General features: G+C 38.0%; 18 protein-coding genes, 1 long non-coding RNA gene and 2 other non-coding genes across 23 annotated transcripts; 11 read left to right on the forward strand and 10 right to left on the reverse strand.

Moving 5' to 3' along the window:
* Positions 1-6,689: 6,689 nt before the first annotated feature.
* On the forward strand, positions 6,690-51,072 carry LOC116305586 (uncharacterized). Of its 2 annotated transcripts, none has more exons than XM_031715525.2 (7): positions 6,690-6,844; positions 7,178-7,876; positions 14,116-14,323; positions 32,186-32,286; positions 33,116-33,197; positions 41,450-41,595; positions 45,712-51,072. In XM_031715525.2, the coding sequence occupies exons 1-7, from the start codon at positions 6,737-6,739 to the stop codon at positions 45,988-45,990; spliced, it is 1,623 nt and encodes a 540-aa protein (XP_031571385.1). In that variant the 5' UTR covers positions 6,690-6,736; the 3' UTR covers positions 45,991-51,072. The 2 variants fall into 2 exon arrangements, with proteins under 2 accessions (XP_031571385.1, XP_031571386.1); XM_031715526.2 differs by having other exon boundaries at positions 14,149-14,323.
* On the reverse strand, positions 10,016-11,935 carry LOC116305589 (uncharacterized). The gene is made up of 3 exons (XR_004198180.2): positions 11,710-11,935; positions 10,214-10,293; positions 10,016-10,131 (listed from the first exon to the last, which is right to left on the reverse strand). It is a non-coding gene; the product is annotated as an uncharacterized LOC116305589 (long non-coding RNA).
* Positions 26,525-27,226, forward strand: LOC148912708 (uncharacterized). The gene has a single exon (XM_089026460.1). The coding sequence runs from the start codon at positions 26,591-26,593 to the stop codon at positions 27,062-27,064; it is 474 nt and encodes a 157-aa protein (XP_088882586.1). The 5' UTR covers positions 26,525-26,590; the 3' UTR covers positions 27,065-27,226.
* Positions 48,387-49,091, reverse strand: LOC148912709 (uncharacterized). Its single transcript, XM_089026820.1, has one exon. The coding sequence runs from the start codon at positions 49,089-49,091 to the stop codon at positions 48,387-48,389; it is 705 nt and encodes a 234-aa protein (XP_088882946.1).
* Positions 51,073-73,446: 22,374 nt separating the features above from the next.
* On the forward strand, positions 73,447-80,414 carry LOC116305592 (uncharacterized). The gene is made up of 2 exons (XM_031715531.2): positions 73,447-73,798; positions 78,273-80,414. Exons 1-2 carry the CDS (start codon positions 73,591-73,593, stop codon positions 79,052-79,054), a joined length of 990 nt encoding a protein of 329 aa, XP_031571391.1. The 5' UTR covers positions 73,447-73,590; the 3' UTR covers positions 79,055-80,414.
* A 3,767-nt stretch (positions 80,415-84,181) lies between these two features.
* On the reverse strand, positions 84,182-84,254 carry Trnar-ccu (transfer RNA arginine (anticodon CCU)). Its single transcript has one exon. It is a non-coding gene; the product is annotated as a tRNA-Arg (tRNA).
* A 2,385-nt stretch (positions 84,255-86,639) lies between these two features.
* LOC116305591 (uncharacterized) lies at positions 86,640-88,547 on the forward strand. The gene has a single exon (XM_031715530.2). It carries the CDS (start codon positions 86,640-86,642, stop codon positions 88,545-88,547), a length of 1,908 nt encoding a protein of 635 aa, XP_031571390.2.
* Positions 88,548-91,204: 2,657 nt separating this feature from the next.
* On the reverse strand, positions 91,205-91,906 carry LOC116305582 (NPC intracellular cholesterol transporter 2-like). Its single transcript, XM_031715521.2, has one exon. It carries the CDS (start codon positions 91,806-91,808, stop codon positions 91,320-91,322), a length of 489 nt encoding a protein of 162 aa, XP_031571381.1. The 5' UTR covers positions 91,809-91,906; the 3' UTR covers positions 91,205-91,319.
* A 2,652-nt stretch (positions 91,907-94,558) lies between these two features.
* LOC148912710 (uncharacterized) lies at positions 94,559-96,667 on the forward strand. Its single transcript, XM_089026453.1, has one exon. The coding sequence runs from the start codon at positions 94,628-94,630 to the stop codon at positions 96,623-96,625; it is 1,998 nt and encodes a 665-aa protein (XP_088882579.1). The 5' UTR covers positions 94,559-94,627; the 3' UTR covers positions 96,626-96,667.
* Positions 96,668-98,024: 1,357 nt separating this feature from the next.
* Positions 98,025-99,435, forward strand: LOC116305593 (uncharacterized). Of its 2 annotated transcripts, XM_031715533.2 has the most exons (3): positions 98,025-98,127; positions 98,425-98,714; positions 98,823-99,435. In XM_031715533.2, exons 1-3 carry the CDS (start codon positions 98,036-98,038, stop codon positions 99,335-99,337), a joined length of 897 nt encoding a protein of 298 aa, XP_031571393.1. In that variant the 5' UTR covers positions 98,025-98,035; the 3' UTR covers positions 99,338-99,435. The 2 variants fall into 2 exon arrangements, with proteins under 2 accessions (XP_031571393.1, XP_031571392.2); XM_031715532.2 differs by having other exon boundaries at positions 98,425-99,435.
* A 1,213-nt stretch (positions 99,436-100,648) lies between these two features.
* On the reverse strand, positions 100,649-100,721 carry Trnar-ccu (transfer RNA arginine (anticodon CCU)). The gene has a single exon. It is a non-coding gene; the product is annotated as a tRNA-Arg (tRNA).
* A 7,643-nt stretch (positions 100,722-108,364) lies between these two features.
* Positions 108,365-109,984, forward strand: LOC148912712 (protein amalgam-like). The gene has a single exon (XM_089026461.1). It carries the CDS (start codon positions 108,830-108,832, stop codon positions 109,184-109,186), a length of 357 nt encoding a protein of 118 aa, XP_088882587.1. The 5' UTR covers positions 108,365-108,829; the 3' UTR covers positions 109,187-109,984.
* Positions 109,985-110,022: 38 nt separating this feature from the next.
* On the reverse strand, positions 110,023-110,834 carry LOC116289619 (NPC intracellular cholesterol transporter 2-like). Its single transcript, XM_031696567.2, has one exon. The coding sequence runs from the start codon at positions 110,721-110,723 to the stop codon at positions 110,235-110,237; it is 489 nt and encodes a 162-aa protein (XP_031552427.1). The 5' UTR covers positions 110,724-110,834; the 3' UTR covers positions 110,023-110,234.
* A 2,173-nt stretch (positions 110,835-113,007) lies between these two features.
* LOC116289616 (uncharacterized) lies at positions 113,008-116,302 on the reverse strand. The gene has a single exon (XM_089026451.1). It carries the CDS (start codon positions 116,246-116,248, stop codon positions 114,221-114,223), a length of 2,028 nt encoding a protein of 675 aa, XP_088882577.1. The 5' UTR covers positions 116,249-116,302; the 3' UTR covers positions 113,008-114,220.
* Positions 116,303-118,553: 2,251 nt separating this feature from the next.
* Positions 118,554-120,807, forward strand: LOC116289617 (uncharacterized). Its single transcript, XM_031696566.2, has one exon. The coding sequence runs from the start codon at positions 118,638-118,640 to the stop codon at positions 120,633-120,635; it is 1,998 nt and encodes a 665-aa protein (XP_031552426.2). The 5' UTR covers positions 118,554-118,637; the 3' UTR covers positions 120,636-120,807.
* Positions 120,808-127,282: 6,475 nt separating this feature from the next.
* LOC148912713 (uncharacterized) lies at positions 127,283-139,251 on the forward strand. Its single transcript, XM_089026696.1, has 4 exons — positions 127,283-127,354; positions 127,895-127,957; positions 128,412-128,550; positions 136,812-139,251. The coding sequence occupies exons 1-4, from the start codon at positions 127,331-127,333 to the stop codon at positions 138,821-138,823; spliced, it is 2,238 nt and encodes a 745-aa protein (XP_088882822.1). The 5' UTR covers positions 127,283-127,330; the 3' UTR covers positions 138,824-139,251.
* LOC148912714 (uncharacterized) lies at positions 129,791-132,132 on the reverse strand. Its single transcript, XM_089026544.1, has one exon. The coding sequence runs from the start codon at positions 131,435-131,437 to the stop codon at positions 129,977-129,979; it is 1,461 nt and encodes a 486-aa protein (XP_088882670.1). The 5' UTR covers positions 131,438-132,132; the 3' UTR covers positions 129,791-129,976.
* On the reverse strand, positions 132,609-134,511 carry LOC148912715 (uncharacterized). Its single transcript, XM_089026545.1, has one exon. It carries the CDS (start codon positions 134,435-134,437, stop codon positions 132,977-132,979), a length of 1,461 nt encoding a protein of 486 aa, XP_088882671.1. The 5' UTR covers positions 134,438-134,511; the 3' UTR covers positions 132,609-132,976.
* LOC148912716 (uncharacterized) lies at positions 134,557-136,468 on the forward strand. Its single transcript, XM_089026546.1, has one exon. The coding sequence runs from the start codon at positions 134,785-134,787 to the stop codon at positions 136,243-136,245; it is 1,461 nt and encodes a 486-aa protein (XP_088882672.1). The 5' UTR covers positions 134,557-134,784; the 3' UTR covers positions 136,246-136,468.
* A 369-nt stretch (positions 139,252-139,620) lies between the features above and the next one.
* Positions 139,621-141,470, reverse strand: LOC148912717 (uncharacterized). Its single transcript, XM_089026697.1, has 2 exons — positions 141,249-141,470; positions 139,621-141,003 (listed from the first exon to the last, which is right to left on the reverse strand). The coding sequence occupies exon 2, from the start codon at positions 140,707-140,709 to the stop codon at positions 139,795-139,797; it is 915 nt and encodes a 304-aa protein (XP_088882823.1). The 5' UTR covers positions 140,710-141,003; positions 141,249-141,470; the 3' UTR covers positions 139,621-139,794.
* A 192-nt stretch (positions 141,471-141,662) lies between these two features.
* On the forward strand, positions 141,663-142,763 carry LOC116305700 (uncharacterized). Its single transcript, XM_031715667.2, has 2 exons — positions 141,663-142,114; positions 142,193-142,763. The coding sequence occupies exons 1-2, from the start codon at positions 141,809-141,811 to the stop codon at positions 142,670-142,672; spliced, it is 786 nt and encodes a 261-aa protein (XP_031571527.1). The 5' UTR covers positions 141,663-141,808; the 3' UTR covers positions 142,673-142,763.
* The last annotated feature ends 113 nt before the right edge of the window (positions 142,764-142,876 follow it).

Here is a 142,876-nt window from a genome sequence, read left to right on the forward strand (position 1 = left end):
TCAGACCCACGTACTCTACTATGGGTTTTCCTAACATTTCGTCTTTCATCTTCCCAATTACCTTCTTATTCTTCGCAGAGTAAAGGAAGTGCTCCTTCGGGTAACCGCTGGTGTCGTACTCGTCTATGTCGGGGAGGCAGTCTTTGTAAACGTCTTCCGTTTGCACTTCTAGAATTAGGGAGTCGGTGTCTGTGTACAGGAGGCGACAGCGGTCTCCGTACTTTGGCTTAAGCTTATCGTAGTAGAACTCGTACATAAGCAGCTTCGATAGATCCAGCACCGTAAAGCCTGTGTAAACGGGCTTGTTTAGTAAAAGGTTGCCCCTTTTCATGTGAATCACGTAGAAGTTCAGCATTTCTACGTATCTAACGAAGCCTGGCTGTGACACGTATGTTTCTGCTTCCTCTTTGGTGCTGACTATTTTTACGCTTACGCGCTTGCGGATGTTCTCCATTGTCTTTCCGAACACGCTGTTGTTCATCAGTTTGAAGAGGTTTTTCTCGAAGTCATTTTTCGCTGCGGTACGCTTTTGCGTGTTAAAGTCAATGTAGGGGCGCATCCAGGGTTCCTGCGTGAATTTTAGGACTCTGTGGATCTTCTCTACGCGCATTCCGTGTCGCACGTAGAACTGCAGGTTGCGGTAATGTACCACATACTTCTTCTTATCCATCAGGTTCATAGTTAGTTTCCTGTACGGTTTGTAACCAGGGCACATTTGCTTTTGCAGCGGACTTAGCTGCTTAAATGGTATCTCTATCGCTTCTGGTGCTAAGGGGAACTCATTGTGTTCGTCGTGCAGGCGCTCTGGGTACTCCAGATCCACTTCTAAAACGTAACCCTTGTCTTCCTCCTTTCCTACCTGCATGTAGAAGTCTATCGGCTTCACTGGATCCCATTCGAAGTCTCTCACAGGTAGGTACTGTGACATTGCCCAACCATAAAGGTTATTCGCATCCAGGTAGTAAATGTATGTGGTTGGTTTCTCTGGGTCGTGCTCTACTAAGGGGTTGTTTGCGCGGGCGTAACGTCGGCTGGGCCCGCATACGCCGCCACGAATACCGTCTTCCATAAACCGATACATGTCGTATTCCGTTAGGAGATCCAACTGCGCATTTGTCTTCTTTAACAAAGTACTCCAGCTGAGCCCAGGAGCCGTGTAGAAGTTCGCTGGATCCAACCCGTAGTATTCCATTGCCATCTTTCGAAAGCTTTGAAAAACATCTGCGAGCAGCACTACGTCTGAACGTAGGTAGATGTCGTGGTAGTCCCCCATGTTCTCACAGGAGTACTTTTCCCACACGTCTAACGCATGCTGGTACTCCTCATCCTTTATACCGGACTCGTTTAGGGTGCTGTAGAAGCGATCTTTGGGTGGTAGGGACTCTTTGAATCGATCCCAGGAATCCATGTATTCGTATGGGTAGACTCCTTTCCTTTCCGCGCCATATTGACTGGAAATGGGAAAGTTGGTGTTATACTTTACGAGGTTTGCTAAGGAGTCCGCCATAAACTGCTGTGAATCTAAGAACTTTAGCTTACCCACAGTTACGGACATGTAGCGCTCTTTGTTGTTGGGTATGCATTTGACGTCGGAGCCGTCTGTTCCTTGTAGTAGCAAATGGGAGTCGTAACCGCGGAGGTTGTGAAAGAACACCGGAATCTCCATGTCTGGATTTACTTTGAAGTTTATATTGCATTTCCAATGAGCCGCTCCTCTGTATTTACCCGTGATGTGGCAGTGATCCCTAACCTTATCCACATAGAAATCCTCAACAAATGCTTTGTGGCAGTGAATGCAGTGCGTGGAGGGCTTTCCCGGCTTCTCACCTTTCTTAGCATACTTCCCGCATTTAAAATGAGCTTCTCCTAGATACTTTCCATCTTCATCCCACGCTTTCTTGGCTCGTCTTCCAAACTGAAGAAGCGTATGTTGACAAATGTGGCATTTTTTTGCCTTGTTAAAAGCCTCCTGGTTCTCTTTGGTAAATTCCATCTTCTTTGGACGTCTTAATTGTTCTCTAATCTCCCCCTCCTCTTCTCGCAATGCTTCTAGAAACTCATTAGCTGCGTTCTTACCTCGGTAAATCACAGGAGGGTTTGCTTTACCGTCTGATCTGACTACTATGTAACCAAAGGAGCAGATCTCGTGTAATCCTACCTTATTCGTGGCACCACTTTTCTGCTCTTCCTTAGTTATCAACGCTTCAAAGTCTGCATATATCACGTAAGGCACTTGCATCTGCTTTTGATGGTTTGCATATGAAAGCTCTTTGTTGGTGGGCATCTGGATCCGTTGCGCCACTTCTTCGACTCCGCGGCAGATCTCATCGTGTTTCTTTAGGGCATTTAAGGATGTAAATGACAGCAAGCAGCAGTCACAGAAGTACGTTTTGCCTTTGTGCTTAGTATGTCTGTAGAATAGTCTGCTAATGTGTTTAACCCATGAGTAGTGTCCGCCGTGGTAGAATAAATGTACGCGCTCTCCTTTACTTTTTGACAGAACTAACGGTACTATCGTCTGCTCTCTGACTCCGTAAACGTTAATTGCTAGATCGTTTATTTCCTCAAATATGGGGATGTCTATCAACTGCATGGGAAATTCCACACCATCCCACTCTAAATCATCTGTGGGATACTTACTTATCCTACAGGGATCCTTCTCTGCTGGATACAGTGCAGACCTGATTGCCCACATAAAGCATCGATTGTCTTCATTCTTCACGTTTACAATAGCCTTCTTCCTTTCTACCCACGTTGGTAGCGGTACGTAACTCCCCCCTCGTATGGGTACGTACCTGGCTATACTTATCTCTATTCCTTCAACCTCCTCTACTGTCCAACCCGATCCTTCTTTCGTGTAGTTAGACAGCGACTCCATTATTGCTTCTAAGGCTTCACTGAGTGACCTATCCAGATTCGTGGATTCTAATATCACTAACGACTTTGATCGCAACATTGCTGTCGTCATTACCTCGTCTTTTGACAAACTTACTTCTACCATTATGCTCGCTTTCAGGGCTCCTAATTCTTCTATACCTTTTCGGAGAGTCCTTTTAACCTTCCTTTCTGACTGACGCCAAAACTGTCTAACGTCAATCTCACCGTTACCGGGTATTGACACCGTGCTGAAGTTGCTTTGGGATTCCATCTATATAATAGGAAATATTTTATACCTAATACCAAGCACTTTTTAGGTCGTCGTAGTCGTACTCACAGTCCTGACAATGCCAAAACAATTTAACCTTAGTCTCAAACTTCTTACCACATCCACAATCATAACTGCTCATACACTTCGTCTTCATTTTCAAATGCTTTTTCAAATCCGCTTCTTTCTTAAAAGTTCTCTTACATTCTTCGCACTCCATATATAGACTAACATATTTAAGTGCGCTGTTGCCCTCAACCACACTTGGAGTGGGGGGTCGTCCGTAGGTGGATTTTTGACACGGGTCTTGCCCCGTGTTGAGATTGCGCTGTTGCCCTCACGGGTAATCCTGGCGTAAACTAACATATTTCGAGTGCGCTGTTACCCCCACGGGTAATCCTGGGGGTCTCATAGGGAATGAGGGCTACGCAAACACGGGTTAGTGACTTTAAACGGAAAATCCTCGTGTGGTCACTGCGCTAGAACCCCCATTCCCTATACTACTTCGCTATCAAAATTAGCTAAAGCTATATGGAAATTTTGTCGACGAAAAATAAAACAAGGATAATAGGCGTTCTAGCATCATAGGCGAATAGCCATGACTATTATGTCTACAAAAAACTAATTGATAAGGTTTCATCTTTTTAACAAGTACCATAAACTAAATCTAAATTTTGATTAAGGATGAACACATATCTTCCTTTAAAAACGAAATTGAGTTTTTTTTATAGAATTTTTTTTCTTCTCAAAACGGAAGGTGACCAATGTGTTTCATGCAAAGATTTTCATGGGAACTAGACAAAAATAGAATCGAAATGATAGATAATGTCTAGCAATACATGAATGTCAGCTGGTACGAACTTAACCAGATGGAAAATACCAAAAACACACGAGGTTTTGGCCCATGCTATTATGAAACCACAAGACCACTAAAATTTACATGCGACAATGTAATACCACAATTAATTTGATATAATTCGTTTGAACATGGTAAATCGTTTGAATATTGACTAAGCAATATATATAACCAATATAATATACACTTTATTATGTTTTCCAAATTCCATCGTAAATCTCGCTATGTATAGGCAATTTACGATTAGCTGCTACTGCTACTACTACTACTATTACTACTACTACTGCTGCTGCTGCTGCTGCTGCTGCTGCTGCTGCTGCTACTACTACTAGTACTACTGCTGCTGCTGCTACTGCTGCTGCTGCTACTACTACTACTACTAATAATAATAACGGTTTAATGATGACATATCTACAGAGTACCTTTACATTAATCATGAAATCACAAACAAAAAACAAAAACGAAATCACAAAAATCATATATATCGGATTAACAATATCTAAATTTTATCTTAAATTTTAAATCTTTCAATTTAATGTTATTACTGTTTACATAGATATAAATTCGCTTTTCTTAATGTTCATTTTCAATTTTCTTTTGAGCTCTTTCTTTCAAGATTTTATATATTTTGTTTGAAAATACTTTAAGCCTTTTTTCGTTCTTTAGTTGACAAGGTAATGAATTAAAAAGTTTAGCTGATGAGTCTTGAAAGGTTCCTGCTATTAATGGAACAGTAAGTTGGACTGATGAGCTAGACCTCAATGTTCTGATATATATACATATATATATATATATATATATATACATATATATATATATACATATATATATATATATATATATATATACACTCGATTGCAGAAACGTTGTAGTATACATTTATACAAATATCTAATTTATTCAGTATATTTAATGTTATGCAAAACAGAAAACTCGCTTTATTTATTTCAATCAATGAACGTCAAAATATTTTGTTCTTGTCTTTTAGATCGTACAGATTATAAATCAGTTGGTTTTAAGCATCGAAAATGGTTATTTTGCATTATGCATCTCATTAGATATTTGTATAAAAGTATAAATGTATACTACAACGTTTCTGCAATCGAGTGTGTGTGTATATATATATATATAAGACCTAGTCCAACAAGGATATGTTAGTGAGTGTGTTCTTCCTGAAGTTAAAGAAACAATAAAGAACTTGGAAGTACCTCTTATCAACTGCAGTGTCAAATACTTTAAAAGCAGCAAAGGGTAAACAGATGACATTGTCTGCCTTTCTTTCAAAAGGTGCAACAAATACACAACCAGCAGAAACTGGTGAAAGGTCTGATAGTGAATCAAGTAATGATTCAAAGAGTGATTCAGACAGTGATTCAGAGAGTGATAAGCATTGACACTAGTACCGTTTGTTAAAAAATGTTTTGTTCTGCCCCAATGAAGGGAAGGGGTTTCAGTAGTTAGTTAAAAATGGCATAAATAGTATGTCAAAACACTCCACTTATGTGGTTACTTTAATGAGAAATTCCATGTACAAATTGAACAGTTCCACAAAAACCTTTTGAATGTAAAGAGTGTTGATTTTTTCTGCAATGTAGGTACTACTCTAGATATAATAAGACAGGGTATAACTGTAGATCGATAAAAATACTACAGAATTAATTCCATTCATTCTATAACAAACTAGTAGCATGAAGTCGAAAGATATAATGAAATTAAATCTGAAAAGATTTGTTCATATTCAATATATACATGTATTCTTCTTATATAGTGAGATATGATACTTAGCATGAACAATAGTATACAAATCATAAAAGTTCATTAAAACAGGTCATTGTCAAAAATACCATACAATATGGTGGTTAAATTATATTACCCATGATGAGAAGGTGTAACAAACAATTTATTTTTATTGCAAATTTTAAAATAACTTGAATTCATATATATACCCAAAATAACTTTTCTCAAGACCCCCCTATCTATCATTTTCAAATTTCAAGACCCCCCTCGTTTTTGCTTAAAAAAATTCAGGGCCCCCATTTCCTCCTCTACACCCCCCCTCCCCCTACCCCCCTCCAACTTAAATAATGACCGGTCCCTTATCTTAAATTGTATCATAGACATTAAGTATTGCACAAATTCAAGTTCAAAAAGTAATTTCCACAAAACGTAGCAGTTAAGCAATCGTATTTAAGCATGTTTTACGTTCTGCATCTCATTTGATATCTTGCATCACATTAGGTATCTGTATAAATATATACCTCAACCTTTCTGCAATCAAGTATATATATATATATAGGTCTTTTCAAAGATTATGAATTAAATAAAGTGAAGACATTAGACAAAAAATAAGAACATGGACGCATTGACTTAGTAAGTACTGGCTAAGTAAGTTCGTTATGGAGGTTTGTAAAGAGAAAGGAGACAAAAAGTTGTTATTGAAGGGGGGAAATTGAAAACTGTACTTTCAATTTAGCTCCACCAACAGAATAATTATTTGAACGTGTTTAGCTACAATAATTTTGCAATTTGATATAGCTAATTAGTGAGAAGGCTGTCAATTATGATTTAAATTTTATTCGTGTCTTGATCAGTGTTTTGATCAGTGTCTTGATCTATTTTTGATCCAGTATCAAGGCGCGTGCACGTAAATACAATGCAAAGTCGCCAATGTTCATTGACTTCATAAATTATTAATGAGTTTGAGAAGAATATAAACAGCAGAGTGTGTTAACAGTATGGCGGTTATACGAAGCGCTTTTGATGTTCCCATTCCTGATACTCCTCAGTCATTTCCACACTTTATCTTAGCGACGTTCGAACGGCATGGGGACAAAATAGCTATGGTAAGTATTTATAATTTCCCTATATTTGTCTAAAGACATTAAGTCCTTGAATGTCTTTTATGTTAGAATACTTCAGAGTTAGAACGTCCGTCATTTTGAATTTCTTGTACAATTAGCCTTTTCCTTTATTAAAATGCAATAAAGCTGTGGCATTTCCCACGTATTCAGTAAGTTGGTTTTAGTAGTTGATAGTACCTTTCCTATAGAGCCTTAGTTAAAGTATGACATGAGATAAGACAAAATCAAAATATAAATTAATCGTCTAGGTATTTGTCGTTGAAACGTGACCCCTACATTCCCTTAATGTATAATAAAATTCTGTACTATCACCAGGTTGATAACTCCTCTGGCCAATTCTATACTTATAAAGAGTTGAAGCGTTTGATTATGAAATGTGGTTCTGCTCTTCTTCAAGAAGGGTTTGAAGAAAATGAAGTGGCTGCAATAATTTTACCAAATGTCGTTGAATTTCCAATCGTACTTTATGGAATAACGGCAATTGGCGGAATCGTTACTACAGTGAATCCTGAATATACTGTAAATGAAATGATTCACCAATTACAAGATTCTGGTGCTTCGTACATAGTAACACTTCCATGTTTAGTCAAAAAGGCGATAGAAGCATCTACAAAAATAACTGTAAAGAATATTTTTGTCCTTGGAGAGGCAGAAGGATGTATATCACTTTCTAATATGTTACTGGAGAATGACGGTTCATATTTCCCCTTAAACTTTGTCCCAAAAAGCTGGAAAGAAGATGTTGTCTTCTTGCCTTACTCAAGTGGTACTACAGGTTTTCCAAAAGGCGTTATGCTAACACATTACAACCTTGTTGCTCACGCTCTTATTGCGACACATGAAAGTTTTTATGTTGTGCCAGAGGATGGTTTGGTCATGCTTGGTTTAATGCCAATGTTTCATATCTATGGTTTAAGCGCCCTTCTTGGTTTAGGGCTGTACCTTGGAGGAAAAATCATATGTATGGTGAAATATAGACCTGCAGCATTTTTAGAATGCATCCAAGAACATAAGGTAAGAACATACTGGGCCTGTCCTTGTACAAATATTTAGAAACGGCCAATACGATATTTTTGAAAATTTAGACATTATAGGGAAAATACTTCCCGTTTATCAAACTGCGTGAAGTTTTCAAATAGGGCATTGTACGGCTAAGGGAAGCAGTTTGCAAAAAATTCTAAATTTCGAAAACGTACATCTTTATATCATGTTGAAATCACAACAAGATAATAAGGATTCAACAGTAGCTTTAGGTTGTGATTTCTGTCACGCACTCTAGAGGGGCGACAACTATTTGCCATTAGATAAGGAACCAAAGCATACCAATTGTTCCTCTTTTCCCCCCTGCTAAACGCATGCCGCCGACATAGAGTTGATCCAAGCATGCCGTCGGGAAACTGAACTATATTCTGATCGAGCTATTATTATCATTTTTTAATCTACAATGCAAAAAAGGTCGCGTTTTACCGCGAAACGACTTAGGGATAACGTAGTCCTAACGTTACATAATCCCTTCATAATCCAGCATTTTACCGCTTTCATAACTCGAGTTATCCCTGCATCTTACCGTTGGGACAATCATAAGTAAACGTACCATTTTACCGAATTATCCTCCAACGCGATAATCAAGGAATACTGCGAGTTTTACCCAGTTATCCTACTGGAATAAGTAAGGATAACGTATTTTGTGCCTAGATTTTCTCGTTGGGATAGTCAATAGATTATGCACATTTTATCGTGTTTTCTAGTGGGGTTCATGCATGCATAATGCATGGGTATTATTGCTATTAATTTTTCTTTGGGGAACAGCTTGTAAATTACTTTAAATAATATTTTACGCTGCGATAATCGAATGCCCTTTTTAACTCGTGGATACGCGAAGCGTAGAAACGAGTTATTGTGAGGGGTCTGAATATGCAAATGTGTCACTCACTCGCTCACTCACTCACTAAGATGTTAGCAGCTCGATAATTAAGCGTTTATCTGTCAAGCTTTGGAGGAATTCATTCTCATTAGAGAAAGGTCAAAGTCACGGCGGCCGATCAGCAAAAAAATCGTATAAACTCGATCGAGCGACGTTTTATTAGAACTGCTGTTTACTTTAATAAAGTGGCTTCTTAACAGATTAAATCAATGTGTAGATCGTAGAAAAATTATGAACAATTCCAATGGAGTCTTGAAGAGCATTCAGCCAGTTTTGTTATCCAAATAAGCCATTCTGAATATTAAAAAAGTAGATTGATCGCCGAAGCAATGTTCTTTTAATCTGCGAAGGTACCAATCTACACAATAGATTTTTATTTGTCGCTCGAGACAACTAACGAGAATTTCCTCCAATAAATAATCCGTAATTTACAGACTTGAATGAAGACAAATTAAATAGTATTTCTAAACCAATTTCTATAAAATATTCGCTTAATTCACAGTGTAAATAAAGTGTTTAATTTAAAAATTTCGGGCAACAAATCGACTGTAAGCGCCGTGACCCTTGAAGGTCAAGATAAGTAGTAACGCATAACGTAACGCTTTTTGTTAGCCAAAAAGATTTAAGCGAATGATTCCTGAAATAAAGCACTCGGCCCGACTTTTAAATTAAAAACAAAAACCAGAATTCGTTTTTCAGAAGACTTAGCAATAAAAAGTCTGTCGAAGTCGTCTTTCGTTGGCTTCAGACAATCATCAGAATCACAGAATCTAAACTCAACAAAATAACAAAGAACTAAACAAAGTAGGTGTTAAAAGGAAAATAAAAGGACGACTTAAATAATAAATAATAAATAAATAAATGGGATTTAGCAGTGGCATTCCTACAGAGTAGCTATTCATCCACTGTAATTCCAATTGGAATTTAGGAGTTGATTTTTGCGGAGGGAGGAAAGCCGGACAACCCGGAAAACCCTCGAAGCACAGGAGAGGACCAACAAACAACTCTCTCACATACGACACCGAGCTCAGCGGGACTCGAACCCGGGTAGCATTGGTGAGAGGCGAGCACTCTCACCGCTACGCCACCCTTGCTTCCCTTATTTATCATCTTACCTCTAAATCGAGCATTTAAAATATGAAATTGAGCGAAATACCTTGAAACATTCGAATGTCAACAAGTATAAAAACACAGGAAAGGAAACAGAACTGTCTTTATTTATCCAAAAGAGATGCTGTGTGACAAGGCTTTTTTCATTTTCTTTCTTGTCTGAATGTTGATAGATTTGCCCTTTTTATATCCTTGAATTCCGTTGATAAAAAATTATTAGAAAATCATTAAAAATCTGAAAAGGTAACAAAGTACATCTTTATTAGGATAACAACACATTTTATTCATGAGAAACTTTTGAGTTCAAGTCTACCTACCCTTAGCATTCTCTGCATCTTCTTGTTGCTTCTTCTCTTTGTTTATTTTCTTTGCCGTCTTATATGTAGATGCGATGGCTCTGTAAAAAATAATATCATATAATAAAACATCATTAATATAATAGATTAAATTACTGACAGAAATCAGTAGGTGGACACAAAATACATATATAAAATCATATACATATTTTTAGAAAAGAGTATTTAATTGTGTGGTATCGCGATTCACTAAATAGTCTCTTATATTTTTGAGACGACAATATTTTGTAAGTATTGTCGTTTCAAAATTAAGGTTTCTGATTGGCTAACGCGCGCGATTTTGACAGCAATTGTTTTGTTATGCAACAAAAAAACGCCGACTATACAGCAACAAGGCAAATTTATTGAAAATTGTTTTCAGTGTTTACAAATTGTTTTTTTAAATATAAATGTTTGAAAATACACTTCAAAGTGTTTTTATTTCTTCTCTCAGACAAAAGGAATATTTTTCCTAAAAAATTGAAGTCACATTTTGTAAAAATGAATCTTTATGTGGCAGATATTAAGTGTAGAATTTGACAGCAAATTTGACAGCATGCGTTTCTCGTCAGCTTTCTCCTCTCTTGAGTTGCTGTAAGTCTGGATGACTGTAGTAGTGCTTGTGCAAGTTTTCTATTTCATCATCCTCCAATATAACAAAAAGAGAAATCCTTTTTTCACCGCTATTTTTCTCGCCAAGGAAGGTTTTTTTTTTTGGTTGCTGGACACTTTTATATTCGCCGGTACTCGTTAACTGTCTTTCTGCCGATGCAGAATCATATTTGTCCAACAAAATATCGAATTTTAGGCAAATCCTCCCAGCTTATTTCATCATCAAAGTAATTATTGGTCCATTTATGTCAAAACTGTTTCAGTGTTCAAACATTTTCGCTGATGAATAAACCTTTCAGGCGACGAAAAGCAAAGCTTGAGCGGGTACGCGTCAAATTTTTACGCTTGTTGCTTGCGCTATAGCGCGCTCTTAAGGAGAATTCCGCTTTTAATCAACTAAAATCGGTCAGTTATTTCCTTTTTTTTGTGAGTGTTTAATTCTTTAGAATCGCGATACAAAACTAATTACGATTTTGAGACGACAATATTGACGGCGTTGTAAGAAAGTGTATTTGAATATGTTTTCTCTCAACTAGCCGTCAATGTTTCGTGGTATTGTCGTCTCAAAATCGTAATTAGTTTTGTATCGCGCGCGATTCTTATTATTAGAGTTATAATATTCTATTCTTATTCTATTAGTTTATAGTATCGTTGTATTTTGGAAAGCATATTTTGTAGTTTTTTTAAAGACATTTGACCTTATCGTTTACAATAAACATTTGCTTGTTACTTGGGGCTGTAAAACATCGAAGCAAGAATAAACTTCAGTTTATTAAACTCATATTCCTCACATTAAGACTAACTCTTCATTTGAACAACATGTTATTAGGTTTATTGTACTGAATAAGTTAGCAAATACAACGTACCAAACGATCTTTGCGCCTTTACGAGCTTCAACTGCAAATCCTGTAGTTCGATGAAGAATAACTAGCCATACGAAGCGAGTATTTGGCTCTTTTGCGGCCCTCTTCTTCCAAAACAAAATTATTTTAGTCAAAATGTTTCCAAGATCTTCCCCGCATCAGTAACCAACCATAAAAAGCCATTTTAGCACAACAGAAGGGAATAAACCAAGCAAATCTTTGTCGTTGATTTTACTTCGACGGTTTAGTGAAAATGACCGCCAAGCTATTCAAATCTTGTCACGTGTTGAAATGCAGTGTTTTCATTGGTAGTTATTGCTATTGCTCACAGGAAGCCCAAAACTTTTTACTCTTCGAAGATTTAATTTAGGTATGATAGAAATTTCAAATAACGATCTCCGACTTTTTTAAAAAAAGTTTTATATATCTACCGTAGATACCTACGTGTAAATCACACGATAAAAAAAAAATATATATTTTTTAATCTGTAAAAACATCCAAACTTTATTCTATTGTATTTAGCAAAATTTATTCTCTAAATGGAATTATAATTAGACCTAAATACAAGCCATGACGAGATAATTCTAGGAACACCTATTATTATCTCATCGGAATAACAAGGGTAAAATGTAGGTAAACGGCTGATTAATAATCCTGTAGCAGGAGAAAGTAGGTAAAACGCTGGTAAGACACAACAAATGGGGGTTATTATTGGGGGTGAATTCGCCCCGCGTTTTAGCGTACGGGATAATTTGTATATTATGTGGATTATCGCACTGGTACACTGTAAAAATAGATTGGTTGAACCTACCCTAAAAAATGGTTGAAAAGTGGATCTGTGGTAATCAATTGCCAATGGTTTTGAATAATTGGTTATAATAACCAATTTATGGGGTAAAATACACCACTTATATCTGGTTATAATAACCAATTTATGATGGTAAAATACACCATTAAGAGAAGATGTCAGCAAAATTCAAACAAAATCGAAATTTGCTGGCAACAGTCAAAAAGTGGATTTGCTTATATTCAAGTATAAGGTAGACTTATAGCCAAAACAAATCGTACGATACTTCGTTTTTTGAAATATGGCTTTTTTTTTTCGAGAAAAATTGGAAAAGCCAAATTGCCCAATAAATGACCCTGTGTGATGAGAGCCAAAATATCACCCAACTTCGAGGGCCCTTTTGCCTTTGCAAAAATGTGTATGGGCTTCATTTTTAAAAATACTTTTTTTTAGCATTGTCTTGGCTTCAAATCTATGAAATTTTATTATCTTCCAAAAAATTTACGTTGACGGAAAATTTTTTATTACCAAATGACTTTGGCACGTCATGAAATATAAAGAACTTTCAAAAAATAAAACGTCGATATTTAGAAATTGAAAAGTTGAAACAATGTTCTATTCGTGAGTAAAGTGAAAGTAAAAATCGCAATTTCTCTACTAAAAACAGAGAAAAAAGTGAAAATTCCATGCTTTTAGTTGCATGCGCAGAAAAATGCGCAGTGCAAAGCAAGGGAAATACCTTAACGTTATTTACCTTAGTTTGAGCTTTGATCTTTTAAGAAACTGGTACTATAGAACATCTTCTGTAGTTAGCTTTTCATTTAACCTATTTAGAAACGCTATATTGAAAACACACTTATTTCCTAAACTCTTGCTGTTACCGGCGTTTGCATTGCTACGCGGCCACCCCAGACAAAAATCGCGACGTGCACTTTGCAATAGACTGCCGTCAATCAAACACGTTGACGCCATTTACACGCGTGTGTGACTCAAAAGGCGCCAACTATTATGAGCCACACTCACCGGGCCTATCCGGGCCGATCCAAACGCGTGTAAAATGGCGTCAACTTGTTTGATTGACGGCAGTCTATTGCAAAGTGCAAGTCGCGATTTTTGTCTGGGGTGGCCGCGTAGCAATGCAAACGCCGGTAACTCGTCCGAGACTTGAAAAGAAAGAGACCGAGATTGTTTGCTATTGCGGTTTTGATTCCTGGTTAGTCAAGGACTAACCAATTATCATTAGTAGTTTCAAGCAATTTCAAATGGTTATAATCATTAATATTGGTCGTTTTAACCATTTAATTTTTGTAATTGACCAGTGCAAATGTGAAAAACTAACCAATTATAATTGGTAGTTACAACCAATTGTTAATGGTTATAATCATTAACATTGGTCGCTTCATCCAACCGTTTTCCTTTTTGCAAAATTAGTGGATATTGCGACCTTTTTTGCCGTGCTATCACTTTTGCCCCAAAATGTAATACCAACATCATCACAGTACTTGTAGTATTTCTGCTTTGATAATAACGAATAATTTAGAACCGATCTTAAAACAAGATCATAACTTGGTAAACATTGTCCGGTTTTAATCTTGGGTTTTTTTTTATTAATAATAATTCAGATGAAGCAGTATGAATTATTTTGCTGTCCACAGCTTAATGCTCTCAACATCGTGCCGCCTATTGCAATCTTTCTTGCAAAGGATCCTTTGGTTGGAAATTTTGATTTGTCCCATTTAAAGAGTATTATGTGTGGTGGCGCTCCGCTTGGAGAGGATGTAATCTACCAACTAAAATCAAAGCTTCCACACGTTCAGAACATCAGACAAGGTATTACTACTAGCATTAGTAAAATGGTAAATTAAAACTGAGATTAAAACGTGTTGAACCCATAAGTCTAAATTTAGATTTCCCGATCCAAGCTATAATGATAATAAATAATAATAATAAACAGGGAGACCCGCGAAGCACAGGAAAGGACCAACAAGCAGCTCTACTCACATACGAAACCGAGACCAACGGGACTCGAATCCTGGCCGCATTGGTGAGAGGCGACCGCCCTCACCGGTACGCCACTCATGCTTCCCCGTCTAAATCATGATAAATCATAATTTCTGCAATCCATTTCTGCTTAGGATTTCTTTGTTATTTTAAGGCAATAACGTTTAAGAACAGTAGCCAGGGTTTCCCTAGCTTTTTTCGTAGTAGAAAATTTCCACTGAAAGCCTTATCAATGCATTTGTAACTTTCAAGATTAATCACTGTAACTCTTTCTTATCTGATCGTCATATACAAGTTCTAAAAAAGCATTAATCAGCATTATATATATATGCTTTTTTTTTTTTTTTTTTTTTTTTTATAATTTAGTTTTATTTTACATTATATCTCATGAAAAAAAATGCTTTACATTCAAGGAAATGACTAGAGGCTAAAGGAACCGTAAGAATTCAAAGTTAGTTCCTAGGCAATGTAAGTTATAATTTTATTCAGTAGCATCAGACAGTAACACACACATACAAAAAAAAATAGCCACACACATTAAAAAAAAAACAATAGCAGCAGAAAAGCGAAGGTGACAAATGTGAACGGCAAAAGAATGTTTGAAAATCGTTGAGAGTTTGTGATTGTGCCAATCATAAAAGGTAAGTTTTAAGACTTGTAGTTTGTAAATATTTTCAACTGTTAAGATATCAAGAAGATTTAATAATGGTAATGGACTATCTGTATTTTTTTCATATAATGTCGAGAAAAAGGTAATTCTAGCAATATGGTTTTGTTTAGTTTGGAGTATTTTGATATTTGTTTTACATGTACTGCCCCATGCTGTAATGCTATAATAGAGGTATGGGTATATAAGACTGTTATAAATTTGTCGAAGTTGAATTGGTGACAGATAGTGTCGAAGTTTAAAGAAGATATTAGTATTTCTTGAAATTTTTGAGCAGATAAAAGCAATGTGGTTTTTCCAGTTTAACTTATCATCAGTCATGACACCTAGGAATTTGATAGTGAATTTGAAGTATCACCCGAAATACAACATTCATAGGTGTTGTTAATTAGTCTTTTGGGCTGATTTGATTATAGTGATTTTTTATAGTTCATTGGAGTTTGTTGGCGTCGCACCAGTTTTTGACTTTTTCTAGTTCTTGGTTGATAATTGATTCAAGCTCTTGTTGGCCTTTAGAAGATGCAAACAAATTGGTATCGTCAGCAAAAAAGTCTAAAGGAAAGTTTGTCGGAGGAGAAAACAATGTCATTAATGTAAAGAAGGAAGAGTAAAGGTCCCAGCGTACTTCCTGTGGTATTCCACAAATGACTGTTTTCATCGAGGAATTAGTATTGGCCATAGAGACATATTGTTGTCTATGAGAAAGATAGCTTGTGAACCATTTAATGGGTTGCCACGGATGCCATATTTTTCCAGTTTTTTAATTTTTCAAGTTTATTATTACATGGCAAGGTAATTTCATATATAAAAATATATTAAATATGTATTTATATATTAAAAAATATGATATAGTCAAGTAAATCCGCGCGATCTGATTGGTTGAAAAGCATGAACCATTTGCCCATGGGTTGCACGCTCACGTCAGCTTTTTTTGATTCGGCGAAAAAAAAACTTTTTGTATCTTTTTGCTGACAATTTATCTAGAAAAGATAACTGAAAATGATTGAAAAAACTAGCGAAAATACTCATCAATCTCCGACATTTAGTATAGAGTTGTCATTTGATCAGCCTAGTAATAAAACGTCAAGATTTGCATCACTTTCAAACAGTGAGCTGGACAAGATTGTGTCAGGGTGTCACTCCAAAAAGACAAAGCAAACCACAAATCGGTCGGTGTCTACATTCATAGGTTTTTAGCAATGATTAAACAAATACAAAAATATTGTTATCGTGTAACAAAGTATTTTCAAAGTAATTAACTGTAAATATCTTGCTCACCATCTACTTCGCCGCTTCACAACTGCAGTGAAGTCCTTTCTGAAGCTCTACATGGGAGGGAAAGCCGACAAAGCATACTACCCAGAGAAAATTAATCCAGTTCAGTCAGTTAGTTTTGATCCGTGTTCAAGAAGCTTTCCATTGCTAAGTCATTGTGCGATAACAAACTTGGACATCGTCAACAACAACAAAGACAGCCACTGTGTTTTTCACTGATTTTCTCGGGCATTACTGTACTAACATATGTCAACATTAGAAATGTACTTGGCTTACAGTTGAAAATCACTTTCTCCGTAGTTTTGGACATTTTTGATTCGCTTGTAAGCTAAATTTTTGCCATTATTTTAGTCATAACAGTCTTCAGTTTAAAGCTGCCATTTTCAAAGCGACTGTTTTTCTGTTTATAGCGTCTTTGTGCTTTTCATTCACGCAAGGTGCGTAAGGAGAATTTAGGGCATGATCAGCAAATACAGTCTATAATTTGTATTTATTTCTTGTTTGTCGATTTGACTATATTATAAAAGCAATGGATCATAAGTAGCTGTGCATCCATCGAGTTATAGATGCACTTGGGAGGTTGCTTAAGCACTCAAAAAAGCTAGCGTTACACTCCGCTTCGCGTCGTGCAACTCTTACGCTTTTCTTCGTGCTTAGCAGCCTCCCGCGTGCATCCATAACTCGATGGATGCACGCTACTTATGATCCATTCCTTAATTTCTGGATGAAACTCGTCGGGAAACCTTAATTAATTATTAAAGATAACCAAGAGAATATTATTATTCTCTTGAGATAACTGAAAGTCACTGGCGTTTAATGTAAAATTTATCATAGCAAGCGGCAACTCCTTCGATCAAGGCTCTACACGGCACTTGTTGAGCGATTTTGTACGACTAGAAAAACTAGAAAAACTAAAACTAAAACTAGGTCAAACTACGAACTAAAGGATGGTGAATAGCGGCTAATTCAGTAAATGAAATTAAGATAGTTTTACAAGAAGATGAATTTTAAGTTTAAATTTGCTATATCTGTAAGCTAATACAACGTCAAGTTTGAAATTATCTGAATCGATTTGGTGAAGAAGCCAGTTGTTTATTTCGTTAACGCCGTCGGTTTTAACCAGTTTTCTAGCGCTCATCTGCTCTTGAAGTATTTCCATATTTCAGAAATATTTCATCCCCACTTGAATTTGAATGTATTTGTGGAGTGGGCAGTATATTTTTCAAATGAGTCGAAAGTGTGTCTTCGTGACTTCAGTCATTGTGCATATGGCGGCCTGCTTCAAACAGTCAAAACGTTGAAAAATGACGAAAAGCTATCCATGTTCAGCGAGCCGTAATTTTTCAAAGCTTCTCATCCATTTCTGGAGAGATTTTGAGTTTTTTTCCCAATAAAAGGCAGGAAAACAAACGGAAGACTGTAGTATTTTTCATCTTGGTTGTGCATATCTTGAAGTAATGTATGAGTCAATTCCGAAGGCTCCCATCCCCCCCCCCCCTCCCTTTTTCCGGGCATACCCCGGGCATTTGACCATAGTCAAGTTCCGTAGAGTGGGGAATTTGACGCTGAATATATGCGCGAACGGGCGGACATTTGACTTTTGACTCAACATAGCGGCCCTTATCTAATTTGCATAAATTAGCGTATTGCAAAATTTTACGCTTGTGGATCGTGCTTAGGCTGCGTTCATAATTTATACCGTGGGGGGGGGGGGGGGGGGGAGTGGGAGGCAGAGGAAATTTCAAAAATATTCCAAAATTTCAAGAAACCCCCCCCCCCCCACTTAATGTCAAAAAACAATTATGCCCCTCCCCCCCTCCTTTAGCAGGTAATTGTAAAATTGTACCCCCACCCCCACCCCCCATATACCTAAATACAAACACTTCTTTGTCCTGATACCTATACAAAATCTTATGCAAGCCATATTGCAATGACTGGTAACGAGAGCTTGCTATAGACTGTCTTCCTGATTGCGATACATACTGAACTGGAAGAGGAATATCGGTTTCCATTTCCTCCTCACCGACGATTATTTTTTTTGAAAATTTTTTACAAACTTTTTGAAAGGAACCAGTGAGCAGCACTTAGGATGCTAGGTTATAAAACTTTTTATTCTATATCTCCTATGCGTTTCGTCTAACTCTGTAGACTTCTTCAGGACGTTTTACAATAAAACTTTATAGTCCTGTATTTAAAGACTAACTATCCTTATCTACGTGTAGGAAACACCTATACAGGACTCTAACAAGGGAGGAACATAGTTTACGGATGTTGAATAATTTTTGAATAATTTCGGGGGCGAAGTTATAGCTATAACGTGTTTCCTTTACATGATAATGATTATGACGATAGTGATAAAATTGATGATGATGATGATGATGATCAAGATTACAATGTTATTTAAATAGTGGTGTACAATTATCCTGTTCATTAAATTTTTTGTTGAGTTTTATACGTAAACAATAAATATGTTTACGCTAATTTCCAAAGTCGGCAAAGATTTGAAGTCTTGATTCTTATAAAATTAAAGCTATAAATGATAAAACAATCTAATTAAAAAGGTACTTAGCATGAAACTTGTTGGATGTATGCAGGCTCAGGTTTGTACTTTTTAGGTAAAATTCAGATTCATCGGACTGGAGGGGCGGGCATTTGACCACTCAGTGGGGCCTGAACGTTGGGGAATTTGATCATTTTGTTGGCCCGCATGGTGGAGAATTTGACCAATTTTTTTTCAAAAAGTCAAATGCCCGGGGGGTTGCCCGGGGGGATGGGAACCTTTGGAATTGACTCATACATAAAGAAAGTTTGAAGTACGACAGTTTTCTTCTCAACTTATGTTAAGTTCTTAAGTTCTCTTTTTGATGCCTTTTTTGCTTTGCATTTACATGTTTTGCAAAAGAAAGCCTCACTTTTGTTAACTAGTATTTCAGAAAACTTTAAATTTTAGCTAAATTCTTTCAAAGTAAACTAAAACTTCGCCTTTTGAGCGACTCAAACACTACATGACTTTTGGCACGTACAGGAAACCCTTCCAATGCAGTTCTCGTTTGACATGCGCTGTCAACTTTACTTTTTGTTGCTTCGCCTCTTTTTAATGTCAATGCCTTGCCATATAATAAATATCTTATTAACCTCGTTTGCTCGGTGTCCCAATTTAATTTTTCAAGAGTGTGGCTAGATCTTGTATCATAATTAGGGACCAGTCAATATTTATAGGAAGGGGAAGGGGGGCTGGTGAGACAGTGAGTATGCCAAGGGGTAGATATTTACGACCTTCTTTTGGAATGTCCCTCCTACTCAGACAAACGAAAAGAATTACAACAAAAAATCAACACAATTACAAACAAAGAATTTGAACTCTTAAGTGAAGACGATAAATTCCATTTTCTTATCAATCTGAATAAAAAATCCAAAAAACTATCAAACTAGCAAAATACATATACGAATGCCGAGAAGATAGAAGGGCAATGTTGCCACAGACAAAATATCTAGAAAGCGTCACAGTTGTTGCGTTTCTTGGGGTTTTTTAGTAGTCTTTGGACTTTTAACTGCTTTCTTGGGCTGTTTTGAGGAAGTTCATTATCTAAAGATTCCATTTCCAGTTCTTATCGGGATTCGTGGTCTAATTTACTGGTATATTGAAGCGAACACAACCTAGTAAAGCAAATTATATTAGGTGATTGAAGGGGTTTCGACCAGATCAAATATTATCTCATTGGCTGTGGATAAAACTTGTCAAAACTTTAGTAAATACAAGTAAAAGTACAGCAGCATAGATTGAATTTCTAGAGCCGTTGTAGGGAACCGCAGCTGATAATAGAGAGTTTAAGATTCTCGTTTACGGCAAACGTGAAACGTCAGTTGGCCATTAAAAAAATATTTAAAAGTAATGAAAAGGAATCGCAAAAACCTCCAAGTAGTAGATAAACAAAAAAATACTTGTCTTTGTCGAGAAGGTTTGCAAAAGGTAAAGTGAAATGTAGGAGAACGATGAAAACGTGGTCACGTTTGCCGTTTGCGGGAAGGAAAAACGGGAATCTTAATCTGCCTAATGACTGGTATTATTTTCCACTTTTCCATTGCCATTCCCCAATGCCATTGCTCGAACTGAGTCGTCTACCCCTTTCGCTGGCAAATTCCTGAGGAGATTTATTTACGCCTCCACCTTGCAATGGAAATCTCTCTATAGCTCCAAAGGTTTTCATTTTACCCTCCCCTAAACCATACATATTTGTAATTACTAGTAAATTTGCAATCTTTTGATACTAAAGTGAAATTAGTACACTACAAAGATGAAGCCAAAAATGTATCGCTTTTGTTTACAGTTTTGGTTTATCTGTATCTACAGAGTAATAGAAAATTTTTTTGGCTTCAAAACACTTTTTATTTTATGTGTATGCTTTTTTTTGTTCAAGAGTTACGTGCATTTGTATTTGGAAGGGTATAAATATGGACGACTGTCAATCAGTAGAATAATTGCATAACTAGTGTTTGACTGACAATAAACAGGTTAGTTTGACATCATTCCCTGTAAAACAACTTCCTTACATTGCAAATACTAAAAAAATATGAAAAAGAGCATTGCTTTTTGTTGTTATGATATTTGGTGGTTGAAAATTGACTCTGTCACATAGAAATATTGCATAAGTTTTGCTCCAAAGAGCGAGTTCACATTGTTTATATAGGTAATACATCCTAACCTTAACCCCAAGACTCTGCTTCGCTGATGAAGCAGCAGGTTATCCCCAATACTCTACAAGAAAATGACACTTCTTCCAGCAGTTTCGTTTGGAATGCACCCATAGGGGGCTTCGGTTACCATCGGTACCATCGGTACCATCGGTATTACATTTGGTAAAGGGGCCCCGTGCCAAGTCCGCTACGTTTTTTAAATTACTTAAACTTCAAGTACTACGTAATTCATTTATAAACGTTACGTAACAACTAACTTTGTTAATTATATGCGCATTTCTTGCATATTTCTTGCGGTAAAATACTTTTACCATCCGTATCAGATTGTCTATTTTGGACAACCCTCCCTTTTCGCGTAATTGAACAGCAAAAGGTGTATTTAGAATAGAAAGGCGAGCGGCCACGAAGTACTAAAAGCTCCTAGTCGAGGCTGAACTTGATGGATACATTTACTGTATTTCATCAATTCTAAACTTCACCAGCTCAAGCAAATCCGTGAAAGTTCCATTAATACAATGAAATGAAAAATAATTAAAATGATAAAATTTGTTTTAGACGGAATTCTAAAACAGCGAAAGAGTTTGTATTCCGAAGTTCCAAAGGTAAATTGTTCCATTCATTCTCTCAAATTTACCTTTGGATGTTAGTGGCCTTGACTAGTTTACCTTGTTCAACGTTGCCTTTTTGTGTTACGGGACAACAATCAATGGAACCTATTAACTCCAAAAATATTTTATTTTATATTATCATTAACGAATCTCACGCATATCTTAAATACGAGTTACAAGCCCGCGTTGGTCTTGAAGGCAAGTCATAACGTATAGTCACATGCCTCTCACGAGTGGCACGTACAAGCTAAATTCGACGACCTTGATCTTATGCAACCTTTCGGTCAGGCCTAGATCTGTTCCTTGACGAATATGACTCTTTGCCCCCTGATGTTTATTAAGTTAATCGGATGCTTAAACTGTGCCCTAAAACCGTTTAAACCGTTGTAACAGCTGACCTTTCTATGACCAAACGCTTCCTTGTAAATTGTATTCTAATCGTCCAAAACCTGATTTTTGAATCATGCGGTCGCAACTCAGACATTCTTAGTTTTCCTATTTTAATCAAGAGGCAACGCTTCCAGAAATGTATTAGTTAATATCGGATAATTTTGACAGCTTGTCATTTAATTTGATTATTGTACGAATCCATATAAAAACGATGCATTGAGATAATTCAGTTAGTTAGTGGTTGATTTACAGTTGTAGAAGTTGCTTTTTGCCTTCCAATAAAAGTTTCTACCAGCAAATTACATCGTAATATTTGCACACTCGCCACAGGGAACCCGACTATATTTTGATTGCTTCTTTTAGAAAAGTAATTTTGCACTTTATGGGTGTCCTGTGGTTTGCGAGAGCTTCCCTGTGGTTTACGTTACATAAGCTGTGATCAGATCCGCGCTGTACATTGATAGGTTATTAAATTCAAAAATAAATAAGCGTTGGTAACGCACTCTCGAGTAAACAGTCAAAAGTAAAGAAGGGCTGAAACAAAGCACGGTATATGGTATGATCCTCACCTCCAGTTGCTCGGACCAGCTACTTTAGTGAAATAAGAAGGAAGTATGGATGATTTTTCATGTTTACATTGCGGCATAATGTAAATGAAAATACCAAAGATCTAAAATCCTATAGCCAAGGGAATTCAAATTTTGTGTTTTATTGAGTAACGGCTTTTTTAAATTTCAAAATTATTTTAAACTAAAATTATGGCAATTTTATCAGTTCTGATATAAACATGTTTAATGATTTCAGGCTTTTGAAAAACGTTTCAACCTGTAAATGTATAGTGCCAGTATCTCAAATTTTGAATATGCACAAGGCAACTTCAGATAAAGAAAATGTTTTAAACGAGAATGAAGTAGGCAGGATAACCAAACACGTTTCCCTACGATTACTCTTTATAAAGTGAGACTCAAAGGAAATGTCCAGAAGTTATATGGAAATTTAAATCTCTCTGTCAACAACCTGTCATTTTTTTGTTTCAAAGTTGACATTCACCAGATACATCCTGTTTCATAAGCTAACTTATGAACAACTTACGAGCAACTGGAGGTGAACATATGACTAAAATTTAGCTTTTAAATATCTCTTAGAATTGTAACATTTTCGAGTTTAACAAAATTAAGCATTCCGACCCAAAGTATATTTATTGGGCAAACATTGCGTGGGTTTTTTATTCATAAATTGCCTTCATGAATAATTTGAACAGGGGTTTTAAAATCAGACTCTCGCTTTGTTTCAGCCCTTATCTTTTTTTTACTCTTTACGAGAAAGTGCGTTACACGCAACCCATAAAAAGCAAGACACCAACGGTCATTGATTTGAATTTATCGCCTATCTATTTTCATCCTAAAGCAGCCATGAAACGAGTACGCGCGGAATGTTATCGTGACTTTCTGGATGTGATTCCTAGGTGAGAAGCATTATGAATGCCCCCGGGTCGTCCGTTGCCTATTTAAGCGAGAAACTCCAAGGTTTCGACCTCATTTGCTCAGGTTCGCTGTACCAGTCAGTGCTAGACGGATTTTTGACCCCACCCACCTCCCCTTCGGCGACGTTTACCCATTATAACAGTTCCGTCCGGTAGCTTAATCTCAGCCTAGGCAAAACTCGTGTTCCCAAAACTTAGCCGCGTGTATGAGGTGAATGGCTACTTTGGCGGTGAAAATGACATACGATTTACAGCGCGGATCTGATTACAGCACAGGGAAGCGATCATAAACCACAGGAAACCCATAAAGAGCTAAGATATCTTTCTAAAGGAAGCAATTTAATTTAATTTAATTTACATCTTTTATGACGCATTTCGCTACTCCTCAATGCGTTTACAATGTGTATCATAAATAAACTATAATTAAGACGTAATAATCATAATATATATATATATATATATATATATATAGATAACTAGACTAAAATGTTATAATAATGATAATCTAAAACAAATTAATTAATATATAGCTAATATAAAAGTGTGGTTAAAACAAATATAGGGCTTAAATTAATATAGCATAATAAGATAGCATAATCTGTATTTCGTAAGGACGCAATAGATCAGTCAAAAGCTTCTTTGAAAAGATATGTTTTAACTAAAAATTTAAACTGTTTAGCAGTCTCAGCATTTTTTATTATTTCTGGTAGGTTATTCCAGAGCTTAGGCGCAGCGATAGAGAATGCTCTATCGCCATAAGTAGATGTAAATGATTTAGGAACTATCAATAGCTTCTTAGAAGCAGAGCGTAAAGCGCGCTTAGGTGTATAAGATTCTAATAAACTGTTTAAATATGTTGGTGCATAACCGTTAATAATCTTAAAAGTAATTAGTAAGACCTTAAAAGTTATTCTTTGCTTAATAGGCAGCCAATGCAATTGGCGTAAAACAGGAGTTATGTTCTCTGCGCTTACTTTTAGTTATTAGTCTGGCAGCTGAATTTTGCAAGCGCTGCAACTTATTTAATTGCTTTGTAGGTAAACCATGCAAGACGCTATTGCAATAGTCTAATTTAGAGGTCACAAAAGCATGTACTAGGGGTTCTGTGCTCGTTTGATCAAGATACTTCCTAATTCTACCAATATTTCTAATATCAAAATCAAAATATAACCCTGTTCTTTGTGACTTGACTAATCACAGGTAACCTAGGCTATCCACTTTTATAGGGAAATGTATGTAGTCAATATATTGTGCTAAAATTTTGTAGGTTTCGCTAAAAGAAACTTCGAGTATATGAGAACCAGAAGTGTATTTACCGTTTCATATTAAGAGTCCTAGAATGTAAGTCAATGCGAAATATCTTTTCGGTTACAGTTTGAAATCGACGTCTTTAATTTCTGAAAATCAGTCGCGTGTACGTCTTGCCAAAAATTAGGACCAGTTATCGTGGTGGTGTTGAATTATCGAGCAAGATCCGTGTGCAGCAAAGACAGATATTTCAGCCAAAAGAACCATGACAATGCCTGGTGACTTCCAGTTCAGTGTGTATGAATTCATGCAATCTTGTTCTGGAGTGTTCTCGAGCAGTCCTTATTGATCTTTAATCCAACTGGCAGTGGCATTGTGACATTTCTCATATCTTTTTTTCCAGAAGTCCTGCATTGTTTCCTTTGAGATGTTTTTTTCTACTTTTATTTGTTTCTTCCCCAGATCTCTGTGGTTGTTTCTGGTTTACCTGTGATAATTTGTTCTGCCAGAATTGCTGGCTACGCTTCACAAACCTCATTATTTGAGCTCTTGAGGATATTTTTTGTAGCTTATTTTCCTTCGTCAGGTTCACTTTTTCTTCACATCTGATCTTATATTTTTTTTAAACTTTCAGCTCTTTTTCCCGGAGATCGTGTCGACTGTGGGTTTAGTAGCTCCCCTAAATAATGAAACTTCTTGTCTCAGTCTTTCGGTGTCTTTCTTCAATTTCTCTCTCCATTTCGGTTCTTTCCTTTTTGTTATTGGTTTCTTCTTCCTCAATAGACGATTGTTTATTTCTGCTGTGGCAACATAGACTGGAGCGTACAATATGCTATTGATTTCTGCAATGTTATGATAGGTGTGAGCCTTTTTAATTTCACTAACATCTTTGTTTGCATATTGGAGGATATTCCAGATGATCTCGTTGTAACTGCCCATCAAAAACCAGCCAATCATCGCGCAGGAAGAAATATAATTAGGCGGTCCCTTGAAAAACTGAACATGACGGCTGCATGCAGTCAAAGAACGTAACTTTGAATTTTTGCTTTCCTAGCTACGTTATGGACTAGCAATGCATTTAAAATACTACCTATTCTTATATCGAATACCTATGGGTCAAATGATGCGTTGTGGTTTCAATTTTTCTACAAAATTATTGTGTAATGAGTGATACCTCTCTGTTCGCCGATAAACAACTAAAACTAGGACCGCCTGTTCAACTAAAACAATCCTTTGCGCACGTTTCCCAAAATCACCTGGTCCTTCGTTCTTTTGTCTGTTTTGACTTTTGTATATTCAGATGTTGTAATAATAATAATAATAATAATAATAATAATAATAATAATAATAATAATAATAATAATGGCGGCGAGTAGTGAAGTTGGATTCTAACAGCTCCGTTAGAAATCTTGTTCGACACAAAAGCAAGCCAAGCTTAGAGCACTATTATACATCCGAACAAGTATTTATATGCTTTGGCAATTGTCAAACCGAACAGGGGAGATATTTGGTGTCTTTAAGCGCAGGAAACTATAGTTTTGAGTTTACGCATTTTCTGTTACAATTTTATTTCTATTTTTTTCTACTTAATTCAATTGACTACCCGAGGATGGAAGAAAGCAGCTTTCTCCAATCTCAGAGCAAACGAAGACTCAAATGGATGTCCGTCTCTTGCACAGTCCAAGTACCTGGATAGACACAACGCTGCTTTGAAAGTGTTTTTCTTTGAGATGCTAAGAGATCTCAAACTGGCTGATAGTACACCCCCATGGTTTTCTGATGTCAAACCCAAACCACTCTACAAATCAACTGACGCTGAAGCATACTGGGATGTACCTGTATATGCTGACCACATGTATGTACGATCTAACCGTGTGGACGCGCGTTTCATCGACCACAATAACAAGAAAGTACTCATGGTGGAAATGAGCTGTCCGTGGGTTAACAACCGAGAAAAGAAAGACAAAGAGAAGACGAAGAAGTATGGAGCACTTAGACTTGAGCTCACAAAACAACACCCAGGATACACGATCTTGCAAGTGAACCTCATTTTGGACGCTCTTGGAGGATGGTCTAAAGAGATGGAGCCTGAGATGAAGAATATCTTTGGAGCAAGATACAAAGATGTATTACTCAGAATGCAGAAAGCGGTATTAAGCTGCACAGTGAACATTGCAAGAACATTCAAATTAATCACATCTTAAGGACATTTCAAACATTCCAAGTATTTAAACTGCATCTTAAGAACATTAATAATTGGTTTTAAGTGATTGTATATATTATTAATCCTGTCATGCTGGTAGGTTACGAAATTACGCCCTATCTAGCTTACCTAATTAGCATTCAAACGTGTTTACTGCTGATAATAATAATAATAATAATAATAAAGAGTATTTTATATAGCGTCAATACCGCCAGGCTTCAACAACGCTTTACAATATATTGGTCATGAGAAAAGAAATTAGGATAAAACTAAAAAGTAGGTTTATATCTGAAGCTTAAATCAAATTTATTAAAGATATTAGTTTAAATTGATCATTAAACTTATCAAGAACTGCAATAATATATATTTCATTCATTACACTTCATTTCAAAATATTACATTTCATAACACATATTGCATATAAAATTTCAATATAAACTTTATGTAAACAGATCAAAAACAGTCATCAAGGAAATTAAGAATTAGAGATTAAAAACAAATTTGATAAAATGCAAACAACTATCTTAAAAATATATAAATAAATAAAAAATCCCTGCCAATACTCATTTTCATAAAAAGGCATCCTTAAAGAGCATTGTTTTTATATGATTTTTAAAAGAGGAAAGAGAATCACACTGTCTTGTTTCTGCAGGTAATGAATTCCAGAGATGAGGAGCAGCAAAAGAAAAGGTTCTCAGACCATAGGTTTTAAGATTGTAGGTCTTTTTAACAATAGTGTTAGACGAAGATGACCTCAGAGAGCAAGAAGGGATATAAGGGCAGACCAGGTCAGAAAGATATGAGGGCGCAGACCCATGAAGGGCTTTGAAGGTTATTAGAAGTATTTTGAAAATGATGCGCTGTTCAACAGGCAGCCAGTGCAGATCAAAGAGGATTGGCGTGATATGGTCTTGATGACGCGATAAGGAAACAAGTCGAGCAGCTGAATTTTGAACGAGCTGAAGTTTCCTTAAAGAGTTCTTAGGCAATCCATATAACAAAGAATTACAAAAATCGAGTTTCGAGGAGATGAGGGCATGAACAAGGGTCTTACATGAGCTCTGACTAGGATATTTACGGATTTTCCAAATATTGTGTATGTTAAAGAAGCAAGACTTGCAAACGGATCTAATATGCTCATCAAGAGAAAGCTTATTATCAAGAATAACACCAATGTTGCGAGCTGCAGGAGAGGGAGAAATATCAGAACCTGAAATGTGTATAGAATCAACAGCAGGTCTTGGTCGATGACTATTTGATAAAACAACTATCTAAGTTTTATCTGAATTCAGCTTTAGCATATTCTTGGTCATCCATTTCTTGATGTCAACAACACATGCCTCAACCGCGCACCTGGCATCCTTGGCCTCTAGCTCTGATGAGGTCGAAAAAGTTGTAAAGCTGTGTGTCATCAGCATAGAAATGAAATTCTAAAATATGCTTCCGAATAATGTCACCAATCGGTCCAATGTAAAGTAGAAATAAGATTGGGCCTAATATCGAGCTTGCGGTACAGCACATTCAAATGAATGGGATTTAGAGATACTAGAGTTCACATTAACACGAAAAGACCTGTTACAAAGATATGTTTTAAACCATTCTAAGGCTCTCCCAGTGATACCATATTTATCAGACAGCCTTCGAAGAAGAATTTGGTGACTTACGGTGTCAAATGCAGCAGATAGGTCAAGAAGTAGGAAAAAAATATGCTAGTCGAATTCCGCAGTCCAAGACACACTTTACCGAATACCTTAAAAATATAAATCAACTTAATTCCATGTTTTTCACTCCTGTGACAGCATCTGAAATAGATGATGAAATTTTATCGCTATCTAATAATAAAGCTTATGGTCTATACTCCTGCCCAGTTAATTTTTTAAAAGCATCTAAACCGTTTCTCAGTGAACATCTTGCGAAACTGATGAACTTATCTGTGCAAACAGGTAGATATCCGACAAAACTTAAGATCTCCAAAATTTGTCCTATTTATAAATCGGAGGATGATACAGACCCTAGTAACTACAGACCTATATCACTTCTCTCCGTGTTTACCAGAATCTTTGAAAATACAATGTATAATAGATTAATTACATTCATACATAAACATCATATTCTCTCTGACATGCAGTATGGCTTTAGGAAAAATCACTCCACACAACATACACTTCTTGATATAATTAGTACAATACAACATAATATGGACAACAAAATATACACGTGCAGTTTTCATTGATTTAGCGAAAGCATTCGATACTGTTGACCATTCCATTCTCATGAAAAAACTTTATATTTATGGCGTGAGAGGATGCGTCTATAATTGGTTTAAGTCGTACTTGTCTTAGAGAACTCAAACTACTAGTGTTAGTAATCATATATCGAATAAAGAAGCAATTAATTTTGGGGTCCCTCAGGGTTCTACATTAGGTCCTTTACTCTTTCTCCTTTACATAAATGATATTAGTATGGCCTCTAATATTTTAAAATTTCATCTTTTCGCAGACGATACAAATATACTTCACTCGAATAAATGCTTAAAAACCCTTGAAAAGGAAATGAACAATGAACTAACAAAGCTCCATGATTGGTTCACTGCAAACAAACTTACCATAAATATCAAAAAATCAAACTTTGTTTTATTCCAATTCAGCTCGTAACAAACCAAAACATTCATTGAACATTAAAATCTTGGATTATAAAAGTAACCAGTATATACAGCTTGAAAAAAAGGATTATGTAAAATATCTTGGTGTTTTATTAGATAGTACATTATCTTGGAAGCCTCATATTGATTACATAAGCAAAAAAGTAAGTAGAATAGTGGGTATTCTCAGCAGATTGAGACATTTTGTTCCAAAAAATACTCTAATCAAAATGTATAAATCCCTCTTACAGCCGCTCTTCATATATGGAATATGTACCTGGGGTCAAGCTTGCAAAAAGCTTACTGATAAATTGCTCATTCTGCAGAAGCGCGCTCTAAGGTCAATATTTTTCGTGAAATCAATTAAAAGTACAATACCAATATTCATTGAACATGAAATTTTACCAATCAAATCTCTTTATTTTTATTCAGTAGCACAGCTAATGTACGATGTTAAATATGATTATATTCCCAGTAATATTAGCAAACTCTTTACTTACATAAAAGATATTCACTCCTATGAAACAAGATCTTCTGCCAGTGATAATTTCTATACTAGATATTCACGTTTTTAAACACTCAAAAAGATTCCTTCTCGCGAGTGGGTGCACGTCTATGGAATCAAATACCACCTTTCATTAGGAGTTTATCCAAAAAAAACTTCCAAAAGGAAATCAAAACCGTTTTATTAAACGATCTTAATATTAATCGCTATGATACTGAGATCTTCAAACTTTTTAAGTAAGTCTATCTGTAATGAGCTATTTTTCATTTTCTACTCAGTGAACTACTTTTCATTTTCTATTCAGCTCTTTGTACTCTGATTATTTAGTATTATTAACATATAAAGACATCTTTGTAAATCTACGTGTATATTCTGTGAATTTAACCTGCCTAGACTAGCTTTAGCTATATGCAGTTATATAGTTTTTCTTTTTTGTATTCTTTTATTCATCAATAAAGTTTAAAGTTTACATAGAAGTACAAGAATAATGGAGCGCTGGTTATCAATTGCTAATAGAATATCATTATGTACTTTTAGGAGTGCAGTCTCAACGCTATGATTTTGCATATATGCCGATTGAAATCTTTCATGAAGGTTGTTTTCCTCAAGATGCTCTAGAAGTTGAACAGCAACAACTTTCTCAACAACTTTAGAAATGAATTTTAGGTTAGAAATCGGCGTAAAATTTGGAAATTCTTCATGCGATAAGGTTTGTTTTTTGAGCACCGGTTTAATAAGTGCCTGTTTGAGACTTGATGGTACACAAGCATTTTTTAGAGAAAGATTTACTATGTGCGTTATTATAGGAAGCAGGAGGTCTGAATAGTTTTTAAAAATTGTTGCTGGTAGGGGATCGAGGTCACATGATTTTGAGATCAAAGGCTTAATTAACTTAGAAAGGTATTCTGTTGAGACATCATTGGAAGATGTAAGGTAGCTCTTAGGTGGTACAGTCTTTATATCTTTAGAGTTGACAGTGTCATCATGCATAAATCCATCTTGAATAGCCTTTATCTTATTAACGAAGAAATCAGCAAAAAGAGTTTGCTAACTTGGAGGAAGAGAGACAGGATGGATAGAGAGGAGGAGCATTTTTATGAGTAAGTTTTTCAAAAGTAGAGAACAGAATTTTTTGATCAGATTTGTGATCAGATATAATATTGGAATAATATTCATTTCTAGATGTTTTGATCAAGTTTTGGACCACTTTGCATCGGTTATTGTACAAATCACGATCTATTGTTAAGCCCGTTTTGCGCCAAGTTCTTTCAAGTCTCCTCCTTTTAATTTTCTCAGTTCTTATTGCATCAGAGTACCATGGGGAAGGTGGACGCAGAGTGACAATTCGGACCTTTGAAGGTGCATGCTTGTTTAACAATGATGAAAGTTCTGACTCATATTGATAAAGAAGGCCATCAAGGTCACTTGATGGGGAAGTTATATATGCACTTCTACTTACGTGACAGGTTTTATACCTGCATCAGAGCCTCATCGACTAGCGCCCTTAACTTGAGTTTAGCATTCTGCCTTGAACTTGTGTATAACACTGAGTGACGTACAAACCCTTTTTTTTTTTTTTTTTTTTTTTTTTTGAGCTGCTCAATAACCGTACAATAATTTCTTGATATATTCTTTGGAGATCGTTTTTAAAGCAGTTCAATAAACTCGCAGTACGTGTTTTATATCGGATCTAAAACCACGTGCTAGAGGTTATGCCTCGGGGTTTTAAATCCAATAAAACACTGCTGCTCGTCTGCTCGTTCATGAAAACGAAACGTTGAAATTCGGCCAGGCAAAAGAAGTGAGGCCCTGCCTACTATTCTGAGACGTTATCATTGGCTTAAAAAATAACAAAGAAATCCTATGCATCTTTGGATCGAAGAGAGTATAATCTACCATAGGTTGAACTAGGAAATCTAAATTTAGACTTATGGGTCCAACCCGTAAAATTCACGAAAACTGTGTTTGAATTTTAGGATATGGAATGACCGAAACTTCTCCATCGTGCATATGTCCAAGAGTGGATTTCTATAAGCCAGGATCTGTAGGCGTTTTGCTACCAAATCTTCAAGCCAAGGTACTTGATGGTCACTTAAGAAATACTTTGTAATTCGCAACGAGCCGAGCGGAAACAAATTAAACCTCGCTGTTTTCTAAGTGACTGATTATACCTCCATATTAAAACGAGCAAAGTATCTCTTGATATGACAAGGAATTTAATTGGAATTAACATTTGAGGCATTTCTAGCTTTGCTAGAAACATTTTTTGTTCAACATAATGGTTAATTGTTCGTACCCAAGAAAGTCGACCACAGAATCGAACTCATAAAAATACTTATTTGGTAAAGGTTGAATTTAAGAGGATTTTTGTTTTTGAAGAATTTTTTTCCTTGTTGATTTAAGATGATTTTTTTTAAAGGCTTGTCTTTGAATTCTCGAGCAACACGAACTGATCACGTTTAGAGTTTCCAAAGCATGGCAAAAATATTTTATTCCTCGACACTTGAATAGCTCGGGTGAAATGTTTCCCTTTTCAGGTCACGTATCATTCCGTATATTACACGATCAACACAAACAAAGAATATTAATTTCAGAGAAATGCGCGTGGTCAGAAATGGGAAAACTTTGCGCCCAATATCATAAGTAGGTCTATTACAAATTAAATTACCAGTAGTTGTAGGGATGTCAAGGTGATTTTTTCTTGCACTTTATCTAAAATGCTCTGGATTCTTTTCGACAACCAAATCATTAGCTTTGCAATCTGGAAGTAATACAACTAACTAAACAAACTCAGCAAGAAGAAAATAATATTCAAAAATTAACTTTGACTGATGTTATTTAATGAAATTTATACTTTTCATAATAAATAACAAGAACTTTGTACTTTTTCGGTCTTAAATTCATAGGTTATTGACCTTGAAAATGGCTCAAATAATGGATCTCGACAGATTGGAGAAATTTGTGTTAAAGGCCCGGTCGTCATGAAAGGTAAAGTGTTGACTTTATAGTATCGCGATTCTCCTATAAGTTTGATCCAGAGAGAGCCGTCAAAGTTTTCAAAAACGCCAAGCATTTTCCAGAAACCGTTGCTAGGGAGATGACTGTTAGGTAATGAGAATATGAAGCAAATTAGCATCATCTCCCTTGCTTTTTCCTTTATTTTTGAATTCAAAAATAGCAGAATCGCGATACAAAACTAATTGCGATTTTGACGGCGTTGAAAGAAAATATATTGTGGTATTGCCGTCTCGAAATCGCAATTAGTTTATAGTTTTTATTATATAGTTAAGATAGTACGCGTGCACTGATTGTTCGAGTGCTGACGCCATCTGCGAACGCGAAGTGCTGCTAGATCCTGCTACCGTCTTTATTTTTGTGTAAAAAATTCAATACCGAAAACAATTACTATATGAACAAATACTTTATAATAAAATATATATAATAAAATGATTCAAACAACACTTTCCGTGCTCCTTTAAAGGTATTAGTATACGTTTACGACCACTATGCGCGCAAACGTAAATAACGCGCTGGCTTTATAGTGTAACACAAACAAAGTATACATTTTCTGAAAGCTGAGTAAACATAGTTTATGAAAAATTTTTCAAAATACGATTTTTTAAATTGTTATTCACATTATCGTCCTCGAACCATGCCTCAGTGAAAACGTTAACGGACACGTACATTTTAAGCTATGTTTGCGAAAAATGTCTTAACATACTCAGGAGATAATAAGCTCAAAAACGATGTCCCAGATTTTTGATAGGCTGTTTTATATCTCTCGCTATTTTTGATCAAAGTTCGGCGATTGCTTTTGGAGTGTTGTTCAGAGTAAAAAGCGTCATAACTTTGAATAGAAATTGAATTTCAAAAATCGGAGACACGCTTTTTTGGATCATGAGTTACCTCTTAAACTCTCCAAATTTTAGAAAAATCGAATGAAATCCAAGGGACTTTTAGCTTTTTGAAGTTGAGGTTTTAGCGGCAAAAGCAATTCGAGAAAAATACATTTCTTTGTTTCGAGCCGGAAGCTGCAGGAAGCCACGATGGTGTTGGTCAAAACACCTTGAGCCTTCATTTTGTCATCACTTGTCAAGTTATCTGTTGTTCTGGACGATCGCAATGTAGGATCTTTTTACAAGGACCAAGGAGCATTTGGACTCAACGTTATTGCGAGCGACGGGACATTTCCGGTCTCGATAAAGTCACGATTTCGATTTGTCTCAAAATTTTGGCTTTTCCAATCAAAAATTGCAAGAAGTTTCACTAACATATGAAAGACAAAAGTTTAAACTTACGAAATTTCAAAAAAAAATAATTTTTTTTTGAGCAAATCGTCATTTTTTGTATCCTAATACCTTAAGCAACAAACTACTTAGGATGCCCAGTAAGCACTCAAGAAGTGTTAGAAGCACTTTCTTACGGCTCGTTCTTCTCCTTACACTTCTTTTGTGCTTATCCACTTTCTGCGTGCTTATTTTACACTGAACGGAGCACGGAAAAAGCTATTTTATTTGCTAAAGACAAACCGGGAGATTCGCAGTAAACTCTTAAAAATAATAAACGTAGTAGTCTTCCACCTTTCACTCAGTAAGAAACGGATTGGAAGCGTCGGATTGATATTCATTGAGGTTCAGAATCATTTCCGGGGGAGGTCAAACAGGTCGTTCTACTAAAATCCTCTTTTTCCCCTAACGGTGGCAAAATCACAAACGAATTCCGATTAAACTCTATTCTCTGATTTCTATTTATGATATTCTATGCTCTTAGTAGAATACACTGCCTATTCTCGACGAATTTACTGATTTTGCTCTCAGCCTCGGATTGGACTCGTATTACATCTCAGCCTCGGATTGGGATCGTATTACATCTCAGCCTCGGATTGGGATCTTATTACATCTCAGCCTCGGAGTGGGATCGTATTACTATGGCGGTAGATGGTTGTCATAATTAACTTATTAGATTTTACAAAGTCTTTTTATTTTGGGTACCATTTACATTGACGAATGGATAGTCACTTTTCGTATTCTGATACTCACTTTTCACATTCGGATAGTGACTTCTCGTATTCTGATACTCACTTTTCACATTCGGATATTTACTTTTCGTATTCCGATACAGTTTTCACATTCGGATAGTCACTTTTCGTATTCTGATACAGTCTTTACATTCGGATAGTCACTTTTCGTATTATGATACAGTCTTCACATTCGGATAGTCACTTTTCGTATTCTGATACAGTCTTCACATTCGGGTAGTGACATGAACATTTGGAGGGGAGGGGAGGGGAGGGAAAGGCTAGTATTCAATAGTCTAGTACCCAGGACTTCACGTTTAGATTGCACGTGGGTTTGTTGGTGTTTTTCCAAGATGGCGGACGTGCTAGTTGGAGCTGGTATTCGATCCTTCTTATTGGACTTACTGAGGCAGATAGAATTTCCAGATCTTTCGGAAGAGACCATTGATCATGTTGTGTTTAGACTGGAACAGATTTCACGTCATTTGTATCGAATAATAGTTATGTGTTATCCTTCAGAAGATTTCTTAATTGAAGCTGTTGGCGATTGTATCACTGGCTTACCATCCGAAGTATCTGTGGTTTCGGATGTGTGGGCTCCCTGTGGTCTCTTGTGGCGTTCGCCCGTTAATAAAATTTTGAATTATCGAGTGATTTCAGCTTCTCAAAAATACATCTTCTGAAGACTTCCTAAGAATTAAATGCCGTCAAAATAAAGTTTAGTCATTCACCTCATGAAATTTGAGTGTTATTTCTTCGTCCGATGCGTTTTAAGGCCGGTTTTTGGCGTTTGATGTGAGCTATGTTTGTGTGTGAGAGAGAGGAGAAGAAAGGGGAAGGCAGGCAACAAAACTCGACCACCGCTCGTTCTAGCCCATCAGAATTCAAATCCAAGAAAAATCTCACAAAAAAAAAAAAAAACCACGGCACGATCGAAGAGATCCTAAGCTATACCTCAGCAGAATTTCACGCTCATAGACAAATTCTTTCTATCACAAAAGGCAGGATTTTCGACCTTTTTCGCCACCGTAAAAGGATAGAGGACTCACTCGAGACGGAAGGAATTCGAAATATGCAGCCTAGTTTGAATCAGCCAATCAGCGCTTCGCTTATATCAACAAATGTCGGCGGAGTTAACCGGAGAATAGCCTGCGTCACATCCGGAATTTTCTTCGTAAATACCGTCTGCGAAACATCGCCAGAAGGCTTGTTCTGGACCCCCCAGTTCACAGCTTTTTTTGGACAAGCATATAACTTGGACAAGCTCGACGAGTCGAGAGCTACCCATAGAACACTCGTCCCATATCAGGCATTTTGTCTGGAGAATTCTCTTGATAACAGCTGCATTGTCACAGGCATTGTCTACAATATCATGAAACGGTCCCAACTACATTTTGTCATGTTGTCCAACTACATTTCACTTTCCAACTCATCTTCCTATGTTACTGCTATTGAATCGGGTGCAAGGGGCCGTCCAAAATATCGTATTATTCTTGCGAGCATAGAATTCCTACTTTCTGAATTTAGATGTGAAACACGAGCCGTGTGGATTGATAAAGATCACTGTCATTAAGGCATCTTTCTTGACAAGACATGGAGAAACACATTTAAATAAACAATGCAGACATGAAATCAAGGTGGTGTGAGGCTCATAGAATTATACTTCATAACACCTTGCCACTTGTTTAAACTATTTATTCGAAAAGTTTTAATATTCAAGCTCGAGGTATTTAGTTAAAGATTTGTATACGTGGGTGCAAATTAGTAATATGTACTTATTGACTGAGTTAGGTCGGGCCGTACGGGAAAATATTTGGCTCGAGGTCATGTCGTACGGACCGAGCGCAGCGAAAATAAATATAATTAAGAAAAAGAAAGTGCGCGGATTCGAGCAGGGCCGGACGGGTTTTTCCGGCTCGCTTACGTCAACCCGTCCGGCCCCCATCACGTGACTTTTTCCAATGGTTTTATTAGAGCGCGCGAGCAGGGCCGTACGGGTCATATGGTAAAGCTTCGTATTATTGGACACGGATTCTAAAGCTATAGTTTCTTGCCGGGCTATTGATTACCCTGACTATCAGGCTTTCCAAGAACAAGTTTATAAAGTTAACATTCTTTAGATATCAGTTAATAAAACAACTTTGAATCGTAAACGATCTCAATCCGAGGCTGAGATGTAATACGATTCCAATCCGAGGCTGAGATGTAATACGATCCCAATCCGAGGCTGAGATGTAATAAGATCCCAATCCGAGGCTGAGATGTAATACGATCCCAATCCGAGGTTGAGATGTAATACGAGTCCAATCCGAGGCTGAGAGCAAAATCAGTAAATTCGTCGAGAATAGGCAGTGTATTCTACTAAGAGCATAGAATATCATAAATAGAAATCAGAGAATAAAGTTTAATCGGAATTCGTTTGTGATTTTGCCACCGTTAGGGGAAAAAGAGGATTTTAGTAGAACGACCTGTTTGACCTCCCCCGGAAATGATTCTGAATCTCAATGAATATCAATCTAACGCTGCCAATCCGACGCTAGCTTCACTTTGGTGTAAGAAACCTGCGAGAAGCTAATTCTGAAGCTTTTTAAAGACTTAATTTCAGGGAAGAAGATTTGTATAGGTAATCACATGGGGATCAAATGCGTGTTTTACAAACGAGTAGTTACGAGGATTTTGACAAACACAAGTAAAATGTATCCCTTATTTCATGAGCTACCAATGTGATTACCAATTGACATTATAAAGGACAAATTATGGCAGATAATTCTGACAGTCATAAGCTTAATTCAGTAGAATTTCCGACGACTTAAAGATAGCCACGCATCAGTATGTTTAGTCATAGTTGGTTTTTATGCAATGATCCTTTTTTTTTTCATTTTTAGAAATACAAAAATCGAAACCATACAAATGTTTTAAAGTTATATAGTTTTTTGAAAAATACTAACGTGCCTGCGTTCGCGCGATCACGCTACAAGATATCACACACGGTACTGGATTTATGTTTATAAATACAACCCTATATTACATAGCATGAACGACAAATGTTCTATGGTAAATGGATGTGACCCCGAAAAAATCGAATAGTGACACCAAATGTTTTATCTGCTCAGCCAGAGTTGATTCCAAGAAGCGTATTCGTATGTTTAATCCGGCTAATGGTAAAGGTTCAAGTACCATTGACCTTCAAGGACTTATTTGTACAACTCTTGACATTGTTGTATCTATTTACGTTAATTCTGATGTCGTGATAAGTATTAAATGCTAGAAGTCCCTTAAAGTTTTAAAGAGCAGAAGACCAAGTACATGAAATAAAGAGTGAGTTGAAGAATGTTTACTAAGAGCATAATGACAAACGTGTGAAGAGACTACAACGCACCGACGATACGCCTGAGCCAGTTAACAAAAAAAAAAAAGAATTTGTCTTTGGAGAATCTACTGCTTGCACTTCTTATAATTACTTCCTGTTGAAGAAACGACCTGCACAGATAACAGCTGACGACAAAGCACAGTCCAGTTTAACAACGATGTGTCCTTTCCAGTTTACAATGTATTCGTGCCAATAAAAACTCCAACCCCCAGGCGGGAAAAACCAGTACCCAACTCAAACACGACGATTACCGTGAATGATACCAGTAAGACTGTCAATAAAAGATTGCTTAGTGACCTAAAACCTGCTGGAAAAGTTAATGGTCCCCCATCACGGATCGCCAAAGCAGTTATAAAATCCAAAACGCTACGAGCCGAAGTCATTGCGCAATTTCTACGTGCCGTCTCAGCCTTATTTTTCACAAGGTACCAAAGTTGTACCAACCATCACAGCCTGACTTGGGAAAACAGTGGCTCTTTTTTGCGTGTTTTTTTTTTTTTTTTTTTTGTTTTTTGTTTTTTGTTTTGTTTTTGTTTCATTAAATAGAATAATTGTTAAACAGTAATGATGTTAAACTATTCATATTCAATTTGCTGTTGCGTTTTTTTAGACTCCACTTGGAATCATATTCAAGAATGAAACATGAATAAAGAAATATTGACCATTCTACATAGCTCTTATTAACCGAGTGCGAGGTCAGTGTATCGTAAGTTATGGACCAAGTTTCTTCCACTGCCTTATGGCCCACGCGCCAAAGAGGGTCCAATAACTTACGGTACGCTCCAAGCAAACTAGGTTAATAAGATATTTTAAATATGGCAAGGCATCGAGAGTAAAAAGAGGCGGAGCAACAAAAAGTAAAATTGACAAACGCATGTCCAACGAGAACTGCATCTGAAGGGCTTCATGTACGTGCCAAAAGTCATGTATGTTTAATTCGCTCAGAAAGAGAGATTTTAGCTTATTTTCGAATGAATTTAGCTATAGTTTAAAGTTTTCTGAAATACTTGCTAACGAAAGTGAGACTTTCTTTTGCAAAACATGCGAATGCAAAGTAGAAAAAGCATCAAAAACAGACCTCAAAAACTCAACATGATCTTGAGAAGGAAACTGTAGAAAATGCCGATCGAATTCCTTGCCTTCTGCCTTCAAAACTCGGTCCGTACATACAAAAGCTATATAGTGTTTGACCATAGTTAGAAAGACTACAAAATTCTTTGTATATCAAAGATATCTATCAAAATGTAGTGATCTCTCGAACATTTGTAGTAAATTTCTTAGAAATTGTCCGAAGCTCGACCCGATAGTCTCGTTTTGATGCTACGTTCATCACGATACCGCTGGTTTGTTGGGGTGCCGTGCTCATCTACGATAAGAGCTATTGGATTGGTAAACAAAAGACTTGTTCAAACTTACATAACAATAAACTCATGACGTCAATTGGTCGTCAGGGCAACCTCAAACAATACCTACTCGTCATTTTATTGATGAATAATTAATGTGACTCGTCCTGCTCGTCACTGTCCCACCATTTTATGGTAATAAGTAATAAAAATAATTAAATCCACCGCATATGATACACGGAATGCGTGACGTCACAGAACATAATTAAATCCTCCGCAAATATACTCGAATCCACCTCAAAGTTAGTAAATCCACCCCGAAAAAAAAAAAAAAACCAGGCTTGTGCGGTGCGGCCTATACTACTTAAACAAGTGCTCCAAACGAGGTACAGGAAAACCGTGGTTCAAGAAAAATGCAGTCGGAGTAAATAAGTTGAATGGACTAGTGAAGACAATGGCAGAAAAAAGCTGGTATTCCGACTACTCAACTAAATTTGAAAAAACTACAGTGGGCGCAAGATGATGCAAACTTTGACGAACAAAAACATTCCGTCGACAGACATCATTCAACTTTCAGGCCACAAAAATCTACAAAGTATAAATAATTACGCTATTGTGTCTGAAATACAGCAAAATGAAATGTCTCGCTCACTTAGTGGCCTCACTACAGGAACAGTAAGTAAGGAAAGTAGTTCATGTAATGTCGTAGACATTAACAAAACAATAGTTTGACAACGTTTAATTCTGCCACAAACTCTGTTGACAGTAGACATGGCCAACAAGCATTGTCGCTGTTTTCTGGTGCCGTTTCATGGCGGTCAGTTTAGCGTTAAGATTAACAGTCTTAATCAGTCGCCAACATTATCTCAAGAGGTTGAAAGTCTCACGGCAAAACGATACAAAAGAATAAAAGTGCTGAGTGATTCTGACTCAGACTAGTTAGAACTCTTACGTGTTTACTGCTCGTTTTCAGTGCTTTTGCAAGTCTAGTTGCAAATCCCATATATATCATGATTGACTTGCAGCTAGTTTATTTTTCTCGTATTAGTCATTAGATTATTTTTTGATTGTTTTTCACTTTAATATTGTACAAGCACACATCTCTGATCTAACGGTACTTATATTTACAATCTTATATCACTATTAGAAAGAGACATTTCTATTTCAGTTAACCAATTGTTCAAGGTTCAATAATGTTTTTCTCGCAACTCCAAGTTGAAAAAAATCTTTACTTGTAATATCTCAGTACTTCTAAAATAAATAAATTACATCATGGTTAGTTCGCTTGTACGGTTTTTATTCACTCGTTGTGAAAAATCAAACTCACTTCCTCGAAGACTCGCTCGTTCGTTCATGAAGCAATCTCTGTATAGTTCTCAGTTCCAGCGGTCAATAAAACACAATTTCTAGGAATTGCAAATGTTGATAAAAGTCGGAACAAAAAAACCTGTTGACGTCATGCTTCTTTAAGTATTGACCCTTGTGTTTGAATTGTCATTTTATTTTGAAGGTTACCTCAACAACCCCCAAGCCACAAAAAAAGCAATTGATAGTGATGGCTGGCTGCACACAGGAGACATTGGTTACTACGATGACGACGAACATTTTTTTATAGTAGACAGAATTAAAGACGTTATCAAATTCAAGGGGTTTCAGGTACTAAAATGTTTTGTTGCACAGTTGGAAACAGTGTTGAAAACACAACATCTATCTGATTTCAAAATTCCGTCTTAGTCGACTTCTGCATAAGTCAGCTGAAATTTTCTGGAAATCCTCTCTAATTCCAGTAGAGGACAAAAGAAATATACTGAAACAAAGCGCTAATAAACTACGAATATTTTCCAAAATCTTGCCAAACGCAAGACATAAGTATATATTTGAATCAAAGCTAAATCTAACAATGACGAATCTTTAAAACAATAAATAATGGAAATGACATAAGTAAATAATGACTGTTACTCCGATTAGGGACTAGCTTCCGAAACGCAGTTACATAAACCTCTTTTCACAACACGGTGTTTATACACTGATATATGTCATTCCCATGATTTATGCTTTAAAGTCAATTCAAAAAACTTTGTCGTCGACCAACTCAAGCCCATGCGACTGCACCACAGAAATCCCTGAAGCACTAAATTGCTTAACTTTATCTGTTTAGCTTTGCTTCAGGTTTAAGGACCCTTAGCTGTCGAGCGGGCAGCGTTGAAGGAGACTGTTTTACTGCCTTAATATTTTTGAACTAGACCTATCCCGAATTCACTTGACTGGTCACGAAACAATGGTTTCAAGTCGAGGTTGAACTTGATGAATAAAAGAATCAAGTCCAGTCTCAACTTCAAACCATTGTTTCGTGGTCAGTCAAGCGAATTCGGGATAGGTCTATTGGGGAATGAATTATAACTACTATGTTTTATAAACTCAAAGACATATACATCTAATGGGTTGTTGCTCATTGTTATTATCTTATTACTAGCAGGAACAATAAATTCAGAAGGAATGTTTAACCGCTTCAGTGATTGTTACCCATCCTCCCTTCGGTCAAGTTGCGTAGGCTTGAGTTGGTCGATCAGAAATTTTTTTGAATATAGACGCAGCTAAAACTAGTATTCTCGCTAGATTGCAAGCCTTAAGGTTCACGTAACCCCTGATACAATACAGTAATTTATATACAATACTTTCAGTATTTATTCTACATAAAGTGGATAGTTGAAAGGTGAAATATTTCTTCATTTAGATGTTGCGTCTTTAGGTTATGAAAGATGTTTTTTACATTAACTTACAAATTTCTCGCGCGCTGATTGGTTATTTTTTATTATCAATAAGAGGACAGACAGATAAAGCTGACGTCAACGAGCGCGCGCGCTTTTTCCGTTGGTTGTTTTGATCGCTAAAAGTGAGAAGTTTTTATCGTTTTTGTTATTGTTAAAAACAAATAGACATCAGATTTTTATGTGTCTGTCCTCTTATTGACAATAAATTTCGTCATCACATTGTCAAATTAGTATGCGGATCCACTCGGCTACTCCTCGTGAATCCACACTACTTTGACAATGTGATGACGTAATTTATTGTCAATGAGAGGACAGACACATAAAAAACTGATGTCTATTTGTTAAACTGACTGTAAGCAAAATTCAAATGAATAAATATTGCGCCAATCAATTATTCGCTTTTGGTAGACGTGCATAATTTTTTAAAATTTTCGATTTTTCTATTCTTCATGGCCCCGGTAACGGTCATGACAGATAATCGCTCTTAAGTATTCTAAAAAGAGTTACAGTGAAACTACACCAACGAAGGCCATCCGAACAATTTTTTTTACAAATTTGCCAATCAAACGTGGGAATCTGAAGAATAGAATTGCTACAAATCGGACAAATATCCATTGTTTTACATAGCCTGCAGAGCAGACGATCTCGCGATGGGTTTAGGGCTGTCCACAAGTTGCTCCAAAAACTCAAAAATGTTGCTCAAAATTTGCCAAAAAGTTGCTCAAAAGTTGCCCCAAACTCTAAAAGTTGCCAGAACACTGTTCACAAAATCTTCATTTTTTTACTATATATTGATATATATTTTGAGATTAATAATATAAGAAACTATACAGACAGTAATTCACAACGTTTCGCCGAGGTCATGCTCATTATCAAGTGTGTTTAATGGAACTAAATCTTGACTATTTATAATTTTACATATAAATGAATTGTCTTTTTTTAACTTGAACATACAATATTTTCTTGTCTTTTTCAAAAATTAATGCAAAATGTCAATATTACTTGACTACTGTTGTGCACTGTTAACTAGCGAAGCATCCGTATGATTATATATAATGGCACAAGACTAGGGATAATTCATCATCTTCAGTCTTCTTCTTCCGAATCACTGGAGCATGCATCTGCCATTTAGTTTTAACAGTAAAACCGCTGACTTTCTGATCGCATGCAAAGATTACCACTGGCAACCCCTGTTTAAATGGTACAAATGAGCTATTTTTGAAACTTTGAACGACAAGAAAACAACTTATATTCTGTTATTGGGTCTGATAATTTGCTAGAACTCGAGGAAAATTACAAACAAGAGTAATATTTGCTCAATATTAAAAAAAAGTTGCCTATATGGGAAAAAAAGTTGCCCGCAATTGAAAAAGTTGCTCGAAATCGTCAAAGTTTCTCAAAAGTTGCCAAGCAACTTGTGGACAGCCCTAGATGGGTTTGAGAAAAAATAGGGGTTTTGGGGTTCCTGTTTCAAATACGTGCCCGCGTGAAAAATGGGACCTAGTAATAAAAGGGAACGTGGGGGGAGGGGGAGGGGAATGAAGGGAACGCCTGCCATCAGTACTTGTTATTTTGAATCCATTGAATAACAATGGCGGTTTTCGATTCTTGCAGTTCCAGGGTGTGGAACTTACTTACTCCTTACTTAATCGTTGATAAGGTAGAAGTTTGAACGGCTTTACTTTTGACAAAGTTATACAATTGGCCTAACTTTCTTATTTTCTTATATTGTCTCAAATATCGCCAAGGACAATCCCCAGAGAATATTTTCTTCTAGAAGGCTTGAACAAATTTTCAAATGACAGATATCCCTGTTTTCTTTGGTTACTTGGAACTCAGAAATTTACTTTAAAACAACAATTACAAAATCGACAATTTTCATTCGTGCTAGCTAGCGGTAATAGAATCGCTATAGAATTATTGAATGTTTTGACGTTTGATTGTTCATATCAGAAGTGGTCTTTCACTTCCGTTAAATTCATCTTCAATCGTAATTGGTTACTTTTTGACCGCTAGAGTTTCTATGACGCATATCTAATTAGGAGGCGTTTTTGAAAATAACAAAGGCTGCTGGCAGGCGTTCCCATCTCCTCCTTCCCGCCCCTCCCCCTTCGTTTATTTTTTACCCGCGTTTAAATTTTCGCTAGTTCCAAATTTTCAAAGTTTCCCCAAAACCCCGATTTTTCCCCAAACACACAAGTACTCCTGCTAATGGCAAGCTATGGTTTACACGGTTTAGAAGACTGTAGACACCTTTGTTGTCGAATATAGACCACTTGTATTGATTTCCTAGAGGAATTGTTCTGGGGGAACAAAACAATAGGGCGTATTTTCTTATGCAAAAAATCCATTGTTTTGTCCCCCAGAACAATTCCTCAAGGGGTCTATAAACGTGCAGTCGCATAGCAACATGGCGATAAGATCTAACAGTGTCAGCTTGATAATATCGTTGTCTGGAAAAAACAAACTGTAATCATAAAGACTGTGTTTTATAGGGTTTCTAATCTGCTTTCCTGTTGTATTTGGGTCATACTTTACTATTTTTCTATATTTTTTGGTGACACAAATCACTAATGCGCGAAAAAAATGTATTACAATCTCTTGTTTATCATTTAGTTTTGCCAATCTGAACAACCGAAGAATATTCAAACTTGTCGCTAATCTAGTGTCTAAATACTCAAACACTATTGGATAGTTTGTAGAAAATTTGTCGAGGTAGCCTTGGTTGAAGTCGTTGCACTGTAAAAACAAATTTTCAATTCGACAATTTATAAACTTAAAAAAACAAAACAGTTCAATTTAATGTGTTTTTTTTTTGCCTCTCTATTAAATCAATCGTAGATTAGGTTAGCATTATTTACAATAGGTCGTAGGTGTCATCCGTTGTGTATCGCGCGGGCACAAAATTCTGATCATAGTGGCCATGATGACTTAGAGAATTTGGATCATTGGTATTTAAACAACTAACATATTTGGTAAGCTTTAAACATTTTTTCTTCAGGTTGCACCAGCAGAAATAGAAGCAATCTTGTTGACTCATCCTAAGATTAAAGATGCAGCTGTTATTGGAGTGCCCAACGAAGAAGCTGGCGAACTGCCAAAGGCGTTTGTTGTGAGAAGTGAAGGTATAACTAAACAAGACATTTTACATTTTGTGGCGGTTAAAGTTGCCCCTTATAAAAGGCTAAGAGGTGGAATCGAGTTTGTAGAAAGCATCCCAAAGAATGTTACCGGAAAAATCTTGAGACGTGCACTGGTAGCATTTAAACACAAATTATAGCTTTAGCGATATCTACTGGGTGACAGTGTTGGTTCTGTGAAAGATCGGTCATGAGAGTTGCCATGAAAAACAATTTTTCCTGCAAATGTCAGATTTGCTTAAACTGTTTGAGAAAGCAATTTTTTTTCAACGGATTAGCCTATGAAAACTTTCTTCAGTGGCACCTGATTAATCGGGAATGCGTGAAAAACCTTAACTTTCAAATTTAATCTTAGTGTTATATCTTACGTTTACTTTTTACTAACATTAATTAAGAAACAATCCAAATTTTAATTTTAAGATAAAGAAGATGTGTATGATAAGGGTCTAGGCTGCTGATATTATACGATTATTGGATGAGGTTGAGCATGTTATAGTAACTTATCAAGGCCAAGGACGTGTTATCTGCCGAAGCCGTAGGCTGATAATTGAAAAATTAAACGAGCCTTACCTGTAAGGTGAAGTTTGATTGTGATTCTACCAAATCCAGGGTGACGCGCTGAGGGTTAACATGAGATGCACACGTGCTGCCGTGGATGCTCAGAGTTTTAAATGTTGTGGACACGATATAGAGAAAAAAACGGGTAAAAAGCACGGGTGGGAAAGCAGAATAACTGTAAGGGAGGGCATGTTAACCCTCAGCGCGTCACCCTGGATTTGGTAGAATCACAATCAAACTTCACCTTACAGGTAAGGCTCGTTTAATTTTTCAATTCTACCAAATCACGGTGACGTCACTTCCGGTTAACATGAGCCTTTAAAGCAATTATTGTGGACACAACCACTATTGACAAACAAAACAAAACTTTATTATGACAATAACAATTTATCTTAATACCGCTGCAGCAAAATCAGTAAGCACAGGTTTATTATAGAATGTCTGGAAAGTTGAAACTTGAGACCATCCTATGTGCTTCAATATTTCATCAGTTGGAATCATCTGGCTTGCTTTGGATGTAGCAGCTGCTCTGGTGCTGTGAGCCTTGAACTTTGTTGTATCAACACCACTTGCTTGGAGGACAGTTTTAATCCATCGACCTATAGTACTAGTACTAACCGGTCGATAAGGCTTCACGTAGGATATGAGCAGTCGTGAATTGCCTTCATTACGTACACTCTTTGTCACTTCAAGATAGTGTCGAAGAGTGGAATAAACACAGAGTTCCTGTTTAATGTACTTCTTAACAATAAACGATGCAAAAATCTTTCCCGGTCTGTCTTGCTTGACATGATCCCGTATGTAGAACAAATAACAATCCGCATTCTCTTTCATATTATCAATATCGAGAAATGATAATGTCTGACATCTTTGTCCAGATGTGAGTGCTAGCAAAATAACTAATTTGAATGTTAGTTCCTTTAATGAAAGTTTCTCCAACGGCGACATCCCAAGTCTCCTGATAACGAGGAGTAGGTTTGACAAAATTAAACACTCCCTTCAAATAGCGTACAACAAAGGGGTGATCAGTAATTGTGTAGTGAGTACCAGGAAATTCAAAACCCATTAAATAGTTCGACAAAGCCGAACGTGCTGTATTAATTGTGGAATAGGATAGCTCTTTGATGTGTAAACTGTGCAGAAACTCTAACACATCATTGATATTTGGGCGCAATGAATCAACTTTCCTCTGTAGACAAAATCCACCCCACCTCCTGATGTGAACCTCATATTGCTTCTGTGTACTTGGCCTCCATGAGGACATGAGGACATTGGTAATGTCCTCAGAAATGTTGCATTCAATGAACTGTTGCCTGATACCTTGCATGCCATGAGTTGCAGTTTGCGGCTCAGCGGATGAACATCTCAGTGAACTGGATGGCAAAGCACTTTCCTGGTGACAAGGAACATTCTGGGCCGATGGATCAGGAGACTTAGAAGCCTTGTAAACCAAGCTTGTGTGGTCCACAGAGGTACTATGATGGTCACTGTTGCTTGTTCCAAAAATATTTTTTGGAGACATCTACTGATTAAACAGAATGGTGGAAACATATAACTGTTAGAGAACTGGGACCAATTCACAGTGAAAGCATCGACATAGGTTGCACAGGGATCTTGTTTCCAAGAAACATAGGTATTCGTTTGATGGTTGATTCGACTGGCAAACAGATCAATCTCAGGGACCCCATACAACCCACAGATTCTGTCAAATAGAATAGGATTCAGCTGCCATTCTATCCCATCCTCAAAATGGCGCGACAGTGAGTCTGCAATGGCATTCAGCTGCCCCGGCTGATGAGCCGCTGAGAGCCAGAGGTGCCGACTGATGGCCCATAACCAAATGTCCTTAGCAATCTGAGTGCATTCCTTACTCTTACAACCTCCCATAGCATTAATATAGGACACTGTGGTAGTATTGTCAGATAAGATCCTAATGTGTTGGTTGGATACTGATTCAAAAAGGGACATGAGCCCCAGTTTAACTGCGAGCATCTCCAGGACATTGATATGATATTTCCTCTCCCACTTGGGACCATAGACCTTGGGTTTGACTTTGGGAAGTCCAAGCACCCCAACCCACAGAAGATGCGTCAGACGTAAGAATCATGGTTGGGATACCATGCACAATGTTTCTCCTTGCAGCAGGGAGGGAACTGACCCACCATTCTAATTCTTGGAGACTTTCCCTGGAAAGGGACATTTTCTCATCAAAATCCCCTTGGGTAGCTTTTATGGACACATCTTTGTCCCATTCTAAATTTCTATAATACAGCGGGCCAAACTCCACCCCAGAAAATGTTGATACCAAAGTTCCTATCAATGATGCAACTTCTCGAATGGTATATGCCTGTCCACATAAATACTTCTGACACATAAGGACAATTTTCTCAATCTTCCTTGGGGTCAAACAAACCGTCATGGTGTCAGAATTTAACACGAAACCCAAAAGCTCTAATGACTGTGTAGGATTGAATATAGACTTGGTTGGGTGAATGACAAAACCTAGACGAGTAAACAGCTGAGCTGCATGTATGGTAGCCTCACGACAGGCATCTTCAGTATCGTCCGTGAAGAAAGAGTCATCAAGATATCCCAGGCAATTATGTCCATATTGAGTTCGTAAAGTGGAAAAAACAAGTTTGAGGACCTTCGTAAAAATACGTGGACTACTTGTCAACCCCATTGGTAGGGCCCGAAATCGAAACAGGTATCCCCTCCATGCAAACTTGAGAAACATTCTATAGGCAGGAGATATTGGTATGGATATTGTTATGGTAAGTCACTGATTGGTTAAGGGACTTTAAATTGAAAATCATTCTGTAGACCCCAGGTTCCTTCTTAGGTATTAGAAATATAGGTGAAATAATCTCCCCACGTTCTGACTGACACCGTTCAATAATTTGCTTTTCCAAAAAGGTGTCAATCTCTCTATCAACAGCTTGTTGTTCTGTCAATGTGAATTTGAATTCTGGGTGTAAGGAACTTGAAGAGCCATTTGATGGCATAGGAATGCAATCAAACTCAAGTTCACAATTAGACACACATTGTAAGACAAAGGGGTCCAAGGTAATTGTTTTCCATTCCTCTAAACAGTGTTGTAATTGGCCAGCTCTAAATGGTGTCTCTGACCCAATAATAGCATGAATTTGAGTTATGTAACTAACCTGAGCTCTGGAAATTATTGATGAGACTCTTTGTCGGTCTGAGTGCGTAGTCTGGCTCCTCCCCTCCTGCGATAGGAGCTTCTCTCTCCTAAAAAAGACCTTGAGCCATAAGCTCTGCCATCTCTTGAAGATGAAGAGGATCTTTGCCGGCTTTGGCTGTTGTAGGGGTGTTAACCTTTACGACTGCCTCTCTTGGATGACATTTTCTTTGAAAGCTTGTTTGCCTTATTTACCTCGTCAATTTCTTTTCCAATGTCATCCCCAAACAGCTGATCTGTAATCGGCGTAGTAGGGTTGCAAAGCGAAGCAAACTGCGAATTCAATTCAGGCCTTAAGGACTCCCGCCGGCGAAGGTTCAGTTCTCGATTACCTGCCAAGGCAAGGACTAAAGAGTGTGCAAGAACAGACTTCATCTCTCCTGTTGCCTTCTCGCAGGCAGACATCATGGCATACACGGCAGTAATAAAATACTGTTGAGACTTTTGAAAAGCCCTATCTGTGGCTTTGGTATTCTGGCTTAACTGATTCCAAACAGCTCTATTGACTTTGGGTGAGACCAGCAATTTGCAATTTTCTGGTCGAAGATATTTTGACATCAAATCGTCGAGTTTTGACTTGGGTAGCTTTTCTTTAACCAGTTCCTCCACCATGGTGGCTAATTTAGAATCAACGGCTGGTCCAGTCTTATCTGATGTAGAGAATTCATCTGCAAGATTGTCGAAACCAGAAGTGGTATTACCCACATAATCGTCGAGAAGGTTATTGACTTGTGACGAATCCCTGTCCTTTTCTCCTGAGGAAACGCTGTGTTCAGAATCTGAGTCGTCAACAGGTCCAAGCTGCTCCTGAATCTGATTAGTGATCTCCTGTTTGAATGTGTTGAACATTCCCAACATCTCATCTTTCCAAGATGGCGGAGGTGAACCCCTCGTGTCGTCCGCCATGAAATAAATTTACTGGAAAATAAACCAGTAGGGAGCAACCATTAGTTTATTCCAGCAAAATAATGAATATTTCGCAGAACTATGGTTGGAACTCGGGAAACTATGACTCTCTTTCCCAAAAACCGCCTAGGATGCATAAATTTCGGCGGTGTAAGTGAGGCATGAAGCACTCGACTTACAATCAGATTCGCTTGGACGGAGTTTGCATCATAAATATGACTTGAAAAATCTAAAACGAAAGAAGATAAAAGAAGATAAAGTAAAAATATCCCAAATTAAACTTCTTACCTAATGAATGAAGTGAAAAATATTATCGATAAAGTCTCCACAACTTCGAAGGATTCGAAGAGATCCGAACTCCACGGCTAAGCTTTGTGTACTGAGCATCCACGGCAGCACGTGTGCATCTCATGTTAACCGGAAGTGACGTCACCGTGATTTGGTAGAATTTACGATATCATGCGCAAAATTAAAAAAAAAATGTTTTATTATACATTTGTTAAACTAATAATAAAGTTTTAATTCTGCTTTCAAATAAATAGCAAACACATTTCAATCTCTATTGTGTCTTTGAATGAACTTGACATGATAAATGTAATTTCTGCACGAAAACCTACAGACATTATATTTATCATTTCGTTTTCACACGATATCATGGATTGGCTGTAGGCTCTCAAATGAGAAGCGACATATTGAGTAAAATTAAATGTTTAATAAGCAGCTTATTATGTAATATTCATCGACTTAGAAAGCTTAGAAATTTGAATAAATATCGAGTCCATTTTTGTAGTTTTTCCCGGCTGACTTTTGTTGCTTTAACCGAAAATTGGACAAATTACGCAATAGTACCCAGAGGTCTTCACAACCTTACCCAAAAATACTCTTGCGGGCTTCTGCTATTGATGGTTTTCAACCATTCCCAAGAGAATTAAATAACAAAAGACACGGAAGCCATGTTGGAGGATATAACAAAAGAATTCATTCAGAATTCTTTTGTTAAGTTCCTCCAACATGGCCGCCGTGAAAACCATCAATAGGGTTTTTATGAACAGTCCGAGAGCCGGTTGTCCAATACTGTCGAATTGTTACGGATCGCCGGTGTGGGCTACGATTCGTAAAATTCATTGATATGCATAAAACATACATATTATTCGTGTTTATTTAAAGTTTCATGTTAGCACTGTTTAAAATGCTTATGGTAATCCAGTTTTTAAAATGTTTATGGTCACCCTGTGGTAGTTCCAAAAATCCCCATTCTATAGTACTTTCGTGGATGGAGGTGCATCTAATTATCATTTGCTACAGTTTGTACGATCCGTGCATCTAGTTTTCGATTGGTAGTAATGTGAAAGTACCATCTCTACGTCCGGTGCCACCGGTGCGGACCGGTGCTCTCCCCCCAGACCCCCTCCGGGCCGGTAGAAGGAACGTTGGTATGCATCATAGCATATTTATATTTAGCAGGGCCCAGTTTTTAGAAGGTTGAGGGGTTGGTATGAGTCACATCTATTTTTAGATGGGTAGATTGCACCACCATGACGCGATAAAGAGGTTTTTCGAATTTTTTTCAAAAATCTTTTTATTATTATTCATGAAACACTCAATATAAAGTAGAAATATAAAGATAATTTACAACTCCTTTCAATATTTAACTAAGTAAATTTTTCAATTGTCAGTAGATCATTGCTAAAGTAAACTTGTCAGTTGAAACAATTGAGGACTCATCAAAAAACTTTTGCATAATTATGGAGCTAGTCAAGCGAATCACCTACTTGAAATCGAAACTACTTTAAATTTAGCTTAACATTACAAAGTTACTGGTTAGAACTTTTCCCACTCGGGTAATAAAACAAAATATTCAGTTCCGTTCCATTTGTGGTTTCCCTCGTCATCCATTTCTTCGCTCTCCTGTTGTGGTACAATAAGTTTCACGTTCTTTAATTTTAACGAGATCTGGTTAATCGAAAGGCAGTCATTACAGTAATAAAACATTTTCTTTGTGTTTGTAGATTCTCAGGGAACACTCTCGTAGAAATGTCACACTGAACCACCTAATTTAGTTGAGTAGAGTGACATTCATGCCAGTGACATGTGGGGCACTGTAATGTATTCATTGATTGACACATTTATGATTAGCATAACCACGTGTGTATGTACCCAAGGAACCCAAGCCAATAAACAGAGAGTACAAAACATGGTGTCAGATTAAAGGGATAAAATCCTGCCAAAAGTCCTACAAAACCTAGAAATGGCTGAAGGATACGGACGAGGATACTCCTGGCCAGTCTTGGACTGGAAAGCAAGCGATTTACCAAAAGAATGGGAACGTTTCTACCAACACTGTGAATTCGTCTTCGGAGGACCACTCGCTAAGTGTACAGAAAATGAAAAGATTTGTAATCTGATGAACTTCGTCGGTGACAAGGGCTGAGAAATGTATCTTTGTTTTGAGTGGGGAACAGTTAAGATTGGAGATGAGGAAGTCAGCGAGAAAAAAAGTGCTAGAAAAGGTCGCAGAAAAATTCAAAATACAAATCGAGTCAAAGAAAAATCCCATCATGGCGGCGGTACTCTTTGATAGACGACGACAACAGGTCGGTGAGTCGTTTGATGATTTTGTCACAGATCTTAAACTACTCTCAAGAGGTCTAGCATTAAGTGAATCAGATAAACTGATTCGCAATGCTATAGTTTGCAAATCTAGAGATGAAAGAGTCAGACAGAGATGTTTGGAGAAAGGAGCAGAGTTAACGCTAGACAGAGCAATAGAGATGGGTCGAAGATTGTGTGAAGCGACGCAAGATGGTTTGAAGATAATTGACGGCGAAGACGCCAAAATAACCGTGAACAAAATCGCGCATAAATCTAGTGGAAAAAGCAAACAAAAGATAAAGCGGAAAGCAAAGCCACCGAAGAAAGTGTATGAGAATCCGCCAAGTAGAAAAGAAACATGTCGCCGGTGTGGCTATGAAGCTCATGAACAAGGCCAAAAATGTCCAGCCAAGAGTGAAAAATGTAATGTCTGCCACAAAATTGGTCATTTTGCACGCGTGTGTCGAAAACGTAGAGAAGTCAGTAGGATAAACGAAGTCAGCGAAGAAAGTAGTAGTGATGAAGATATGAAGCTACTCGAAGTTCTAAGCGTGAACACAAAGAACGCCAAAGATAATGAATGGTGGGAGACAGTGGAGATAGGCACCTCAAAAGTTGAATGTCAGCTGGATACAGGAGCAAAAGTGTGTGTGGTGAATTTGACGCAATTATACGACATAGAGCCAAATGCTGAGATAACGCCAACCAAGAAAAAACTAGTATCGTACAGTTGTCACACCATCACTCCTCATGGTTATTCATGTCTAGAAGTACGCCACAGGAATACCAAATGTCGGTTAAAGTTTTACATCGTAGACAACAGTCATAAGCCAATTCTGTCTGCAGAAGCGTGTAAAGTCCTTGGACTAATCGAGAGAATTCACTCCATTGACAAAGAAGTCACGGAAACTCTAAAGGAATTCCCAGCCTTAGTCGAAGCCACGGGAGCACTCCCAGGCATCTATACTCTCAAGATTGACCCAACAATAAAACCAGTAGTCCACGCCCCAAGAAGACAGCCTGCTGCTCTATTACCAAAAATAAAAAAGAAACTGGAATAGATGGAGTCCCAAGGTCATCTTGTCCGAGTCACAGAGCCCACAGACTGGGTGAACTCGATGGTTGTATCAACTCGTGGAGATAAAGTAAGAATATGTCTCGACCCGACGGACCTAAACAAGGCGATAAAAAGGGAGCATTACCCCCTCCCAACAATAGAGGAAGTAGTCGCCAAATGCCCAGACGGAAAACTCTTCTCAGTCTTGGACGCAGAGAGTGGATATCTACAGATACAACTAGACTACGAGTCAAGTCTCCTGACTACGATGAACACACCCCTCGGTCGCTACCGATGGACAAAATTACCGTTTGGCATTAAGAGCGCCCCAGAGATTTTCCAAAGAATAATGTATGAGATGTTAGGAGGCATTGAGTACGCCAACGCAGTCATGGACGACATTCTGGTAAGCGGAAGAAACAGAGAACATCACGATAAAGTACTACGCCAGGTCCTAGAGCGTGCCCAAGCTTACAACCTACAGCTCAACCTTGACAAGATGAAGATACGCAAGACGGAAGTATCATACGTTGGACACGTCGTCACAGCAGAGGGACTGAAACCCGATCCGGAAAAAGTGAAGGCAGTTCTCGAAATGCCACCCCCAGACTCGAAAAAAGCAGTACGTAGATTTCTTGGCTTTGTCCAGTACTTATCCAAGTTTCTCCTAATGCTAGCAGAAGTAGAAGAACCCCTGAGAGAGCTTACGCACAACGATGTACAGTTCCACTGGGACAAGCCTCAGCAAGAAGCATTTCAAAAACTCAAAGAATTGTGCTGCAAAACCCCAGTACTCGCATACTACGACGTCAGGAAGAAAACAGCGATCCAGTGCGACGCAAGCAAAGCTGCTGTTGGTGCTGTTCTGTTGCAAGATGGAAAGCCAATAGCCTATGCTTCGCGTAAGCTACGACCTTCAGAGTGCAACTGGGCGCCAATAGAAAAGGAAATGCTCGCTATAGTCTAACGTACAGAGAAATTCGGAGAATATATTCTTGGCAAGGAAACACTATTGAAAACAGATCACAAGCCCTTAGAGATCATTTACCATAAGCCACTACTTTCTGCAACGCTAAGACTACAAACAATGTTACTGAAAGTCAAGGGATATGATCTCAAAGTAGAGTATATCCCAGGAAAGAAACAACTGTTAGCCGACACCCTGAGCAGAGCAGGTATTGAAGAAACTCCCAAGCAAGAAGAAGAGGAAGAATTTCAAGTTAACACGATAGACAAAATGTCAGTTTCTAAGCCAAAGTACACAGAGTTCCAACAGAAGACAGCCAACGAACTTAATGAACTCTATTCAGTGATACTGACAGGATGGCCAGACAGCAAAGAGGAAGTACCTCACAATGTTAGACCGTTTTGGAACGTAAGAGATAAACTGGTGGTACTCGATGGAATAGTCTACCGAGGTATGAGAATTGTAGTACCCCAGACAATGAGAGCATCAATGTTAGACGTTATACATAACACTCATCTAGGAGTAGTCAAGTCTAAACAAAGAGCAGGGGAAACACTATACTGGCCTGGTATGAGTGCGCAAATAGAAGATAAGATAGCCAACTGCAGCATCTGTCAAGCATACGCGACAGCTCAACCGAAAGAGCCCATGATAGCAACAAAGCCCCCAGACCTTCCATGGATGCAAGTAGCCTCAGACATTTTCTACTTCGAAGGACACAACTACATACTAACAGTCGACTATTATTCCAAGTATATAGAGGTAACCAAACTAACAGACGTGACCACGTCACAGACAATCGAAGCTTTGAAAGCACACTTTGCTGCCCACGGAATACCTGAGAAGTTAATAACAGACAATGGAACACAATACTCAAGCTCACAGTTCACACAGTTTGCCAAGGAGTATGGTTTTGAACATGTAACAAGCAGCCCTCGTTACCCCAGTTCCAATGGTGAAGCTGAAGCCGCGGTGAATACTGTGAAGAGGATGTGGACCAAATGCAAAGACAAGCAACTAGCCCTTCTGAACTACAGAGCTACCCCTCTACCAGGTATCGAACTTTCACCATCACAGTTACTGATGTCACGCAGGTTACGGACGACATTGCCAACAGCTCGAAACCTATAAATCCCAACCTCCTACAACATTACAGAAGTAAAGAGAGTGATGAGACGCTTTAAAGAAAATCAAAAGTTGAATCACGATCGACGTGCAGCGAATGAACTGACGCCGCTAATCAAAGGGGATACTGTTAGGGTAAAGCCAAATCCAGGATCGAAAGAATGGAAAGAAGCCACAGTAATCGGACGGCACGACACTCCAAGATCCTACATCGTCGACACCGGAGAAAGAAGAATAAGACGAAACAGAGTTGCATTACGGAAGACAGCCCCAGCAATTAACCCCAGCCAAGCCCCGCAGACACAACACTTGTTTGATGATGAACTACCAAGTCTCAAGTCTGAAGTGCCAGCTACTACCTCTAAGAACACAAAACGTCAACAGGAAACAGCTACCCCAAGGACATCGAATAAAGATCCAGAAGCAGCTACACCTCCAAGCTGCACCACTGAAAGCAAGACATATACTACGCGAAGTGGAAGAGCCGTGAAGAAACCTATCAGATTCGGATTCCCGTGAAGTGAACAAACATTGAACTTTGTCATGAACAAACGTTGATATTTATAAGTTGAATTTCACTTGTTGTTTTCAGTAGATAAGAAAGGGGATGTAATGTATTTATTGATTGACACATTTATGATTAGCATAACCATGTGTGTATGTACCCAAGGAACCCAAGCCAGTAAACAGAGAGTACAAAACAGGCACCGTAATACAGATATCTTGGAAAACTGTCGGGGTTCTTGACAAACGTGACACTAGCTCTTTGTTCTTATTCATCGTAATTCGATTCCTCATCCATGCTTTGTTCTTCCTGTGATTCCTCCCTTTCATCATCACTGCTCTGTTCTTTCTCTTTGTTCTTCATACTGTTCATGATTATGAGATGGATCATCACTTGACTGACTTTTAGTTTCACTGCTGCTATCATCCGTTCTTCGTCTTCTGGTTGCGTAGCAACGAGATCTACCAACATTTTTTGATTGTCGATAAGATTTTTGTTCAGTGATGCCCAGTTCTACCAATCCATTGATGAAACCTCTGGGTGTTCTGACATTTGGGTTGTAAGGTAGTAAAGCGTATTCAATGAGTTCCTTCATGCTGGTGACTGGAGTTCTTTGCTGATGATGTCATTTCTCCAGGCGAAGTCCAATATAAAATGTCCTTAGTGGAGAATTACCAATATACCGATATACCAATAACGGACCCAGGGCGCCCATCAGGGTGATGCAATATCTTCAACGAATCCTCCGCCCTTTTAGGCCAAGATTATTTCCTTTGTTTTCAAAGGCTCTGATGAACCAGCTAACGCCCGAATATCACCGGCATGAGATATTAAATCTTTCTTTTTGAAAGTAAGGAAGTGGAATAACTCCTTTCAATAGATTATGGCAGACCTCACACATTACATGAACTTGTTCCGGAGTGGCAGTTGTAAGCAAAACATTCTTCTGAGGCAACGGACCAAAAGATGTAAATAGCCAAAATTATCACGAAGCAATTGAGTCATGTTTTCTCTCCAAAATCCTGCTTTAAATGAATGTTGTTCAGAGGGACTTTAATTTATCAATAATTACTCGACCCAAGCAAAAGGAGCCGAGCTGAGCCAAAGGAGCCGAGCCTAGCCGAGCCTAGCCGAGCCAAAGAAGTCGAGCCGAGTCGAGCCGGGCCAAAGGAGCCGAGCCGAGCCGAGCCAAAATTCATGCATAAACTGGTGGGTAGTTAAATAGCCCAGTTTAGAATGTTCTTTCTCTTTCTCAAAAAAAATTGAAATGTGTTGGTTGTGTTCTGTATGTGGGAATCAGTACAACATGTATGGTTTCACTTAAGCCGTGTCCACAAAGTCCATGGTCAACACTGAAACTACTCCTGCGTCAGGAAAATGGGTAGCAAGTCAGCAATGAATCAATCCCCCAACCCACAGATAGAAAATGCTGAAAACGATTATTTACAGCCGTCGTAGCAGGGAAGACAGGATCCGGAAAAACAGATTGGGTTCAGAACTTGCTGAAACATGCAACTCAAGTCATCAGTCCGCCACCACAGAGAATTGTATGGAGTTATACTCAGTCGGTAGCAACCTGCTTACGAGCACATGTTGAAAACCATTCCAGGAATCGAGCTTGTGTAAGGCATACCGCACAACCTGGATGAAGATTCGTACCTTAACCCTCAAATCAATACTGATTTTGTGATTGACGATCAAATGACTGAGACGTCCAATGCCAAAAGAATTCTAAATTTGTTTACTAAAGGATCTCATCATCGAAACCTTATGCAAGGTTTTCTAATGCAACATCTTTACTTTCAAGGAAACATTATGCGCACCTTGAGTCTGAATGCCTCGTACCTCATTTTGTTAACAAATCCAAGAGACAAACTGCAAATGATGAACTTTGGAAAACAGATGTACCCAGAACTATGAAAAACAGAACAATTTATTCAAAAATATGAGGCCGCCGTCCAACGACCTTATGACTATCTTTTTGTGGATCTCATACCCAATACTCCAGAGGAGTGTAGACTTGGGACCAACCTTCTCCCTAATGAGACAATTTTCCAGTCGGACCCTACAACAGTATAACAGTATGGGGGACAATCAGACGTCATGCAGTCTATTGCCAACTATTCCGAACATCAAAGTTGTTTACAGAATCACCTCTATTAAAAACGGAGCAGAGTTTAGAGGAGCCGATGACTAGCATTCTAAAGGCACCTAGTGTCCCTGCGGAACTAAAAATAAAAGAATATTCACAACTCTACAATCGATATATCGATCTGCAGCAGAAGCTTCAAGTAAGTAGTTTACCAAACAAACCAAGACTGGAAATGGTGCAAGCACCACCATCAGCTAGTCCTAGTCTTCTCACTAATATTACGACTCTAAAAAACGTTCCATCATCAAGACTCACCAGTGACAGTGGCTACGCGACGCCTCAAACTAAAACGACTCCCTTTCTAGTGCGCCTAACCGCAAAAATTAGAACCCCTCCTTTTGAACCCAGCAGAGTTAAACCATCGAACTCGACCTAGGTTGTCTCCACTCCATTGAAAACCACAACTAAAATATGCTACTTAGTTAAATGATGAAACGAGTTTTAAGTATCTTTATATTTCTACTTTATATTGAGCGTTTCATGCATAATAAAAAAATTGGGGAAAAAAAACCAGTAAGTCAACAAACAACGACATCTGAAAATTTATTCAACTTTAATGATTGATTAGAAATGAAAAGTCGGATCCAAGATAAACATTGTGTGTTGTTGGAAACAATAGCCAACACGTGCCTCATATTAGAGAACGCGAGCCACAAGCACACCTCATAAAATTCGAAAAACTTTTTTATTGCGTCGATGTGGTGCAATCTACCCATCTAAAAATAGATATGACTCATAACACCCTCTCCACTTCCTAAAAACTGGGCCCGACTAAATATAAAATATGATGCATACCAACGTTCCTTCTACCGGCCCGGAGGGGTTATAGGGGGAGAGCACCGGTCCGCACCGGTGGTACCGGGCGTAGAACTGGTAATTTCATACTACTATTGGTACCGTTCGCGAAAACAGTCTGTCGTGACCTGTAACTTAGCTAAAAAGTTAAGAAGTTACTCGTAAAATTTTGCTGAAGTGTCCGCCATCTTTTATTCCTAGGAATCAACACAATACAATATACAGTATGTGAGAAACTAGTTCGATTGCATATTTGCATACATTATGATAATTAGAATAGACACGATATCACACAGTCAAAGTGTGCTTTACTGGGTTCCTCACCATTCTTGCAATCCGTACCATTCGTGCATCTAATTACCGTACGTAAAGACAGCTAAACTGTGCTTTACTTGGGTCTTCACCATGCGTACGATACGTACGATCCTTGCATCTTATCTGGCGCTTCATTGTGAATCTTAGATTCGAAATCTTGCACTATTTACTCTTGTCAGAGAGTTAAGGTTATATTAAGTGGAGCAAAAAACGAAGAGACCAAGAAGTATAAACACCAGTTTCAAAACATTTCTGCACGAATTTGCATAAAAAATTCCCCAACTTTGCCATGTAAAAAGAAATAATTTTCAGAGGGAATAAATTCATTTCTTAGGACTTCAGCAGTCAGATTTGTTTGGGCGAACTGATCTTGTTAGTTGATCGCTATGAGAAGGAAGAACTTCTAGTCGTCTCGGTAAACAACTAGGTAATTTGCTTCAAGAAACATATTTTCTGTTCTTCATCCGAGTACAATTTCATGACGACGGGCAAGTTTGGGCGGGAATTTTATAAGTAGTGTGACATGCATAACACAACACGGTTAGTAGTGGAAATAATCGCAGAGCCAGCAACTCTTTTAGAACTACACCACTTTGCTAATACTTGCGTATTTCGTAAATTTCTTTACAATTTTTTTTTTTTTTTTTTTTTTTGATTTTTTTGATTTTTTTGATTTCTTTGATTTTTTTGATTTTTTTTCTTTTTCTTTTTCATTGCATCTTATACACCAATTGTCGACTATGTTCATAATTATAAAGCAACCCTAAACGCAAGAGCCAAACTAATCATGAAACGTTACAACTAACTATATGAAATGTCCCAGAGTCACTATAAAGTGTCTAAGTATAATAGTCTTTTAGGTATGGCGGTCTGCACAACTCGGCCACTTCTCGCTGTGGTTATGGCTGTTTGGTGGTCGTGGCTGTGTTTGTAGCTTTGGGTGTCGGTTGAAGCTTGCAGTGACTTTCGGTGTCCTCTTCTGGTTGTACTTGTGACTCATCCCTTAAGGGTACTAGTGGAACATCAGGAGTGTACTCAGTAGGGTTGTACTTCTCCGGAGTCTTGTGTACATGTCTTCTGTTACGACGAAAGAGTCGTCCATCCTCAGTACTGATGTGATAAGACCTAACATCTACTTGCTTCTCAACCTTTGCCTCGATCCATATGGGGTCACTCTGTTGTGGCTTAAAATGTCTCCATCCTTTAGTGACTTCAGCTCTTTAGAAGTCTTGTCATAGTAGAAAGCTTGTTTAGCTTGATTTTTCTCTTGCTTCTGTTGAATGTTCGTGTGCAGCTCTGGTTCTAGTAATGGTGTAGCTATCTGTAAATTGCTTGAACTCGGCATTAGTGAACTGCATACGTGCCGTTGTCAATCATGAGCTTGTCTGGTAATCCATATCTGGATATGTGTGCTTTCAGCTTCGTTATCACTTTTTTAGATGACCTGGAGTACAGTCTATCTATCTCAAAGAAGTTAGAATATCGGTCATTGGTGACTAGATAGTCTTTGCCGTGAAACACAAGTAGGTCAGCGCAGGGCGCTAATTAGATGATTAGTAAAGGGATTACCTAATTAGCGCCCTGGGTCATGTCAGCGGCAATGCTTTGCCAGGGCCTTGTCGCTGTTTCATGATATATCATCGGTTCTTTGTGGTGTTGCGTCTTATAGCTGTTGTATATCTTACACCGCGACATGTAATCAGTTATGTTAAAGCTTCCAGTTCTATTGACATTTTCAAGACTAAACTTAAGACATTTTTATCTAAAAGTACATACGGACTATGAGGTAGAAGCTTATATGTATAAATATTATCACATCACTACTACTTTCATTTATCTTAATTTTATTGTAATAATGATTTTTTGAAATATGTTTTCTATATATACATATATACATATTTTCATTTTTTTTTTTTTTCTATATATTTCTATTTTTTTTCCCCAATACCTGTAAAAAGCATCGAGACTTAGTAGTTATGCGTTTTTCAAGAAATAAATAATAATAATAATTATTATTATTATTATTATTATTATTATTATTATTATTATGTGTTCATTAATCTTTGGCCAGTAAAAAGCCTCGCGGGCTCTCCTCAATGAGCCTTGGATTCCTAGATGACTTGCATGAAGAGTGTTGATGGTAGCGCTGTGTAATGCTGCTGGTATGACAAAACGTTCTCCCTTGAAGATGATGCCATTTTGAACTGACAATTCCTCTCAAAACAGGTAGTAACATTGTAGATGGGGTGGAATGCTGTCTTTGGCTTCAGGTCACCCATCCTTGGTATGTTGGGCAGTGCCTAAAGATCAGGGTCTGTCTCAGTGTGACTTTGGATCTCTCGAAAAGTTGCATCAGTGGTAGGAAGTGAAGCATATTTATGAATTCTGCTTCTCTTTCCTTTGTACATCTACTGTTGTCAGCTGTATAAAGAACTTTACTGTTGTTTACTTAAACCTCATTAGTTTTTTCTAAAATGGAACGGCTTAGGGCGTTGGTAATGTACATCTCAGCACCTCGTTTGTAGACCACTTCCAGGTCGTACTTCTGTAAACGCAGAAGCGATCTTTGTAGCCTTTTGGGGGCACTGGGAAGACTTTCTTCATAATGATATTGATTGGCTTGTGATCAGATTCCACTAACACCGGTTCCATACAGGTACTCTGAGAACTTCTCCATGCCAAAGACTACGGCCAGCAGCTCATTTTCTATCTTTTCTATTGCTGCTTAAACTGTGTCTTGTATTTGTTTAACTTAATACCCCTTTGCTTGCACATCTCTAGCACTGCTTTAAGTCGTTCATCATGACTTTTGTCTGCTATTTCATCAGTGATCATGCGCCAAAGACGAGGATCAAAGGCGGATCCAGGAGTGGGGGGGGGGGGGGGGGGGGGGGGGGGAGGCAAAGGGGGGCTGAAGTCCCTCCTTCAGCAGAAAAAAAGATGCTTTTTTTATATTGTTTTCCGTTGTGTTGAAGGAATAAACTCAATTAGCGCCCCCCCCCCCCCCCCCCTCCTAAACTCAATTAGCCCCCTCCCCTAAAATTTTGGCTGGATCCGCCCTTGAGGAAATCATCAGCTATTTCCTTTGCACCCTCAAGGCCTTCCAGGGCAATAACCATTCTTCTTTGAAACTCTTCTGAAGCTGGTGCAAGACCAAAGGGCATGCCTTTAATATCTGCCCCATGGTGTGCTGAATGCACTAAGATCTTTACTTGGCTCGTCAAGTTTTACATGCCAGAACCCGTTTTTTTGCATCAAGAACAATAATACCCGAGCATGCTTCAATACCTGAGCTCACAACAATGCAAGTTTCAATATCTTATCCAAAATCAAAAGGACGGCCATGTTATTAGCGGTTTAAGGAAAAAGGGCTATGGGCAAGACGAAATCGACCTGGTCTTCAAAACAATCGTGCTTTCTAAATTAGAGTACGGTCTTCCTGTTTATGGAGCAAGCGAGGCAGACCTAATAATTCAGTATCGCGATTCACTAAATAGTTTCTTATATTTTTGAGACGACAATATTTTGTGGTATTGACGTCTCAAGTCAAGTGTTTTGATTGGCTATTACGCGCGTGTTTTGACAGCTCATTGTTCTTGTCAACCAATAAGAAACAAGCTGGTGTTGAGTAAAAATTATTTTATTCAAGCAAAGTTGAAATCAAATTCGTTAACATTTTGTACGTTCTTCATCAAACTCATGAAAATTCAAGTTTATCACTGGAAAAAAAGGAGGGAAGCTAACAAAAGGTAAGTTTTTCTCGATAAAAAATGTTCGTTTCAAGATATTTATCTTAAGTAGCAATGTTGCTTTCAAAAGCGAGTGAATTTCAAAAACGGTTTACAATTGCACTGAGCAAATGAGCTTCGAATATTCATAGTTATAAACCTTTAACTTACATCCATAAAATTACTCTTTTTACAATGATTTACAAAGTCATTCTTTGTTAACAGTTATCTGAATTTGACAGTTGTTTAACGTTGAATTATTCAACAGGTTGGCAGGGAGCACGTGCTCGTCCTTCTTGTCGCTAAGATGACTGCAAGTTTCTACTACTGTGGAGGAACTCTTAGAGCTGTGAATACTGCCAGAGGAATTATATGCCAGCAATTCACACATAATCTTTTGTGTTTCTAAAGAGTTGTGACTGTATGACTGGATGCTGATAGGATTTGCATGACCAGTTGTTCTGAAATCGTCAGAGGATCAAAGTGCCCACGGAGACCCTGGATTGCCGTTTTTCTTCCAGAGGAGTTTGTGAAGTTTCCCTCCTGTTGTATCCCAGCTATTGATGACATTCTCATTAGCAAGTCCATCCCCCTTTAAAGGTAGCTTTTTATACCAAACATTTCCTTGTGGATTGTCAATAGGCTGGAGGTAGAATGCTGTGATTCCTTCTGGTCTGTGGCTTAGATACGCTTCGAGAGCAAGGTAAGGATCCCTTTCATCACCTTTTCCTCTGAATATTTTGTTGTTATACTTCCGTCTAGACTTTGGATTCTCGTTTTCTCCATTTCTGCTTTTCGTAGACCGTTATTCATAGAAGGTGCCTCTATTTGCGAAGTCTCCAACTTGACAATTTAACTGCTCTTGGCGTTCTCTCATTCCCAGCATGCGGGTGTTATTCCACCAAACTAAATGCAAAAGCTGTCTTGAGGTTTTTATGCCAACCGCTCCGCTTTCCCACAACTTTTCAATCTTTGTGACATCCAAGGGATGAGCTGCATTCGGTCTGTTGCCTTTGCTTTGAGCTTTCAGGTCTTTTTTCTTTAATGCTAGCTTTTTCTTGAGATCTTCATCCTCGCCTATGTCAAACTTTTCTCCTGTTTTTCTTTCTAGAAAATATCGCCTCAAACCATTCCTGTAGGTTTGTAGATGGTTCGTATTCCTGCCCAACTCGGTCTTTTCTGGTGTCTCTTATCTCTAAGAAGAAATGCTTTAAGAGGTAGCTGGTTGTGGTTTTGCTTATATCTGAAAAGTTTACATCCTTATTGTACCGTTCACGATACCATGCTTCAAAGCGGCGAATGGCCACTTCAGTCCCTTTTTTGGTATTTGCAGCAGTTTGGTTTGCTTCAAATTCTTCAATTTCATCATCCTCAAAACAACAATGCTAGATTTTCGCTTTTTGTCACCCATTAATTCTTCGTTGACAGAAACAGAGGCAACTGAGTTTCATGCTGTGACATTTGATGATTTAAAGGCTTTGAACCGGAAGGAGTAGTAATTTGAGATGAAATTTGAAAATTTGGAAGCTCCAAGTCGTCCTCAGTCCAAGTTGGTTTCGGAAACATATACATTTTACATCTATTTTAAGCTTTCATGGTCCGTTTTTGAAAGAAAAAAAATTTCTGTTCAAAACGACTGCAGTGAAAAAGTGCTTGCGTGATCGATTATTGTCATAGAAACAGGAATTTTCACGTTGGGAGAATTTATTGTTCCCGTCGCTACGCGACTCCGCCACAATACGGTATATCATTTCTCCCAACTAGCCGTCAATATTTTGTGGTATTGCCGTCTCAAAATCGTAATTAGTTTATAATATTTTTTAAGCGATGTTTTAAGAGACGATACATTTCCCAACTGATTAGTATTTATGAACTTTTTGAAAAGTATGATAGAAGGCTCTACACTAGAATTAGTAATGATAGGCACCATCCACTGTTTTCTCTACTTCCGACAATAAAAAAATCATCAAGCAGGCTTCGAACAAAAACATCTCAAATGCCCTTAGTAAATACTGAAAGATTTAAAAATAGTTTCGTAAATAGGCTACTTTTTAAATATAACTTAGCAGTACAGCTTTAGTATCCTATTATAGCTTTTCGTTTACTTAACTTTTATCTGTACTTACTATTATTATTAATATAGGTTTTTAGATTTTCATAGATTTTATATGATTTTTCTTATTATTGTTGTAACCTTCAATATGTCGTTTATTGATTGAATAAAGACCCATTATTATTATTATTATTATTATTATTATTATTATTATTATTATTTGATAACAGTGGCATTACTTCTTCAATGGTTGGGATGAGATAATGGTTGCATTATTTCTTACATTGTCCCCGATGTCCAGCTCAGCGTGTCCAACTCTTTCATTGTTTTTCTACTATTTATGAGAACTGGTTAAATTTCTCTGATAAGAAAAAACTTCACATAATGTTGTATGGTTCCCTTAATTTAAGTGACAGTCAGAATTGCAACCTGTTTAAAACCGTACAGAAATTCATAATAGATTCAAAGCCCTTTGATTATAATTAGTATTCATTTAGAATGCTTTTTGTAATTAACTGCTTCTCACTTTTAACTGGTATACCTTAATTTAAATTTACGCCACCTATATTACTTACACTATAGTATTCGTTCCTTTATATTTTTTGTTCCTATATGTATATATTTTCTTTTTCTTTCGTCCACATAACTATATATTTATATAGGAAATCGCACGATCTCGAGTACAATTTTTTCATTTTTTGCATGAGCCTTAAAAGACTCATGCAATTACAAGAACTTTTAAAACATTACGAGTGTCTATTAATTCCAAATTGTACGAGAAGATCGTGCGGTTTTTTGTTTATAGTTCACTCAACAAAATTTCAGTAAAAAATGCGAAGCGACGCCGTTCATCTTTGTCTATTTGGCGGCCGATTTTCAGGATTTTCAGGATTTTTTGGATCATGAGTTACTTTTTGAATTCTCCAAATTTTAGAAAAAATGAATGAAATCCAAGGGACTTTTAGCTTTTTGAAGTTGAGGTTTAAGCGGCAAAAAAAATTCGAGAAAAATGCATTTCTTTGTTTCGAGCCGGAAGCTGAAGGGAGCCATGATGGTGTTGGCCAAAACACCTTGAGCCTTCCATTTTGTCATCACTTGTCAAGTTATCTGTTGTTCTGGACGATCGCAATGTAGGATCTTTTTACAAGGACCAAGGAGCATTTGGACTCAACGTTATTGCGAGCGACGGGACATTTCCGGTCTCGATAAAGTCACGATTTCGATTTGTCTCAAAATTTTGGCTTTTCCAATCAAAAATTGCAAGAAGTTTCACTAACCTATGAAAGATAAAAGTTTAAAGTTACGAAATTTCAAAAAAAAAATATTTCGAGCAAATCGTCATTTTTCGTATCCTAATACCTTAATGATATGTCAGTAACTAATATTGATATTCCTTCGTATGATTTTTTTCAAGATAATTCCTTAAAGTGCAAATGAACCCTTCGACAATACTTTCAGTACTGGTTCTGCATAAAGTAAATAGTTGAATGGTATAATATTTCTTGATTTGAGTGATGCGTCTCTAAGTTATGAAGGTTTATACTTCCAATATGCTAATAAGTGTGACGTCAGGTAAGGTATTTGAGTGTTTTTGTTGTAACTAGTAATACTAAATGCTGGCCATTTTGAAAATACAAATTCAAAATTGCTTTCATGTAAAACATGAGTAAAATAATGATGCTTTTTAAATACTGTTTCTATGAACCAGTTCAATTTTGTATATTTAATTAAGCCTTAATAGACGTCACACTTATTAGCATATTGGAAGTATAAACCTTTATAACTTAGAGACGCATCACTCAAATCAAGAAATATTTTACCATTCAACTATTCACTTCGTGTAGAATCAGTACTGAAAGTATTGTCGAAGGGTTCATTTGCACTTTAACTAGAGCTGAGGGTGTTGCTTTATATATTTCAACAAAATATAATGCCTTCCCAAGACTAGACATAAAATTTGATACTCCCGATGTCGAGTCCTGCTGGGTTGAGCTACAGACTACAAATTCTGTAAATCTCCTTTAACATCAGAAAAAATATGTTAACATTTGGTCAGCTACGATTTGAGTTTCTGTTTTGGTCGAGAGTCGAGAGTCGAAAGTACCAGGTCGAGAGTCGAGAGTCGAGAGTACCAGGTCGAGAGTCGAGACTACCCTTTATCTGAGTATCCAATTATAGTTTCTATGATTTCTGAGCATAATTAATTTACTCAAATATACATCAATAAATATAGATGAGAGCGTAAATATATAATAACACTGACATCGCGTCATTGCGTTACGTGATCTTGTCTCTCTACACTCACTTAAATATTCAAATATGTGTTATTTCACATGTGTTATTTCGAAAATAATTATATATATATATATATATATATAGTTGTGTATCTGCGCAAATAGCAGTCTTTTTTCCCCTTGTTTTCCGGATTCTTGGAAGATATTGAGTTTCATATAGCACAGCTTTACAATCAATGACAGCTCGCACAGCATAAGATCCTAAAAGATCTTACATTGTATAAATAGCCGAAATCTGTTTGATTTCAATTAAGGGTTTTCAGAGTTTGAACTCGTGCAGTGAAACAAAAGAAGTGTAATATATATACTGAGATTGAATTATCATGATAGCCATTTTTTTCGTGCTAAACGCCAGGAGAAGTAACAGCACAAATCTTTTTTGCCAGTGAATGATTGACGTCAGACCGTTCGCACTAGACCGACAAAGATTGTCCGAGTCATTTTCATTCATGACAAAAATTGGCTTTGACAAAAAATCGTTTGACCTGTTGTGTTCGCACTACAAGATACCAAAATCTGCAAAATCTGATCCGTAAGAAGTATATGTCAATCAAAATGTAACACTACATGACGTGTATCATCATCTCTCTATTTTTCTTCCTCGTTTTTTGAAAGATATGATTTGTATGCCGCAACATTTTATGATGCTGCTTTGTCTTTTGAGAGTCCAGCAACTTCAAAATCAAATTGTGCTCCGAATAAATAATGGAAGACGGCGACGAAGATTTCAGCCGCATTAGCTGAGCCTTTGCCTTTCCCCTAGTTTTCTTTTCCTTTGCCTTTTTTGCCTTATTTGCTTGTGTCACTGATTGAAAAATTGTAGTTATCTCGGACGCCGATAGTTTGCGCGCCATTTCTATCTGACTTAATGTTTTGTTGGCTATTAACGAGTTGAGATGGATCCATTTGCGATCCGTAGTAGCGCCAAATGCATATGATTCTGTTAGGGATCAAAAAAATCTGACAGTTTTGACGTTTGACAAAATTTTGTCCTGCTTCGAAGCAGGCCGACGGCGTCTTTGAAATTTGGTAAAGCGAGACAAATTTTGGTAAGATAAAAAAATTGCGTTTGCACTAGGAAACGGCCGATGTTGACAGATTTTTTTGCAAAACAAACATAAATTTAGCCTAGTGCGAACGGGCCCTTATTCAGAAGGGCATTATATGTTAGATTTCTTTCAAAGCCGTTAAAATGCCTTGCAAATTACCCACAGTGATTTTTTGGCCCCAGCTGCTAAGGCGACGGCTAAAGAAATTCAGTGGAGAACACAGAAAAAGAACAAACCATTGCACCTTGTAAGCAGGGTACAGTAATCATTTAATGGTGCAATGAATCATAATTAGCCTAATGACATCGGAGAAGACTGCCATATTATCCCATGATCATCAGTGTTATTATATATGTACGCTCTCATTTATATTTATTGATTTATATTTGAGGAAATTAATTATGCTCAGAAATCATAGAAACTATAATTGGATGCTCAGATAAAGGGTAGTCTCGACTCTCGACCTGGTACTCTCGACTCTCGACTCTCGACTTGGCACTCTCGACTCTCGACTCTCGACCAAAACAGAAACTCCTACGATTTCAAACTCACGTCCCATCATGTGAGCCGATACAAATTATGTCTCAAAAAACGGTTTTTGGATCTTTTCTCAAAATAATGACTGTCTAGGCAAAAAAACATAAGTGGATTCAGTTAATTCAACTATTCACGGACTGTATTTTATGGTTTAGATTGAATTCTATTGGAAAAAACCATCGTACTTTTTGAGTTGAATGTACGCTGTTGGATGTATTTTACAAGAGAAAAAGCATGACATAACCGGGGTCAAGCTAGAAAATCGTCTCTCCTTGAAATAAAACAAAACCTGTCAAAAAAACAGAAGTGGATTTGAAAACCTCGGGCTTTCCTGAACATTTTGGTATATAATTCATAGAAATTCGTTAAAATTCAGAACCGTATTTTTGCTGATTTTATAAGCTCATACTATCTGTTGGTTATAGATTCGCCTCTCAGTATGGTTTCTTAGGTTTCGTAGCCTTGAAAACACGCTAACTACGGTAGTTAGCGAAAGGACAGAAGATTTACGGGTCATTTAGGATGTTTTGTCACGCAGTTTACTTGTGCTATATAACTTTACTTTTAAGCACAACCTATTGCTTTGGAAAGAGGGGAAAAGGACCGAAAAGAGCAAATATTCCAAATGTATGGGCATTTTTTTCCATTGTATAATTGGATGTGTTTATCGTCACCCACGTGATAATTTTAAAGAATTCTCGACACAGCTTAAGCAAGTACTATCAAACTATTTAATTCCAAAAAAACATGTTGTTTATATCATGGGAGATTTTAACATTGATCCCCTTCAATATGGAACTCACAATAGGTAAAAATGTTATTCAGTAATGAGTGGTTATCCTATCATTACTAAACCTACAAGAATAAACTCTCACTCACCTCTAACTCTTATTGATTATATTTACACTAATTCATTTGACTTCGACCTTACAGCAGGGATTTTGGCACTTGATAATATATATATTTAGGCACTGCCTAAAAGCGGAGCTCCTGATACGAAAGTCACAGGGAGCCCAATTTGAATGAAACTGAAAGGTAAAAATAAGATCGGGAAAAAATCGTCAATTATTTTTTATTCGAGATGAAGATAATGTCTCCCATAATAAAAACCATGCAGTGAAATCGAATTGAAATGCACTACATTGTTTTCTTTGCGCGAGTATACTCTCCCACTTAGGAATTTTGTACACAATTCACCATCACCCCCATGGGCTAGTTTTGTTCTTGGAAGATTCTTCGACATAGCCGACATTTTTACTAGGCTATTTTTACTAGATAAAAGATAATTACAGATAATCCAATACAATATCAGGTTTAGTGAAATTTACCTCGGATGTCTTTCATTGAAATCGAAAATCTGGAGATTTAGGACACATCAAGACTAAAAAAACAGATAGACTTGAAAACTGGTTAAGGTGAACAAAAAAAAAAGCTTACTTCGGTCTCTTACATAACGATGTTTGGTTTTCCATAGAAATTTTGATGTTTTTATATTAAATATATTTTTACCGCAATGAAAATAAAAAACAAATGCTTTGGTATCATCAGATAGAAAATTGGCTGGAGATCATCAACTAACTAAACTAGAGAAATAAAGGCCCTGAACGTTAAAACCAAATGTAACATCAGTTAAAAAAAAGCCCTTTCTTAAAATTCTAATACCTTATCAAAATATTTTTTTCCTTTCACATAAGCCTTAACTACTTTTCAAGAAGCTTGAAAACTTAAGCTTTCTAGATTTTGAGATTCGATTTACCAGTTTTCATCTGTCTTCATGTGTGAGAAAGATACGAAAATCACGAACGACAAAGGTTTTCGAAAAACAAAGTTTACGTTCAGTTATTAAACTTGACAAGAATTGCACAGAATTACTTGTACTTGCAAGATCCAATCAGTATAAATCTTTCGAAGATATCACATTTTTTCTGAAACTTTGTTTGCAAATATATGCTTCGCGAATTTGTCTAAGTTCCTTCTGAGAAAATTAGTCTTATCTGCAAGTTCATCTATAATGATTTTCAAGGGGGAAATACATATGATATATGCAATCATTATTCGTCTGTACAACTTATATATGAATATAAGAAATCTTTGGTTTAAATTGTGGAGGTGCTCTCGAATTTATATAACATTTGGCTTTCCTCGGCATAGTATATAAAGCAAAAAATCAAATCTCTTTCAGCTCTTTCATGATAATAAGAGTGATGAAAGTAATTCAGTAGGTACAGAAATTCAGTAAGTACAGAAATTCAGTAAGTACAGAAATTCGTGGAATTTATGGAATTTCTGCACTTTTCAGCTATTTCAGCTCTTTCAGCTTTCAGCTTTCCGCTGTTTCCGTTTCAGCTTTTTACCGCAAACCATATAAATAAATTATCTGTAGAAAGATATAAAATTTTTGAATGAAAGTCTTCAGCTTGGTTTTGCCGATGGGACAAAGAAAGCTGCATTTTTCTTAAAAAAAACATACGATAGTTGGTTAAAAACAACCGAATTATTAAAGATTTACAAAGTTAAATAAAGGACAAATATTTGTTGTAATATGCTCTTCGTGCATATTTCCTCCAGCATTAAAATAAATTAAGGTTATCTATAGAAATATTAAAAGTTTGAGAGAAAGTCTTTGATTTGTCGATTCGTCGAAAAAAATGCTTGTCATAAAAAATAATAATATTACGCATTGTTTTCTAAAAAAAAAAAACACCTGAATTCTTAAAGAACACTTCTTTATCTTTGACTACATGTAAGTTGTTTTTATTTGTTTTTGGTCTATAATTTGTCCAAAAGCTATTTTTTCTGTGCATTTGAGAGCCGCATTTGCGAATAGTTTTGCTTTGACATCAAGTGGGATTCCTGTGTTGTGTACACGGACGCCCGTACGTACGTCGGACGGACGGACGGACGGACGGACGGACGGAAGTGACGCCAGCCAAGCCATGAAAACATAATCAACTCGGTGGTTTACCATTTTTTCTTAAGTATGGTGCTCCGCTCGCGCAGGCCTTCGGTCCGCGCGGGAGCTCCGCTACTAGCAAAGCAAAGGAAAAGCTGGCTGAGAAGGAAATCTTTTGAATAGTTTGTAATATACTAATATTTATAAAGGTGTCCGGATAATTTTTTTATTGTGCTTGTACAACATTTTTATTTTTTTATTTTTTTTAATTTTTTATTTGAACTTTGTAAACTAAAAAAGTGTTTTAATTCAAACCAAATTGAAAATATCGAATGGGTATGATTAACAGAAAAAAAACATGGAAAGTGCTTTCAACAGATTAATTAAAGAGTTGCGGTGTCATAAAACGAACGAGCAATTCTTCCGCGCGCACTTTCCATAAAGTAGTCTCTCATTATCTAAAAATATGTACAGCTATAGTTCATGTAAAATTCGTATCACAAAATCGCTGTGCCGTCCGTCATCCACTGTCCATGATTCCAGGTTTTAGTACATGTCCCAACAAACTGGACTGTCAAAAGTGTCACAAGATCGATGCATGATCTAACGTTTCTTCATCTCTTGAGAAAGCAGCGGGACCTTCACCTTGGGTAAAAATTATATCCAGAAAGCTTGAATTACGATTTCAATATATTCGTGACATTAATGGATTTGGATGTTTCTTTTCCATCCCTTTAAAGCAAACATATGAGAAAAATTTGCTGAGGACATCACTGATTAAGTATGAAACCTGTTCAAAATTAGAAACAGGAGGCATGTACTAACACGTTTATGTAAGTGATCCGCAAGTTTGGAGAGACTGATAAGTAATTCAAAACGCCTTCTAAGGAAGCCAATATTATGTTACAGTACATCTGTCAGCCCGATTTTATGCGACAGCCCGAGAGCTTCTGAACTGGTAACGTTTAGTGATACTGAACGTACAGCAAAGCTTTTTATTTCGTTATTCAAGATGTTGGGTTTTGTTGCCGTTTTGCTTCTAACATGTCTTGCCAGAGGATGGTGTGAGAAATGTAATGACCTGGATGGCTTTTGGTACAACCAGATTGGTTCCGAAATCTTTCTCAGACATTCAAGCGATGGAAAATTGATCGGTGAATATCGAAGTGCCGTGGAACGTTTTGAACATCCTGATGGAAAAAAACACTCGACAATTTCAGGTAGGCCCGGCTTTTGTGTTTTATGGAATCCGAATTCCACAAAAATAAATGCAGTTTCGATAAAACGCAATCGAATCAAAACTGATTATCTCCCATTAGAAGAAGCTAAACAGCTTTCAGTTTTAATAACATGCACGTCAGAACATAAGAAAAATGGTTTAAATGGTCAAAATCTGTAAAATTTTCTCCAAACACGACAAAACTTCCATGTTAAAGCATGTTTTTACCAGCCTACCGTTGGTAAAGCGATTGAAATTTAATCCTCCATTCTGCTTGACTGTTTGTGACAACCAGTCGTAAAATAAGGCAGCAGCATTTTAATGGGCTATCAAGTAGCACAATAGCTAGTAATTTAGGCCCGGGTCGCACTAGGCAAAGTTTGATAGAATTTGGTGTTTTAATCCGACAAAACCTGTCATCACGAGTCCATTTCTAGTGCCACCGTAAATTTGACCGTCCATCAAAATTTTGCCAACAAACCAAAATGTCAAAGGCGCCGTCGAACAGGGTAGAAACTGAACTTTTTGGCCAAAATTTCTCCAAACAAAAGAAATCACAGCGGGAACTATCATCGCTTGTCATCTGACAGAAAAACAGAACCCTGATATCTTATAAGCTAGAGCGGAACTCAATAGAATGTTAAATATATCCCTGTTAAGTCGTACTTGCTTACGAAAATCATCTTGAGGGATTTTCGGATCGTTATAGTGCATTTCAAACAATGAATTTATTGGACGAGGAGCTCTCCAGGCGTATGGATTGCAGCGGTGTAATCTTCGACGAACACGACTTCTCTCTCTTGTGGGTTTGGGGAAAAACCGGGGTTTTGGGGGAACTTTGGAACGAGAAAAAAGAAGCGAAGGGGAAGGGGCGGAAAGGGGAAAAAGGGAACGCCTGCCAGCAGCCTTTGTTATTTTGATAAACGCCTACTAATTAGATATGCGTGATCGAAACTCTAGCTGTCAAAAAGTAACCAATCACGATTGAAGATTAATTTAACGGAAGTGAAAGACCACTTTCTGATATAAACAATCAAAGGTCAAAACATTCAAAAATTTTATAGCTTTTCTATTACCGCTGGCTAGCGCGAATGAAAATTATCGATTTTGCCATTGCTGTTTTAAAGTAAATTTCTGAGTTCCAAGTAACCCAGGAAAACAGGGATATCTGTCATTTGAAAATTTGTTCAAGCCTTCTAGAAGAAAAGATTCTCTGCGGATTGTCCTTTCCGATATTTGAGATGAATATAAGAAAATAAGAAAGTTAGGCCAACTGTATAAACATCGTCAAAAGTAAAGCCGTTCGAACTTCTACCCCATCCAAGACTAAGGAAGAAGGCAAAGGATTACTGGATATTTAAATAAAATAAATCGAGCCCCTTGAGGAGAAGATTGATCTAAGACAACAAAGGTAACGTGTTCGAAGTCGTCGCGCGCAAAGAAGTCGCTCAGCTACCAATATACCGTCGAGGGAGGGAAGGTACAATCGCTGGACCCCTCATATGGACCCCTTATGGACCCTTGTATTTCGATTAGCACCACAATATAATCGTTTCTATATGATTATGTAGCGTATATTATCATACTATCTGGGTATGTTCCTTTTTTGAGCAAAAATTACAAACAGGATACAGCTTTGTTTCGTTCATTGACAACGAAAAAATCCCCCAAAAAAATCCAATTAGACTTATCGGTCGACTAGAATTACAGAGTTTTGACAGCACTTCCCTAAACGTCAAAGCCCCAATAATATTAATTTTCTGTAACACTAACATTTAGTAGTTAGCGTGTTTTCGAGGCTACGAAACCTAAGAAACCATAAGTGGCGAATGTATAGGCCAACAGATACTATGAGCTTATAAAATCAGCAAAAATACGGTTCTAAATTTTAACAAATTCCTATGAATTATATACCAAAATGTTCAGAAAAGGCCGGGGTTTTCAAATCCACTTCTGTTTTTTTGACAGGTTTTGTTTTATTTCAAGGAGAGACGATTTTCTAGCTTGACCCCGGTTATGTCATGCATTTTCTGTTGTAAATTACATCCAACAACGTAAATTCAACTCAAAAAGTACGGTGGTTTTTTCCAATAGAATTCAATCTAAACCATAAAATACAGTCCGTAAATAGTTGAATTAACTGAATCCACTTATGTTTTTTGCCTAGATAGTCATTATTTTGAGAAAAGATCCAAAAACCGTGTTTTTGAGACATCATTTGTATGGGGTCACATGAGGGGGCGTGAGCTTGAAATCATAGCTGACCAAATGTTAACAGATTTTTTCTGATGTAAAGCACATTGCCTACACGAATTGGAATGCGGCTTCCAAAGGTATTCTTCGACACCCTGGAATGCAAGATGATTCGAATACCTCAAAACGAAAACCGCCACTGGATTCAAATCTAAATCTACACTCTTCAGTGTCGTCCACCTTATCACGGGACAGGCCTGATGGCTAGTCCAAACGCACTATCGGTATATGAGAGTCTCCTTTTAACTCCTGGCGTCTTCGTTGTTTTTAGCTTGTTCAGTCGTACTGAAAACCATCCTGATTTGACCTTTTTCATTGTTCTTTTACATCAATCTTTAAGTTTAATGTTTATTTCGTCTATGAAGAATACATGATAGGTTAATTTCAACTTTTTTCTGATTTTAAAGACATTTTCTAGTCGGAAACTAAACATTTTTCGCTAGCATTGAAGTCACTACAACTCTGACCAGTCAGCAATCGCATGGTAAAAATAGTTTAGGCTTGAGCGCGGAACTAAAAATAGATTAGAGACTCATGTATGGGGAGATGTGCTCTCTTACTTAATATTCTCTTGGTCAAGTTAGTTGTTATCAGTGTAATTTTAGATGGAGCCTATTAAAACTTAGTGACGTCAGTAACGCAACGCTGTTTTCTCCGGTTACAAAACCGCATATGTATAGTTTTATTAATCGAGTGTCATTCCGCTTCACTGGTTAAAAGATACAAAAGCGGTACATTGTTATTCATAAAAACACATTTAAAAGGTGTACACTTTTGAATAAATTTTGATGTGAGAAGAAATAAGTTCTGAATGAAAAATACATCTAAAATGTTTTAAAGTACCCCTTCCTCCCAAATACCGGTACATAACAAAGATATCCAAGGTAAATTTCACTAAACTTGTAATATTAACCAGGAATTCAAAGCGTAAAAATGTCAGCCATGCAAAACTTTTATCGAAGAATTTTTCAAGAACAAAACTAACCCATGGGGTGGTTGGTGGTGGGTTGTGTACATGGGACAAAATTCCGCCTAAGTGGGAGAACAGTAAGGTTGAAAACAAAGACTCGAGCGAAGAAAACGATGTAGTGCATTTCGATTTCATTTTCTCACTTCATGGCTTTCATTTTGGGGGACACTATCTTCATCTCGAAGAAGAAGAAAGATTTTCCCCCCGATTTTATTTTCATCTTTCAGTTTTATCTAAAATGGGCTCCCTGTGCTTATTGGGAGCTCCGCTTTTGAGCAGTGCCTAAATTTTTATATAAACTTTGGACACTATCCTAGAAAGCAACTCGACCTGACATTCGCGATCCATGTATTTCATAAAATGGCGCCGTATGATGGATATCTTTGTTGTCTTTTACATTAGAAGAACAAAACAATAAGTAACAAAAAAGCGAAAATCGTTTTGGGATGATGGGAAATGACGTTCGCGGACATTTTTCGTCCGCATCTTTTCTACACATGAGTTTAGTGAGCGAACGCTTATCGTGATGACGTCATCCAATGTTTTCATGGGCAAAATATACAGAAACCTCTTCAACTCATATCTCTTCAAAACTATGGTTACCCCCTTTTTATATCATATAGTTAGAGGAATGCCTAAGATGTGCATTTCTCAGGTTTTTTTTGATGACATTTATTTATTTATTACACCGAAACGTGACATTTTCTGCTTCATCTGGACCCACAAGAACGACAAAAAGCAACAGCGCTCTTTGTCTGTGATGTAATTTTTTTCCCCCTCAACAAAGAGTGTTAGCTTTAATGCCTCCTAGAAAAGAACCGTTTTGAAAACAGATTGTTAGTTAAAACTACATTATAATACCTTTTTACCCTGTAAGTTGCATTTTTATAAGCGGAATTATTTTTTTTTTACCACTTGACTACTCGTCGCGTAGATCGCGATAGGCGCCTTAATGGTCGATTTCTAATTCATTTTGCTCGCAGGATTGCACGGTGACACCCTATTTTTTGGGCTTATGTTATGTGTTTTACGTTGCTTTATCAACTTGCGAAGTTTCAGAAAATTTACATTTACATACTAAAATATTAAGTGAAATGCATAATTAATTAAATATTTGTTGATTTCGTGTGTTTTCTCTCCAACCCTTTGTCCCATAAAACTATTTCTTATAGAATCTCTTACATTATAAAACCTGATTTAAATATATATTTTATGTTTTACATATATTTAAATAAATTGTAATTGTAAACAGGTGCCGCTCCATATAACTCTCCAGGGGCCACTTTCTCATTTGCTGTCGTTCAGTCCAGTGGATCATCCACACAAGTATGGACCGGTCAATGTCTTGTATGTGAAGATGGAAAAGAAAAGCTGCTAACTTCCTGGTTAAAACTGCCAGAGGTAAAGGCTCGTGATGATACATCACAAACGACATTGATTGGCCAAGATTCATTTACACGATCAGAACAAAGATCAGAGTCTACTGCGATGGATAACAAAATTCCTTATATACCAAGTTTTAATAGTTTAAACTTAGGCTTCCTTCACACAAACATCACATCAGGTAAGCCATGTGACATAACCGGAACTTGGTATAACGAGCTAGGTTCTGAAGTGATACTAAACCAATATGCTAATGGCGTCATTGTTGGAGAGTATCGTACTGCTGTGGAACGCAAAAAAGGCTCAGCAGGAGAAAGCCATTCTAAAGTGTATGGCATAAGTACACCCGGCAATCCCAACAGCACGTTCGCCATTATGGTAGTGTGGCGTGGTGGAGCATCTGTTACCGGTTGGGTTGGGCAATGCCATATTTGTGGGGAGAACAAAACTGAAATAATCGAGACCACCTGGTTGTTAAGAAGTAAGCTCGAGAAATGTGGTGACAACTGGAAATCGACCATGTATGGCGAAAACAGCTTTACACGCGAAGAACAGAAAGAGGGGCCAAGGAAACATCTGGGAACCCATACACCGGATCGAGATGGAGAGGACGCTGACCATTCTGGCGAAACCAACTCGATTAATGAATAGTAATTTGGTAGATTGTAACTTTGATTTTCATCCTTATAGCCGGAAAGCTAAAGGCAATTATAAAATTCCTTTAACATGTCATGTCTTAAACTTCTTTACTAGATTAATCCAGTTTTATTTTCAAAGTTTCTTATCTAACTGTAATGTCTAAGCATTTCTATTCGCTCTGGTATTAGATGAGCCAGTTTTTAATAAGTTGGGTTTTCAAGTGTTTTTTTATCAAATTTTTTATTGTCAAATTCTTTCAGCTTGTAGTGATAGTCAAGTATTTTCAATTTCCAAACAGTTTCAGCGCTCAGAATAGGCGGTTAAGCAGGGCAAGCAGTGTGACAAATTTTCTTTCTTCGATTTTTCTTAATTGTAAAGTGCCAATACGATCAAATTTCTGACTTGCTGTTATTTGACTGGATTGAACAACCTTTGATAGTGAAATGAAATTCCGCTTTCCTTTTTCAAATATCTTTTTTTTCTTTTAAAGGTATTGGAGTTTAAAAATGGCGGTCATTTTTCCTGATGAAGTCATATTCTCAATATTTAAGCAGAGTAAAATTATGATAAGTTATATCTCATCCCAATTTCGATCAAAATCATCCAAATTTAGTAGTATTATGCTGCCCTAACTGTTCTTCAAAATTAACTCCATAGATACGTTGTCATAGCAGTAGTCTCGGTTTCAGGCTACCCGAACTTAAAATTCAAGATTTTTAAAATTTCTACCTTTAAGAGAGATCGTATCGAATGAGCCTAGGTATAAAATATATAATATGATCATAGACAGAAATTTAGTTTAATAATTTTCTTTTCAAGTTAAAAAAATAACAAAGCAATCGCTTAAAGGCTAAAGTCGTTGATAGGGGACTGGACACCAGTGAGTTGCTATAGCAAACCAAAGTTTGGGCATACTGCAAAGTTTGAATGACATTCATCAAAAAATCTCAGAGATATAATGAAGTTTATGCCGAAGGAAACTGTGAGTTGAGAGTATGACATCATCAACATCCTAATTAAGACAAACTTAAAACTTGAATATCTCTCGATCCAAAAAAAGCTAACAAGAAATGAAGAAATGGTTATCCATAATTGCTAAATTGGTTACTGACGCAGGACCCTCGAAGTATGATGCCAATTTAGCAAATTCCCGCTTGTAGGAGCCATTACTTAAAATGAAAAAGGCAAGAGTGGGGGAATATTTTAATTTGGCCCTTCCCACACATTTGTTCCCACACAAATAAATTAAAGTGACTATATATTTCCGAGAACCGAATAACTTAATTAATGTAGTCTAGTTAATTCTAAAAGTTTATATTTTTTAATTGTTCATTTGTTTTTTAAATAAAAAATGCTCTGACTAGGTGATTGATTTCAGTATCAATGATTGATATCGTCTCAACTGAACATTCACAGCCTTTTCTTCCACGGCTTCACTCGCGGCTTTTCTTTGTCTAATAGATGTCGGTGCTTGCTGGCTATTCCCTCTACTTTCTAAACGAGTTTCAGATGAAATTTGTGAAAACAGTACGAAATAGACCTTTATATTTTGTTTTAACATCATTTTTGAAACTCGCGCAAGCTAACTGAATAGGTGACAACAACGATCTTACTCAAAACTCTGCTTTTTGGATGTGTGGTACATAGTACCACTTCTGTATAAATTATCCAAAACGCTAATTTATTCATGATTTTTTTTAAAGTTGAATTCAGAACGAATGAGGGGGCCTCTCAGTTTTCTAAAATCCTTGTTTAATCACCATTCTGATGGGTTGATACTTTTTCAGCCGTTATATATTGTTTTGGAAATGTATAAAGACCCCAGCGTTCTACTCAAATCCTTCATTCAGTTCGCATGTGGTTGATCTACTGTTGAGTATTTATTGCAAGAAATTAATGATCTAATAAACTTATGAACTTTTCTTCTACAACGATAAGATACCATAGAAACTGAGTCCAATAGATGTAGCGATGAATCGTATTAACTCTACAAGAATGATAAAAAAGTAAAATATACACCGTGAAAAGATGAAAAAACTTACTGACGTTTCGAACGCTAGTCCTTCGTCCTTGCTCCGACGAAGGACTAGCGTCCGAAACGTCAGTAATTTTTTTCATCTTTTCACGGTGTATATTTTACCTTTTTATCGTTACTGTTTCATTAGAAACACCGACGCAGCTCACACTAGTTTTTAGCTAGTTATCTCTTCTTATAACTCTACAAAACTTGACAAGAATTAAGAATAGGCTGACTATTTTATTTACTCATTTTTCCCTTCGGAATGACAAAAGCCCAAACCGGAATTATGAGAAATGTATACTGAACTTGATATTTAAGACCCCTTGCTTAAGTAAGATTTGAAAAAGTTGTGTTTATGAATTAACGAGGCTGTGAACTATTTCAGAGCAAGGTTTTAATTGGATCGCCTTTCTTGGGTTGACAAGGTTAATCCCTTTTTCATATGTTCATTTTCGACTACGAAGTCACACAACAATAACCTTTCAACTCTTGAGTTATTCTCTATCATTCATGTTCGAATCTTAGTCTTAAAATATAGTTTTGGTGCTATCCACTTTTCAGTCATGTTTTCAGTTTTTAAAGTAATATTTCAAAAACGAGTGAGAGTATTTCATTAGGGTTTACTCATCCATCCTATTTTCCTCATAATATTCTCAATCCTAATCTTCTTCTCGGTATCCTGTATCTAGTTTAGTGTTCAGGGCACTTGGAGGTGATCCATGGGAACTTTTTTCCAAATCCCATCTTCAGCAACTGCACCAAGATACGTGTTATTGGAGTTCCAGTGAGTCAGACACCGTTGTCTACGATCCTGAAAACCTTCATTGGAGCTCATCTTCTCTTTCTACCTACCTGGATGAAGTCCACAATCAAGATGGCGGCCAGTTTACTCTTCCCCCTACCAAACCAACAAGACATACTTGGGTTTGGACATCTGATGAAGACAGTCAAGATGAAAGCTACGACGATGGAGTTTCAGGTAATGATGCAGGTTACATGACAGAGACGACCACAGAGAGTGATTCAAGCTGTTATGAGATTGAAGAGAGTGTAGAGACCCAACAACATCTGCCCAAGTCATCAACAGAGATGATTTCCATGAAGGTCGAGGCTATGGATCAAGTGATGGATACCAAGGATGACATGATGGGCCAAGTTCTTCATGGAAAAGTTGATGCTGAGGTTAGCGAGAGTGTAGTTGGAGGAGAAGTTCCATCGCCCTCTTCTGTTCAAGAAGTGTCTGCAAACGTTGTGGAAGGCGCTGATGACATCAGTGTAGTAAACATGGCTCCAAATGCTGATGTAGCTTCTACGAGCGGTACAGATGTAGTTAACGATGATGTGTCATGCTTTCAAGGTGACACAGATAATGTTGTCTTACATAGTGGCAGCTTACAAATCTTTAACAGGGTTGTGTTTTGTGAAGATGTTGATGGTTTCCAGGATACACAGATGACTGATGGTGAAGATTGCTGCAGAGATGAAGTGAATAATTTCCCTGGGACGTACGATGAAACCATCGCTGTGAAGCTTGGTCTATTGGCTGCAGGTGTTGGTATCGGCGCCTACATTGTCTACAAACTTTGTATTAAGAAGTAAAATTGAATAATCCAGAGATTTTAGGATGAAAACGATACTAACAATAATGATTTATTTTTAAATATTTCAAAAACTTTTATTTACCCGTAATATGATTACGCTTTTCAGAAGCAAAACAATTTCAGTCAGAATAATAATTTTCATCGTACTGATTTTATTATATGAGAAAGTACGAACAGGCAAATCCTTGGTGATTGTAAGTTCTTACAGATTGCCCATTGTTATCTGAGATAGAACAATGTCTTCTTCATAGATTATTACCAGCAGAGAGCAGGAAAATAAATATCGTGGAAATAAACGTGGAAAGCCAACTACTTAATGATGGGAAACATTACCGTGATAAATGACCATAAAACGGAGCGGTGATGGAGAAAGGGAGTAGCAAGTGCGCACGATGTATCATGAATTCCCTCTCCCTACCCCCACCCCCTAAAGAAATCCAGGCTACCCCAGATATAACTTGTCGTTCGCTTCGATTGCCTTTTTAGTATCTTTTCTTACAGCGAGGACACTCGAAACGTGACTCTTCAAGTTTTTTGTCCCTTTTTAAACATATATATATGCTGTAAATCATCCATTGAGGCAATCGATTGGAAAGAAGATTTATTTTGATCTCTCGGTGTATTTGAACTCATTGCTTCATTTTAGAGGTTTTGAAACAGTAGAAAGTTCAGGAAATAATGAACTGGGGGGAAACGTGAAGTATTCACGGTTCGAGTGTCCAAAGCGAACTGTAATCTGTAGACCCCTTGCAGCACATTTGAATACAGCTCAATTTGGAGAACAAAACAGTTCTCAGGAGATTGAAAATTTTTTTTTCTCCAAATTTAGCTTCTTTGACGTCTACATGATATCCAAAACCACAATGGAATTTACATTCAAAGATTATTTTTATTCATTTGTCTCTTAATTTTAGCAGTTTCGACTAATACTGCTATAGCCTCCCTCCTCTTGATCAGGCGATAGCGTAGTCTGAAGGTTGTCTTCTTGGCTGTGATTGGCTGCAGTAGATGGGCGTGACGGAGTGTTTTCGAATGGTCGCTATCCACGCTTCAGGAATCTCAATTCTGCTGTTCTCATTGATGTTGTTGGGATGGAGTCTAATATGGATGGCTTCTTTGACTCTGCGTGTGTACTAGTGGTTGTCTCTGTCGATTCACTCGACGTTCTACCAATCTGTGCGGATGTCTCTCTAATGTTTTTTTCCCAATCTTTCTTGCTTAATCTCCCAGTTTCACCACAATAGACGCTGTAACACTCGATGCACGGGATCTTGTAGACCACTCCGTCATGTCGGCCAGAAGGGATTAAATAAATTAAATAAATTAATCATGTGTAGAAACGTATAGAACACATTCCAAATGTAAGCTAAAGTATTTTAATATTAGATGATTATCGAGAATCTTAACGATTCAGCAGATGGCGTAAAAAAATAAGATGAAAATTCCACTGACATTGTTTGATACACAATGCATGATGGGATAGTCTGTTGGCTTATTAAACAAAAATTAACTACGAATCACCTCCGACGGGACTCGAACCCGCAACCTTCGGCTTAGGAGGCCGACGTCATATCCATTAGACTACAGAGGCCTTACATGACCAGTACTCTTCCTTCACATACCCATAATACTTTGCGGGTGTAAGGGCAGCCAGAGGAAAAAACCGCACTTATTGTGCTGAAGGCTGATTAAGTAGTAAGCACATCGTTTGATGTCCAAATACTAAAATGAAACAATAAGAAACATGCAGAAAGATATAAGAGATTAAAAAAGGTATTGTGTACTTTCAGTTGAAGAACATTTCATTTTGGGGCAGTGTTTTGATTGGTTACCGCAAGGTGCAACGCATTATGGGGCATTCGAAAGTAAAGAATGCGACCTGTGTTCGATTTCCGGTGTCGTATTAGCCATTACGAGAAAGACTGAGGACAGACTCAAGGTCAAGGTCCAAGGTTGTACATCTTCAGATCATCCTCTTCAATGTGGTGTCCCACAAAGATCTATCCTAGGCCCCATCCTGTTTCTATTGTATACCTCACCTATTGGTGATATAATGAGGAATAATAATACAAATTTCCATTTATATGCTGATGATACACAGCTGTATCTTACCTTTTCTATGTCATCCAATAAGGAATTTGAAGATACGAAACAGCAAATTGAAACCTGTGTATCAGAAATTGATAAATGGATGACCTTTAACAAACTAAAATTAAATAACGACAAAACTGAAATTCTTGTTTTTGCTAATCCACACCGTCCTCGACCACCTGTTGATTTTATTAACATTTCTGGCTCTGACATTTCTCCATCACCATCTGCTCGTAACATTGGAGTTATTTTTGATGAAGTGCTGTCTCTTGACGACCATATACTTACTGTCTGCAAAACTTGTTTCTTCCATATCCATAATCTTTTTTGTAATGCATTATTATATGGACTTCCCAAAGGCTCTCTACAAAAGCTTCAGCATGTCCAAAATGCTGCAGCAAGACTAATAACTTTTTCTCGAAAACAAGATCACATCACTCCTATCTTGTGCAATCTACACTGGCTACCTGTGGAACAGCGCATAGTTTTCAAGATTCTTTTACTTACATTTAAGGTCTTGCATAATCTAGCACCTGCATATCTTGTTGACTTGATTAAACCTTATGCTCCTTCTCGCTGCTTAAGATCATCTTCCTTAAATCTTCTAACTAAGCAATCGTACAATCTTAAATCTTATGGAAAAAGGTCATTTTCTTTTGCGGCTCCTGAACTTTGGAATGCCCTCCCAAACAGCATTAGATCTTGTCACTCAATTTCACAGTTTAAAAGGGACATAAAGACATGGCTCTTTAAGCAGGCCTTTTATTAATTTCTTTTTAATAAATAAATTTATTTTAACCAGTATCTTTATTTTGTCAATGATGTGACTATAATGTTTAAATGCCCTTAATCTTAATCTTAATCTTAATTTTGATTTTGATTTTAATTAAAAGTTACTGAAAGTTGTTTATATAACATTATTAATACATTAATATATGGTATTGAAATATTGTTAAATTATTTTTAAATTAGTATTGTTAAACTGTTTTATTATATTCTTTTAATTATCATCTTACTTTCTATTTATCTATAATGAATATTTTTTGTATTTTGTAAAGTGCTGTTGAACCGTTGGGAATTGGCCTTCAATAAAACATTATTTATTATTATTATTACCCAGTCGTCATTTGTTTCAGGCTTTTTTGCGCGCGGTGGCTTTTGCGCGCGGTGGCTTTTTTTCCTTCCCCTGATGCACAGGAAACTCACTAAATGCTTCCCATCAACCACAGCGTGAGATCAATAAGGCAAGAGAAGCGACTGGGTACGAGTCTGTCCTTGGTGTTTGTAAGACTTTGGGGTCGAGAGTATTTCAAGAGTAAAATCTTAAATTGGGCTACCTGTGTTCTATATAAGAAAAATATCTCTAACCTAACTATCGATTCTTGATTTCTTGCCTAATGCGATATGAGGTCTTGAAATTCTAGATCTATTAGAATTGATTAGAGACGACCTTTGTACGTAACTTTGATCAAAACAATCCTGGTCTATTAAAGTTCTGCGCGTCGTTGTTCATTTGATATCTCAAAGGAATACTGTAAATTGCTTACTATCAATCACGTGACTTTTTGGAGTTGACTGGGGGGCAAACAAGCGGTTGACTGGGGGGCAACTAGCGGATGCTAAGTCAAAACATATCAAAATAGGTCCTCGAACTATTGTATTTGACTATTTTCACGACATCAAACCGGCAGAAAACAAGAGATCAATACAACCTCCAGGATTCTACAAGTCTTCAAAAAAGAGCTATTACCGGAAGTGACGTCTATTGATAGCGACCTATTAACCGAGTGTATCTTTGGAAACTAAAAATGATAAGTTAACCGCTTCAAAGATAGTCACCATCATCGCTCTGTTGCTTTGCTGTGGTGAGTTTGTACGTATCGAGATGATTCTGAAGCAACAAAACACGAAAATACAACAGTTGGAGAACAAGATTACCTTTCAAGCAGTCAATGTAGACAACATGGCTGCAAACAAAGGAAATAGCCTCGAACGACTCGCTTTGGACGTTAAGGAATGTTGTGGAAGAACAAAGAAACGAATACAAAGGAGTGTTGACGTGGAAGACTCACTATTGCAGGGAGCAACTAACGACACGAAGAGTGAGAGCCGTCTTATCGGAAAACTGACCAAAATAATGCAGCAGCAAATGACTAAAGCTATCTCTGCAAAGAACTTTATCGCTATACGAGGGAGAAGAGGCAGAAGAGGACCCAGAGGACCACCAGGACCCATGGGTAAACCAGGTAGAACAGGCAAGCAAGGAATACCGGGACTGAAAGGTGATCCAGGAAAAAATGGAGTTGCCGGTCCTCGAGGCATGCCGGGACCGAAATGGGACCGCGGTCCTTCGTTAGAACATCCATCAGTTGTCGTCTCTCCCCCTCATTTGATCGTCAATGAAAGCAAGTCTCCTATCCTGAATTGTTCTGCTAAAGGATATCCAAGACCATTCATTGTATGGTCTAGAGTCAATGGTTTGATGCCCACGAATGCATTCATAATAAATAATACTGACATTGGGATACAAAAGGTTACACCTCTTGAGTCAGGTATATATCAATGCCAGGCTTCTAATATTCTTGGTAAAGTAAAGAAGACAGCAAGAATTGAAGTCAACTTTAGTCCTAGAGTTAATCTAAACAGAGGACCTGTGCGTGTCAAGCATGGGAATAATATAACCCTTCCAAAGTGTCACGTGACTGGGCACCCCGAACCTAAAGTCACGTGGTATAAAGCTGTTGGTTTGTTATCAAAAACACGAACCGTTGTCAAAGACGGCAAGCTATCGATATCAAACTCAGCCATAAATGATTCTGGTACATATTTGTGTAAAGCAGAAAACCTACTTGGATCAGCCGTTGCAGGGACAATGATAGTTGTAATACCAATACCATTATTTGTGATCAAACCACCTGTAGATTTAGAAGCCTACTTTGGAACCAATGCTGTATTAAATTGTTCTGCTAAAGGTGTTCCTGAACCGCTGATAAAATGGAAGAAAGAAAACGGCCATCTTCCAGCTGGACGACATGAAGTGAAAGATGGATCTGTCGTTATTGAAAATGTTGCCAAATCTGATTCTGGTGTCTACGTGTGTACCGCTACAAGTGGTGGAGTTGCTGACACGGAAGCTAAAACACGAATAAACATTGTCTACAGAGATTGTGCAGATATCTACAAATCAGGCGAAAGACGTAGCGGTGTGTACACAGTAAAACCCGACAGTCAAGGACCCTTTCAAGTCTACTGCGACATGACCACTGACGGAGGGTGGTGGACAGTGTTCCAGAGAAGACAAGATGGATCTGTTGATTTTTATCTTGGATGGCAGCAGTACAAAGCAGGTTTTGGAAACCCGATTGGCGAGTTCTGGTTGGGTAATGACTACATCCATCGACTAACAGCAAGAACACCGTCGACTCTACTTGTGGACCTGGAGGACTGGAGTGCAGTAAAGTATTTTGCCAAATATGGTAGTTTTAGTGTTGGTTCTGCATCAGACAAGTACAGACTGAAGGTTGGTTCTTTTTCGGGTGACGCTGGGGACTCACTAAAATACCACAATAACATGTTCTTTTCTACCAAAGATCAAGATATTGATCTCTGGAACAAAAATTGTGCAACACTACGCGCTGGTGCTTGGTGGTATACTTCTTGTTTTCGTTCCAATCTCGATGGGAAATATTTGGGAAACACCATTGATGGGAAAGGGATTACCTGGAATTATGCAAAAAATAACTATTATTCATTCAAGCGTTCAGAAATGAAAGTACGACCCAAAACATTGTAATGTTATTCTAATGTCCACTCCTCCTTGCGCTTCTACTAAGACTTCTCTCGTGTTCAGTCAACGACTGCATGCAGATAGCATGCGCTGGTGCCATTACTTCAGTACAGCACAGTCCTCGACCAATCATAGAGCTTGTAGCGAGGTGGCTAAATAATAACAATATATCCATGACCTTTGATCCCAAATGTATAAAAATTAGTTTAGAATTTAAACTCATCACTAGTAGATGAGCTTGACGTTAGGTGCTTGTTCGGTGGGATGAGGGGGGCCTGGCACATATATAAAATCGTGGTAACCATGGCAACCCTGTCACAACTCACCGTGCACCTGTCACACTGATGGTCTGGTCATTGGAATATTTACCTATTTATACCTACCATAGGGAGGGGGGACAGGAAAGAAAAAAGAAAAATCTAGCGTTTAGAGTGTGGTTACCAGAGGATAGCAATAGCGAATATCGTAATGCAAACGATTGTTGGCCGAATTGAAGGTCAAGCTAGCGTGATCACATGGATAGCAAGCGATCGATTTGACCCATTAGCAATAAATAGCGTTGATCGATATCGCGGTAATTACCGATCAAACAGCTCGGCCCTGCTGATGACCAAAGATAATGCTAGTGCAATCACCAGAATAGCGTGTGATTGTGATAGTGTGTGTTCAACGTATATAGGTGGCCAGCTGGCAGACAACAAATGGAAACAGCGGTTATCGTAGACTATTCGCTGTTACTCAGATCAAGTCTAACTTTGCCTAAATTTCATTTAACCACATGAAAAAGATCTAGAGGGTGTACTGACAGCGCTTGAATATGGATTACTTTGTGTAGCTTCCTTTCGATAAATGAGAACTGGAACAAATCTACTTCATGATATCAATTGACATGACAATCTTAGATACATAATTAGATTCATGACATCATAATCATCAGTGTCCTTAATTTTGCTCTTGCTGAAACACCTAGGGATAAAAGAATTAATTCCAGTGATAGTAGTACAGAATTCCTGTCCATTGATTCCGAACACGACTTTGATTCTTCTGAAAACAGCTCTGATGTGGAATCAGATGACTCAGAAATGGACGGTTTTGTTGAACATTCTTATGAAGCACTATTTGTTGCAGACGAGGAAATCGAACAAGTAAGCACAGGCTTGCAATAGTATGACAACAGGTATTCACATAAAGACATTTCTAATTGAAGGATGGTATTCATTCGGGGGGGGGGGGAATGGGGGGGGGGGAGGAATTGGTTCAACGCTAATTTTTACATAACAAAGGTGGGGGCGGGGGGGGGGTGTAAGAACTAAAAAGTTTGTTTTTAAGGGGTTACTGCCTAATCTTTTGCTTTATATATTTCATTTTTGAGCCCCCTCCTGATAATTATTGGACAGTCCCTTCGTCCCAGTCCTTTCGAATAAAAAACAGTTAAGGCCCCCCTCCGTCAAATGAGTGATTTTAATTTGAGCCCCCCTATCTTGGCATCAATTTTATGTGATGCCCCCCCCCCTGGATTTTCAGCCCCCCCCCCCCCCCCCCCTTATTATAATTATTGCACACTCCCTAAATCCGAGATGAAAAAGGTAGGTCTGAGAATGGCGCTCGCGTACAAAAATGAAGCAAACTAGAGAAGATCTGTTTTTGGAATATGGTAAAGGAAAGAGTGATGATTATTTTAATCTAAAATGTAAATAGGGAAACACGTTCTACTAAGTGAACAGGAGCTTTTTACAAACTACATTTTTCGGATTAGTTTGCAAAGCGCATTTTCATGTGCACCGGATGTTCGGATTTATCTGAAAGTCATAATACCTTTGGGTTATTCAATGAGCGCTTTATACGCAACTCTCGAATTCAGAGAAATTTGGGTTGTTTGGGCTCGGCATCCGACGAAACCTGTTCGAAGCAGACATAACCTTAATATATTTTCTTGGTGTTCAGTTCTGACATTTGTTTTGATATTATTATTTGTTTATTGAACATAGAGAGCAATAAATCGTATTTCTTTGTTCTTTTTTGACATTAGTTTAAAATACTGTTACTTATAAAAACAACTTGAGTCAGTTCATAAAACAGTTCATCGTGTAGATTTGAATTCACGAAAATGTTAATTAACATTTACCAACTTCTTTAGATAAAATTAGGAACTCAAAACTGAGGAAACAAACTACTTTTCAACAAGGTTACTAACATGTTTTGTTTCTGCAAATTTTTTATACTTCAAAACTTCAATATGAAATCACTCGAAAATGCTCTCACAGATTTTCTTCAAATTTTCTGAACCTTGAGCAAATTACTTATCCTCCAATATCTCAAAAGCAATTTAAAAAGCTAGGTCAAAAAATAGAGAAAATAGGCAATAAAGTAAAAGTACCAACGCTTTACAGCGATACTATATTAATTTCGATTTCACTAAAAACATGCTCATTCGAAAACTTCATCTTTCCCTTAAAACGTCTTTAAAACATTTTAGTATTGGATTGTCTGCGTCCGCGTATTTGCGATTTGAAGTTGAATGTTATCGCGTGGATAAAACCCCATGGAGCCACCTTTTGCCACCCTTATTGTCTATTAATATAAACTTCAGTGGCTTGTCTTGAATAGCATTGGGTTATGAATACATACAACAAAGATCTGTTATTCAGCTCATATAAGCATGATAAGTTTTCGCTACACACTATTTTTATTTTATCTCCGTCGAGAAAACATACTTGTACTGACCACTTTGGTAAGGTTACATCAGCAGGTAAAAATAGCGAGAGTTCCTTTTTGATCCTAGTAAGTTACTTGTACAGGTATTCTGAAACAGAAAACATAGTTTTCCAGTTTTGTTTCGGCCATGTAAACTTGAGCAACAAGCTTGTAGCTTCCGGGTATATCTTCTATAACACGAGTCTGTATGATCGCTGTGGCAGGCTCTTTCGGTTTCAAAGGACAGTTAAGATTGTGGTCTTCACAAGCAAAGGGATTTTTCAGAGGCCATGGTAGTCTCTCCCCTCTAGAAAATATAGCCACCAATTCGATGAGACCATCTTGGACAGTTTCTTCGGGAATGAAGGTGATTTTGGCGGTAACATTGGCTCCTACGCGGAAGACACAAGGTTCAGAGTCACATGGAGTTATGTCAATCTGTAGGACTTTCCCTATTATCGGTCTAATGATAGATCCACAAGAGTCAAATTCAATTATCTTTGCTTCGGTTGAAGACACAGCTAAAACTACGGCTAAGACCACAAAGTCGCACGCTCGACGCATCATCAACATTTTAAATGATATTTCACACTATGCCTAGGGAAAGTAAAGTCGACTGAATCTTTGAAATTCTTTCCGCTAAGCTTTCAAACTCTGAGCCACTGTCCAATAGGAGCGGGTTTCTGAGTATATTGAACTGAAGCTGATTATGCATTATATAAGTTTTCAAATAAAATCGATGATTACGTCTTGGTGATAAATTTAGAACGATCGTAATGGTCATTAGTCTCCTCCACAGCCGCTTTCAGTGTTGTCACGCAACGCTTTCTCCCCTTAGTAACGGCTCCTTACCCAAACAAAACATTCCTTTCCTATGAATTAACCAATCACGGCTTAGTTCTCGAAAACCAGGAAACAAGATTGCGTTATTCCAGGAAGGCTTCGAGATAACAGCTAAGAAATTTCGCATCAAACAGTTTAATGATCATCAGAAAGACGCATACGAAAGATTTTACTAGAATCTTTGTTAATCTGCCTACTGGATAAGATGTCAACAAAATAATATATTGGCGCTCTTGCCTTGCGTTCCTCGCATAGTGACTTAAATTTGAAGTTTTGATTATTTGATGTTTTTCTGAGCAGAGAAGTGTTGTTCTTGAGCATAGCCCAGTAATTTCTTTCGAGACAAGCTCGAGGACTTTTTGAATTACAGGAGTTCGAAGTTCTCGACATTTCATAACCGCTGACGCGATGTTAGAAGGTTGGCCACTATGATAATGCTTTGGCTAACGGTTCGTACAGACTTTTTACGCCTTTTCTAACAGTTTTTGAAGGATAATCGATCACTTCTTTCACTTCTGGTGCACTGTGTTTTGCTGGCGGGAAGTAAATACCAGTTACCCAGAAGTTACCAGTTACTCATCTTCTTCGTCACTGTCGTGCTTACTCGAATTCAATCTTTTGGGTGGGATACTAAAAAGTGAATATTTATTTCTAATGGGTCAATTCAATCACACGCTATCCATGTGATCACGCTAGCTTGACCTTAAATTCGGCCAGCAGTCGTTTGCATTACGATATTCACTATCACTAGCCTCTGGCAACCACACGCTAAACGCTATATTTTTTTTCCTGCCCTCCCTCCCTATATGTTAGGTATATATAGGTAAGTATTCAACTGACCAGACCGTCAGTGTGACAGGTGCACGGTGAGTTGTGACAGGGTTGCCGTTACCACGATTTTATGTGTCAGGCCCCTCTCATCCCACCGAACAAGCACCTAACGTCAAGCTCATCTAGTAGTGATGAGTTTAATCCTTGGTGATTGTAAAACCTCTGACAGAATTCGGTAGTTTGTATCAGAAATAAGACAATGTCTTCTTTAATTAACCAGCCAATCAGAGCCCACGAAAATATGGTGGTAATAAATGTGCGAGAACAAATTACAGAAAAATATGAAAAATGTCATCAATGTACTTTACGTTACGATAAATAGCCTTAGAATGGGGCATCGCAGTTTGTTTAATTTACTATTGGTATTTGTACGTGAATACTAAGACAGTGAAATGAAGCTGAACAAATGAGCCTGTAGTCATTTGCATGAACACAGTAGTAATTTACAAAGGAATTAAAGTTTGAGTTTGTTATCTATGAAATACACAAAAGTACCGCACATAAAGCTTCCAGAAGAGTACGCGCGCATACCAAATAGAGAGTGCCAATGTGGGTATCTAATTGTCAGTTGACTACTGATTTTAGGTTATTTGTCATTTAACTACTAAATCTAATGGCACCCTCCAAATAATCTAGATTATAATGGTATTTCGTGTAGCATGCGAAGTAAGAATTCTATTGCAAGACTATGGGGTCGAGAGTGATATCAGTAGTAAAACCTTAAATTGGGCTACCTGTGTTCTATATAATAATATTAGCATATACCAACTTGTGTACTTCCTAAGAACGCGCGCGCTCATTAGTTAATTGAAGGTGAATATTGTACGATATTCGCCTCTGAATCTCGGAATATTGAGTCGGCAACAAAATGGCATCTTCCGGCAATCGTTTTGCTACAATTCCCGATGAGCTTGAAAAAATGAAAGTAAATGCCATTCCTATCAATACTAAAAAGGCAACGAAGTATGGCCTAAAAGTTTTGCTAAAAGTTTTGCGTGAATTTGTCACGCAAACTAAAAGTTTTTGTTTGTTTGTTTTTATTGAATTATTGTATATAAAATAAGTTACTCTGTACACAAGTTGGTATATGCTAAAACAATTATTCGCCTCAGGCTCAGTGAATATGGAGAAAATTTACTTCGCCGCTCAAAGACTCACGTCTCGGTAAGTATTCCCCGATATTCACTTCGCCTTCGGCGAATAATTGCTAAATATATACCGGTATGTATGAGAATATATATGAAATATACATTTGTACTGCGGTCGTAATGTATCAAATTGAGCTGATCCTCGCAGTATGCCAAGCAACTTATGCAGCTGCAAATTGAAAGACTCGGGAATAATCTTGAACGGGATTTGAACCCATTCGCTGGCGATTCCGGCGCTATTGCTCTAACCACTGAGCTACCAAACCTCATATGAGACTTCAAGTATATATTGGGTTTTCAGCTCGATTTGATGTGTATATATATATATATATATATATATATACAATCAAAGAAGTGCCGATTCTTGGTATATTTCCAAATGCGTTATCATGTCTTGAAATTCTAGATCTATTAGAATTGATTAGAGACGACCTTTGTACGTAAATTGATCAAAATATGCCTGGTCTATTAAAGTAGTATGTTCTGCTCGTCCTTGTTCATTTGATATCTCAAAGAAATACTCTTAATTAGAAGAGTCTAAATAACCGAGTGTATCTTTGGAAACTAAAAATGGATGGAAAAGTTTCCAAGTCGAATAAGTTAACTGCTTCAACGATAGTCGCCATTGTTTCGTTAGTCGCTCTCTTGCTGTGCTGTGGTGAGTTTGTACGTATCGAGATGATTCTGAAGCAACAAAACACGAAAATACAAAAGTTGGAGAACAAGATGACCTTTCAAGCAGTCAATGTAGACAACATGGCTGCAAACAAAGGAAATAGCCTCGAACGACTCGCTTTGGACGTTAAGGAATGTTGTGGAAGGACAAAGAAACGAATACAAAGGAGTGTCGATGTGGAAGACTCACTATTGCAGGGAGAAACTAACGATACGAAAAGTGTTAAACTGACCAAACTGATCGAGCAGCAAGTGAGCAAAGCTATCTCTGCTAAGAACTTTATCGCTATACGAGGGAGAAGAGGCAGAAGAGGATCCAGAGGACCACAAGGACCCATGGGTAAACCAGGTAGAGCAGGCAAGCAAGGAATACCGGGACTGAAAGGTGATCCAGGACAAAATGGAGTTGCCGGTCCTCGAGGCATGCCGGGACCGAAAGGGGACCGCGGTCCTTCGTTAGAACATCCATCAGTTGTCATCTCTCCCCCTCATTTGATCGTCAATGAAAGCAAGTCTGCTATCCTGAATTGTTCTGCTAAAGGATATCCAAGACCATCCATTGTGTGGTCTAGAGTCAATGGTTTGATGCCCACGAATGCATTCATATTGAATAATACTGACCTTGGGATCCAAGAGGTTACACCTCTTGAGTCAGGTATATATCAATGCCAGGCTTCTAATATTCTTGGTAAAGTAAAGAAGACAGCAAGAATTGAAGTCAACTTTAGTCCTAGAGTTAATCTAAACAGAGGACCTGTGCGTGTCAAGCATGGGAATAATATAACCCTTCCGAAGTGTCAGGTGACAGGGCACCCCGAACCTAAAGTCACGTGGTATAAAGCTGTTGGTTTGTTATCAAAAACACGAACCGTTGTCAAAGACAGCAAGCTATCGATATCAAACTCAGCCATAAATGATTCTGGTACATATTTGTGTAGAGCAGAAAACCTACTTGGATCAGTCATTGCAGGGACAATGATAGTCGTAATACCAATACCATTATTTGTGATCAAACCACCTGTAGATTTAGAAGCCTACTTTGGAACCAATGCTGTATTAAATTGTTCTGCTAAAGGTGTTCCTGAACCGCTGATAAAATGGAAGAAAGAAAACGGCCATCTTCCAGCTGGACGACATGAAGTGAAAGATGGGTCTCTCGTTATTGAAAATGTTGTCAAATCCGATTCTGGTGTCTACGTGTGTACCGCTACGAGTGGTGGAGTTGCTGACACGGAAGCTAAAACACGAATAAACATTGTCTACAGAGATTGTGCAGATGCCTACAAATCAGGTGAAAGACGTAGCGGTGTGTACACAGTAAAACCCGACAGTCAAGGACCCTTTCAAGTGTACTGTGACATGACCACTGACGAAGGAGGGTGGACAGTGTTCCAGAGAAGAAAAGATGGATCTGTTGACTTTTATCTTGGATGGCAGCAGTACAAAACAGGTTTTGGAAACCTGAATGGCGAGTTCTGGTTGGGTAATGACTACATCCATCGCCTGACAAAAGGTAGAGCCTCGACTCTACGTATAGAACTGAGACACCGGGATGGAACGATTGCATATGCCAAATATGGTAGTTTTAGTGTTGGTTCCGCATCAGACAAGTACAGACTGAAGGTTGCCTCGTATTCGGGTACTGCGGGAGACTCACTAACATACCATAATAACATGCCTTTCAGCACAAAAGAACAGGACAACGATCCTAGCAGTTATTATAACTGCGCTTTGTTTACCACTGGGGCGTGGTGGCATAATAATTGTTTTCGTTCAGGTTTAAATGCTCAATATTTACCTAACTCAGCGACCAAACAAGGTATTAGTTGGTTAACGTTGAAAAACCATTTCGGAGCTCTCAGGTACTCGGAAATGAAACTGCGTGCTAAATAAAAAACACTGTGACATTCAAAAGAGAAGTTGGCTTAGTGTAAGATAAATAAGGTTAAACATATAAATTAGCAGCTTCTATGCTATAAAAGATTGACAACATATATCTACGTAACTATATATCTATAATATTTCTTTGCTTGTGTTTATCATTTTTTATCAAATATCAAACTTCTACATTTCCTCTTCATGAACGAGTTTTGAAGCTGTTCACGGTTATTGTTTATTATTATTATCATTATTATTATTATTATTATTATTATTATTATTGTTATTACTATTATTATTATTTGCTGAAACCGATTAAAACGTAGAACCTGAAACACTAATTGCAAAACATCGTAAATGAAATTCAAAAACGATGCAAAGTAACTGATGAAGACCATGATGAGAGGCATATATATCTTTTATTAAAGAAATAGAAAAGGCGCGCACGTATTGCATGAAGTCAGGATGAATTACAGTGTATAATGAAATATTGATATATGAAATATGTTCTTGACATGGAACTTGCAAATTGCACAAACATTGAGCCTGTTTATAATATAAAGTATAACTAATATTCAAAGCTTATCAACTTCTAATATTAGACAATTTGCATTTAAAAGTGAATTAATAGTATTACGATAACTAGCTTTAGAAGAATACCACTAACAGAATTATATTCTAGGCAAGATGTAAGAGTTACGATAAAACTTAAATCCCTTTGACTTTGGTTCTCCAGAAATCCTTCTTTTTCCTGCAGCAATGTAAAGCTAAGAATGGTGCGCGCGAGCTCCACTGAAGAAAGAGCGCGCAGTAAAGTCGCTGATGTAAAAAACTGTCTAATCAAATTCACATGGTAATAGAAAACTATAAAGGAAAAAACCTTAGAATATATTTTTTCTATCACTAACTGTACGCTAGCTTTTTCTCTAACAGCTTTTAAACATCCATTAAATTTACGTTTCTGCCTTTTATCGCATATAATGTTTGCATACGAAGGCCTGATACCTACAAGCCATATTTGTGACGTCATCCAATATATGACGTCACAATTTATTTATTCTAGAACACACTTTTGCTGTACGTTTTACTTTGCATTGGTCAAACCAGCAAAAGGAATTTTCTCAGGATGTTTTCTCTTTTGAAGAAGATTATTGGTGTTATTATATTCGTGTTTGGATGCTTTGACTGCGTCAAATCCTGGATTATTGGTAATGTCTTTTTGCTTGCTTCTTTACTTTGCCGTATAATACTTTTCTCGTTTTTCCTTTTTTTTTTTTTTTTTGAAAATCTTTGTTTTCACAATCACTTTTCTGTTTATAATCGTTGCTTGTGATTGGTTGAACTTCTGCCCACTTCCAATAGACCAACAATATTACCGTTTACATTTAACGTGTTTTTTTTGTTTTCGTTTCAGGTTTTGTAGTGATGCTGACGACCAACCATTTCTTTACATTGGCGGTGGTTACGAGTCAGTTCATGTTGTTGTACACGTTGTTTCATTGTATTCCATTCCGAAGGTAAGAAGATATTTGTTCGTTTGTCATCCATCAAAAAGACGAACACAGTAAACACACACATGATGACTGATTGACCAAAGAACAGACAGACAGACACAGAAAAACACACTGAAAACTAAAAGACTGCCAGTTACACAGACAGAAAGACAGACACACACGCACATCAATGTAGGGCCAACTGTGCCGACTTATTCATGCACTACAATAAGTTTATTTCGTCTCTTCCCCCTCATCTTTCACATTTTCCTCATAATATTCTCAATCCTAATCTTCTTCTTCTCGGTATCCCGTCTCCAGTTTAGTGTTCAGGGCACTTGGAGGTGATCCATGGGAACTTTTTTCCAAATCCCATCTTCAGCAACTGCACCAAGATACGTGTTATTGGAGTTCCGGTGAGTCAGACACCGTTGTCTACGATCCTGAAAACCTTCATTGGAGCTCATCCTCTCTTTCTACCTACCTGGATGAAGTCCACAATCAAGATGGCGTCCAGTTTACTCAGCCTCCTACCAAACCAACAAGACATACTTGGGTTTGGACGTCTGATGAAGACAGTCAAGATGAAAGCTACGACGATGGAGTTTCAGGTAATGATGCTGGTTACATGACAGAGACGACCACAGAGAGTGATTCAAGCTGTTATGAGATTGAAGAGAGTGTAGAGATCCAACAATATCTACCCAATTCATCAACAGAGATGATTTCCATGAAGGTCGAGGCTGTGGATCAAGTGATGGATATGAAGGATGACATGATGGACCAAGTTCTTCATGGAAAAGTTGATGCTAAAGTTAGCGAGAGTGTAGTTGGAGGAGAAGTTCTATCGTCCTCTTCTTTTCAAGAAGAGTCTGCAAACGTTGAGGAAGGTGCTGATGACATCAGTGTAGTAAAGATCGCTCCAAATGCTGATGTAGCTTCTACGAACGGTACAGATGTAGTTAACGACACAGATGATGTTGTCTTACATAGTGACAGCTTACAAGTCTTTGACAGGGTTGTGTTTTGTGAAGATGTTGATGGCTTCCAGGATACACAGATGACTGATGGTGAAGATTGCTGCAGAAATGAAGTGAATAACTTCCCCGGATCTTATGAGAAACCCATCAGTACTGATGGTATTTTGCAGAGCAAAGCTGTGAAGCTTGGTCTATTGGCTGCTGGTGTTGGCATCGGCGCCTACATTGTCTACAAACTTTGTATTAAGAAGTAAGATTAAATAATCCAGAGATTTTAGGATAAAAACGATTCTAGTAATCAAAAACTGATATTTACCCGTGATATGATTACGCTTTTCAGAAGCAAAACGTTTCCAATCAGAATAATAATTTTCATTGTACTGATTTTATTATCAAAATACTGCAAATGTTTGAATATCAGTATTATTATTAATTTGTCAATTGATTACTGTTGCAATTTGAAATATGAGAAAGTACAAACAGGCAAATTCTTGGTGATGGTAAGTTCTTACAGATTGCCCATTGTTATCTGAGATAGAACAATGTCTTCTTCATAGATTATTACCAACAGAGAGCAGGAAAATAAATCTCGTGGAAATAAACTTGGAAAGCCAACCACCAATGGTGGAAAACATTACCGTGATAAATGACCATAAAATGGAGCGGTGATGGAGAAAGGGAGTAGCAAGTGCGAACGATGTATCATGAATCCCCTCTCCCTACCCCCACCCCCTAAAGAAATCAAGGCTACCCCAGATATAACTTGTCGTTCGCTTCGATTACCTTTTTAGTATCTTTTCTTACATTCGAATACAGCTCAATTTGGAGAACAAAACAGTTCTCAGGAGATTGAAAATTTTTTTTCTCCAAATTTAGCTTCTTTGACGTCTATATGATATCCAAAACCACAATGGAATTTACATTCAAAGATTATATTTATTCATTTGTCTCTTAATTTTAGCAGTTTCGACTAATACTGCTATAGCCTCCCTCCTCTTGATCAGGCGATGGCGTAGTCTGAAGGTTGTCTTCTTGGCTGTGATTGGCTGCAGTAGATGGGCGTGACGGAGTGTTTTCGAATGGTCGCTATCCACGCTTCAGGAATCTCAATTCTGCTGTTCTCATTGATGTTGTTGGGATGGAGTCTAATATGGATGGCTTCTTTGACTCTGCGTGTGTACTAGTGGTTGTCTCTGTCGATTCACTCGACGTTCTACCAATCTGGGCGGATGTCTCTCTAATGTTTTTCCCCCGATCTTTCTTGCTTAATCTCCCAGTTTCACCGCAATAGACGCTGTAACACTCGATGCACGGGATCTTGTAGACCACTCCGTCATGTCGGCCAGAAAGGATTAAATAAATGAAATAAATTAATCATGTATAGAAACGTATAGAACACATTCCAAATGTAGGCTAAAGTATTTTAATATTAGATGATTATCGAGAATCTTAACGATTCAGCAGATGGCGTAAAAAGATATGATGAAAATTCCACTGACATTGTTTGATACACAATGCATGATGGGATAGTCTGTTGGCTTATTAAACAAAAATTAACTACGAATCACCTCCGACGGGACTCGAACCCGCAACCTTCGGCTTAGGAGGCCGACGTCATATCCATTAGACTACAGAGGCCTTACATGACCAGTACTCTTCCTTCACATACCCATAATACTTTGCGGGTGTAAGGGCAGCCAGAGGAAAAAAACCGCACTTATTGTGCTGAAGGCTGATTAAGTAGTAAGCACATCGTTTGATGTCCAAATACTAAAATGAAACAATAAGAAACATGCAGAAAGATATAAGAGATTAAAAAAGGTATTGTGTACTTTCAGTTGAAGAACATTTCATTTTGGGGCAGTGTTTTGATTGGTTACCGCAAGGTGCAACGCATTATGGGGCATTCGAAAGTAAAGAATGCAACCTGTGTTCGATTTCCGGTGTCGTATTAGCCATTACGAGAAAGACTGAGGACAGACTCAAGGTCAAGGTCCAAGGTTGTACATCTTCAGATCATCCTCTTCAATGTGGTGTCCCACAAAGATCTATCCTAGGCCCCATCCTATTTCTATTGTATAGGTGATGATCACCTATTGGCGATATAATGAGGAATAATAATATAAATTTCCATTTATATGCTGATGATACACAGCTGTATCTTACCTTTTCTATGTCATCCAATAAGGAATTTGAGGATGCGAAACAGCAAATTGAAACCTGTGTATCAGAAATTGATAAATGGATGACCTTTAACAAACTAAAATTAAATAACGACAAAACTGAAATTCTTGTTTTTGCTAATCCACACCGTCCTCGACCACCTGTTGATTTTATTAACATTTCTGGCTCTGACATTTCTCCATCACCATCTGCTCGTAACATTGGAGTTATTTTTGATGAAGTGCTGTCTCTTGACGACCATATACTTACTGTCTGCAAAACTTGTTTCTTCCATATCCATAATCTTTTTTGTAATGCATTATTATATGAACTTCCCAAAGGCTCTCTGCAAAAGCTTCAGCATGTCCAAAATGCTGCAGCAAGACTAATAACTTTTTCTCGAAAACAAGATCACATCACTCCTATCTTGTGCAATCTACACTGGCTACCTGTGGAACAGCGCATAGTTTTCAAGATTCTTTTACTTACATTTAAGGTCTTGCATAATCTAGCACCTGCATATCTTGTTGACTTGATTAAACCTTATGCTCCTCGCTGCTTAAGATCATCTTCCTTAAATCTTCTAACTAAGCAATCGTACAATCTTAAATCTTATGGAAAAAGGTCATTTTCTTTTGCGGCTCCTGAACTTTGGAATGCCCTTCCACCCAGCATTAGATCTTGTCACTCAATTTCACAGTTTAAAAGGGACATAAAGAGCAGCAGTAAGGGGGACTCGCGGTCACCCCTCGGAATTACACGGATATTCCCCGTGCTCACGTAACAGCGTCCGAGTCGGGTATTACCCGCGCGCTGATTCCCTTACTGCTGATGGGTACCGTAAATGGAGGTTAAGATATCCTTTACATATAGATGGACGCCATCACGAGCATTAGAAATAAAACTGTGCGCAAACTGAGAACTCAGGTGTTGGATCGCCTGGATGCTGACTTTGCCTTTACAACGTTTATGGAGGGCGATACGGACGAGACAATGACATATGAAAGAGCAGAAAGGATAATCAATTTGATGCCTGAAGGTGAATACCGTTTGGAGTTAACATTTATAAAGTATTTAGACGGTGAGTGGATGATAGAAAAGGGGCGCAATCCAATACGGGCGTCAGGTAAGCAAAACCTGTTTGTGCTGAATAAAGACACCAGGCCCGGAGCACTTGAAGGAATAGACATACTGTTCTACGAGGTCGCATACCCGGTTACTGTAGTAATTTACGGCGCGTACGAGATTAAGAAACCAGACGTTAAGAAGCTTAAACCAATGCGACATCCCGGCAACTGCGTAGGGAAGTTAGTAAGAGAGTTCTTCGAAGATTCCTCTCGGGGCGGTAAACTTACCCTAAAAAGAAGAGAAGCCATCCAGAGATGGGAAGATGCTACTCGTAGGGCTGGAGCAACTATTGACAACATCAAGAAGTTAGAAGAGTGTATCGTTTGTCCGCGCCTCGACAACCATGTTTCGACTACCTTTTTTTGTGTACCAAAAGATTCCTATTGTGGTTTTTGCATAGTGTATCGTTTGTCCGCGCCTCGACTGCCTTTTTTGTGTTCCAAAAGATGTACATACCGATTCGGTATGCTTGCAAAGCCCACGGAAGAGTGTCTTTGCGTGTTCCCAAAAGTAGGGTACGCCATATGGTGGGAATGGGCGTATATATGGAACCACCCAAAGAGCTCGTGCCCCTAGAAATAGAATGCCGCTGTGGCGCGGAGCGTGGCCAAGCTGCGTCTGCTAGTACGACGATCTGCCCACCCAAAGTTGTCTACTGGGGTGGGCATTTTTTGTGCATCCCAAAAGTAGTGGTTGTAGCCCCTTCGTATGGTTGTCCAACCAGGACCACATTTGTAGTATTTGCTTCTTCCCCTATATATACAGATGGACTCCCAAAAGACTATTTCGACAACACTGCAAGAGATGGGAATACGAGCAAAGAGTAGGCTGTTGGCGCATTTGCTGCTGGACAATGCCCACGATGGAAACCTGCTTCCAGACATATCCAAATGCGACTACTTGCGCGGAAACGAAGGCCCTACAAGTTTGCAGCCACTGCATGGGCTGCCTCCTTTTGTAGACGACGTGTTTGTGTATGGATTCGCCGCAGAACAAGATTTGTATGGGCGGGTGTGTAGAAATGCGAAGGCAATAGTATCCAAAATATCCATTGCGGCCACGGAAGCGTTTGGGGTATTCCTGCCGACCAGCATGGCGCACACATGCAAAAAAGGAAACATAGTAGAGCGCGTGGCCCATTTGTCCAACAAGTGGAATAGCCTGCACGGCGAACACGCAGCCACCTTCGTGGCCAAAGTAGACACCTCCGAATTGTCCATAGAAGTCGTAGACAAAAGCATTGCCAAGTTTGCTAGGCTATTGGACGCGCACGGATATGGAATCTATTCCGTGGACTACACGCAGGATTTCTCCGGCACTTTGTACCGCAAGGCTTTGGTGCGCAAACTGCGGCAAATGGGCTACAAAGAGCAAGGGGAAGCTGGTTGGCGCGAAGGTACCATTTTGGACAACACGCACTCGGTGGGCAGCCATGTTTGTACTTGGGTGGAAAAGGGCAAACGGACGAAAATATACAACAAGATAGTGTCGAACTTCGAGGCTGGAGAAGTGCAAAACCCAGTAGGCGCAAAGCTTGCCGAATATGTGGATTGCCCAAACGACCACCTGCGTAGGACATTCCTGCACCCCGACGTGCAGAAAAGAGGATGTACGCGCGTGGAAATATCCATCTACAGCAGGGATTTCTCCAAAGAACACACCAATGCTATCGTGGAAACCATAGCGCCGCTAGAAGACATCTTTGTGGTGCAGCCGCCAAAGAACATGTGGTTGGCACTTGCCGAACTCCTAGACAGATGCTGCTGCATTTGCTGCGAGGATACGAAAGAAATATTCCTAGCCTGGTACTGCCACGCAGGAACGGGTAGGATAGCAGGCGTACGCGTGCGGGGCAACGACAAATGGGAGCAATGCGTACTTTGGACCATAGCAGAGTTTGGTCTGCGCAGGTGCCCCATATTTCGTATAGACGTGCAAGAATTGGATCCAGTGGAAATAGCTCCACTTCGATGCTACACAAAAGATTCCCCTACGGTGCTGGCAGAATCCAAGTTTCCCACCCGCGTGCATGCAAGGGCACCTACGATAGCCCACTTTCTGCCTCCGACGGAACACGTGGAGTGGATATGGCGTACGAAGAAGGCGCAGCGTTTGGGCGTGGAAAAGAGTGCCTTTGGCATCTTGGAAGTGCCTACGGACCGCAGGATCTCCTTCCTATCGAAGAGGAAAAGACAGCAGCGCTTGGAAGACATACGGGACGATTTGGAAGGAGACGAGTGGGTAGAAGCTACGAAAAGATACCACGCAGAGCTGCAGGAGCAGCGGCAGAACATCCTGCGGCAAAAAGAAGCAGACAGGCAAAAGATAGAAGAAGAGTTGGAAAAGCACAAAAAGCTGTTGGATAGGACTCGCCGGCGCAGCCGCAAGCTGTGCGAGCTGCTGTTCGAAACACATACGAAGGTACACCGCATGCAAGAAATTCCCCCGGGCGACTACAAAATACTAGGATACGTAGAACCAAGGAACAAAGACCCCGATTGGCCGTGCAAAGGACACCGCGTAGTCCTACGCAGCGGCAAGGAAGCGTCGGTGGCTTGGGCTACAGCTGCGATGTTGGATGCATTCGTGGTGGGAAAGTTCGAAAGCAGCGGCTACGTGCATACAGCGGTGCCGGGGGAGGAAATATTGTTGGAGTGGCAGAACAACGCAGCTACGATCTTTGTACCCGAAGGCCCCGGTTTGGACACCTACCACGAATTGGCGGCAAAGATAGACTATGCAATACCCAAAAACCCGGAAAGACTACTGGAAGTTCCAGCGCCGCCAAACAAAGAATGCGTGCAGGCGCTACGCATGCAGCCGGGCGAATACCAATGCTGGAAATACGCAAAAACCACCTACAGGGGCAAAGAAAGGACCATCCTGTTCCTGTCCAGCCGATGCTCCGAGTGCGTATTGGAGGGCTGCACGGCGGAACATGCAACCACGCCCGTTTGGGGACACTTCCTGCAGGCGCAAAAAATAGACTGGGCGCAACCGCCGCCGATATATTGCAAAATAGGCAGGGAAAAGACCACTGCCAACAAAAGAAAGGATAGATTGGTGCACGTCTCCGCAAAGGGTGTCGATCTGGTAGACGCCCTTTCTACTCCATCTCCGGAATCTTAGAAGGCCTCTGTGGCCGTTCGGAAGGCCCCGGACGTTCGTAGTAGACAACCTTTTCCACTGGTTGCTGCATGCGCGCCCAAAGCAATGCTCCAATGCCAAAGATGGCAAATACTATATTCCCGGCTATTTGCCAGTCTATCTTCGTGGATATTTCCTCCACTTCGTCCTCTAGGTTTTCCTCGCTGTAGTAGCCATCCTCGTCGCTACCAGGTGGTTGTATCTTGGACGACAGCTCCGCACGAAGCTTTTCTAGATCGTCCACGCGGTCTAGCAATTCTTTTTTTGTGGTTGCAAGTTCGGCCAGCAATTCCTCCTTTGCTTTTCCTAGGTCGTCCAAAACAATGGCAAAGGAATCCTGCACTTCTAGAAAATGCTTCTGCAAATCTGTCGTAGGTGGCGTTTCTGGAATTGCAGGCGTCGCATTGTTTTCCTGCTCTATCCTGCGTATTTTGGGAATACCCACACCATACTTCTTGGCTACCTTTTGTAGCCCCATTCCATTCTTCCTGTCTTCCAAAAGGTCTGCGATCTCCTCTTTGGATAGTATCTTGGGTGTGGCCATATATGTAGGTAGATACGGAACATACCCTATGCTCGTCCATGGAATACCCTATGGATCCATATGGTAGATACCTGTTTGTCCACAGATATAGACATGTATCTGTAAATAGCCATAGGCATAGCTGGATACATGCTAGGAAAACAGCGCACGATAGAAATCCTTTTGGATGTGGTAGGTGGCTTGTACAGAGCGCAGGAGACAATAGGCAACATTCGAATTCCGGGCTACGTAGCTGCACCATTGCGCGTGGCCCTACAAAGAAGGTAGAAGGGGCCTCCATTCTCTTCGGGCATTTTTGCAGACCTTCTCCAAAAGGGGTCTTAGTATTTATTGTTGATTGTTAACAAACAACAATAAAAATAAGTAGAGATCCAAAACTCTTGCGCAAACCAACGCACATCTTTTGGGGACACGGATTGGTATCTTTTGGGGTAGCAATACACTCCTTTGGAACACGCATACACTCTTTTGGGAACACAAAAAAAAGGCACTGACAATCCATACACTCTTCTAAATCTTTGTTAAGACACCACGGAAACTATTCCAAAGAGTTTCTTAGAATGTTGACAATAAGGTTAAATCTTTGTTAAGGATACCTGGAAACTATTTCAAAGAGTGTCTCAGAATGTTAACAATAAGGTTAAATCTTTGTTAAGGATACCTGGAAACTATTTCAAAGAGTGTCTCAGAATGTTAACAATAAGGTTAAATCTTTGTTAAGACACTTTTGAAATATATATACTTAACAAAGATTTAACCTTATTGTCAACATTCTGAGACACTCTTTGAAATATATATACTTAACAAAGATTTAACCTTATTGTTAACATTCTGAGACACTTTTGAAATATATATAATAGCATTTCTTGCTACCATGGAGAGGCATTTCGCCTCCACCTACTTCCCTATGGACATTTCTGGTGCTTGCTACCAGCGCAGAGGACACAAAAAAATACTACTTTGTGGCCTACCAGTAGAGAAAGGTAGTCGAAACCATGGTTGACGAGGCGCGGACAATCCATACACTCTTCTAATGCAATCGTATATCCACAAAATAATCTTAACCTCCATTACGGTAACCATCAGCAGTAAGGGAATCAGCGCGCGGGTAATACCGCACTCGGACGCTGTTACGTGTACGCACGGGAATATCCGGGTAATTCCGAGGGGTGACCCGGTGGAGTCCCCCTTACTGGCTGCGGTGTAAAGACATGCTTCTAAGACAGCGCCTTTTATTAAGGTCTTTTTGATAAATAAATTTATTTTAACCAGTATCGGTAGTGTTTGTCTATGATGTGACGATAATGTTTAAATGGCCCTTAATCTTAATCTTAATCGAAGCGGATCGAAGCGGAAGCTTAATCACGGTAATCTAAGCGGAACGCGAAAGGAAGCGAAGCTAAGCGAATCGAAGCGAACTTAATCTAATCTAATCATCTTAATCTTAAATCTTAATCTTAATCTTAATCTTAATCTTAATCTTAATCTTAATCTTAATCTTAATCTTAATCTTAATCTTAATCTTAATCTTAATCTTAATCTTAATCTTAATCTTAATCTTAATCTTAATCTTAATCTTAATCTTAATCTTAATCTTAATCTTAATCTTAATCTTAATCTTAATCTTAATCTTAATTTTGATTTTGATTATAATTAAAAGTTACTGAAAGTTGTTTATATAACATTATTGATACATTAATATATGGTATTGAAATATTGTTAAATTATTTTTAAATTAGTATTGTTAAACTGTTTTATTATATTCTTTTAATTATCATCTTACTTTCTATTTATCTAGAATGAATATTTTTTGTATTTTGTAAAGCGCTGTTGAACCGCTGGGAATTGGCGCTCAATAAAACATTATTTATTATTATTATTACCCAGTCGTCATTTGTTTCAGGCTTTTTTGCGCGCGGTAGCTTTTGCGCGCGGTGGCTTTTTTTCCTTCCCCTGATGCACAGGGAACTCACTAAATGCTTCCCATCAACCACAGCGTGAGATTAATAAGACAAGAGAAGCGACTGGGTACGAGTCTGTCCTTGGTGTTTGTAAGACTTTGGGGTCGAGAGTGATTTCAAGAGTAAAATCTTAAATTGGGCTACCTGTGTTCTGTATAAGAAAAAAATATCTTCTAACCTAACTATCGATTCTTGATTTCTTGCCAAATGCGATATGAGGTCTTGAAATTCTAGATCTATTAGAATTGATCAGAGACGACCTTTGTACGTAACTTTGATCAAAACAATCCTGGTATATTAAAGTTCTGCGCGTCGTTGTTCATTTGATATCTCAAAGGAATACTCTCAATTAACCGAGTGTATCTTTGGAAACTAAATTGATAAGTTAACTGCTTCAAAGATAGTCACCATCATTGCTCTGTTGCTGTGCTGTGGTGAGTTTGTACGTATCGAGATGATTCTGAAGCAACAAAACACGAAAATACAACAGTTGGAGAACAAGATGACCTTTCAAGCAGTCAATGTAGACAACATGGCTGCAAACAAAGGAAATAGCCTCGAACAACTCGCTTTGGACGTTAAGGAATGTTGTGGAAGGACCAAGAAATGAATGCAAAGGAGTGTCGACGGGAAAGACTCACTATTGCAGGGAGAAACTAACGACACGAAGAGTGAGAGCCGTCTTATCGAAAGACTGACCAAAATAATGCAGCAGCAAATGACTAAAGCTATCTCTGCTAAGAACTTTATCGCTATACGAGGTAGAAGAGGCAGAAGAGGGCCCAGAGGACCACAAGGACCACATGGGTAAACCAGGTAGAACAGGCAAGCAAGGAATACCGGGACTGAAAGGTGATCCAGGACAAAATGGAGTTGCCGTTCCTCGAGGCATGCCGGGACCGAAAGGGGACCGCGGTCCATCGTTAGAATATCCATCAGTTATCATCTCTCCCCCTCATTTGATCGTCAATGAAAGCAAGTCTGCTATCCTGAATTGTTCTGCTAAAGGATATCCAAGACCATCCATTGTGTGGTCTAGAGTCAATGGTTTGATGCCCACGAATGCATTCATATTGAATAATACTGACCTTGGGATACAAAAGGTTACACCTCTTGAGTCAGGTATATATCAATACCAGGCTTCTAATATTCTTGGTTAAGTACAGAAGACAGCAAGAATTGAAGTCAACTATAGTCCTAGAGTTAATCTAGGATATAGTTATGTCTGGTTCAACAGGTTTCGTCGGATGCCGAGCCCAAACAACCCAAGTATTTCTTTGTTCTTTTTCGACATTAGCTTAAAATACTGCTACTTATAAAAACAACTTGAGTCACGCGGCGCTTAATTTACATAGTAAATACATAAATTTTAAAACAGTTCATCGTGTAGATTTGAATTCACGAAAAAATTAATTAACATTTACCAACTTCTTTAGATAAAATTAGGAACTCAAAACTGAAATAAACTACTTTTCAACGAGGTTACTATTTCACGAAAATGCTCTCACAGATTTTCTTCAAATTTTCTGAACCTTGAGCAAATTACTTATCCTCCAATATCTCAAAAGCAATTTAAAAAGCTAGGTCAAAAATTAGAGAAAATAGGCAATAAAGTAAAAGCATCAACGCTTAAAGGCAGCGATATTGTATTAATTTCGCTTTCAGTAAAAACATGCTCGTTCGAAAACTTCATCTTTCCCTTGAAACGTCTTTAAAAAATTTTAGTATTGGATTGTCTGCGTCCGCGTATTTGCGATTTGAAGTTAAATGTTATCGCGTGGATAAAACCCCATGGAGCCACTTAGTAATACTTAGTAATGAAATTTATTATGAAAACGATGAAAACTGAGTAAGAATACTGAGAAACCCGAGTCCCTTATAGGAATGGAACCCATGACCCGGAAGCTAGTGACTATATGCTAAACTATTAGCTATATGATAGTTACTTCACCATGACTAGAATATAAAAGCATTTTTGGCCACAAATTCACTCATTTATTGTCTATTAATATAAATTCAGTGGCTTGTCTTGAATAGCATTGGGCTATGCATACATACAACAAAGATCTGTTATTCAGCTCATATAAGCATGATAAGTTTTCGCTACACACTATTTTTCTTTTATCTCCGTTGAGAAAACAGACTTGTACTGACCACTTTGGTAAGGTTACATCAGCAGGTAAAAATAGCGAGAGTTCATTTTTGACCCTAGTAAGTTACTTGTAGAGGTATTCTGAAACAGAAAACATAGTTTTGCAGCACTGTTTCGGCCATGTAAACTTGAGCAACAAGCTTGTAGCTTCCGTGTATATCTTCTATAACGCGAGTCTGTATGATCGCTGTGGCAGACTCTTTCGGTTTCAAAGGACAGTTAAGATTGTGGTCTTCACAAGCAAGGGGATTTTTCAGAGGCCATGGTAGTCTCTCCCCTCTAGGAAATATAGCCACCAATTCGATGAGACCATCTTGGACAGTTTCTTCAGGAATGAAGGTGATTTTGGCGGTAACATTGGCTCCTACGCGGAAGACACAAGGTTCAGAGTCACATGGAGTTATGTCAATCTGTAGGTATTTCCCTATTATCGGTCTAATGATAGATCCACAAGAGTCAAATTCAATTATCTTTGCTTCAGTTGAAGACACAGCTAAAACTACGGCTAAGACCACAAAGTCGCACGCACGACGCATCATCAACATTTTAAATGATATTTCACACTATGCCTAGGGAAAGTAAAGTCGACTGAATCTTTGAAATTCTTTCCGCTAAGCTTTCAAACTCTGAGCCATTGTCCAATAGGAGCGGGTTTCTGAGTATATTGAACTGAAGCTGATCATTATGCATTACATAATTTTTCAAATAAAATCAATGATTAAGTCTTAGTGATAAACTTATAACGATCGTAATGGTCACGAGATCAAAAGTTAATACCGTAAGTTTTCATTGACAATATCATCTTGACTTTTCATGTCATCAAAAAATAATATGAAAAAGAGCAAAAGAAAAAACAAAAGAAAAAAAAAACAAACAATTTATTGCACCCAATATCTAATCAACAAATAATGATATCAAAACAAATATCAGAACTGAACACCAAGAAAATATTTTAAGAATACATAGAGGATATTACATGGGCGCGCGGAGATACGAAATTTATCTTCCAGTGTTGAAAAGATCTTTCACGAGTGAAGCGCAGCGAACGAGTGAGAGATTTTCAACACGAGAAGATAAATTTCGTATCTCCAAGTGCCCATGTAATATTCCGTTTATTAATTATCCATAAAATCAACTTAACAATTATCCATAAAATCAACTTAACAAGCTTTTTATTATTATAAAAAGTTTTTATTTATGAACTAATAGCTTAAATGCACATGGAAACGATATTTTCACATGTGAAAATATCAGTTTTTCGAAAAGGAGAAATATAGGTATTTTATGGATAATTATATGATAAAAACCTATATTTCTTCTTTACATGTTATTTACCGGCCAGGAGATCCGGATAGGGAAAAACTGTGCCTGAGGTCTTGAATATACAGACCGAGGACACAGTTTTTCCCTATCTGGACCGACTATAGGACGGTAAATAACTTATTTATTTTTTCCCCGTATTTTTTTTTTTTTACTTGTTTTTGTAATCGTTTCGTTTTGTTGTTTAGCGGCAAAGGATACCGGTCCGCGAGCGCGGGCAGATACTTACAAAATACCGCCTGATCAAACAGCCAATCAGAGCGCACGATTTTTTAGGATACCGGACCGGAAAAAAATAAAAATTTCGTATCTCCGCGCGCCCATGTAATATCCTCTATATCTTTTCTTTACCACATTCCAAAAACAGAAACTTCTCTAGTTTGCTTCATTTTAATGCGCGAGCGCCTTTCTTAGACCTACCATTATCACCTGAGATTTAGGCTGAATTGAGGGCGCCTACGGCCAAAATCGATTTTCACGGTTCAAAATGAACATCAGTACGTTTATTTGGGTAGTATTCCACATCTTTGGACATCTGTGAACAAAATCAATTTTTTCAACGTGGCCACCGATATTTGATTTTGTTTGATTTCTGCGGACATTGCCTCTTAGAATCAATACGATGAAAGTTATTTATCTGACTGGAAACGTTTTGCTTCTGAAAAGCGTAATAATATCACGGGTAAATAAAAGTTTTGAATTATTTTATGATGATATAATTATTGCAAGAATCGTTTTTTATTTTAAAATCTATGGAATATTTTGTTAAAGAAAAAGCTAGGGTACAGTTAGATAATAGAAGAAAATACTTTAAAGGTTTTACCCCTTATAGTTTTCGATTCTCACGTGAATTTGATTAGACTGCAGTCAATTGCATCAGAGATTACAGCGCGTGCTTGCTTCAGTGGAGCTCGTGAACCATTCTTTGTATGATTATTTGTTTCAGGAAATAGAAGGTACTCTGTGAATCAAACTACAATTGAATTAATGAAAGTTGTGTTGTAACTCTTATTTTTTGCCCCAAAATACAAAACATTCCCCTGTCGAGCAACAAACAACAACAAATTTTATAAACCGATTACTCATTGGTCATTTGGTGATTCAATAAGAACAAAATTTGAATTTTACTCCGCAAACCCGATAACCATGCGGTCGAACTCCATACATTCCTTCATAAGTCAAAGTCAAAATGACTGGAAGTGGTTAAGCTGAGCTCCTTCATCCAATCACAAAGTACCTTTAGTTTCTTTGACTAACCTCACGTGATCAAGCTGAGCTCCTCCATCTAATCACAACGTACCTTTAGTTTCTTTGACTAACCTCACGTGATCATGCTGAGCTCCTCCATCCAATCACAACGTACCTTTAGTTTCTTTGACTAACCTCACGTGATCATGCTGAGCTCCTCCATCCAATCACAACGTACCTTTAGTTTCTTTGACTAACCTCACGTGATCATGCTGAGCTCCTCCATCCAATCACAACGTACCTTTAGTTTCTTTGACTAACCTCAAGTGATCAAGCTGAGCTCCTCCATCCAATCACAACGTACCTTTAGTTTCTTTGACTAACCTCACGTGATCATGCTGAGCTCCTCCATCCAATCACAACGTACCTTTAGTTTCTTTGACTAACCTCAAGTGATCATGCTGAGCTCCTCCATCCAATCACAACGTACCTTTAGTTTCTTTGACTAACCTCACGTGATCATGCTGAGCTCCTCCATCCAATCACAACGTACCTTTAGTTTCTTTGACTAACCTCACGTGATCATGCTGAGCTCCTCCATCCAATCACAACGTACCTTTAGTTTCTTTGACTAACCTCACGTGATCATGCTGAGCTCCTCCATCCAATCACAAAGTACCTTTAGTTTCTTTGACTAACCTCACGTGATCATGCTGAGCTCCTCCATCCAATCACAAAGTACCTTTAGTTTCTTTGACTAACCTCACGTGATCATGCTGAGCTCCTCAATCCAATCACAAAGTACCTTTAGTTTCTTTGAATAACCTCACGTGATCATGCTGAGCTCGCCCCCGGTTCGTGATTTTATAGCCGATACAACAGGGCCGGAATGTTCTCAAAAATTTGATGCTCAGAAAACTCAAGACGTTTTCTCGTGTTTTGGCTTCCGTCCATCAAAAAACACACACATAAAAAGGTAAAGTACCTATATTCAACGTCGGTAGTTCCTTCAGTTGAAATTCAACTGCTATCAATGGAAGCCGACGGTGCGCAGTTTACATAAACGGTTTGATTTAGTGCATGAATGTTTGATTGAGGGAAGCTGATGGCTGTCGTCTGGTGGCTTTGAAAAACTAAATATATGGATGCTGTCATGCGCAGAAGCGTCAAATACATCAGTATATTTATATATTTTCAGATGATCATGATTTCATGAATCTAATTATGTATCTAAGATTGTCATGTCCATCGATATCATGAAGTAGATTTGTTCCAGTTCTCATCTATCGAAAGGAAGCTACACAAAGTAATCCATATTCAAGCGCTGTCAGTACACCCTCTAAATCTGTTTCATTCTAAACTAAGCTTTTACACATTTGGGGTTATTATTTAGTCACCTTGCAACAAGCACTATGATTGGTCGAGGACTGTGCTGTACTGAAGTAATGACACCAGTGCGTACTTGCTGCATGCAGTCGTTGAGGATTGACGGAACACGAGAGAAGTCTTAGTAGAAGCGAAACAAACAATAACATTAAAATGTTTTGGGTCGTACTTTCATTTCTGAACGCTTGAATGAATAATAGTTATCTTTTGCATGACTCCAGACAATCCCTTTCCCATTAATGGTGTTTCCCAAATACTTCCCATTGAGTTTGGAATAAAAACAAGACTTATACCACCAAGCACCACTATATAAAGACGCACAGTTTACAACATACTCGTCATTATGTTGGTCTTTGGTAGTAAAGAACATGTTATTATGGTACGACAGTGAGTCTCCAGCAGTACCCGAATAAGAGCCAACCTTAAGTCTGTACTTGTCTGATGCAGAACCAACACTAAAACTACCATACTTGGCAAAATACTTTACTGCACTCCAGTCCTCCAGGTCCACACGTAGAGTCGAGGGTGTTCTTGTTGTCACTCGATGGATGTAGTCATTACCCAACCAGAACTCGCCATTCAGGTTTCCAAAGCCTGTTTTGTACTGCTGCCATCCAAGATAAAAATCAACAGATCCATCTTTTCTTCTTTGGAACACTGTCCACCCCCCTCCGTCAGTTGTCATGTCGCAGTACACTTGAAAGGGTCCTTGACTGTCTGGTTTTACTGTGTACACACCGCTACGTCTTTCACCTGATTTGTAGATATCGGCACAATCGTAGTAGACTGTTATTCGTGTTTTAGTCTCTGTATCAGCAACGCCAGCACTCGTAGCGGTGCACACGTACACACCTGAGTCCGAGCTGAGCACATTTTTTATCATTAATGAACCATGACGTATTTCATACCGTCCTACTGGAAGACCTTGTTTTTCTTTTCTCCAGCTGATTAACGGTGGAGGGTCACCTTGAGCTGAACAATTGAGCATAATGGTCGAGCCGAGTGTGACGTTTACGACAAGCGGAGGTCGAGCGATGAAAACAGGCAACTGTACCACGACTAGCATACATCCTGCTGCTTCGAATCCAAGTTGATTTTCAGCCTTACAAAAATACGTCCCGGAGTCTTCTTTTCGTAAGCTGACCAAAGTTAATTTATTCTCTTCGATATGAGAACGTTTATCAGGTAATTGGCCAAGTGACTTTCGCCAAACAACTTCCGGTTGTGGATGCCCAGTCACGCGACACACGGGAAGAGTAACATTGTCTCCTAACCTAGCGTAGATTGGTCCGTTCTTTAATATTAATCTTGGACGGAAATTTACCTCGAGTCTTGAGGTTGTCTGTGTTTTCCCAAGGATACTAGAAGCCTGACACTGATATATCCCTGAGTCATTAAATGTGACGTCTTTTATCAACAGTTTACCAGTATCATCAATCATGGATCTGTTGGAGGCCAATGAACCATCCCTTTTACTCCAAACGATGTCAGGTCGAGGATATCCACTTGCAGAACAGTGGAAAATGGCTGGTTTGCTTTCATTGACGATCAATTTAGGCGAAGAGATCACAACTGATGGAGGTTCTAACGAAGGACCGCGATCCCCTTTCGGTCCCGGCATGCCTCGAGGACCGGCAACTCCATTTTGTCCTGGATCACCTTTCAGTCCCGGTATTCCTTGCTTGCCTGTTCTACCTGGTTTACCCATGGGTCCTTGTGGTCCTCTGGGTCCTCTTTTGCCTCTTCTACCTCGTATAGCGATAAAGTTCTTAGCAGAGATAGCTTTGCTCACTTGCTGCTCCATTAGTTTGGTCAGTTTTTCAAAAAGACGGCTCTCACTCTTCGTGTCGTTAATTTCTTCCTGTAATAGTGGTTCATTCCCGTCGAAACTTCTTTGCATTCGTTTCTTGGTCCTTCCACAACATTCTTTGACGTCCAAAGCAAGTTGTTCGAGGCCTTTTCCTTTGTTTGCACCCATGTTGTCGAGGCTGTTGTCGACATTGACTGCTTGAAAGGTCATCTTGTTCTCCAACTGTTGTATTTTCGTGTTTTGTTGCTTCAGAATCATCTCGATACGTACAAACTCACCACAGCACAGCAAGAGAGCGACTAACGAAACAATGGCAACTATCGTTGAAGCAGTTAACTTATTCGACTTGGAAACTTTTCCATCCATTTTTAGTTTCCAAAGATACACTTGGTTATTTAGACTCTTCGAATTAAGAGTATTTCTTTGAGATATCAAATGAAAACAAATACACAAATCATACTTATTTATTAAACCAGACTTGATTTGATCGAATTACGTACAAAGGTTGCCTCTGATCAATTTTAGTAGATCTAGAATTTCAAGACACAATAAAAGTATTTGGCAAGAAATCAAGAATCGTCACTACTGTGATCGATATTTTTTGTTATATAGGACACAGGTAGCCAAATTCAAGATTTTATTATGTAAACTATAGTTGTTTACAAAGATTTCTACAACTGAGAAATTTCGTATTTCAACACATGTAAAATTACGATAATTTTCACATGTAAAATTAAAACCAATCAGTTTTCAGTATTCTGTGACGTCATTGCTCTCACAGGCGCGGGAAAATCACAATGGTCGGCAGCTTTGTCTCGTATGTGGTTGCTCACGGGATCGATAATTTTGTTAAAATTATCGAAAATTAGTATGGGTAATAGGACTTCATGCTGTCCAATTCGCAAATAATTGGATGAAAAAATTTTTCGAGGACTGACAAAATTGGAAGAGGCCGAGAGGCCGAGTCTAATTTGACAGTCAGAGGAATTTTTTGAATTCAATTATTTCCAAATTGGACAGACATGTAGTCCTATTGCAGATTAATTATATCAAAGTATTCCAAAGAGTTCATTGACGGAGATATCTTCTAAGCGCCTTTTTTCTTGTCTTAACATCCTCCAGGAGTCAAATACTTTCATCTAAGCACGTGGCGGTACTTTTCTTCGTGTTTTTGTTAACATTTCTTTGACACATTTAATTCAAACTATCCCCAGATACTTCGTGAAATCTGTTAACTGATTCCTGAAGTTCCATGTCAACCATATTATGGTTTTTTACGCTAAAAGGTTCAAAAAGATCCCAATTAACAACTTCCTCCGGCATTTTGAAAAAATTACAAGACGAAAAAATAGTTGTCGAGTTGGTATTGCAGTGTAATTGTGGGACTGTTTTCACCATTTTGGGAATATGTCCCTAAAACAGCCTCACAATGCACAACAATGTCAAGTCGACCCGGATTTCCCCTCGACCTCAAAATGGATATTACAACACTGTAAATCGAACCCACATAGCATTTTAACTTTCGAATGCCCTATAATGCTTTGCGCTTGGGGTAACTAATCAAAACACTGTCCCAAAATGAAATGTTCTATAACTGAAAGTACACTAAACCTGCTTTTACATGTAAAATACTAATTCATTCAGTTCATTATCAGTTAACGGAGGTGTTTCAGTAGTTAATTTTTGTTTAATATGCCAACAGACCATCCCATCATGCATTGCGTATAAAACAATGTTAGTGGAATTTTCATCATATCATTTTACGCCATCTGCTGAATCGTTAAAACTCTCGATAATTATCAAATACTAGAACACTTTAGCCTACATTGGTTATATGTTCTATACGTTCTATACATGGATAATACAAAGGAGATAAATTTAGGGGGCAACACAAAAGAATTTCAATCTCCTGAAAACTGTTTTGCCCTGTAAAATTTAGTTGCATTCCGCAGTGCTACAAGGGTTCTAAAGATTAAAATACATTGTGCTATGGACACTAAAACCGTGAACACTTTGTGTTTTTCCCTCAGGTCATTATTTCCTGAACTTTCTACTGTTTCAGATCCTCTAATTGAAGCTTTGAGTTCAAATACACCGTTGTATATAAAAATAAGTTACTCTGTACACAAGTTGGTATATGCTAAAACAATTATTCGCCTTAGGCTCAGTGAATATGGAGAATATTTACCTCGCCGCTCGAAGACTCACGTCTCGGTAAGTATCCCCGATATTCACTTCGCCTTCGGCGAATAATTGCTAAATATATACCGGTATGTATGAGAATATATATGAAATATATATTTGTACTGCGGTTGTAATGTATCAAATTGAGCTGATCCTCGCAGTATGCCAAGCAACTTATGCAGCTGCAAATTGAAAGACTCGGGAATAATCTTGAACGGGATTTGAACCCATTCGCTGGCGATTCCGGCGCTATTGCTCTAACCACTGAGCTACCAAACCTCATATGAGACTTCAAGTATATATTGGGTTTTCAGCTCGATTTGATGTGTATATATATATATATACAATCAAAGAAGTGCCGATTCTTGGTATATTTCCAAATCCGTTATCATGTCTTGAAATTCTAGATCTATTAGAATTGATTAGAGGCGACCTTTGTACGTAAATTGATCAAAATATGCCTGGTCTATTAAAGTAGTATGTTCTGCGCGTCCTTGTTCATTTGATATCTCAAAGAAATACTCTTAATTAGAAGAGTCTAAATAACCGAGTGTATCTTTGGAAACTAAAAATGGATGGAAAAGTTTCCAAGTCGAATAAGTTAACTGCTTCAACGATAGTCGCCATTGTTTCGTTAGTCGCTCTCTTGCTGTGCTGTGGTGAGTTTATACGAATCGAGATGATTCTGAAGCAACAAAACACGAAAATACAACAGTTGGAGAACAAGATGACATTTCAAGCAGTCAATGTCGACAACATGGCTGCAAACAAAGGAAATAACCTCGAACGACTCGCTTTGGACGTTAAGAAATGTTGTGGAAGGACCAAGAAACGAATACAAAGGAGTGTTGACGGGAAAGACTCACTATTGCAGGAAGAAACTAACGATACGAAAAGTGTTAAACTGACCAAACTGATCGAGCAGCAAGTGAGCAAAGCTATCTCTGCTAAGAACTTTATCGCTATACGAGGGAGAAGAGGCAGAAGAGGACCCAGAGGACCACCAGGACCCATGGGTAAGCCAGGTAGAACAGGCAAGCAAGGAGTACCGGGACTGAAAGGTGATCCAGGACAAAATGGAGTTCCCGGTCCTCGAGGCATGCCGGGACCGAAAGGGGACCGCGGTCCTTCGTTAGAACATCCATCAGTTGTCATCTCTCCCCCTCATTTGATCGTCAATGAAAGCAAGTCTGCTATCCTGAATTGTTCTGCTAAAGGATATCCAAGACCATCCATTGTGTGGTCTAGAGTCAATGGTTTGATACCCACGAATGCATTCATATTGAATAATACTGACCTTGGGATCCAAGAGGTTACACCTCTTGAGTCAGGTATATATCAATGCCAGGCTTCTAATATTCTTGGTAAAGTACAGAAGACAGCAAGAATTGAAATAAACTTTAGTCCTAGAGTTAATCTAAACAGAGGACCTGTGCGTGCCAAGCATGGGAATAATATAACCCTTCCAAAGTGTCACGTGACAGGACACCCCGAACCTAAAGTCACGTGGTATAAGGCTGTTGGTTTGTTATCAAAAACACGAACCGTTATCAAAGACGACAAGCTATCGATATCAAACTCAGCCATAAATGATTCTGGTACATATTTGTGTAGAGCAGAAAACCTACTTGGATCAGCCGTTGCAGGGACAATGATAGTCGTAATACCAATACCATTATTTGTGATCAAACCACCTGTAGATTTAGAAGCCTTCTTTGGAACCAATACTGTATTAAATTGTTCTGCTAAAGGAGTTCCTGAACCTCTGATAAAATGGAAGAAAGAAAACGGCCATCTTCCAGCTGGACGACATGAAGTGAAAGATGGGTCTCTTGTTATTAAAAATGTTGCCAAATCCGATTCTGGTGTCTACGTGTGTACCGCTACGAGTGGTGGAGTTGCTGACACGGAAGCTAAAACACGAATAAACATTGTCTACAGCGATTGTGAAGATGTCTACAAATCAGGCGAAAGACGTAGCGGTGTGTACACAGTAAAACCCGACAGTCAAGGACCCTTTCAAGTGTACTGTGACATGACCACTGACGGAGGGGGGTGGACAGTGTTCCAGAGAAGAAAAGATGGATCTGTTGATTTTTATCTTGGATGGCAGCAGTACAAAACAGGTTTTGGAAACCTGAATGGCGAGTTCTGGTTGGGTAATGACTACATCCATCGCCTGACAAAAGGTAGAGCCTCGACTCTACGTATAGAACTGAGACACCGGGATGGAACGATTGCGTATGCCAAATATGGTAGTTTTAGTGTTGGTTCTGCATCAGACAAGTACAGACTGAAGGTTGCCTCGTATTCGGGTACTGCGGGAGACTCACTAAAATACCATAATAACATGCCTTTCAGCACAAAAGAACAGGACAACGATCCTAGCAGTTATTATAACTGCGCTTTATTTACTACTGGGGCGTGGTGGCATAATAATTGTTTTCGTTCAGGTTTAAATGCTCAATATTTACCTAACTCAGCGACCAAACAAGGTATTAGTTGGTTAACGTTGAAAAACCATTTCGGAGCTCTCAGGTACTCGGAAATGAAACTGCGTGCTAAATAAAAAACACTGTGACATTCAAAAGAGAAGTTGACTTAGTGTAAGATAAATAAGGTTAAACATATAAATTAGCAGCTTCTATGCTATAAAAGATTGACAATATATATCTACGTAACTATATATCTATTATATTTCTTTGCTTGTGTTTATCATTTTTTATCAAATATCAAACTTCTACATTTCCTCTTCAAGAACGAGTTTTGAAGCTGTTCACGGTTATTGTTTATTATTATTATCATTATTATTATTATTATTATTATTATTGTTATTACTATCATTATTATTTCCTGAAACCGATTAAAACGTAGAACCTGAAACACTAATTGCAAAGCATCGTGAATGAAATCCAAAAACGATGCAAAGTAACTGGTGAAGACCATGGTGAGAGGCATATATGTCTTTTATTAAAGAAATAGAAAAGGCGCGCGCGTATTGCATGAAGTCAGGATGAAGTACAGTGTATAATGAAATATTGATATATGAAATATGTTCTTGACATGGAACTTGCAAATTGCACAAACACTGAGCCTGTTCATAATATCATGTAGAACTAATCATTCAAAGTTTATCAACTTCTAATATTAGACAATTTGCATTTAAAAGTGAATTAAAAATAATACGATAACTAGTTTTAGAAGAACACCCGATACCACTGACAGAATTATATTCTAGGCAAGATGTAAGAGTTACGATAAAACTTAAATCACTTTGATTTTAGTTCTCCAGAATTCCTTCTTTTTTTCTGCAGCAATGTAAAGCTAAGAATGGTGCGCGCGAGCTCCACTGAAGAAAGAGCGCGCAGTAAAGTCGCTGATGTAAAAAACTGTCTAATCAAATTCACATGGTAATGGAAAACTATAAAGGAAAAAACCTTAGAATATATTTTTTCTATCACTAACTGTACGCTAGCTTTTTCTCTAACAGCTTTTAAACATCCATTAAATTTACGTTTCTGCCTTTTATCGCATATAATGTTGCACACGAAGGCCTGGTACCTACAAGCTATATGTGTGACGTCATTCAATATATATGACGTCACAATTCATTTATTCTAGAACACATTTTTGCTGTGCGTTTTACTTTGCTTTGGTCAAACCAGCTAAAAGGAATATTCTCAGGATGTTTTCTGCTTTGAAGAAGATTATTGGTGTTATTATATTCGTGTTTGGATGCTTTGACTGCGTCAAATCCTGGATTATTGGTAATGTCTTTTTGCTTGCTTCTTTACTTTGCCGTATAATACTTTTCTCGTTTTTTTTTTTTTTTGTTTTTTTTTGAAAATCTTCGTTTTCACTTTTCTGTTTATAATCGTTGCTTGTGATTGGTTGAACTTCTGCCCACTTCCAATAAACCAACAATATTACCTTTTACATTTAACGTGTACTTTTTGTTTCAGGTTTTGTATTGATGCTGACGACCAACCATTTCTTTACATTGGCGATGGTTACGAGTCAGTTCATGTTGTTGTACACGTTGTTTCATTGTATTCCATTCCGAAGGTAAGAAGACATTATAGGTTTGTCATCCATCGATAAGACGAACACAGTAAACACATGCACACATGATGACTGACCAGAGAACAGACAGACAGAAAAGAAAAACACACTGATGATGACTGACTGAGACAAGGACAGACAGACAAACAGACAGACTGAGAACTGACTGACTGACAGTGACGCAGGCAGACATACAGACAAACAAGTATAGGACCAAACTTGACGGTTTATACATGCACTCCACTATCTTCTCTCCTCTCCGCCGACTTCTCCCTCATCCATCCTATTTTCCTCGTGATAATCTCAATCCTTATCTTCTTCTCGGTATCCTGTCTCTAGTTTAGTGTTCAGGGCACTTGGAGGTGATCCATGGGAACTTTTTTCCAAATCCCATCTTCAGCAACTGCACCAAGATACGTGTTATTGGAGTTCCAGTGAGTCAGACACCGTTGTCTACGATCCTGAAAACCTTCATTGGAGCTCATCCTCTCTTTCTACCTACCTGGATGAAGTCAATCAAGACGGCGACCAGTTTATTCTGCCTCCTACCAAACCAACAAGACATACTTGGGTTTGGACGTCTGATGAAGACAGTCAAGATGAAAGCTACGACGATGGAGTTTCAGGTAATGATGCTGGTTACATGACAGAGACGACCACAGAGAGTGATTCAAGCTGTTATGAGATTGAGGAGAGTGTAGAGATCCAACAACATCTACCCAAGTCATCAACAGAGATGATTTCCATTAAGGTCGAGGCTATGGATCAAGTGATGGATACCAAGGATGACATCAGAAACCAAGTTCTTCATGGAAAAGTTGATGCTAAGGTTAGCGAGAGTGTAGTTGGAAGAGAAGTTCCATCGCCCCCTTCTGTTCAAGAAGAGTCTGCAAACGTTGTGGAAGGTGCTGATGACATCAGTGTAGTAAAGATGGCTCCAAATGCTGATGTAGCTTCTACGAACGGTACAGATGTAGTTAACGACACAGATGATGTTGTCTTACATAGTGACAGCTTACAAGTCTTTGACAGGGCTGTGTTTTGTGAAGATGTTGATGGCTTCCAGGATACACAGATGACTGATGGTGAAGATTGCTGCAGAGATGAAGTGAATAACTTCCCTGGATCTTATGAGGAACCCATCAGTACTGATGGTATTTTGCATAGCAAAGCTGTAAAGCTTGGTCTACTGGCTGCAGGGGTTGGCATCGGCGCGTACATTATATACAAAATTTGCTTCAAAAAATAGAATATCTTAGAGATTTTAGGACAAAAGATGATTTTCATAATAAGGATGTATTTATAAAATCTTTATAAAAGTCTTTATTTTCTAGTAATATTATTTGTTGAGTACGGCTGCTATTGATTATAGTATAGGAAATATAGAAGATACAAACATGTTATTTCTTGGAGATTGTAGCAATTCGTTCAGACTTCTGTAATAGACCCCTTGCATGTGACGTCAAAGCAGCTCTTAGAATTGGAACCTATCGTTATGTCCTCCAAATTGGGCTGCATTCCGACGTGCTTTAAGAGGTGTATAGTGCATCTAAACTGAATTAGACAATGTCTTTTTAAACCAAACAATCAGAGCACAAAAAGATATTGCGGAAATAAATATGTAAAGCCAACCAGAAATATAAAAATATTTTTTTGTTTAAATGGGAAATGTTATCAATAAACTTTGTAATAAGTACGGTGACTATGGTGCATTTTTACAGTTTCTTCGTTTTACTGTTGGTATTTTTGAATATCTTGACACTGAAATGATTAAATAAGCAAGTTTATAGTGTCTAGTCAGTTATAATTTCATTTATCACATGTTAAGAGCTTGATGTCCTTTATATTTACGAGTTTACATGTCATATCGCGAACAAGAGAGTCCGGCACGAGCCGAGTGAGCGATATGATATTGAAAACGAGTGAATAAAAGAACATCAGGCTCTTAACATGTAATGATTTGTCTATTACATATTTAGTTTTGATACATAGGATATTGCATGCCGCGCGGAGATACGGATTTCATCTTGGAGTGTTGAGGTGATATCTTACGAGTGAGCGCAAAAAAAGAGTAATTAAGATATTCTTAACGCGAGAAGGTAAAATGTCTTTATTCAGTTCCTTTGTAGATTTTACTTGTTTGAAGTGATTTCTAGAACAAAGTTTTTTTTACAGCTTTTAATTTAAGTGGCATTTAACAATTATTCGCCGAATTATCCAGCAACAAAGCGGCTGGACGCCATTTTGGATTTTCGCTCGAGGTGATTATCGTGTGATAGTATGAGTTTCTTGACCAATCAGCGCGCGAGATTTTCTATAATCACCTGCGTATTTTTACTAAATAGAGGTTATTAGTCGGCTAAGCATCTGATAGGGCTGTGTATCTTTACGAGTCACGGAGTAAAAAGTACAAGTGACGAGTAAAAATGCAAAGCTGTATCAGATGCTTAGCCGACTGATAAGTCGTTTATCATTTATTTCTGTACAGAAATGCTCCCTCTAAATTATATCGTACGAGATCGCAAGCAGATGAGAAGTGCTGATGCGGTATCATATCAGGCATGGTCTTTTCCCATATCACTGACGCACGTTCTTTGCAGATTTAAATGATAACGCTGTTTACATGCTAAGAGGTTACCCCCCAAAGCCGTAAAGTTTAATGGGTTTGGGAAAGTAGAAAACGTTCTCGTGTACCAACTAAAGCCTACGCGACTGGACCGAAATGGATTTTGGGTAGAAATTACTGAAGCAGTCAATCTACTACCATCCTACGCAGACGTTCTTAGTGTCTGTCACACACAATTTCCCTCCTCACAAACGTCTGCTTATTTGAACCATAGTTAATAGTTAATATTACTTTGCTTGAAAAAATTATATCACAAATGACTAGCTCCCTCATTCTCGTACCCAGACTCTTTTCCCTTTTAGAAAGCTGAGAAGGCTTTGGGCACGAGAATGCTAGCTGCCTGTCATACAAGAGGATTCCCGTTAATAGCACTAGAAAGAGAAAGTAAACTGATAGCAGGTATGAGTTCATGTTTTCAGTTGATTTCTCTATAAGAACCCCTAATGAATTGCTATTTGAACTAAAAGATCATATCATGCTATGTTCATGCATGTAGGTGAATATAGTTATGATTTGAATGCAAAAGGTGATCTAGTCGTTGATACTATAATAATAATAATAATAATAGTTTATTTATCCACATAACGCCTAGGAGCATTTCACATACTCGTTTAAAATGCGCACGTGCACTAATCTATTAAGAAATAACCTAAATTAAAGTGATATAAAATATAATATATATATGTATATATGCAATAAATATAAAATATGAAATGATAAATATCTATTTACAATGGGAAGTTAATAAAGGAAATAAGAAAATATATATATATATATATATATATCCAATATATGATAAATAAAAATTTATCTAACGATATATAAAAGGTATGAAGTCTAATTTACGTATGATATTCTTAAAGCTATTTACGTTAACAGCATTTCTCGCATTAGATGGTAAATTGTTCCAAAGATGACTAGCTATGGATACAAAAGAATTAAGACGCCATTTACTGTTAAATGAATATTGCTCAAGTTTAGTACCAGAGCCTCTTAAATTATACTTAACTGTACGAAATTTGAAAAAGTCATTAATATATCTAGGGCCATTCCCTTTGATGCATTTAAAAAGTAAGACTAAAACTTGGAAATATCTCCTATGTTCTACGGTACGCATATTAATTGATTTAAGAATGCTGTCATAAGAATTAGATTTAGATAGACCTAATAAAGTTCTATGAATATAATAATTGGCTTCTTCTAATTTTTTTGAGAGTGACTTAGATATTCCCACCAGCACAGGGCTACAATACTCAAGATGAGGCAAAATAAAAGCCCTATATAATTGAATCATAACATGCGCTGGAACTAAACGTCTTATTCTACGTAAAGCGTTTGTCTTAGCATAAGCCTTATTAAGCTGGACATTTAAATGTTCCTCAAAAGTTAATTTTGAGTCAATGGTAACGCCAAGTATCTTTAAAGAGTCCTTGATTTTCACAGGATTATCACTAGTGCCAAAGACTGCTTAGTAAAGTGAAGGTCGAGCCGAGGAGCAGTCGGTCGCTAGAGGGCATGCCAAAAACCAGGCAATGGATACTGTAAAGTAAGAAATGTTGAGCGAACTCAAGGCAATCGCCATAAATAATATTTTAAGCCGGAATGACCTTATGACGTATACTGCATAGTTCTTCAATATGCAGCATTCAGTGCAAAATAGAATAATCATGTTTGAAATCGTCTATATATGCTGAAGCTTCCGTAATTCGTCTTGTCGTTAGGGAATACATATAAACATAGATCACTTATTAGCTATAGATCACGCACAAGTACTGCTTTGATTAATTCATCTGAAACGAGGAACCAGTAGACTGTAACACCCCGCTATTATACTCGAACTTCGAACTTTTGTTTTATATTCACAGACATATTGATAAGTATACAAAAAATACACATGAAGCAGTGAACAAAAACGTTACACTTTTTAGACCTGCAATTTCAAAATTTTGACAATTACACTCGGCATGCTTTCGCGATAAAAGTTCACATGGAAAAGTTGGTAACAAAGTAGCGAGAGAACTTAAGAAAAATAGCAGTCGACGGATAGTCGAGTCAGCCCTGAAAAGCTTATTTTATGAGTCGAAGGAAACATGGCAAATCAATCAACCCTTACGGATTGGAAGTCAGCCAGTCCATAAAATACCAGCGGAATCAAACGATTATAGTGATCCTTAAAACCTAAATGGAACATGTGGTCTGAGTTAAGTACTTCTCTTATTAGTCAGATGAAACGCAGAATAAGTAGACTGTAAGTTCAGATTATGATAAGGTTTTCAAAGAGATTGTTTACTTTCATAGATTTCCTTTTCAAGCATTAAGTGACGCTTGGAAAGTTTTCAAAATTGGACGGGCCTTTCACGAGTATCTATAAATTCCGAATTGTACGAAAAGATTATACGATTTCTTGTTTATGATCATTGAACTTAACGAAATTGAGCAACTTAAACGGAAGCTCTGGGGGGACTTCAGACTTCAGACTTCAGACTTCAGACTTCAGACTTCAGACTTCAGACTTCAGACTTCAGATTTAATAGTTTGTTTTATGGTCGTCCTGTGTTTCTGTGCTTGCTGTCAAGATGGCGTCAGAGATGGAACACGAGGTGAGATTTATTTATTTATTTATGCATAAAAGTAACAACTGTAAGGTTTCCAATTTTTTTCTATTTAAATTTAACTATTTAACGTTTATTTTGTAATTTTTGTAAGACTCCAACTTCAAACGGAACCAAATAGTCGGGCATAGTTTTACTAGGATCAAGGGTTCTACCGTGCAGGGTAGTCCGTTGTTTGTTGAACTTCCTCTAATAACGGGTCTTCATTTTTTTTTTGATATGAACCTCAACGATGTAATCTTGGTACTAATAAACCTAAATGTAAAAGTTAAGGGAGGTCACTATGGTACAGATTATAGATTTGACATTATTGAGAAGCTGCACCACAGGTAACTCAACATGCATGATTAATCTAAAGTTATTTGCACATTTTCCCTTTATATCCTACTTCATTACTTGGTGCCTGTACTGGATGGATACTAGCATGCATACTTTAAATGTTGGTTTGGTATTAGATAATGAAAAAGCCACCTTTAGAGTAGCCATTAGAGAGACACCCATTAACCAGTCACTTTTAATAATTTCTAGCTATATCAGGTACTGGAAACAGCCAATTTGGAAAGGCTGAAGAACACATTTATTGAGAATAAAGTGAGTACCACATGTCATAATGTGCAATTTTGAAATTATGGTCACAAATAACAAAAATATACACAATCTTGTTGTGTTTCAAACCCCCCTCTCTTTGCTTAGAGATTTCCTCATTTCTGGCAAAATAATAATAATACTTTGTTCTCAAATGTAAAAAGGAAGAACTTAGAAAACTATGATAATATTTTCCATCCTTTCTTCACACCTGACCACCTCCCCTAATTTCCTGAGATTTTTTGTTTGACCTTTTACATACATATATACATACACACTTTATTTTCTTTTCAGAAGCACTGAAAGAAAAAATACAATATGATAAAAAAGTTAAATATATAAAGTATAAATCTAAGATGATATATACTATATATACACCTGCCTCCAGGATTTTCTTTTAAGCAAATCTCTAAATGACTGATCAGTTTCTTAATGACATCATCAATTTATATTATACCAGGTGCACAGTGTTAAGGCATTAAGGATGGTGACCGATCACCAGTTTGAGGCAATGGGTTTAGCTATCGGAGAGACAGCAATGCTGCGAGCCATGATATTGCCAAGAAATAATGATCCTCAAGTCAACTCTCCAATACAAGGTATGGACTAGAAATCATTAACTCATTAAAATGGAACAATATAACACTAGCTTAACAAAAAACATTAGCCTCAAGCTAGCCTTTATCTACAGGCTGCTACAGAGATTTGAAAAATAATTCCCCTTTTTGTTCATCCTAGACACATTATCTGACAAATGTAGTACATAACCTCACAAATCTTCTTTGCGAGATACAACATAGCTTATTGATATGGATATTATTAGATTATATTTAATTATCTATTTTGGATTTACCAGCTTTGTTATTAATTTTTAAATTTCCTATCTTATTGAATAAGGATTTTTAAAAACTACTGCCATTTTTCCTGGGGTGGCCAAAGATGATCAGAATATGTCATATTTGGCTATTCCCTCCCCATCCGCTACTCCTGTAGATAAAAACCTATGCCAAAATGCATGTACTACAATTCTCAAACACATTAATAATTCAGGAGTTTTTCATCCAATGACCATGGTCTATTCAGTCAGGTAGATGCATCTTGTTGATCGATACCCCAATGAAACACTGTAGGAAGATCACTAATGATATGGGGGGAAAAACATCTAGATTCATCCACCTGACTTAACGGGACTATGAAACACGGTTCGAGATCACTAGTGTAGTCTAAATCTACATTGTGGTTGGAATTATCAAAAGAGTTAGAACCCCCCTGTTACCTCTTTAATTTCTCTCCCCTTTGCTCTGTTTGTCTGTCAAACTAACTACATACCTAATTTACATTTCCCCCCTAATTTTTGTTTTGTTCAAATATTACATTCCAGCCAATCCAAATCAACCAACTGTGTAAATCAGTAGCGTAGCTAGGGAGGGGGCAGGGGGGAGGGAGGGGGGGGGGAGTGCCCCCCAAAAATTTAAGAAGCTTTGTTAGAATGTATCCGAAAAAATATGAAAATTTAATATTTTTTATCTTTTTATTATGGGTGTCCCCCCACATTTTTCCTTTTCCTGGGTTCTAGCCACGCCACTGAGTGTAAATTACTAACTGGTAAGGAGTACAGGGGGTTGTAAATCATACCCCTGGTGGGCCTTCAAGTATCAAAAGGATAAAATATGACAAATATAGATTTATTATTAGTTATTATTACTATTATTAATTTTATCAGCTCCTTTAACGGTCTCATATCAAAACGTTTTTACACCTACTTGCAGAAACGTCATAAGAAAAAAGAACATAAGTAATTTAGTGAGAAAGGAATAAATTAAAGAGTAATGATGAAAAGGTAAATTATACACCGTGAAAAGATGAAAAAACTTACTGACGTTTCGGACGCTAGTCCTTCGTCGGAGTAAAAGAGAAAGAAGTGGTAGAAAGGAGTGTATATATGATAGAATAAGACAAAAGAAACCAATGAGAGCAAGGTAGGCAAGGAAACAAAAACAAACAATCAAAAGACAAAAGAAAAGGTTAGTTGAAAATAAAGCGTTCATTAATCCCGTTGGGACTAAGAGTGCCCAATAGGTGAATAAGCCGCATTTCTTTGGTCTTGCGACAATCATTGTTGCCGTTAAGCAAAGAAAGACCGAAAACAATGAAGTCAGAAAGAGAATGGTTAGCTAGATTAAAATGGCGGGAAACTGGTTTGGTGGGATCGTTATTGCGAATATCATAAAGATGATTGCAAATGCGATCACCAAGACGGCGGCCAGTCTCGCCCACATACAAAAGATTACAGCGGGTACATTTAATACAATATACAACATTAGAAGTGGTACAAACAAAATGGTCAGTGATTTTAACAGTTGATTTAGGACCGACAACAGAAGTGTGAGAGACTATGTGAGGACAAGTATAACAACGTTTACGAGAACAGCGAAAAGTACCAGGTTCTTTGTTAGAGGGAAGAACTCCCTTGACCAAGAAAGAACGGAGATTACGATCACGTTTATAGGAAAAGAGAGGGCGGTTGTTGAAAATAGCAGAAGTGCGAGTATCAGAGTCAAGCAGAGAAAAGTTGCGGTTAACAATGGGTTTAATGGAAATGTTAATAGGATGATACGTAAGAGTGAAAGGAATGCGGTCATTAGAGGGACGAGTGTGAGGAGTGAGAGCGGTGGTACGATCAATAGTAGAAACTTTACGAATGGCGCGATCAATAACATGAGCAGGATAATTACGCTTAAGGAAGAAGGAACGCATCTCAGAACATTTAACAGAAAAATCAAGATCATCACTACACAAACGACGAAGACGAAGAAATTGCGAGAACGGAATAGCGTTAAGAGTGTGCTTAGGATGAGAAGACGAGTAGAGTAAATAAGAATGAGAGTCAGTAGGTTTGTAATGGACACTAGTGCTAAGACGGTCGTCATTAACACTAAGCAAGATGTCAAGGAAAGTGACTGATGTTTCACTAACCTCCCACGTAAAGTCTAAGGCAGGGTGAAAAGAGTTAACAAAAGAGATGAAAGAATCTAAGTCATTACGCGAACAAGAAGTAGCACCAATACAATCATCAATATACCGTCCAAAAAACTCAGGTTTAGGTCCAGTATATTGTTGAAAAACAAGGTTTTCGATATAACCAACAAACAAATTGGCATAACTAGGGCCCATCTTAGTACCCATAGCAACACCGTTTATCTGCCGATAATACCGATCACCGAAAGAAAAACAATTAAGAGTAAGAACAAGTTCAGCTAAGCGTAACAAAGTGGGAGTGCTGGGCTCGAGGACAGGACGAAGATCGAAAAAATGCTGAAGAGCACGAAGGCCCTCATCATTAGGAATAACAGTATACAAAGATTTGACATCCATAGTAAACAAAAGCTTAGAAGAGTTATCAGGAAAGCGAAAATCGTTAAAAATACTAAGAGCGTGATTAGTATCCTTAATATAAGTAGGTAAAGACTGAACAATAGGCAGCATGAGAGAATCTAGATAGCTAGAGATGAGTTCGGTAGGACAACTACAAGCAGAAACAATAGGACGGCCAGGGTTGTTAGCTTTGTGAATCTTAGGAAGAAAATAGACGTGAGAAGTACGAGGAGTAATAACAAAAAGGTTTTTAGCAGTGGAGGGTAAAGAGCCATCAGAAATGAAAGAGTTAACAGTGTCTTTAACTAATTTTTGATTGTCAGGGGTAAGATCCTTATCCACTTCACAATAAAAATTAGTATCGGAGAGTTGACGTATAGCTTCCTGTTTATACAGGTCAGAACGCCAGACAACAACTGCACCGCCTTTGTCAGCGGGCTTAATAACAATGTCAGAACGATTGCGTAATTGACGTAAAGCCAACCACTCGTCCTTAGAAAGATTAGAATAACTGAGTTTACGGTTAAGATTGAGATTAGAAATATCACGGCGACACTTATTGACAAAAAGATCAAGAGAAGAAAATTGTCCCTCGGGAGGGACCCAGTTAGACTTACGAGGACAAAGGCGCTCAAAGACATCACGTTCACAGTTAGAGTTAGAAGAGTCGGAGAAAAAAGCTTTAAGGCGAGTACGGCGAAAAAAAGATTCAGAGTCTTTCTTGACCTGAAATTCATCAGATTTCTTAGCAAGAGGAACGAAGTTCAAACCCTTGCTAAGAACTGAAATTTCAGAATCAGAAAGAGGTAAATTTTCGGGAATGGTGACAACGGAATGACTGAAGACATTGTGATTGCTATGTTCAACATGTGTAAAAGGATCAAAACCAACAAGAGACACAAACTTATTACGCTTAGTAACAAACAAAGACTGGTACAAACGGCGGTTAAGAGTAAGAATGTGATTACGAATGGAGGAAACTAACACTGCCGGACAGACATTAGACAAGTCTCTGAGGCAAGCAGCAGTATCAAGAGTGAGGGCATCACGTTTACAGCACATACTACGAATAGTGGAACGCATGACAGAGCGAGAGAAAGTGGAACAAGCAGAAGAAACATCGGAAAAATACTGAGTAGAGTTGACACCAAAATTAGAAGCATGAAACTTAACACGAAAACCAACAGGAATGACTTTAGCATGAAGACAACGACCAATGAAATAGATATGACTAACAAAGCGTGTTTTAGCGAGAGTAAGGTTAAAGAGTTTGAGAGCGAGATTAGAGCTAATGTTAGGAAAAGGAAATAAAAAACTTACCATTTCCTTGCGGAGTTCCTTGATGATGTTCGGCATCTGAAATAGAATAAAAATGGTCGCAGTATATAGTAATAAAAAGATATAACTAGCTAAAAACTAGTGTGAGCTGCGTCGGTGTTTCTAATGAAACAGTAATGATGAAAAGGTAAATTATACACCGTGAAAAGATGAAAAAACTTACTGACGTTTCGGACGCTAGTCCTTCGTCGGAGTAAAAGAGAAAGAAGTGGTAGAAAGGAGTGTATATATGATAGAATAAGACAAAAGAAACCAATGAGAGCAAGGTAGGCAAGGAAACAAAAACAAACAATCAAAAGACAAAAGAAAAGGTTAGTTGAAAATAAAGCGTTCATTAATCCCGTTGGGACTAAGAGTGCCCAATAGGTGAATAAGCCGCATTTCTTTGGTCTTGCGACAATCATTGTTGCCGTTAAGCAAAGAAAGACCGAAAACAATGAAGTCAGAAAGAGAATGGTTAGCTAGATTAAAATGGCGGGAAACTGGTTTGGTGGGATCGTTATTGCGAATATCATAAAGATGATTGCAAATGCGATCACCAAGACGGCGGCCAGTCTCGCCCACATACAAAAGATTACAGCGGGTACATTTAATACAATATACAACATTAGAAGTGGTACAAACAAAATGGTCAGTGATTTTAACAGTTGATTTAGGACCGACAACAGAAGTGTGAGAGACTATGTGAGGACAAGTATAACAACGTTTACGAGAACAGCGAAAAGTACCAGGTTCTTTGTTAGAGGGAAGAACTCCCTTGACCAAGAAAGAACGGAGATTACGATCACGTTTATAGGAAAAGAGAGGGCGGTTGTTGAAAATAGCAGAAGTGCGAGTATCAGAGTCAAGCAGAGAAAAGTTGCGGTTAACAATGGGTTTAATGGAAATGTTAATAGGATGATACGTAAGAGTGAAAGGAATGCGGTCATTAGAGGGACGAGTGTGAGGAGTGAGAGCGGTGGTACGATCAATAGTAGAAACTTTACGAATGGCGCGATCAATAACATGAGCAGGATAATTACGCTTAAGGAAGAAGGAACGCATCTCAGAACATTTAACAGAAAAATCAAGATCATCACTACACAAACGACGAAGACGAAGAAATTGCGAGAACGGAATAGCGTTAAGAGTGTGCTTAGGATGAGAAGACGAGTAGAGTAAATAAGAATGAGAGTCAGTAGGTTTGTAATGGACACTAGTGCTAAGACGGTCGTCATTAACACTAAGCAAGATGTCAAGGAAAGTGACTGATGTTTCACTAACCTCCCACGTAAAGTCTAAGGCAGGGTGAAAAGAGTTAACAAAAGAGATGAAAGAATCTAAGTCATTACGCGAACAAGAAGTAGCACCAATACAATCATCAATATACCGTCCAAAAAACTCAGGTTTAGGTCCAGTATATTGTTGAAAAACAAGGTTTTCGATATAACCAACAAACAAATTGGCATAACTAGGGCCCATCTTAGTACCCATAGCAACACCGTTTATCTGCCGATAATACCGATCACCGAAAGAAAAACAATTAAGAGTAAGAACAAGTTCAGCTAAGCGTAACAAAGTGGGAGTGCTGGGCTCGAGGACAGGACGAAGATCGAAAAAATGCTGAAGAGCACGAAGGCCCTCATCATTAGGAATAACAGTATACAAAGATTTGACATCCATAGTAAACAAAAGCTTAGAAGAGTTATCAGGAAAGCGAAAATCGTTAAAAATACTAAGAGCGTGATTAGTATCCTTAATATAAGTAGGTAAAGACTGAACAATAGGCAGCATGAGAGAATCTAGATAGCTAGAGATGAGTTCGGTAGGACAACTACAAGCAGAAACAATAGGACGGCCAGGGTTGTTAGCTTTTACGTCAACTCTCCGATACTAATTTTTATTGTGAAGTGGATAAGGATCTTACCCCTGACAATCAAAAATTAGTTAAAGACACTGTTAACTCTTTCATTTCTGATGGCTCTTTACCCTCCACTGCTAAAAACCTTTTTGTTATTACTCCTCGTACTTCTCACGTCTATTTTCTTCCTAAGATTCACAAAGCTAACAACCCTGGCCGTCCTATTGTTTCTGCTTGTAGTTGTCCTACCGAACTCATCTCTAGCTATCTAGATTCTCTCATGCTGCCTATTGTTCAGTCTTTACCTACTTATATTAAGGATACTAATCACGCTCTTAGTATTTTTAACGATTTTCGCTTTCCTGATAACTCTTCTAAGCTTTTGTTTACTATGGATGTCAAATCTTTGTATACTGTTATTCCTAATGATGAGGGCCTTCGTGCTCTTCAGCATTTTTTCGATCTTCGTCCTGTCCTCGAGCCCAGCACTCCCACTTTGTTACGCTTAGCTGAACTTGTTCTTACTCTTAATTGTTTTTCTTTCGGTGATCGGTATTATCGGCAGATAAACGGTGTTGCTATGGGTACTAAGATGGGCCCTAGTTATGCCAATTTGTTTGTTGGTTATATCGAAAACCTTGTTTTTCAACAATATACTGGACCTAAACCTGAGTTTTTTGGACGGTATATTGATGATTGTATTGGTGCTACTTCTTGTTCGCGTAATGACTTAGATTCTTTCATCTCTTTTGTTAACTCTTTTCACCCTGCCTTAGACTTTACGTGGGAGGTTAGTGAAACATCAGTCACTTTCCTTGACATCTTGCTTAGTGTTAATGACGACCGTCTTAGCACTAGTGTCCATTACAAACCTACTGACTCTCATTCTTATTTACTCTACTCGTCTTCTCATCCTAAGCACACTCTTAACGCTATTCCGTTCTCGCAATTTCTTCGTCTTCGTCGTTTGTGTAGTGATGATCTTGATTTTTCTGTTAAATGTTCTGAGATGCGTTCCTTCTTCCTTAAGCGTAATTATCCTGCTCATGTTATTGATCGCGCCATTCGTAAAGTTTCTACTATTGATCGTACCACCGCTCTCACTCCTCACACTCGTCCCTCTAATGACCGCATTCCTTTCACTCTTACGTATCATCCTATTAACATTTCCATTAAACCCATTGTTAACCGCAACTTTTCTCTGCTTGACTCTGATACTCGCACTTCTGCTATTTTCAACAACCGCCCTCTCTTTTCCTATAAACGTGATCGTAATCTCCGTTCTTTCTTGGTCAAGGGAGTTCTTCCCTCTAACAAAGAACCTGGTACTTTTCGCTGTTCTCGTAAACGTTGTTATACTTGTCCTCACATAGTCTCTCACACTTCTGTTGTCGGTCCTAAATCAACTGTTAAAATCACTGACCATTTTGTTTGTACCACTTCTAATGTTGTATATTGTATTAAATGTACCCGCTGTAATCTTTTGTATGTGGGCGAGACTGGCCGCCGTCTTGGTGATCGCATTTGCAATCATCTTTATGATATTCGCAATAACGATCCCACCAAACCAGTTTCCCGCCATTTTAATCTAGCTAACCATTCTCTTTCTGACTTCATTGTTTTCGGTCTTTCTTTGCTTAACGGCAACAATGATTGTCGCAAGACCAAAGAAATGCGGCTTATTCACCTATTGGGCACTCTTAGTCCCAACGGGATTAATGAACGCTTTATTTTCAACTAACCTTTTCTTTTGTCTTTTGATTGTTTGTTTTTGTTTCCTTGCCTACCTTGCTCTCATTGGTTTCTTTTGTCTTATTCTATCATATATACACTCCTTTCTACCACTTCTTTCTCTTTTACTCCGACGAAGGACTAGCGTCCGAAACGTCAGTAAGTTTTTTCATCTTTTCACGGTGTATAATTTACCTTTTCATCATTACTGTTTCATTAGAAACACCGACGCAGCTCACACTAGTTTTTAGCTAGTTATATCTTTTTAATAAATTAAAGACAAAAGAAGATCAATGAAGCTGAACTCTGAAGACAAAAGAAAGAGTTCAGCTTCAGTGATCTTCTTTTGTCAACCTAATTTATTCCTATCCCACTAAACTACAAATGTTCTTTTTTCCTATTACAACGTTGTTGCAAGTAGGTGTATGTTTTCAAGTAGTCAATTGTACGTAAATTGTGTGCGTAAAACAAGGAAATATGAAATAAACTTTCCATCATTATCATTATTATTATTATCACAATTATGGCAAGAAATAGACTGCAATCAAAATAACACGAAAATATTATTTGTTTTAGATAACAGGAAGGAAGAAATAAGGCGAGCCATCGACAAAATAAAAAACGAAAGAAAGAATGTAAAAAAAAAAGAGCCTGCATCCACAAAGACCGAAAGCAAAGTAAAGCAGAAGAAAATAAGAATAGGATGGCTACATAGAACACAAGGCGCCAGGTTCAAGCAAGTGAGAAGAACTGGCGGGGGCTCTATACGTCAAATTACATACACTGATGATAACGCTATAACAGTAGAGTTCCTTAAAAGTGAAGGGCAACGCATGTTCTTTCCAGGAGCTACTTCCATACACGGTCCTTTAAAGAACAGGAAAGTTGAACTTGGCAATTTCGAGCAAGAGCCTGTCGACGAATTTTCCGACACTGAGGGAAAGGAATGCACTTACCCAGAGTACCTCCGTAGTCGAGGCCTCTATGCAAGTCGTTCGTGCATATATTTAATGACGACTGAAATACCACAACAAGATGACAAGAAAAGCGATGAGAAAGAAACGCCAACGTCAGAGTACGTGCCAATGACCATAGTTTCTACTCCAAAGTATGGTGTTTACAGTGCAGAAGGCGACTACATTGACGTAAAAAGCAATGTCTTAGATATCACATACGAAGAAACTAAAGAGTCATCATATTCTGAAGTTATCATGCGATCGTTATCTTCATGTAGACACCAGTGCTACGACCTACAGTGTTTGAATGATCCATTCACACAAGACACCAAACTAGATAACTACGATCCCTTAGAAAACAATTTTACAGTAACTGAGATAACAAAAGGCAACACCTGTTATCTCAAGAGGAATTTTGCCGATACAGAGTCTGAAGTGTCTGAAGAAAGTTTCAGTTTTCCTCAGTGTCCTATGGACCACACATCAAATGAAATCATTCTCCATCCCCCCTCTGAAGTTTGGGGATATGACGACAACAAGCTTTTACTATGTGTTGTTGCTGCTTGCCATGGAGACCCTGCCTATTATAAATGGTATCTTAATGGAGAAATAATAAAAGAAGGACATGGTTTGTGTTGCCTTCCGGTTGGTGCAACAGGGGACTACAAGGTTGAAGTACAAAGCAAAGGAAAAGCGAAAGTCTCAGATTCTGTGGCGGTTAAGCCTTGGAGATCCAAACCTTTGCCTAGAATAGAAGAAGTTCACGATGATGCTGATTCTAGTCTTCTTCTTTGCAAGTTGCCAATCATTGACATCAAGGATGTCGACTTCAACCCAAGAGATGAAATTGGAAGAGGTTCTTTTGGAGTGGTATATAAAGGTGTATGGGCGGGAACTCCGATTGCATTGAAACATATAAAATTGCGAAATGCCAAAAGGATGCAACCTGTTTTTGAAGCAGAAGTGCAGGTACACAGTATGCTTCGCCATCCCAATATCGTCCAAATAATGGCCATGTCCCTGCTCAAGAATTCTGTTTACATAGTGTCAGAATTAGTGGACGGGTTTAACCTAGAAGATATTTTATTTTGTGATGAAAGTTCTGAAGCACACAGCCATCGAGAAATGCTGCTTCAAGACAAAGTCCTTGTTGCCAAACAAATATGTCAAGCAGTGACCTATTTGCATCATCTGAAACCTGCAGTAGTGCACCGCGACATCAAGCCAGCAAATGTCCTAGTTGACAAGAAATCTGTTGCGACGAAACTGTGCGATATGGGACTGAGCAAAATCAAGACAGGAATAGCAACCACAGCTACCAATGGAGTCCTGGGTACGCCGCAATATCTAGCTCCTGAATGTTTACTGGACAAACAACCAGGAACATTACACTCAGATATATGGTCCCTTGGTTGCACATTGGTTGAGCTTGTTTCAGAAAAAGATTGTTGGCAAGACGTATCTGGGGAGGCTTGTGTCGATGTGGAATCACTGCTGAAGAACAAGAAAAGCCCTGAAGCATTAAACCAGTTGCCTCCTATTCTAACCAACTGTTTGGAGTACGATCCAACGAAACGTCCACGTGCAATTGATATCCTTAATGCGGTGTCATTTTGGGCAAGGGGCAAATAAGTCAAAGCCCTTGAACATCTTCTCAGTATTACGTCCGTGTGTCACTAAATCAGAGGCGGATTTAGGGGTGGTAACGGGATTGACTAGTCACCCCCCGTTCAAAAATCCTGAATCCGCCTCTGCTGATTGTACTAAAGAGAAATTGAAACTCCAGTAAGTTTTGGACAGTCCGGCGTCAATAGCCCGTTCGACTGCAAATGACAGGAGAACTTTAGGTTTTGAATGTTTTGTTATAGTTAGACATATCATATTTAAAATTACTTTTGAAAAGGAATCTTTAAACGATAGAGTACAAACAGTAAAATTGTGCAATAGTTTTCACTATCAAGTCCTATACAGTGCTATTTTTATAGGTCTAAATAATGCAAAGTATTGTTTAAAAACCTATTGAAAACAATAAGATTAGCAGAATTGATCGCTATTTAGCGCGCACTATGTTTAGTTTTAATATTTTTTTAAAATTACACACTTTTAGTTTTTATGCTTTATTCCATTCGGCGTTGTGCGTTAATTATTTAAACAAATATACAGTCGGTTTTTGTTCAGTTTCAGGTAATCCTGAAAGACACATAAAGGCAATCCCCTCTGCCTGTCGTACTATGGCCGTTCGTACACATGCGTTCGATCTTGGTTGAGCTTAGGGTAATGATTGATTATTAGAGATTATATACTTTATGTTATCATAGTTATTGTTATTGATGATACTTAATTTTTTTTGATTGAAAATATGATAGTTATTATAATTGATGACATAATTATTGTTAGTATCATCATCTTTGATGATAATTGAACTACTGTTATTTATGACATAGAAATGTTTATTAAAGATGTCACAGTTATTGTAATTGATGTCATAAAAGCATAATAAAACTTGTATTTTTTCAGTATTTAAAGCGAGCTATAAGTCTAACAAAGTCTTGATTACGAAAATGTTTGGAAACTTCAAGTAAAAATGTTCAAGTCGACTCCCTTTACAAACAGCGTAGCTCTTCAATAAGTTCGACATACAGATCGCAAGCTGCACCAACTGTGTTTGGTCTCTCAGTAAATGGCCTTAGCAGATGTAGTAGTTGTAGAAAGTCATCAGTGTAGTCAGGAGGTGGTGGACTTGCATATTCGTCTAAACAAATTTCAACGTCCACCGTTATCCCAAAGTTTTCTGAATCGTACAATTCAGGTGAAAAGTAAATGACATTTGGTCTACCGGATGGACATTCTCCATTTTTGTTGCTTCTGATTGGATGAGAGTTCCATTCCTTAACTGTCCTTTGAAGCTCAGCCCGAAGCACACCCATGAAGCAATACCTTAAACACTGAATGTGTACGGGATCATGACCATTGTACAATCCCCTATCCCTGAGATCTTTAAACATATTTATCCACCAACCTGTGCAGGACTTTCTCAACAACGCCGACCATGCCTCTATTCTTTGGTTTGCTGTGCTTTTCCCATACATGAAGCTTTTCACCCCAGCGAATGCATCGTTGCCGTCGTAGCGGAAAAATGGTTGTAAAACCTCGATTGTTGTATTTTCCGTGCCCAAATCACATCGGAGAATTCTTGGGGCTTGCTGATGCTGTTCCAAGTATTTCAGGTAATACCAAGCAATTACCGCTGGATCATTATTCGTTGGGGACACGTGTAACCATAGAACTCGTCTGCTGTATCCATCCATAGCACCATGAATAGCAAACCCGAAAGGTTTAAGTTTGTCATAACCGTCAGCATGCCATAAATAATTAGGGCCAGGTGCAACGTACTTCCTTCTAGATAGTCTGTGACGTTTCCTTGTTTCAACTCCTATCGGATCAATAACTTTCATGAGTTGCCTTACGGTTTTTTGATTAACACGTAAATTATGCTCTTCTTGTATGCGTCTCCACATCGTTCGATACCCGATACTCCCCCCACTGTCCTGTAGTTGTCATTCAATTGCCCTGACAATATCGTCAATATCGGATTCCTCGCCACAAAACACTCTTCGTTTCAGATGGAGACGAGACAATATCCTTTTCAACTGTCTCACACATAGTTTTATGCCATGGACTGTTAGAAGTGTAGCCACAATTTCCACATATCTGTATCCTTTTATAAAATAGTACGTGATAAGACGTTCTCTGTTTTCTCCTGAGCAATATGGAAATCCAGTAAACAGAATTACAACTAGCAGCCACTTGGTCTGTAAAAATTATTAATAAATCAAATATATTATTCTTTCCTCATCTACTCTGACACCAAGCAACATGCTTACCCTTTTGCTCTTTAGCATAGAAATTTTTTTTTTTGGCTAGCCCTACCTCGTGGCGTTTTATAGCAATCCACTAGTTCACTAATTTTGTCTCCCACTCAAGCAGTCGAAAGAAGCTAATTAGTGGAAAAAAAACCTTTGTTATATAACATTAAGTATGCTATAATCTGAATTACCTTTTTGTCCATTACTACTGAACCTGAGCATTTGTCTTCAGTACACCAAGCATACAAAGCAATAAATGGCCGGTTGTCGGTGTTAAAACACAGGACGACCATAAAACAAACTATTAAATCTGAAGTCTGAAGTATGAAGTATGAAGTATGAAGTATGAAGTCTGAAGTCTGAAGTCTGAAGTCTGAAGTCTGAAGTCTGAAGTCTGAAGTCCCCCCAGAGCTTCCGTACTCAACAGAGTACAATTTGGGATTTAATTGTACTCTTCTTGTTCAAACAGAACTTCGACTCGGGTGTAATGTTTTCCCATCTCAGACAACGTGTCATTCCCTTGAGAGTAAGATTCTTTGTTTGAGTTGTATTCATATTTATGTGTCTTCTCATGTGCAACCGAGCGCAACCATAAAACAAAGAAATGATACTCTAGGCAATGACACGCGGTTTGAATTGGGAAAACATTACGCCCGAACCAAGGAGGTCTATTCCATAGCACGACTTTCTATTCGCATTAATTTTGTATTATTATTATTATTATTACTTATTTATTTATCTCAAGCCCGAAATGGACTCGCATTACATTGCAATATCCAACAAGTACGATTACCTATACGAGCCCCTCCATCATGCTAGAGCTCCACTTATCATCAACAACCTAAAACTGAAACCAGACGATCTGATGTTGGATATCGGGGCTGCTACCGGTCAACAAGCACATCTGATATGGAAGCAAGCGGGACTCAAGAACCCTGTGACGTGTGTGGAGCCTTGTGAAGCACTCTTTGAACATGCAAGAAAACTGGATGGTACTGTGCCTGTGATGCAAACAGCAGAACAGTTTTGTGATCATTTAGTTCAAGTGGGAAGTCAGGTTTGTGATCTTACTTAAAAGCGAATAAACAAATGTATCAAAGTTATTTGCAGCTCTAACATGTTTTATTTGGTTTAGCGTCAATTCAACAAGGTGCTGCTTTGTGGTGTAGTGCATCATATCGATGACATTGTTAAATGCCTTGGACAGATCCTCGACTACCTCCCCAAAAATGGTGTTTGTTTCATTTCAAATCAGTCGTTTACCGAAAAATCCTTATCATCTCTGCCGCTGACAGCTTTCCAGCTACGATACTTCAAGGAGACGTCAAACCCATTTGATATCATATTACCCTACGTCAAAAGCCGTGATGATGTCATTACAGAAGTGACCAATGATGAGCCTTCTTTCAGAATTCCCAAAAGTAGGTGGTACTACATGATTCGCAATTACTTTTGGTCGCATTTCCATCAATACACGGATAAAGAGATCGAAGAAAGCATCAAAGAGCTGGATAATGGGAGATTTAAACAAGTCAAAGATGATGAACTGATAACTGTAGTATATAAAGTTACTGGAGTCAAAATAACAAAGAAAGAAATATTGAAAGGCATTTGATTATAAAGTTTATGGCGACAAGTTTAGTAGACGTTTCGTTATGAGTGAATATACATAACTATGGCAATGAAATTTAAATACTGCATGTACATCAAATAATTAGAATCGAAAGGCAATTTGTATTTGAATTTATTTGAATTATTTATACACTTATTATAATAATTTCGAGGGAAATAACTAAGGTAAAAGAATATATAGATAAAT

The sequence above is a fragment of the Actinia tenebrosa genome, unplaced genomic scaffold (genome assembly GCF_029948245.1).
Source record: "Actinia tenebrosa isolate PJP-AT-01 unplaced genomic scaffold, QUT_ActTen_1.0 PGA_scaffold10__47_contigs__length_13832649, whole genome shotgun sequence".
In the NCBI taxonomy this organism is placed as follows: domain Eukaryota; kingdom Metazoa; phylum Cnidaria; class Anthozoa; order Actiniaria; family Actiniidae; genus Actinia; species Actinia tenebrosa.

Coding starts and splice junctions, on each gene's coding strand:
- LOC116305592 (XM_031715531.2), top strand. CDS start 73,591: ATGTTGGGTTTTGTTGCCGTTTTGCTTCTAACATGTCTTGCCAGAGGA. Junction 73,799..78,272: donor AAAACACTCGACAATTTCAG/GTAGGCCCGGCT, acceptor AATTGTAAACAG/GTGCCGCTCCATATAACTCT.
- LOC116305591 (XM_031715530.2), top strand. CDS start 86,640: ATGATTCTGAAGCAACAAAACACGAAAATACAACAGTTGGAGAACAAG.
- LOC116289616 (XM_089026451.1), bottom strand. CDS start 116,248: ATGGATGGAAAAGTTTCCAAGTCGAATAAGTTAACTGCTTCAACGATA.
- LOC148912710 (XM_089026453.1), top strand. CDS start 94,628: ATGGATGGAAAAGTTTCCAAGTCGAATAAGTTAACTGCTTCAACGATA.
- LOC148912714 (XM_089026544.1), bottom strand. CDS start 131,437: ATGCTGCCTATTGTTCAGTCTTTACCTACTTATATTAAGGATACTAAT.
- LOC116289619 (XM_031696567.2), bottom strand. CDS start 110,723: ATGTTGATGATGCGTCGTGCGTGCGACTTTGTGGTCTTAGCCGTAGTT.
- LOC116305586 (XM_031715525.2), top strand. CDS start 6,737: ATGGCGGTTATACGAAGCGCTTTTGATGTTCCCATTCCTGATACTCCT. Junction 14,324..32,185: donor CGTTCAGAACATCAGACAAG/GTATTACTACTA, acceptor TTTGAATTTTAG/GATATGGAATGACCGAAACT. Junction 32,287..33,115: donor TACCAAATCTTCAAGCCAAG/GTACTTGATGGT, acceptor TTAAATTCATAG/GTTATTGACCTTGAAAATGG.
- LOC116305700 (XM_031715667.2), top strand. CDS start 141,809: ATGGACTCGCATTACATTGCAATATCCAACAAGTACGATTACCTATAC. Junction 142,115..142,192: donor TAGTTCAAGTGGGAAGTCAG/GTTTGTGATCTT, acceptor TATTTGGTTTAG/CGTCAATTCAACAAGGTGCT.
- LOC148912708 (XM_089026460.1), top strand. CDS start 26,591: ATGCTAAGAGATCTCAAACTGGCTGATAGTACACCCCCATGGTTTTCT.
- LOC148912709 (XM_089026820.1), bottom strand. CDS start 49,091: ATGGGGTTGACAAGTAGTCCACGTATTTTTACGAAGGTCCTCAAACTT.
- LOC148912716 (XM_089026546.1), top strand. CDS start 134,785: ATGCTGCCTATTGTTCAGTCTTTACCTACTTATATTAAGGATACTAAT.
- LOC148912713 (XM_089026696.1), top strand. CDS start 127,331: ATGGCGTCAGAGATGGAACACGAG. Junction 127,958..128,411: donor ACACATTTATTGAGAATAAA/GTGAGTACCACA, acceptor ATATTATACCAG/GTGCACAGTGTTAAGGCATT. Junction 128,551..136,811: donor AGTCAACTCTCCAATACAAG/GTATGGACTAGA, acceptor TATTTGTTTTAG/ATAACAGGAAGGAAGAAATA.
- LOC148912715 (XM_089026545.1), bottom strand. CDS start 134,437: ATGCTGCCTATTGTTCAGTCTTTACCTACTTATATTAAGGATACTAAT.
- LOC148912712 (XM_089026461.1), top strand. CDS start 108,830: ATGGGTAAACCAGGTAGAACAGGCAAGCAAGGAATACCGGGACTGAAA.
- LOC116305582 (XM_031715521.2), bottom strand. CDS start 91,808: ATGTTGATGATGCGTCGAGCGTGCGACTTTGTGGTCTTAGCCGTAGTT.
- LOC116305593 (XM_031715532.2), top strand. CDS start 98,036: ATGCTGACGACCAACCATTTCTTTACATTGGCGGTGGTTACGAGTCAG. Junction 98,128..98,424: donor CATTGTATTCCATTCCGAAG/GTAAGAAGATAT, acceptor TCCCGTCTCCAG/TTTAGTGTTCAGGGCACTTG.
- LOC148912717 (XM_089026697.1), bottom strand. CDS start 140,709: ATGTGGAGACGCATACAAGAAGAGCATAATTTACGTGTTAATCAAAAA.
- LOC116289617 (XM_031696566.2), top strand. CDS start 118,638: ATGGATGGAAAAGTTTCCAAGTCGAATAAGTTAACTGCTTCAACGATA.